The 142773-nt window shown below is 45.5% G+C and overlaps 5 protein-coding genes and 1 non-coding gene across 18 annotated transcripts in view; 2 read left to right on the top strand and 4 right to left on the bottom strand.

Annotated features, from left to right (window-relative positions):
- LOC115458068 (cathepsin K-like) overlaps window positions 1–3412 on the bottom strand; it is a 16951-nt gene extending 13539 nt beyond the window's left edge. The window contains exon 1 of one of the 2 annotated variants that reach the window (XM_030187877.1): window positions 3305–3412. In XM_030187877.1, coding sequence (XP_030043737.1) covers window positions 3305–3366 — 62 coding nt within the window. In that variant the 5' untranslated portion in view covers window positions 3367–3412. Of the gene's footprint in view, window positions 1–1822; window positions 1985–3304 lie in introns of those variants that run through there. The other variant, XM_030187878.1, reaches the window with a different exon arrangement.
- Window positions 3413–25188: 21776 nt separating this feature from the next.
- On the bottom strand, window positions 25189–34607 carry LOC115458069 (cathepsin K-like). Its single transcript, XM_030187879.1, has 8 exons — window positions 34565–34607; window positions 33215–33336; window positions 32969–33091; window positions 28877–29026; window positions 28088–28306; window positions 27727–27892; window positions 26141–26246; window positions 25189–26025 (listed from the first exon to the last, which is right to left on the bottom strand). The coding sequence occupies exons 2-8, from the start codon at window positions 33329–33331 to the stop codon at window positions 25926–25928; spliced, it is 981 nt and encodes a 326-aa protein (XP_030043739.1). The 5' UTR covers window positions 33332–33336; window positions 34565–34607; the 3' UTR covers window positions 25189–25925.
- Window positions 34608–36053: 1446 nt separating this feature from the next.
- Window positions 36054–72106, bottom strand: ARNT (aryl hydrocarbon receptor nuclear translocator). Of its 7 annotated transcripts, none has more exons than XM_030187869.1 (23): window positions 71834–72106; window positions 66385–66428; window positions 59679–59790; window positions 59365–59412; window positions 58784–58828; window positions 57041–57085; window positions 53913–54126; window positions 52401–52614; window positions 51649–51751; window positions 50967–51032; window positions 48400–48485; window positions 47836–47912; window positions 47451–47585; window positions 46860–46934; window positions 46453–46604; window positions 45763–45873; window positions 44894–44978; window positions 42039–42162; window positions 40611–40713; window positions 40002–40149; window positions 39447–39606; window positions 39210–39358; window positions 36054–38177 (listed from the first exon to the last, which is right to left on the bottom strand). In XM_030187869.1, the coding sequence occupies exons 1-23, from the start codon at window positions 72043–72045 to the stop codon at window positions 38088–38090; spliced, it is 2598 nt and encodes an 865-aa protein (XP_030043729.1). In that variant the 5' UTR covers window positions 72046–72106; the 3' UTR covers window positions 36054–38087. The 7 variants fall into 7 exon arrangements, with proteins under 7 accessions (XP_030043729.1, XP_030043731.1, XP_030043730.1 ...); XM_030187871.1 differs by having other exon boundaries at window positions 40002–40146; XM_030187870.1 differs by having other exon boundaries at window positions 44894–44975.
- A 90-nt stretch (window positions 72107–72196) lies between these two features.
- On the top strand, window positions 72197–108966 carry SETDB1 (SET domain bifurcated histone lysine methyltransferase 1). Of its 6 annotated transcripts, none has more exons than XM_030187868.1 (22): window positions 72197–72242; window positions 73773–73995; window positions 76812–76975; window positions 77967–78004; window positions 78130–78208; window positions 78877–79074; window positions 79531–79732; window positions 79852–79925; window positions 83142–83332; window positions 85522–85651; window positions 85930–86092; window positions 86844–86999; window positions 88230–88832; window positions 89787–89903; window positions 90314–90483; window positions 94920–95539; window positions 96031–96059; window positions 97625–97757; window positions 103104–103290; window positions 107307–107506; window positions 107645–107733; window positions 108165–108966. In XM_030187868.1, the coding sequence occupies exons 2-22, from the start codon at window positions 73784–73786 to the stop codon at window positions 108280–108282; spliced, it is 3873 nt and encodes a 1290-aa protein (XP_030043728.1). In that variant the 5' UTR covers window positions 72197–72242; window positions 73773–73783; the 3' UTR covers window positions 108283–108966. The 6 variants fall into 6 exon arrangements, with proteins under 6 accessions (XP_030043728.1, XP_030043726.1, XP_030043724.1 ...); XM_030187866.1 differs by having other exon boundaries at window positions 72237–72323; XM_030187864.1 differs by lacking the exon at window positions 72197–72242 and adding an exon at window positions 72335–72578 and having other exon boundaries at window positions 78880–79074.
- A 2516-nt stretch (window positions 108967–111482) lies between these two features.
- On the bottom strand, window positions 111483–136054 carry CERS2 (ceramide synthase 2). The gene is made up of 11 exons (XM_030187033.1): window positions 135711–136054; window positions 121330–121503; window positions 118972–119089; window positions 118164–118282; window positions 117462–117519; window positions 117275–117325; window positions 116733–116825; window positions 115909–116037; window positions 114764–114870; window positions 114005–114158; window positions 111483–112840 (listed from the first exon to the last, which is right to left on the bottom strand). Exons 1-11 carry the CDS (start codon window positions 135755–135757, stop codon window positions 112709–112711), a joined length of 1182 nt encoding a protein of 393 aa, XP_030042893.1. The 5' UTR covers window positions 135758–136054; the 3' UTR covers window positions 111483–112708.
- TRNAS-AGA lies at window positions 127913–127994 on the top strand. Its single transcript has one exon. It is a non-coding gene; the product is annotated as a tRNA-Ser (tRNA).
- Window positions 136055–142773: the final 6719 nt, after the last annotated feature.

The raw sequence follows: 142773 nt of genomic DNA, 5'->3' as shown, positions 1-142773 counted from the left end.
AGTACCCAGTGCTAAATAAGTGCTTAAAAGAATACGTACCTAATAGATTATGAATGGACAATTTGGCCAGGTACTTGTGACCTGGGTTGGCCACGGCTGTATTACGGACGCTGAGCTTGATGGACTTTCACTCTGTCCCAGTATTGCAATACTAATGCACTCATGTTATTGAGACAGACATGGGGGGAGCCAGAGAATGTGGTAAAAGCAGTTAGCTTAGCGGGGTTTAAAAAAGGGTTGGCTACCTTCCTAAAACAAAAGTTCATAAGCCATTTAGATGGACTTGGGGAAAATCCACTGCTTATTTCTAGGATAAGCAGCTTAAAATGTATTGTACTGTTTTGGGATCTTGCCAGGTACTTGTGACCTGGATTGGCCACTGTTGGAAACAGGAAGCTGGGCTTGATGGACCTTCGCTCTGTCCCAGTATGGCAATACTTATGTACTTAACCCTTTAGTGTCCAATGTTCCAATCAATCTGTTCCCATATGGCTTATTTCGGGAACATTGGACACTAAAGGGTTTTTAACTGGATGTCTGACCAAAATGTATTAATTTCAGAGGGACCAGAGGCATTTAAGGGAATGGTCCAAATGTAGGCAATATTCTGCCACTATCTGCCACTATTTGGCATAAATATACATAAGGGGGTTAATTCCTTGGTTATCTTTATTCAGTAGCCCTGGCTTTGAATATTAACCCCAAAGTTACCAGTAGGAGACTGGTCAGACTTCAGAAAACAGCCGACAGCCCAGTTTGGCTTCTTTTAGCTGGTTTAAAGTATTAGCCCAGAGAGGGCTGGAGTTGCCATGTAGACCCATGGCACAGCTGTAAATCTGTAGCAGGACAAAAGCATGTTCCCAGTGTATCTGCTCTGTGAAGACCCTCTCTTATCTCAACAACCTGTGAGATAAGAGAGAAATCAAATAAAAAAACTCAAACGAGAGCACAGAGGGGTGGAAGCACATCAGCATAAGCACTGCCATGCTGGGAAAAGACCAAAGGTCCATCAAGCCCAGCACTCTGTCTCCAACAGCGGCTAATCCAGGCCCCAAGAACCTGGCAGAAACCCAAAATTTAATAATGATCAATGGACTTTTCCTTCAGGAATCTGTCCAGACCCCCTTTAAACTCAGCAAGGCCAGCTGCCCTCGCTACCTTCTCTGGCAATGAGTTCCAGAGTCTAACTACGCGCTGAGTAAAGACAAACTTTCTCCGATTTGTTTTAAACCTACCACAGTCTAATTTAAAACAAATCGGAGAAAGTTTTTCTTTACTCAGCGCTGGATGGCCCATGTGGGTCTTTATCTGCCGTCATTTACAATGATAGCACTGGTACTGTGTCCTGTGCTAAGGCTGTTTCCACAACACAAGGAAAGAGATTTAATAAACAGCCTGTACAGTTTTTATTTCAGCTGCAGACTGGACAGAGACCCTCCCCCACAACCTCTCCCACCCCCATGAGGTCACCAAATCTCACTTATCAGTTACTGGGGTCCTCAGCCAACACGGTTGAAAAGTTAGATGAAATACTTGGATCCACCCCTTCTGGGGTATTTATTTTCTGTACAAATATCTGCCACATTATCTGACAGTCTGGTAAGAGAATACAACACAGTAACACCCAGGAATGCAGAAAGGATCATTTGGAGACAGCACCCTCCCTCCTCCCAAAAGTTGATGCTGAATAGTTCTCCCTCCCAAAAAAATAAACCTCTGGAAAAACACACTTTGAAGAGCTGTTAATGTCCTGAAACTTTCTCTACCCCAGCCCTTGCTGATTAGAAACATCATTGCCCCCTTTCTGCAAGCAATCTGGTACCTGGTACACAGGGCTGGGAGCCTCTTGCTAGTCCAGTCCCGGGACTAATACGCCTTTTGGGAAAAGTCTTTCAGCGAGGCTGAGCCGGAAGATCTGGGCTGCTGAACTCAGGGCTCCAGCTCTTGGCTCGGCTTCATTTGCATGTGATTTCCCGACAAGAGGTTCGTCATCAGCTATCACAACATCCTTGTGAAAAACGGCAGGACTGGATCCTCCAGAGCTTCTCCTCCCCCTCCCTTCCCCCTCAACCAAGTTTATACACTTATTTTAAGAGTTCTCCGTGACAGGGACAGCACTCCCCCCACCCCACCCCCAGTTTCCTGTGGAGCTCAGGGGCTGAATCTGTGGTTTGCAGGAAAACAATCTCTGGAGCATTTGTGTAATTTGTTTATATATACACTTAATTGTAGACTTTGCATGTGTATCTTTATAATTTATTTGGGGTAGGGGTAGTAAAAGGAATGTATATCAGCATTGGAAGGAGATGGGAGGTGGAGGAGGAAAAGGAAGGGTGATAGTACCAAGGATATTGAGGTTTGTGGGATCAAGGTTCAGGAGTAACATAGTAGATGACAGCAGATAAAGACCTGTACGGTCCATCCATTTTGCCCAACAAGATAAACTCATTTGTGCTACTTTATATGTATACTTGACCTTGATTTATCCTTGCCATTTTTCAGGGAATAGACCGTAGAAGTCTGCCCAGCACTTGCCCCGCCTTCCAACCACCGGTGCTGCCACCCAATCTCCGCTAAGCTTCTGAGGATCCACTCCTTCTAAAGAGGAGGTGGCAAAAAATACTCGTGTACTACTTCTCCGGGTCCCTCCCCTGTTCTCCTTTCCTCCTTTCCTTTCACATCTCCCACCCCATACTTGTGAACCCTCTGGGAAACACATCTCCAGGCACCGATCCCTCTTGTTCAGACATCCTAGTGCCAATCCCCCTCTACGTTCACCTGCCTTTTTTCTCCTACCTAGGCTGTCCGCAGTTACTACCCTGATCTAAGCCCCATGTCCCTGATCACCCCTGTGGGCAGATGTTTTGCCTTTTTCTCTCTACCCAGCTGCTTTGCATTTGGTTTCCTGTCTGAAAAGACTTGTTTAGGTTAGTTTACTGGCATTTGACTAATGTACTGTCTTTCAGAATAATCAAAGCAGTGTACAATTCAAATCAATCAATAAAATAAAAAATGGAAAGGAACTCCAACCAAGTAGAGAAAAGAGGGCAGGCAGGAGAGAAGGAGCAAATGCTAGCAATAGGCCGAACAGAAATCAGGGCTAAGGACCTCAAGAAAAGACCTCAGAAAATCTTGGTTAAAAGCTGACGTGAAAGAGGCCATTACAGCTTCAAAGCATGGAAAAAGGACTGAAATGAAGAAAATAAGAAGCAACACAGGCACTGGCAAGTCAGATGTAAAACATTAATAAAGAAGGCTAAAAGAGAATATGAAGAGAAACTTTGCCGCAGAGGCTAAAACTCACAGTAACAACTTTTTCAGGTACTTTAGAAGCAGAAAGCTTGTGAAGGGAATCCATGGAACCATTAGATCGTGAAAGAGCAAAAGGGGCACTCAGGGAGGACAAGGCCATAGCAGAGAAATTGAATTAATTCTTTGCTTCTGTCTTTACGGAAGAAGATGTAAGAGAACTGCCTGTACTGGAAATGGTTTTCAAGGATGAAGATGCGGAGGAATTGAAAGAAATCTGGGTGAATCTGGAAGATGTACTGAGCCAAATTAACAAATTAAAGATTAGTAAATCACCTGGACTGGATGGCATACATCCAAGGGCACACAAAGAACTCGAGCGTGAAATTGGTGATCTGCTGTTATTAATATGTAACTTGTCATTAAAATCGTCCGTAGTACTGATGGTCTTGAAGACCTGTTTGAGGATAGATTCCCCAGGGCTGAAAATTAATATGTGGCACCGCCCAGTGAATCCATATAAGAGTTAGACATAAGAGGGCAAAGCTTGCAACTAGATGAAGTTTACAGCAGCCAACAGGGCCTTGCCTAGGGTCTCCGGCGCCCCCCTGCAGTTGGCCCCCCCCCAAAAAAAATGATCGCTACACTACCCGCCCTGCCCCCCCCCAAAAAACGATCGCTACACTACCCGCCCTCTTCCCAGATCCTTTTCCTTTTTTTTTTGTTTAAATTTACCTCTGTCCGGCGGCAGCGTAGCGTTAGTGAGAAGGAGGCGGCGCTCCCCCGCCTCGATGTGTCAGTCTTCCCTTTGCTCAGTGTCCCGCCTTCTTCTGACGTCATTTCTGATGTCAGAAGAAGGCGGAACTGAGCGAAGGGAAGACTGACACGTCGGGGCGGGGGAGCGCCGCCTCCTTCTCACTAACGCTACGCTGCCGCCGCCGCCAGACAGAGGTAAATTTAAACAAAAGGAAAAGGATCTGGGAAGAAGAAGGCAAGGTAAGCATGGTGTGGCGGGACGCCCCCCAGAGGATGGCGCCCTCCTGCCATGCTTACCTCGCTTACCGTGTTGGCACGGCCCTGGCAGCCAAAGTAATAATTACTGGGAATTAAACTAATGCTGCAATAACTGGAAATAAAAGCTAGAAATAACACTTATTACCAAATCAACAGCTGAGGTTAGCAGAATGATAGAGAACACGGAACTAGGCTGTGTCCATGATCAGAAACTTTTTAATTATAGCCTGTTTATGAAAAATCATAGCTTTGTCAGCACTGATTGAACAAAGATCAGCTGCCTGACCAGAAAGTTGCAAGAAGCGTAAACAAGTGAATTTGATAGATAAGTATGGGGGAGGGCAGAACCTAAAGTGTGTGTGTGGGGGGGGGGGGGGAAATTTTAGCTCGCCTCCCCTAGCCACCCCCTCTGCCGCTGCTTCCCTCCCCCCCCCCGCCACAAGGTACCTTTGCTGGTGGGGGTCCCCAACCCCCACCAGCTGAAAGCGTTAATCCGTCCCGTGCTGGTCTTGCACTTGCTTCCTCTCCTGTTTTCAGCACGCTGTACACTGCACGCTCGTTTTAATGAAAGTATGCACGGCTCGACTGGAAACAGGAGAGGAAGCAAGTGCTAGACCAGCGCGGGCGGGAAAGATAAATGCTTCAGCTGGAAGGGGTTGGGGTCGGGGACCCCTGCCAGCCAAACCGGGGGCCCCAGAGCCAACTTGTGGAGCCCAGGCCCCCCACCCCCCCATAGCTACGCCACTGGATTAAGCTTGTTGCTAATAGGGCAGATGGACAACTGCTGACATGAGTGAGTGATTGATTTTTGAAGAAGAATAATGATGATGTGGCAATTGATTGCTTACCAATAAAAAGGAAAAGGCTGAAGCCAACTTCGAGCCATTCCTGAGGAAACCATTGCTGTTAAGAGAGGGACCAGGAGTCGCTCCACATTGGCCTTTGTTTATATTCATATTTATTTTCTGTGGGTGTTTTATTCTCTTGACTTCTCCCTGGGAAAGGAATACGAACCAGTGGGTCCCCTGCTTGGGTGGGGGAGGTCCTAAACGATCAGTACCTGAAGAATGTAGGGTGGCCAACGTGACGCTGATTTTTTAAAAGGGTTCCAGGGGTGATCCGGGAAATTACAGACTGGTAAGCCTGGTGTCAGTGCTAGGCAAAATAGTGGAAACTATTATAAAGAATAAAATTACGGAATACATAGACGGACAGAGTCAGCATGGGTTCAGCTAAGGGAAATCTTGCCTCACCAATTTGCTTCATTTCTTTGAAGACGTGAATAAACATGTGGATAAAGGTGAGCCGGTTGATGTAGTGTATCTAGATTTTCAGAAAGCTTTTGACAGAATTCCTCATGAGAGACTCCTGAGAAAATTCAAGAGTCATGGGACAGAAGGCAAGATTCTGTTGTGGATTAGGACTTGGTTATTTTATGGTTACCTAAATCTCCACTACCCAATCTGCAAAGGTCTCAAATACAAATCAACTCATGGATCCAATTTCTCCTACTTAAGCACACAACTGTGGAATGCACTACCAAAAGCCGTGAAAACAATGTACAACCACCTAAGCTTTCGGAAATCACTAAAAACCTACCTGTTCAAAAAGGCATACTCCACCAACCCAACTTAAGTGCCTAAAAAATGTAAGCCACATTGTGGGATACAAATGCAGCAAAATAAATAAATAAACTCCGCAACACAACGAAACCAAAGCTTGTAACAGACTCTATATAACTCTTTTAATTCCCCAATGTGTCTATAACACATGAACTTTATCCGACCACATTAACTCCTTGTATCTGTTTCCATGCCGGAGATGGCGAACACCTCTACGGTACAATGTAAGCCGCATTGAGCCTGCAAATAGGTGGGAAAATGTGGGATACAAATGTAACAAATAAATAAAGTAACAAATGCAGAAAACAGAGGGTAGAGTTAAATGGTCATTTCTCTCAATGGAGGAGGGTGAACAGTGGAGTGCTGAAGGGATATGTTTGTGCAGCACTGCGTATGCCTTGTAGCACTATAGAAATGCTAAATAGTAGTAGTAGTAGTAGGATCAGTACTGGTACCGGTGCTATCTAAATGATATAAAAATCGAAACGACGGGTGAGGTGATTAAATTTGCAGATGACACAAAGCTATTCAAGGTTGTTAAAACACATGTGGACTGTGAAACATTGCAGGAAAACCTTAGGAACTTGGAAGAGTGGACATTCAAATGGCAGATGAAATTTTATGTGAACAAATGCAAGGTGATGCACATTGGAAAGAATAATCCGAATCATAGTTACCGGATGCTAGGGTCCACCTTGGGGGTCAAAACCCAAGAAAAAGATCTAGGTGTCGTAAATAATACGCTGAAATTTTCTGTTCAATGTATGGTGGCAGCCAAAAAAACAAACCGGATGCTAGGAATTATTAGGAAAGGGATTGTGAATAAGACCGAAAATACTATAACGCCTCTGTATCGCTCCATGGTACAACCTCACCTTGAGTATTGCATTCAGTTCTGGTTGCTTTATCTCAAAAAAGATATAGCGGAATTAGAAAAGGTTCAAAGAAGAGCAACCAAAATGATAACGGGGATGGAACTTGTCTCATGTGAGGAAAGGCTAAAGAGCTTTGGGATATTCAGCTTGGAAAAGAGACGGATGAGGAGAGATATGATTAAGGTCTATAAAATCCTAAGTGGTGTAGAAACGAGTAGAAGTAAATCAATGTTTTTTGCTGATTCCAAAAGTACAAAGACAGCCAACAGCAGGGTGTCTTAAGTGCATTCAGACATCTTCCTTAATGTGCCTTGTTTTCAGACACTATGAGCACAGAGTGGAGGAGTGGCCTAGTGGTTAGGGTACCGGTCTTGCAATCCAGAGGTGGCCGGGTCAAATCCCACTGCTGCTCCTTGTGATCTTGGGCAAGTCACTTAATCCTCCATTGCCTCAGGTACAAACTTAGATTGTGAGCCCTCCTGGTACAGAGAAATATCCAGTGTACCTGAATGTAACTCACCTTGAGCTACTACTGAAAAAGGTGTGAGCTAAATCTAAATAAAGATGCACCCAGGTGGTGTTAGGGCACCTGCGTTAACTGTATACTTCACAGGTAGTGTGTGCTACCTTCCTGTGTGCATCCACCCCATCCCGCACTAAGCAGCACAGAGGCTCTTATAGCATGTGCAAAAAGTCATACTAACTGCTTACTGCACCTTACTAAATATGCCCCATAATTATTTAAAACCAGCATCCATACGCCTATCTTATTGGAGGCGGTCGGGAACAAAAAGCATCAGAGTTCAAGAAAGTCTGGGGTGGGCACCGAGGACCTTTGGCAGTGATGAAGCAACGGTAAAGCCAGAGACGAGAAAAGCAAAATCGGTAAAGACTGGATCAGTGAGGTAGCTAGAACGGGCTTTTAGGTGGGGCCACGGTTCACATGAGGCACTGTGGATGTTGCCACTGTCTCCAATTGGCTGGATGGGTCTGACTTCAAATTGGAGGGGCCGTGGCCCACCCATGACTGCACTGGATGGACCTGGAGGGTTTCTTTAGGCAGTTTTCATCTTCACATCTCTTGTTCGTGTTCAACTGAAAAGTGGATTCAGCCATGTGCTTCCCATCACCTTCAGCACAGAGACCTGATTCTCTAATTTACAAGAAAACGCACGCCTCTGATGAACCCAGAAGGAGTAGATACGCCTCCAGCCCTTTTTTTTTTTTTTTTTTTTTAATACCTCAGATGTCTCCTATTGAAACCACCTGCTGTGGTGCTTTATTTCCTCTGCTCTGCTACTTCAGTTCTATCTGCTCATCAGAAAAGCGTCTGCACAAAATGGTGGTATTTCTTCTAAACTGCGATCGCAATCAGAAATTTAACTCATGATGGCATTGTTGGGTTTTCCCCCCCCACCCCCACTATGTTCACCTTTTTTTTTCCTCTGCTCTCATTTTCATAAAAAAAACAAGATGACACCTAATATCAGAAAAGCTGTATTTTAGGTCAACCAAAAGATTGTAGGTGAAACCTTTTTGTTGGACTGAGCTTGAAAACATTTCCAGAGCTGCAGGTTTGAAAGGAAGAGGATGGCGAAATGTACAAAAACTCGCAGATTGTATTTCAGTGGTGTGGAACGGGTAAAAGTGAATCGATTTTTCACTCTTTCAAAAGTACAAAGACCAGAGGACGCTCAATGAATGAAATTACATGGAAACACTTTTAAAAGAAATAGGAGGAAACATTTTTTTTCACTCAAACTTTCAACAGTTAAGCTCTGGAACTCGTTGCTGGAGGATGTGGTAACAGTGGTTAGTATATCTGGGTTTTTAAAAGGTGTAGACAAGTTCCTGGAGGAAAAGTCCATAGTCTGTTATTGAGATGGACATGGGGGTAGCCACTTCTTGCCCTGGGATTAGTAGCATGGAATGATGCTGCTAATTGAGTTTCTCCCAGGTACTTGTGAGTTGGATTGGTCACCGTTGGAAGCAGGATACTGGTCTAGATGGACCATTGAAGGATAGGAAACAGAGAGTGGGGTTAAATGGTCAGTATTCACAATGGAGAAGGGTAGTTAGTGGGGTTCCTCAGGGGTCTGTGCTAGGACTGCTGCTTTTTAATATATTTATAAATGATTTAGAGATGGGAGTAACTAGCGAGGTAATTAAATTTGCTGATGACACAAAGTTATTCAAAGTTGTTAAATCGCGACAGGATTGTGAAAAATTACAAGAGGACCTTACGAGACTGGGAGACTGGGCGGCTAAATGGCAGATGACGTTTAATGTGAGCAAGTGCAAGGTGATGCATGTGGGAAAAAAGAACCCGAATTAAAGCTACGTCATGCAAGGTTCCAAGTTAGGAGTTACGGACCAAGAAAGGGATCTGGGTGTCGTCGTCGATAATACGCTGAAACCTTCTGCTCAGTGTGCTGCTGCGACTAGGAAAGCGAATAGAATGTTGGGTATTATTAGGAAAGGTATGGAAAACAGGTGTGAGGATGTTATAATGCCGTTGTATCGCTCCATGGTGCGACCGCACCTTGAGTATTGTGTTCAATTCTGGTCGCCGCATCTCAAGAAAGATATAGTAGAATTGGAAAAGGTGCAGCGAAGGGCGACTAAAATGATAGTGGGGATGGGACGACTTCCCTATGAAGAAAGATTAAGGAGGCTAGGGCTATTCAGCTTGGAGAAGAGACGGCTGAGGGGAGACATGATAGAGGTATATAAAATAATGAGTGGAGTGGAACAGGTGGATGTGAAGCGTCTGTTCACGCTTTCCAAAAATACTAGGACTAGGGGGCATGCGATGAAACTACAGTGTAGTAAATTTAAAACAAATCGGAGAAAATGTTTCTTCACCCAACGTATAATTAAACTCTGGAATTCGTTGCGGGAGAAAGTGGTGAAGGTGGTTAGCGTGGCAGAGTTTAAAAAGGGGTTGGACGGTTTCCTAAAGGACAAGTCCATAAACCGCTACTAAATGGACTTGGGAAACATCCACAATTCCAGGAATAACATGTATAGAATGCTTGTACGTTTGGGAAGCTTGCCAGGTGCCCTTGGCCTGGATTGGCCGCTGTCGTGGACAGGATGCTGGGCTCGATGGACCCTTGGTCTTTTCCCAGTATGGCATTACTTATGTACTTATTGATCTGACCCAGTATGGCTATTCTTATGTTCTTATGAATAAGAGGGTGGGAGAGGAAATTCGTGTCCTTGCTCAGTCCTCTTAATGTTGGTTCTGAAATGAGTGATTAGATTTCAATGCCCTGCATTCTTGGGTCAGTTTCACGTTTCCTTTTAATATACTTTTTGTAATGTGTTGTTGTTCCAATCAAAAGCCTCTTATATTTTCTCAGTTGGATTATTGCAGTTCTGTCTTTGCTGCTATTTCTCCTACTTCAATGACAAGGGAAATGGGACTTGAAATACCGCCTTTCTGAGGTTTTTTTTTTTTTTGCAACTGCATTGAAAGCGGTTTACATATATTCAGATGCTTTTTTTGTACCGGGGCAATGGAGGATTAAGGATTGAACTACTAAAAAAACAGAAGCCAGGTTAATCTTTAGTCAAAAAAGTTATGATCAGGTTACACCTGGTTTGTGTTCCCTTCACTGGCTGCCACTGAAAGCCCCTGTGGAATGAAATGAGCTTGTTTTCTTTTTAAGATTGGGGATGGTGCAGCTCCTGAGCTTCTTTCTATTCACTTAACCTTCCATTGCATCAGGTACAAAATTAGATTGTGAGCCCTCCAGGGACAGGGAAATATGTAACACACCTTGTCAGGAAGTATTTTTTCACGGAGAGGGTGGTGGATATGTGGAATGCCCTCCCGCGGGAGGTAGTGGAGATGAAAACGGTATGGAATTCAAACATACATGGGATAAATACAAAGGAATCCTGTTTAGAAGGAATGGTTCCGCGGAATCTTAGCAGAGATTGGGAGGCGACACCGGTAATTGGGACACAAAAGGGGAGCTGGGCAGACGTCTACGGTCTATGCCCTGATCGTGACTAAATAGATAGGGATGGGCTGGAGTGTAAATTGTAAGGGGCTTCAATGTTAGCTTCAGAACTTAGTACAAGAACAGTGCTGGGCAGACTTATACCGTCTGTGCCCTAAGAATGACAAGGACAAATCAAACTCGGGTATAAAGTATCACATACCATGTAAATGAGTTTATCTTGTTGGGCAGACTGGATGGACCATACAGGTCTTTATCTGCTGTTGTTAACAATATGTTACCTTGAGCTACTACTGAAAAAGGTGTGAGCAAAATCCAAATGAATAAATAGTCTGATCTTTCATCACTTGGATTCCCTTTTACTAAGCTCCATGCGCCCGCAGCACGCACCCAAATGAGACTACCGCCAGGCCAGTGCGCCCTCCTGGTGGTAATTTCAGATTTGGTGCACGCCCACAATGCGTGGATGAAGTATTTATTTATTTTCTCCGACGCATGCCGACCGGTCACTGCATCTGTAGTGCCTGAGCCTTCACCTCTAGATGAATGGGTGGCGTTAAGGGCTCAGGCCGGTTTTGGGAGTGCGCTGGTTTCATTTTTACCGCAGGCCCTTTTCTCATCCCATTAAAAAAAGCCCTTTTTTGTAGATGCGGTAAAAACTGGCCCGGCACGTACCCAATACACGCGCCGAACACTATCGCAGACCACTTTTTACTGCTGCATAGTAAAAGGGTCCCTTGGTTAGGTATTCATCTAGATTAAAAGGTAATTCTTTTTTTTTTTTTTATATTTATTTATTAATTTTATAACTTAACAAGTATTCACTTGTCAATAGAAATACAGCCATACAATTAGATCTCTACAAGATAATATAAGAAAAAAAAAATACAAAAGGAAATTTTTCAATCTTTTACATAATAACTTTTGCTTTCTTAGACCACTAAAATGGGGTAGCGATATGAATTAGAGAAGATTACAAAACATAAATATTAAAGTTAACTAGGCTGCGTATAACTCCCATATATATTTTAAAGATGTCATTTCAGTTGTTTCAAATCTAGAAATGATTTTTTTGTCTGTCCCAATTTTACTACACATTTACAGGGGTAAGCTAGAAAAAATGACCCCCCCCCCCCCCCCCCCCCCCCCCCCTATTTCACATGTCCTTGGTTTCAGTGCCAAAAAGGCTTTTCTTTTTTGTTGGGTCAGCTTGGTTACATCAGGGTAGATCCACACTTTAGCTCCTCCAAAAGTAGTATTTGTATTTTTGATGTAAAGTCTCATAATGTTATTTAAGTCTTGTTCAAATACAAAAGACACAATTAGAGTTGACCTTTCAGTTGTATCGTCTATAGATTGTTCCAATGTCGCTGAAATATTATTTAAGTCCAAATTTGTGTTTCCTGTGCCTTCCATTTTTCCTTTCTCCCCCTTAGGATTAGGAATATAATATATTTTATTTATTGGAGGAATAGCTTCACGGGGTATTTTCAACACCTCATTTAAATACCTTCTAAATAATTCAAACGGATTATTCCCAGGGAGTTTGGGAAAATTCAGAAGGCATAAGTTCAAACGTCTATTAAAGTTCTCAATCTGCTCGATTTTCCTGCAAATATCAGTATTGTTTTTAACCACTATTTCTTTAAATTCTTGCAGTTGTTCTACATCCTTCTGCAAGTTTGTAACTTTTCCAGCTAGATCTTGTTTAACTGAATCTACTGTCGATTGTAACTCTTGAAACTTAGCATTAAGTGTGTTAACTTCACCTGATGTTTGCTGAAGAGTTGAATCCATTTTATTCAGCATCAGCCAAATTCTTTCCAGGTTTATCTCCAGAATTTTCTCTGAGGTTCCTGCCTCAGATCTCAGCGTTCTCTGCAGCGGCGCTAATCCCTCACTGGGAGACACACCCGCAACACTTCTGGTAGGGTGCCGACTTCCCTCTAGAGCCGCTGTCGACGCTGGACACGGAGGTAACAACGATGTTGGTGGAGGAGAAAGGGAGGTTTCATCTCCCAGCAGAGTTTCCACTTCCCTGGATATCCCTGCTATGGGATCCGTTCCCGTCACAGTTTGGGAGGTAGTGGTAAAGAAACGTTCCAAGCTCGGTTGAATTGGAGAAGAGGTTGAGGTAGGCGGGGGCACTAATCTCACTGACCCCTTACGTTTAGAGTGTGGCATAGTTAAGGAATAATCTTTTTCCTCCGAATTTACAGGAGCATTTCTCTAACCATCTAGTTATGCCACCATCTTGACACGCCCCCCTAAAAGGTAATTCTATTTTATATTTTCCATCATTTAAATCTATTCGATACACAAGGATTTACGAAATTTTCTATCAAGTGGTTCATATTTTGGAATGTTTTACCATCTTTTCTAATTCATGCATCTTCCTATGTTAATTTTAGTTTCAAAAATATCTAATTTAGCCTTTTAATAATTTTTCTTCCTTATTGTAATGATAAAAGGTTGACCTTTATTACTCTGTATCCAAGTGGACCAATATTGCAGCCTCATGACTTAACGCACAGACTGGATAGGGGAAGCGCAAGTCGTTATATTGACTGGGAGACGCAAAACAATTTATTCTTAGAGTCCTCACAGTTCTATCACTTTGCTGTCCTTTTTTGGGGGAATCCTAGATCTCCCTCTGGTCTCTGCTGATAATCAGTGTTTGTCTTATTGGAATCTCCAATATGATTCTGTGTCTTTGTTCAGAAGTTCTATATTTTGGCAATATTTGGTGTTTATTTGCCTATGGTGTTTTTATGTTGGATGAGGTTCTTTAACCTGTTTTTTTTAAAATTTTATATTGTGTTTTCTTTATGTTTTTGGTTTGTGCATGCTTTGTTTCTTCTTTGCTTGGGAAAGGCAATTAAGTAAATCTTGGAATGAACTAAATTGACGTGACTAAGTATGCCAAGGAGATGTGTTAGAGGCAGAGGAGTATCATCCCTTTGAATCTTAGCATGTGGACCCTCAACCATCCCACCCCACTGTCACAGGTTCAGAAGCAAAAGGCTTGCCAGGTAGGCTGGATTCCCGGCCAGTGGAACAGCTGCTCTCTCTATTGAAAGCCAAAGTAAAAAGGAAGTGGTTTGTGTTTACTGCTGAAAAACAGAATTGAACTTCAGGGCTGCTTTTAGGGAGGAACCACAGCTCAGTTATATGTATAAACATTCTAGGAAGAGTCAAAGTCCCAACAGCAGAAGGCACTGAAACATCCAAACGTGCAAAAATACAGTGTCACATTCACCAATGCTGCGAGGTCCCAGGAACCTTACCTCGAGCTGCAGAAGGAAAATGTGTGCATATTATTATTTTTTTTTATTTGTGCTGTTGTTTTTTTCCACTAGATTTGAGTTTGTAGGTCACATGTATACCATCAAGTTGAGCAAGGAATTTGGGGTTTTGATTGCATATCCAGAAGCCAGGAATTGATTGAGACAGGCTAGGGAGTGATGGCTGACCCCTGTATAAGAAGATTATCAAGTGAGATAGGGAACGTTAGAATCAAGGAGATGTAGGACTGAAGAAGTCACCTGAGACTCAAAATATTGAGGGGTATGGGAGGTTTAAAAGGACCAGTGTAACACACTGGCGACGTGCTTCGCTATAGGGATATCAAAACTGATATTTACCCTTTGAGCAAACCTGGTGGCATCCTGCCCCACCCTTTATGACAGATATGCACATCCACTGTTGCAATGTCATCTTTGGGTCATGCTGCCAAGCCCATAGGATTTTCAGGTGTCAAGCACATGGTCATCCAGGGTTCATGGTGTGATCTACCAAGGTCAAGGTTCCTGCACAGAACAAGTCCTCCATAGTCTGCGACATTGGCAGAAATCATCTGTGGTTATGGTTCTACTGACACAGCAGAACAGCTCACGCTGACTCTATTAGTCTACTCTGCTATTTCCACATGTCGTAACTTGACCTACCTGCTCTTGCCAAGCGCAGAAGCTGGTGAAGACACTAGGAGGTCACCCAACGATAGACGGAAAACCTGTGGGCAGTAAGCGTGGCTGCTAGAATGACACCGATGTGTGTTATTGGCCTTATAGAATTGTAGCATAAATCCTAATTTTCATGGCGAACTTTAGGCTTCAGCTCTTGTGTCATGGCAAAGGCTGGTATAAGTGCTGGTGTGCAAATGACAGTAATTTCTTGGCATGCCCCTGGCACTGCCATGGAAATTAGGTGCTGGGTTTATTATGTCTGTAACTACAAATTAATTACAGTTAGTGCTAGTTAAGCCCAATTCCTGGCACTTATAATCAGTTACATACTAGTTATTGAATTAAGTTACACATGTAATCGACCCTATGCTATAGCTTCATGCCCAACTTTGATAGAATTTGGAGACAATACTTATCTTTCCAGAACAAGTGGATGAACACAGGACTGTGAAGTATTCAGGTGCAATATATCCCAGGCCCCAAGGAGCCTGAGGCAGTGGGAGATAGTGATTTACCCAAAGTCACAAGGAGTGACGCGCTAGTTCGCAGCCCCTTGCTCTAACCACTAGGCCACTTCCTCTCCCGTATGAGACAGCAAATTGCTCTTACGCTTCTGTTTGGTTGAAGCTTAAGCTGTGGGCCAGGGACCGGGGAGTAATTTGATTCCTGGAGAAGGGGTTCATAGAGATGACAGTGCTGAGTCTCTGCTCGGGAGTTTAGGAAAAGGCCAAGTTCTGAGTACATAAGTGTTGCCATACTGGGACAGAGTGAAAGTCCATCAAGCTCAGCATCCTGTTTCCAACAGTGGCCAATCCAGGTTACAAGTACCTGGCAAGATCCCAAAACAGTACAATATATTTTATGCAGCTTGTCTTAATAATGGCTTATGGACTTTTCTTTTAGGAAGCTAGCCAAACCTTTTTTAAACCTTCTAAGCTAACTGCTTTTACTACATTCTCTGACAACGAGTTCCACAGTTTAATTACATGTTGAGTGAAGAGGCTGAGGAAGGGAGCAGATGAACCTAGGAGAGCTCTTCTTTTGGTTAGAGTCTGTGGAAAGGACAGGGTTGGCCCTACCACTAGGTAAACTAGACATCCGTGTAAGGTAGCAAAGTTGAGGAGGTGAGCAACATTTAAAAGCTGATGTCAGCAAGGAGGTGGGCCTTGAAACACCCACACATGCATGTACTTAAGGCTTACTGTATCCCACCTCCTTTGAGAAGAAGTTTACATCAGAGGGGGTTGAAAGTGGCAAGCAGAAGAAGCATGCTCCCCCCCCCCCCTTTAAACTGTAAATCTGATTAATATTGTATTCCTTTCCTTTGTCATCTCTTAAACGGTTGCAGTTGGTTCAAAGCACTGCTATGAGTTTCTTTACATTATACAACGTGAGCTGTCTAGGAATCCCACAATAACCACGTGTGCTGGTGGATACTGACTGTTGATTAAAAATAAGCATGGCACAGCCCCAGTGGATCTGGCAATCTTCAACCAATAATCAGTTCCAGACGTGCAGGAGCAGGGGGGGAGGAAGAAGTTATTGTGACCATGTGCTGTTTCTCAGCTTAACCATGTTATGTGCCAGTCAGCTGAGTCACATGACCCAGCACTCATGACTGTCATGTGATCCTACTTCTGAGTTGATGAGGACACCCCACATGTGAAAAGGGGACCTTCCGGTCTCTGTACATTCCTGGAACTGGAAAAGTGACCCATCCAATCTAGGACAGGATGTTTTTCATGTATGTATTGATGCTTATAGCCCACATTATCCAAATGATTGGTTCAATAACAGGTTTACAATGAAGCAAAATTATGGTTTACAATGAAACAAACAGTGACAGGCATGAAACAATAACAGGTTTGCAGTGAAACGTTAACAGGTTTGTAAAGGAGCAATTTCAGGGTTGCAGTGAAACGTTAACATTGGCAGTCATTTTGACACGAATCTTGTTCTCTTAGGGGTGAATATACCTGCCCTATATATTTATATATTTTAAATCTAGTGTGATGGATATGGAAAACCCACTGCACTTTCATTGTGCAAAAGAACTTTTGCTGGGACAGAAGTTTGCTCATCCGACCCTACATGAGAAAGACTTTGCCCTACTCAGGCGTTGAAACAGACTCCAAGGTACTCCGGTGGTGGGAAGCGGGACTGGTGGTTGGGAGGCAGGAATAGTGCTGGGCAGACTTATACGGTCTGTGCCAGGGCTGGTGGTTGGGAGGTGAGGATAGTGCTGGGCAGACTTATACGGTCTGTGCCAGAGCCGGTGGTTGGGAGGCGGGGATAGTGCTGGGCAGACTTATACGGTCTGTGCCCTGAAGAGCACAGGTACAAATCAAAGTAGGGTATACACAAAAAGCAGCAAATATGAGTTATCTTGTTGGGCAGACTGGATGGACCGTGTAGGTCTTTTTCTGCCGTCATCTACTATGTTACTATGTACTTGGAGAAGTTCTGAGGGAAGCTCTTGCTCCATGCTTTGGTGACCCAATCGTAGGCTCACTGATAAAGACAGCTAGAATTCAAAAGAGCAAACCTTAGCTGATCTCCATAGTATAAAACCCTTTTCCCATTAGTTTTAAAACTTGAACTTCCTGCCACAGCCTACAGCATAAACAGGTGGCCTCTAGAAGGCACAGCAGGGCCCAGCTCAGTCAATAGGAAAGCTATCAAATTGAGCAACACCACAACAATGGGTGACCTCAACCACCCTACTGATTAGACAAATGCCACATCAGGGAGGGCTAGGGAAGTAAAATTCCCAGACTCAATAAATGGCTGTCTCTTAGTGCAACAGGTCCAAGAACCAACAAGAGGGGGAGTCACTCCAGATCCAGTCCCCAGTGGAATGCAGGGCATGGCATGAGAGCCAACAGTGCTGGATCTCCTGAGAAACACCAATCACAACATGATCAAATTCAAGCTATCTGGAGTGAAGTCACCAACGAAATCCACTGCAACAGCATTCAACCTTCCAAAGGGCAACCACGACAAAATGAGAAAAGTAGCCAAAAAGAAGTTAAAAGGAATGGCTGCAAAGACTAGGACTCCAAATAAGGCATTGATGTCTAAAATATACAATCGTGGAAGGCCAGACCAGATGTACTCCACACACCAACAAAGGTGGCAAGAAGAGCTAATGACAGCCAGCATGGTCAAAAGGTGAAGCGAAAGAGGCCACCAGAGCCAAAAAAAACCATCCTTCAAAGAATGGAAAAACAATTCGAATAAACAAGAAGCAAAACAAGCACTGCCAAACCAGATGCAAAGCACCGACAAAGAAGGTCAAGAGGGAACACAAGGAAAAACCCGCTGTGGAGACAAACTTACAGCAACACCCTTTGTGGTACATCAGAAGCAGAAAGCCTGTAATTTGGATAAGGGGATCATGAAGGAGCAAAAGGGGCACTCAGGGAGGAGAATGCTGTGGCGGAGAGATTGAATGAATTCTTTTCTTCAGTCTTTATGGAAGAAGATGTAAGATCTACCTTTACTGGAAATGGTTTTCAAGGATGATGATGTGGAGGAACTGAAAAATCTCGGTGAACCTGGAAGGCGTACTGAGCCAAATTAACAAGTTAACGAGTGATAAATCACCTAGGCCGGATGGCATACACCCCAGGGTACTGAAAGAACTCAAACATGAAGTTGCTGATCTGTTAGTGATCTGTAACCTGTTGTTAAAATCATCCATATTTCCTGAAGATTTACAACTCTTCTTTAGTGAAGTTAGAGTGGAGCCTGAAAGTATGTTGGCACCAGTGATACCCGCATAAAAAACAGCCCTTTCTTTCCCGATTGGGGTTGCTGGTACTAAAGATTGTCAGATACCTGCATGATCTCCAGGTCCACTGACACCCTGCATATTCAGTGCCAGCATTGACTATCCAGGACTAATTCAGCCCATGGCCATCAGCAACTTTGAAAACACTGACCCGTTAGCTTTCTAACCCATCGAAACTTGAGTCTTTGAACACTTTACAGGGAAAAAAACATACAAATGGTGGAATTAGACAACAGTGAGATGCAATGGAAGTATCCAAAACAGAGCAGTCGGTTGTCTTTATTCTGAAGACCCAGTGTCCACATCTGGAAAGAAAAGAAATCCTCTCTCAAGAGATTGCTTAGAAATGTAGAATTTGGGCCAGCAACCTTTCCATAACCCAAGGAAGGCATGTGGAGGCTTTATCCGCCATCAGACAAAAGTTTCACTCTCATTAGACATGTGTGCTTGTTCACACTCACTCACACGTACACCCACCCACAACCCCCCCCCCCCCCACACACACACACAAACACATTCCCACACGCACATTCTCACATATACAAATACTGAACATATTTACTCACTCACACATCTATGACCATACCTGGCCAGTAGAAATGACAAAATTATATTCAGTGTAGGATGTGGATATGGGGGGGTCAAAACAGCACAATTTTGCTGCCAGTCCATCGTGGGAAACCAGACCTGCTCGTATATATGCACAAGAGGCTGTTAAAACTAGGACAAGCTCAACCTTACCTGTGCCCACAACCACTCTATTACATTTCTTTGAAGGGGTGAACGAACATTGGATAAAGGTGAGCCGGTTGATATTGTGTATCTGGATTTTCAGAAGGCGTTTGACAAAGTACCTCCAGAGAAAATTGGAGAGTCATGGGATAGGAGGTAGTGTTCTATTGTGGATTAAAACTGGTTAAAAGATAGAAAAGAGAGAGTAGGGTTAAATGGTCAGTATTCTCAATGGAGAAGGGTAGTTAGTGGGGTTCCCCAGGGGTCTGTGCTGGGACCACTGCTTTTTAACATATTTATAAATGACCTAGAGATGGGCGTAACTAGTGGGGTAATTAAATGTGCTGACGACACAAAGTTAAAGGATTTTGAAAAAATATTACAAGAGGACCTTACGAGACTGGGAGACCGGGCATCTAAATGGCAGATGACATTTAATGTGAGTACGTGCAAAGTGATGCATGTGGGAAAGAGGAACCCGAACTATAGTTTTGTAATGCAAGGTTCCACACTGGGAGTCACCTTTCAGGAAAGGGATCTACGTAATGTCGTTGATGATACATTGAAACCCACTCTATTCAGTGTGCTGCGGCAGCTAAGAAAGCAAATAGAATGTTAGCTATTATTAGGAAAGTAATGGAAAACAAAAGTGAGAACGTTATAATGCCTCTGTATAGCTCCATGGTGCGACCGCACCTCGAATACTGTGTGGAATTCTGGTCTCCACATCTCAAATATGATATAGTGGAATTAGAAAAGGTACAGAGAAGGGCGACGAAAATGATAAAGGGGATGAGAAGACTTCCCTATGAGGAAAGGCTAAAGCGACTAGGGCTCTTCATATTGGAGAAAAGATGGCTGATGGGAGATATGATAGAGGTCTATAAAATGAGTGAAGTGGAACGGGTAAACGTGAATTGCTTGTTTACTCTTTCCATAAATAGTAGTACATTTAAAACAAATCATAAAAAAATATTTCTTCACTCAACGTGTAGTTAAACTATGGAAGTTGTTGCCAGAGAATAGAGAATGTGGTAAAAACAGCTAGCTTAGCAGGGTTTAAAAAAGGTTTGGCTAGCTTCCTAAAAGAAAAGTCCATAAGCCATTATTAAAATGGACTTGGGGAAAATCCACTGCTTATTTCTAGGATAAGCAGTATAAAATACAAGATCTTGCCAGGTACTTGTAACCTGGACTAGCCACTGTTGGAAACAGGATGCTGGGCTTGATGGACCTCCAGTCTGTCCCAGTATGTCAACACTTATGGAGGCCCCCCCTCCCAATTTTATCTTCAATGCAAGCAAACTCAGTGAATACAATTGCTGATTTATTGAATAGTTGGAATGCAGAAGTAGATATAAATCTTACAATTAAGTAATGCACATAAATGTCATAACAGAAGAGAATATGCATTAAATGTAGAAACTGAGCATATATTTCAGGAAACTGCAATCCTCAAATACAAGCCTTTGAAGCTAAGACTGCTGCCATAGACAGAGGGACTAAGTGGGAATTGGTACACAGGAGCTGGATCAGACATTTCTGGGTAAAGATGCAGCATTATTTCCATCTCTTTCTGGACTGCCACTCCATCTCTTGTTCAGGGGCCACTGCTTTCTTCTAATAGATATAACATAGATTGTTAGTGAGAAAAGCTTTCTATTTTTATGCACAAAAAGCAACAGAACCTCCTTTGTTTGGGTAAAGGAGGCTCTTTTCAGTAGAAACTTTCTGTCTGTCAAATTCATGTAGAGACAAACTCCAGCCATGGAAAATTTTGCTCAGATTCTTGGGAGAATCATCTTCAGTCTTTACTGTTAAGTCTGCTTGTTGTGTTGACCAAGAACTAATATATGTTATATGCTGTCCAGGACTATGATATGATCAAGCCCAAAGAATATCGTATGTGTAAGGAGTTTGATTATTAAGAATTATTTATTATTAAGAATAATTTGAATAGTATGAATTGACCAATTTCCGTAAACTATTGAAAACCTATCTCTTCGACAAGATATATCACAAAGATCAACACGTGTAACTGTATAGTCTTTAAAATATCCAGAAATGTCTTATAATGTCTTTGCTTTAACACTATCATGTATTTCACCACCATGTAACACAGAACCCTCTGTAAACCAGTAGGTATCAAAGTTGAGGGCCTCGTACAGAAAATATGGAGTCTTTAGCATGTTGATGAACGATGTCTCTGTAGGAGAGTATATTCAATTTATTTTGGTTGAGAGACCTAGGGACGGACAATAGCGTATTAAAGGCGACAGAGGTAAGCAGGTTCCCCTGTTGACACTGTTTTAAGTACGTTCCGTTCCTCCTAGACATTTATATACATTTTCCTGCTCAAGTTCTTTTTATGTCGCAGATGTCCATCAGAGAGACCTTTTCAGTTTTAATTTCCTTTACAGAAGGTTACTTTAATACATATGTCCAGGCTAAAAGTCATCCTGTCATCTGGAAATCTTTTCACTATGCGGGGATGTTCTGCTTAGTGACAATCACTGGAGCTATCAACCTTCAAATCAACTAAAAATAGTATGTCACATTATCTGTAGGTCTTCAGGATTAAGGATAAATGTATGACCCAAGAAGTTAATAAGAGAACTCAGGCAAAACAAGAAAAGGATGTGGAGGAGTGGCCTAGTGGTTAGGGTGGTGGACTTTGGTCCTGAGGAACTGAGTTCAATTCCCACTTCAGGCACAGGCAGCTCCTTGTGACTCTGGGCAAGTCACTTAACCCTCCATTGCCCCAGGTACAAATAAGTACCTGTATATAATATGTAAGCCGTATTGAACCTGCTATGAGTGGGAAAGCGTGGGGTACAAATGTAACAAAAATAAAAAAGTAACAGGGAAGCTCCCTGAAATATTCCTTTGATGGATCCAGATGTTAACCATGACAAATTGTCTGCTTCTTAATTCAGATGGAGTGTGGCTCTACCACATTTCATAGTGAGCTTGATGTAGGCAATCAATCCAGGGTTTGTTTATATTTGAAGCTAAATTTATCATTCAAGAGTGTGAGATACTAGCAGAAACTTTCTTATCGTCAATCCATGTTACATTGAGATCTCCTTTTTTACTCATTTTACTGTTTCTTACCATGCTGTTACATTGTAACTTTTTCCCCACTTTGCTGTTATTACTCAGTAGATCCTCTCTGTATGCAAATAGTATGTAACTGTTTCTCACCTTGATATTATGTTATTACTCAGTAGACTTTCCGTGCTTTAAATCTATTGTAACTCTCTAACCTTGCTGTTATACTATTCAGCAGATCTTCTTAGTATGTAAATCTCGTGTATCTTTCTCACCTTGCTATTATGTTATTACTGAGCACATCCTCTTTGTATGATGCTGGATTTTCTTTTTTTCTCTGCCCTGCCTAGATCAGGATGGTGCCTATTTTTGTTTGGCCTTCCTCCATTGCATTTCTGATCTTTGACCTTGGGTTAGGGTTTCCCAGCACAGTGTAATGCAGTGATGAGCAGAGCCTGGTTCAACATGTGCCCAGAAAATGCAATGGAGTACAAGCCTGCCATCACCTTAAGATAAGGTGATAATACAATGTAAAGTGACCCCGGCTTACAAGCTTTATTGCTTAGAACCCTCCCATATCCAGGGCAGTGAACAAAAATACAATAATATCACAATAAAATTTTCATAATACACAGTCTAAAACCCCCCCCCCCCCCCCCCCCCCAATCTTTTTAGTTTTCTTTTTATGTCCAGGTCCTCTAAATGAGCAAAGAATCAAGACCACTAAGGCACGCTAGCGTTTTTAGAACGCGCTAAATGCTAGAACCATCCATAGGAAGATATGGGCATCTCTAGCATTTAGCGCACATGCTAAAAACGCTAGCACGCCTCATTGTGCTTTCAATTGTCTCTTAAATATTCGCTCATTTTAAAGTCCACTTGGCAGCTTATTCCACTCTGACGGTCCAGTTCCTCTTCTCGTTATATCCAAGGCAAGCAACACTACAAGGTCACAGGACTTGGTGAGCTGGAACGTATTTCTACACTGCTTGTTTCCAATAACAACACGACTCCTGATGTAATAACAAAAGCAATTTAAATTTCACCCAATAGACAACTGGTAACTGCCTCGATCTTTTCAGGTATACAGTAATATGTTCAAACCTCGGCAAATCGAACAATACGTGAGCTGCTAAGATCTAAACTATCTGCAAAGATTTAGCAGTTAAACCCAAAATAGGCTATATTATATATTACAATAATCAATACAATTCAGAACCATTAATCTCTGCAATTTACTCAACAAACGAAGCTTAAAATATGAACTGCGACTCAAACACCAAACCTGGGGCTTGATAGAAAATTGAGAATCAAACAATAACCCCCAGGCTTTGCACCCAAGTGCACACTTCCACAGGCACCCCAGATAATGAAACAGAATACTAACATAAAGCAATTCTGTCTTATTAATATTTCATTTCAAGCTAATATTATTGGTAATCATCTGAGGTTCTCAGAGAACCCCATCACCCACCCTCATCTCATTTCAAGAAGTCAAAAGGTATACACAGCACCCGAGCAGAGAGTTTTCCATGGAAAGGACAGTTTAAGACGAGAGATTGTGAAGAAGCATCAGAAAATATTTCTTTACAGACATGGATGAGTGCGGGGCCAGCCTCCCCCTTTTCTGACCCTCCGAAGATGGGCTAGAGAGCTACAGTGATATGAAAGTTTTTCCAGCAGAACAACAGGACGACGAAGTGGTAGAAGAAAAACCTTTATTGATAATGCCCGGCACCGTGTTTCGGTTAAAAGCCTGCTTAAGGGGCCTTTATGTAGAGACGTATCATAATATGAATAAATGAATGAACAAGTTGCGTTGAACACTGGTGTCTTGAAAAAGACGTTCAGTGTTTATATAGATCATACGCCGGAATCCTACTGTGTAGCGATCACACGTGTATGATCTGTATAAACACTGAGCATCTTTTTATCAATAAAGGTTTTTCTTCTACCACTTTGTTGTTCTGTTGTTCCTGAAGTTACCCTGCTGGTCACACTACTCCCTTGTTTGTCTCTTCATTGTGTAGTGGGCAGTGGCGTAGCAAAGGGTGGGCCTAGGCCCACCCACTTTGGGCTCAAGCCCACCCAGTAGCAGCACACCTATAATGTGGCTGGCAGGGATCCCCAAGCCCCACCAGCCGAAAACTCCCAACAACTGTCCCTCCTGCATACCAGCCTTCCCTCTGATGTATTCCTGCCTATGCGGAAACAGGAAGTTGCATCAGAGGGAAGACTGTGGGGCCAACATGAGCAGTGTGTATTAGTTGCTGCTTGCTGCCGGTGAAAATCTGCTATTTAAAAGGGTAGGGGGTTATTTGAGAGACCAAATCACTTGTGGGACAGGGCGGAGTTCTTCTGCCCACCCATCTTGGGCCCACCCAAATGTAGGTGTCTGGCTACACCCCTGGTAGTGGGTTACAGTCTTCCGCTCCTGCGGTCTCCTTACCATGAAAGGTTCCCCCCCCATTATTGCATATATAATCATTACTAAATGGTCTCTGATCTTTAAACAAAATGCTATATAGACAAAGGGAACCTGAGTAAACACAACAGTTTTTAACTTATTACATCATTTATTTAAGAAACAAAAGTTATCCAGCTTGGGAGCAATAGATGGGATCTCTACATGGATGGCAGACTGGATAGGGCTATATGGTCACTATCTGCTTTCCTTTTCCTCTATTTCTATCTTTCACTCCCAGCTGTACCTAAAAAACTAGACCTGCAGGTTCATAAATGCATAAAGGTTTCCGGCCAGGCTCAGCCATATTTGCTGGCCCTCCCCTGACATACTTTTACAGATGGGACATGCCCATTTCTGTATTACATACTGCAAGAAATAAAAAGATCCGGTTCCATTGGTTTTGAAAGTTTTGTTTAATACATACATAAAATTGCATCCTCCTTTGTGCAGCTGGATACTGCAGAGTGAAACCTGACTGCAAGACCTGGGAGGTATTCTCTGCAAACAGACACCATTTAAAGAAAATGACTGAAGGTGGCAGCGCTCACAGTTACTCTTGTGGACTCACCACTGCAACATGGTGTGTTCGGGAGGCTCTGGCCAATGTGCTTTACAGGACTCACATCTGGGGAGCTGAACCAGCCTCACCCCAGACCTTTAAACGCCTTTGTGGTTTAAATTACATTGCTGCTACCTTAAAGATTTATTGTCCTTCGAGATCTTTACATTCAGTGAACAAAAATGTATTAGATGTTGCTTCTTTCCATGTAATTAATTTAATGGAATAGTTGTTTCCAAGTTTTGAGAGCACAACTTTGGAACTGTCTACCAGATGAGCTCAGATCTGTTGAAACTGGCATTTTACTGGTATGTAAACTGCTGGAATTATATTATCAATACATGACTGGCAAATCTTAACTGTAGTGTACGTTAAAGGTTCCTCTTGGTTTCTAAATATTTTATATTACTTGACTATGTTTTATTTTCTTATTCAAGCTAATAGCACCTATTTTTATTATTATTATTTTAAAGCAACACACAAAGAGGAAATGAGCAAAGTTCACCACTGAACAGTTCTGGAAGCCAACAGCAAAGGATGCAATATCGGCCTTTGGCTGGGGAACAAGACAACAGTGGGAAGTGGAAGCCGAGGCCTAGGGCAGGCAGAAGGGGCAACTGCAGTCCCTCACATTAGGGGGAAACTGGCCAGGTTGGCAATTCCACAGGCGTTATCCTTGTTTCTGGCCATCAAGACGTAGCCTTTGTTGCCCCAGGATTCGCCCCAGCTTAGGAAAGCAAAAAAAAAAAAAAGGAAAAGATGAAAATCGTTAGTCAGGAATGAGAGAGACAGAGAATCATTTATTCAATAAACAAAAGCATTCATTAGCACTTTTGCAGTACCTGTTCTTGACAATCCAGTGTTTTGTTCCCATCCTTTGGCCATATCCTACGACAAGGACTGCGTGGTTAATATCTTCTGCGTTACAGTTGCTGTCATAATACACACCTAGACAGAGGCGGCATAATTAACTTGCAGCAACATTTTATACATTTCTTATTGTAAATCTACAGCTGTCAGGGCAGGAGCCGCTCGGAGTGAGTTGGTATCAGTAATGATGAGATTTATATTAGGAAGAGAGTTTTGGCTGGTGGGGAGCGCTAAAATGTGCCCCCTCACCTCGGGCTCTGGACCCCCCTCCCACCCCTGCCTAGAACTGTTATATTTGTGCAGAGAAAAAGATGGAGACCGGTGTGGCCTGGGGGGGGGGGGGGGGGCGGGGAGAGGGGGTTGAAAAATTGATTAGACAAGAAGAGTGCTGTGAACTGAAAAAGTTTGGGACCCACTGCCTTACAGATAATATTGAGACTGAGTGTGTCTAGAGATCCTCGGCAAATTAGAATGTGATCATGACTTCTGATTTGGGGTTTTAACTGATGAACATTCCCCATGCAAAAAATTAACACAGGCATTTATCAGATAAACATTGTCAAAACAGTACAGTCTTGATTATCCAACAAATGGGAGCGACAGGTTGTTGGATAATACAGAGAAAGTGGCGTTAAACCTAGATATCCAGCGACCGGCACTGAATATCTGAGTTTATTATGGCTGCTAAAAACTTAACCAGCTATGCCAATATTAAACAGAGCTGCTATTTAAGGGCCTATTTTGACCATTCAACATAGTGGGTTTGACTCTTACTATCCGCTACAGCTGGTTAGCAGCTAACCGATTATCTCCCATTGAATATCTGCGGTTAGGTGCTTTAACGCTATTTAACCGGCCAAGAGCCATTCCTGGCCGGTTAAATAGTTTTTGAATATCGGGTTTGGGGGGGGGGGGGGGGGGAGAGATGTGTCCAAGAATCTTACCTACCACTGCTGCTTTTTAACTAAACACAATGCCGAGAAAGAGAGACCCGAGTGCAGCTCAGTGACAACGTAATGACATCACCAAGGTATGTTGAATGAGTGAGACTTTACTGTATCCCCCCCGGCCTTGTCCTGTACCCTCCACTCACTGTTTGTGCCTTTTAAACTAAACATGATGCGAAGAAAGAGAAAGCGATCCTCACCAAAGTATGTTGGATAAGTGAGATTCTACTGTACTTCCCCCTGGGCTTGTCTTGTACCCTCCACTTAATTTTTGTGCCTTTTCTACACCAACTCTTAAGTGACAAATGCACATAATTGATTCCAGCAGAAAAGGTACCAGGCAATATAGTAAGTATGGTATGAAAACACCAATTACGATTGCATTCTCACAGAATCCCTAATTAGCTGGAAAATAAACACCTAAGAACAGAAGCCACAAGTGTAATTCTCTTATAAGAGGAAGAGAAAACAATATTAAATGCTTTGTGCTTCAGAAAATGCATCACCTCCCTGTCCCAATCTTTTTCCTTTCACATGCTCCCAGTGGACAAGGCAAATGCAGAAGCCCAGGAAGGACGAGGAGGCTCTCTGGAAGGTGAGGGGCTTCTTACCTTTGCTGTAAAAATGGAACGAGGGAAGACTGGCATCAATGCCGATGGCTACAGGACCCACCCTGGCTACAGCTCTTTTCAAGGCCTTCTCATTCCCTCGTGGGACCTCCTTGAAGCCCCTGCAAGTTGCTGCTTTCCCAGTGGGGTTATACAAGCAGCTTTCAATCTGCCAGGAAGAGAAAGAGAACGCACAAGTCAAGGAAAAACACAGCATTAGCCCCTCCACCTGGGGGTTACAAGGAAGAGATTCTTCTTAAAGGAAGCGAGTGAAACCAAATAGGGAGCTGCAACCCTTGATGTGACTTCAGAATTATATCTCATTCTGTCATATAAGGTAGGAAGGAGCTGCTTTCCTTCTCACCTCTCCAATGTAGGGATAAGCCTCAGCCGAATCAATTCCCTTATTGTCCCTCACATATCCAAAGGCGTTGGTCATGTAGCCCCCACCGCATCCAGAGTTATCCATATCGCAGTCAACCAGATTTTGTGGGCTCAGAGGCACCAACTTCCCAGTCTTCCTCTTCAGCTGTCCTTCCAGGGCCCCCACCGAACTGAACGCCCAGCAAGACCCACACTGACCCTGGAACAAAAAGGTGATGGACACATCAGATCCTTATCGTAAAGGGGGGAGGGGAAAGTCCATTCTTAGTCCCTGACCCTACAATCCCACATCAGATGGTACAAAGGTGGAAAATGTAAATTATTAGATCTGCCTCACCCATTTGGGCAGCGGAAGCCATGGGCTCTCTGTACTATCCTGGAAAGAACTGCATATCCCCTCTAGATCCTTAATTACCCCAACCTGGTATCTGCACATGACAGTGTTACTCGGTCAAGGCAGTATAGACCCTAGTAATTAGAAAGGAACCCAGTATGTAGTAGATATAATAAGATAGTTTATTAAAATCTTACCAATAGCAGTACAAGCAAATCAGACAGTCACATGGTGGAACAGCATTATATGGCACGCCATGTCAAACCCAAAGAGAATGGGTAACCTGGTCCTAGTAAGGACGGGAGAACCAGCCACCAAACAGAGAGAATGGGTAAGAATAAGCCACCCAGCGTGTCACTCAAACGTGAGGGGATCTGGCCACCTATTGGTCAGAGAGGTTTGAGGATTCAGTGGCAGGATAGAATCTCGTATTACCTGATTCTGCACAGGCGTGACGTAGCCCTTTTTCCTGTAGTCGATATAATCGGGCACCTTCTCCACCCAGTCAGGAAAGTAAGTGTTGTTTGTTGAGCGCATTGCAGGAACTTTTAGCCCAGTCATTGTCGCCAAAATCTCCTCGCTTGTCTGAGGGAGAAAAATTATTTTTTGAAAAACCCAAGGTATGTTCAGAATAGATTCTGATTCAGCAAAGATGCCAGACATATAGATAACACTACACCCACAATCCACACGTAACATGCCTATCCAAAAAATCAATCAACGACACGGAAAAAATACTAGCCACAGTCACCGTCAACAGAAAGGAACGAAAGGACATCAAGAAGACAGACAGCTGAGAAAAATTAACACTACTCCAAACTCAACTGAACACCATTACCAACAAATACAAATAGGATACATCAATGCCAGATCGGCAGTCAACAAAACCACGATATTAACTGACTGGATCACAACTGACCATCTCGACTTCCTACTTATCAGCGAAACTTGGATCCATGACCGCAAAGATCCAATAATACTATTATTATTATTACATTTGTACCCCACATTTTCCCACCTATTTGCAGGCTCAATGTGGCTTACAGAGTGTTGTTATGACAGAGTCATGACAGGATATTGGATACAATCAAAAGTAAGCAGAAGATGGATGAAGAGTTAGAGAAGATGGTGTTAGAATAGGATAGTTTAGGAGGTGATTTGTGTCTTTAAGGGTTCTTTTTGTAGGCTCTATTAAAGAGATGTGTCTTTAGAGATTTGCGAAAGTTGCTTAGATTATCCATAGTTTTTAGGGCTGGGGGTAACCCATTCCATATCTGTGTGTCCTCCAGGATACAAAATTACCCACTGGACAAGAGAAGGAAAAAGAGGAGGCATAGCAATAATTTATAAATCTCAATTCACAGTCACAACAACGGCAGAATCTATTCTTCCTCAACTCGAAATAGCCTCAGTCAGAATCAACCACTCCAACCTACATGATCACCTAAACCTAATCTTATTTTACAGACCTCCAGGCAATTGGCAAGACTCACAAACACACTTTCTGGACTTCGTATCGAATACTTGTGTTTCCACCCAGAACCTTCTCATAGCAGGAGACATCAATCTTCACCTTGAAGATACTAACTCATGCAATGTATGTGAATGCAAAGACTTCCTGCAACTATGGGAGCTCCAATTGCCAAACATACAACCCACCCATAACAAAGGACATACACTAGACATCATCACCCACAAATTCTCATCAGAACCAAATCTCACACTAATAGACACAAAATGGACAGCCAGGCCATGGTCCGACCACTACAGTGCAAACCTTTCCCTCCAATGGAATACAAAAAAGACACAACAAACATATACTACGAGAGGCAAAATAGACCCACTAACATTCTACACTGACGAATGGACAATACCTACAGACTCACCCCAATTTCTCCAAGAATGGGATAACAGATGCAGAACAATACTAGACAATATAGCACCACTTCAAACCAGAACCTCACATAGAAAAAACTCAATACCATGGTTTAACGAAGAATTGAAAGAACTAAAAACACAGGTGAGAAGATTAGAAAGAGCATGGAGTAAGAAAAAAGATGAAAGCACACACAAAGACTGGAAACAACTACAAAGAAAATACAAATACACTATCAGAGAAACTAAAAGGACCTATTACAAAACCAAAATAGGACCAAACTACAAGGATACACACACACTCTTCTCACTCGTAAACAATCTTCTAAACACTACCACGGTCACCTCCAACAACTCAGATACCCCATCAGCAACTAACCTTGCAAACTACTTCAATGAAAAAATCATAAGGCTCCGACTCATGATACCCACCAACACAACGGACTACACAAATATCCTTGAATGTCTAGACCCAAAACCTGGAGAATTCCCAGCAGATCGATCATGGACCAACTTTGACACGTTCTCATCAAATGAAATCTCACATTGGCTCAGAAAATACGCCAAATCGCAATGCAAATTAGACATCTGCCCTAATAGTCTAATAAGATCCGCACCCAAACAATTCAAAATAGACCTCACGAACCACGTAAATCACAGGCTTCAAAATGGACTCTTTCCCACGAATAAAGGAAACATCCTACTCACTCCGTTGCCAAAAGATGCTAAGAAAAGCACAATGGACCTAACCAACTATCGCCCAGTAGCATCTATTCCACTCATGACCAAACTCATGAAAGGCATAGTGACGAAACAACTTACTGAATACCTAAATAAACACTCAATTCTGCACGAGTCTCAATCAGGATTTCGTTTGAACCATAGCACCGAAACTGTTCTAGTGTCCGCAATGAACTCATTCAAACAAGCAATTGCGACTGGCAACAACATTCTCCTCCTACAATTCGATATGTCCAGTGCCTTTGACATGGTTAACCACGATATACTAATACATATACTAGAATACTTCGGAGTAGGAGGCACAGTTCTCAAATGGTTCAAAGGATTCCTGACCACAAGATCATACCAAGTCACAACGAACGCGGACAGATCACCCCCATAGATACCTGAATGTGGAGTCCCCCAGGGATCCCCCCTCTCACCAACTTTATTCAACCTAATGATGATACCTCTAGCCAAACTACTAGCCAATCAAAACCTCAACCCCTACATATATGCAGATGACGTCACAATTTACATCCCGTTCAAACAGGATCTAATTGAAATCACCAACGAGATCAACCAAAGCCTCCAAATAATGCACTCTTGAGCAGATGCATTCCAACTAAAACTTAACGCAGAAAAAACACAATGTCTTGTACTCACCTCACAACATAACACAAAAAACTTCACCACCATACTGCTCCCTCCCTGTCTCACAAAACTTGACAATTCTGGGAGTCACCCTTGATCGAAACCTCACTCTTGATACCCACGTGAAAATTACGACGAAAAAGATGTTCTACACCATGTGGAAACTCAAAAGAGTAAAACCTTACTTCCCGAGATACATCTTCCGTACCCTGATACAGTCAATGGTAATAAGTCATCTGGACTAATGCAATGCACTGTACGCCGGGTGCAAAGAACAGACAATCAAAAAACTCCAAACTGCCCACAATACGGCCGCCAGACTCATATTTGGAAAAACTAAATATGAAAGTGCAAAACCTCTAAGAGAGAAACTTCACTGGCTCCCACTTAAGGGATGCATTGCGTTCAAGATATGCACAATTGTACACAAATCATCCACGCAGACGCCCCAATCTACATGTTAAACCTCGTAGACCTTCCTCCCAGAAACGCCACAAGATCATCCCGCAAATTTCACAACTTGCACTACCCCAGCTGCAAAGGACTTAAATACAAGCTGATGCATGCCTCTACCTTCTCTTACATGAGCACGCAGCTATGGAATGCATTACCAACAGACTTGAAAGCAAACAACGAAACAACTATCTTTCGAAAATCTCTGAAGACATTCTTCTTCAACAAAGCCTACAATGAGAACCTACAGCCTCACTAAGTCACCTCACCAACCCACTCAATTATGAACGCTTACCTTCTATAATTACCCTTTTCACTCCCTTCCTTCTTCTTTTTTCCCTTCCTAATCACTACACATTACTAACTGAATCTGATCTGATATCCTGAAATAACAATGTTAACAAATCTATGTAAGCCACATTGGGGGAATGTGGGATACAAATGCAATAGATAAATAAATAGACACTAGGCTCGATTCTTTCTGGGACTTGTGTAGCTGGACAGGATCCCTCAGTTTCTGAATGACCCATTGGGAGCCTTGCAACGCCTTGGCAGAGAATCGTCCTTGCTTCACCATACAGCCACTAAAAAGACTTCCCAGAGAGGCTAAGCTGTTTGCTCAAGGCCACACAGCGAGTGCTGAATGGAGTTGCCAGACTCTGTTCTCAACAGCTGCCCTACAATACCAGAACTACCTTCCAACATCTGTTAATGGGAAGCAGCCCAGAGCTCAGTTGCATACCATGTCTCCCAGGTGGTTCACGACCAGAACTTCCTTCCAACATCTCCTGTTAACGGGAAGCACCCCAGAGCTCAGTTGCTTACCATGTCTCCCAGGTGGTTCATGGCCAACTCGTAGGTGTGCTTCCCTAGAGAAAACTCCAGGTTATGGGTAGTGATGTATCTCAGGTTCTTCTCCCAGATCAGCCGCCTTGTCAGCTCATTCACCTATGCGCATGGAGAGATGAGGGCAGGTCAAACACATGGCTCACTACAAGTTACCTTACTGTTCTGTGGTTAGTGGGTGGATACACTAACTGGCCCCGTAATTTCACAGCACTGATGGGTTACCTTGCCGTTGTATTGTTTAAGGTGGGTTTTCGTCCAAAGCTCCCACTGTGTATCCAAGCTCTCCTCTGGGTCTCCCATCGCCACAGGCAGCAGCAGGAGCAAACAGAACCACAGCATCCTGTCTATGGAAAGAACATGGCGGAGAATAAACTGGACAGGCAGATTGTCATCGTATAGGCCGGGAGTTCAACCATTCCAAAACCGGTGATATGGCATCATAAGTCTTAGCATCTCTGTGGTTTCCTCCCTCCCTCCCTATTCTTCCTAGTCAGGCAGGCACAGAGTACACACTTTCAGAGCACAACCCATTAATTCAGTGCAATAGGAAATACCCAGATTGTAGATGGGAATTTAGATTGTGATCTTGAGAACATGTTCTCCTACAAAAAGATGAAAGGTGATTACGACATCGACATCGCTACAGGGGCAACACTGCACTTTGGTGAAGTTGGTCGTTTTTATTGGCAGGCAGAGGGGCTACAGCAATCCTCAGTGTTCCTAAATGATTGCAAGGATATGGCAGCTGTATCACAGAAGCACTGCATCGTTTTGGAAAGACCCAGCCGCCACTCATTCGTGACAGGGAATTGAAAAATTGCTGGCTATAAGCAGTGCATTTTTGTTACCTCACCTCTGTTGCCTTCTACAAAAGTCAGTGGAGCTGGAAGAGATGGGGAACATTGGCAGCAAGTACATAAGTATTGCCATACTGGGACAGACCAAAGCATCTTGTTTCCAACAGTGGCCAATCCAGGTCACAAATAGCTGGCAAGATCCCAAAAAAGTACAAAACATTTTATGCTGCTTATCCCAGAAATAAGCAGTGGATTTTGCTCAAGTCCATTTTAATAATGGTCTATGGACTTTTCCTTTAGGAAGCCGTCCAAACCTTTTTTAAAACCCTGCTAAGCTTACCGCATTTACCACATTCTCTGGCAACAAATTCCAGAGATTAATTCTATGCCCCCCAACTGCACCAGGGTCAAAGATGGGGACTTGCAGTGTTCAGTCCTCTATCCTTCCAGGTATGCACGCTTCCTGATGCATGCAAACCGTGCTCTCACTATACTGAAATAGGATTAAAAAGCAACAGCAAACTGAAGCATGTTAAAATGGACTAACAAGGACATTACTGGATGAAGTATAATCAGATTGAATAAGTTCTGAAGTCCATTTTCCCACAAGTAAAGATGTTAAGAGATTTACACATTTAGCTACTATCTAGTAAAAAGGAACAGCTGCCTATCTAATCATTCAGTATAGTATGGAGCAGGCTCGGTATACGGCTGTTATGAAAAAATATCCATTAGTTTTACTGAGCTTCTTGTAAAAAGACCGCAATCCACCTACCTAGTATTTGAAGAGCTGGCAAAGCTGCGATGCTTTCCAAGTCAGGTTGTTAAGGAAAGCAATTCACCCAGTGCAAAACATCTTATAGCAGCTGCTGGGGGGGGAAGTCCCAGGGCCCAGTGGAAAGTCTGGCCAGCTGTGGGCATGTGGACCTTAATCATGGCTAGTTATGGAAACTCTTATCTGTGAAAGCATATTAAAATATTCTTTTGAAGGCCAGGAATGAGCAGTTCCCCCCCCCCCCCCCATACTATTTCTGGTCTTACTCGTGAATCAGCCACTGATACCAGGGAGAAGTGGACCATGATACAGTGATAACAGATCTTTCACCACATTGAACACTTGCCGTGCCAGCATCGGTCGAGAACTGGAAAATGCAGGGCAAGTGTCCTGGAAACATTAAAAGATAAACTGGGTAAGGGGGTCGTAACAGTGATAAAGTGGATTGGTGGACGTGTCCTCATGCAGTACACAGTTACCAGAGCGGTGAAGGATTCAGCTGTTCTTACCTCCAGGGTACATTAAAAAAGGGGGGTAAATTCTTCAGGGGAATCATGTGGAAAGTAATTTGATCAACCAGTTTGTGTGTAAATACACTGCACTATAAAGTCTATGCAGAGTAAGCCGGGGTACGTTTGAACAGCATATGGACTAGAGTCAAATATACTAATTAATAAAATTTGGTTTTAGCTTTACTGTGATCCAGTCTCTGGGACTCCTGGTTTTGTGCCCACTTTTCTGTTTGTTTTACGTTTGAACAGCAGGCATGCTCGGGGTAGAGTACCAATGTGCATGTTGTATAAACACAGTGTCACATCTGCACCTTCAATTTAAGTCTCAAAGGTGACTTCAGGGCTTTTTTTGAGGGGGTACTGAGTACCGGCACTTTTTCCATTGTCTGCTAAAATTGACCCATGGACTCCAAGTTTTAATGAAAGAGCTCAGGCTCTACACACCAATTCTGCCTTGTCATAGATTCTGTGACTAGTTGCAGGGGGCCTGACTATTGTGGGGTGGGTCCCTCAGTGATCACCCCACCCCTGAAGGGTGATCTGGCATTTGAGTACCAGCACCTTTTCCATTGTCTGCTAAAATTGACCCATGGACTCCAAGTTTTAATGAAAGAGCTCAGGCTCTACACACCAATTCTGCCTTGTCATACATTCTGTGACTGGTTGCAGGGGGCCTGGCTGTTGTGGGGTGGGTCCCTCAGTAATCACTCCACCCCTGAAGGGTGGCCTGGCATTTGAGTACCGGCACCTTTTTTGATAGGGAAAAAAAACATACTGCTTGTTACATAATGACCCATGTTCACCCAGCTGATCCCAGACTCTCATGCTCCCCACTTCAGTTCATGTTTTACAAGGAACATGATGTCAAAGTGTGTCCGGACACCTCTGCCACTCCAGGATTACCTTTTCTTGAAAATTCTCAGGAAAAAAAAAACCCCATCAAACAGATCTGAGCAAAGAACACACCACACTCAGGGTACAAGAAAAAATATTACGTCTGTATTGTAAAACCTCTGCTACATAAAATTAATTTGTAACTTTTCATCACAATACAAAGCCTTTATTACACAGCATAATACAAGACCCCCTCCCCCCCCCCCCCCCCATTTTCTATTTCCCAAACTTTAAACATGTAACTTGATTGTATTCAAAGCACACGGTCCAAAAATTCATTTTTTAGGGAACATTCTGCCTTTCTAAATTAATCATGTCTTCCTATCCTTCTGTTTCACTTTCACAGCCATCCCTCCCCATCTTGATACAAAGAAGTGACTGTTGGAAATGTTTCAGCCCCAGGGTGCTGCCGGGAGGAGGGAGGGCTGCAAGGCAGGGTGCAAAAAAAAAAAATATTAGCCAAGGTTGCTGGAAAGGCAGTGGATACCTGGACTAGGTCACCCTGCACAATAGTGATGGAGGTGAAGAATGAGAGCAAGAAGGGGTTGTGGTATACCCTCCGTCTCTTTATTCCAGAAAGCAACAAAATGAGGAACCACAGCCCAAGCTGAAAGACTGAGATTATGCATGGTCATGATTATGTGCACATTGTCCCCCCCCATACATTTCAACAGGATCGTATTTCAAATCATGCTACATACAGAGAGCATACACCCATCATGTCAGGAGAAAACAACCCTTTCTTTCACACGGCTGAATTTATAAATCATCCCCCAATCTGCATAAGCTCTATTCTGTTTTATCAAGTTATTTCAAATATAAAAATCCTTCCATTTTGTAGTATAAAAAGGTTCCTGTAAATTCCTGAGAACAAGTGGGCGACTTTCACGAATGCGGAAACTTCTGCTAAGTGCCAGTGCCCTTAGAATAAAGGGAGGGTCACTTAACCCTCCTCTGCCTCGGGTACAAACAGACTGGGAACAGAGACATCTCTGGAGAACCTGAATGTAATGCACCTTGAGCTCAGATCTGAAAAAAGGCAAGTAAGAAATCTAAATGGCAAATGCCCAAAGAACAGACACTTTCTGCAATGTCCTTCTCCTGCTCTTTCAGCCGGCTGATTTTACACACTGGCTCCTGCTCAGGTTCTGTACAGTATAACCTGTACCGATTCATAAAAATCAACCTCGATCCCTGCAACTGATTTTCCAATTCCCTCTGCCCTCCCCCTCCCTCTTAAGATGGAAGCCAGAAACTTCCTTCTCTCCTTTTTCCATGCAAAAGTGACAGTCATGTCTTGGCACAAATCAGTCTCCTGAAAGGCAACTTTCCAGCCCCTGCGCAGCAATAGGCTGAAAACCTTTATTTTTGCCGAGGGAAAAGAAAGAAGCTGCCACCGGAGAGATAGACTTGATGTTGACGACGGAGCAAGTGCCCCAGCTACAGCCACACCTCATTTCACAGGACGAAATGGTGACAGACAAGACGCGTGAACATCAAAGCTAAGGCAACTGGTTAAGGATCATTGGAGGAGAAGGGCCTTGGACAAGTCGTCGATGGAGATCTTCCAATGCGCATACACTGAGATATGAATTACAAAAAGAGGGAGCTTGTTTTAGAAATAGAAATCCAGCACTCAGGCTCACATGCTCAGACGTTCGGCTCTGCCTAGTCAGTGGCTGGAGTGACCGTCTGTTAGTAATCTGCAACCACAGTGAGTGAGTGTCTCATGTACAGATGTGTCAGCCAGACTATAGACAAAGCTCCCCTCCCCTCCCCCCCCCCCCACCATTAACAGTAATAATGATCATTAAAAAAAAAATACACAGAATTCTCATGGAAGGATGGTGGCTGAATAGAATTTGGGGAGGAGGGGGGGATTATCGTCCCTTCCGCCGCGGTTCTCACGCATTGTCCATATGCTGGCACTCTCCGGAGTCTGTATGAACACAGTCTGCACTTTGTCCATTACTCAAAAGACAAAGGAAACACATTGTAGATTTCTGTCCAACTATGCAGCAGCGTGTAGAAAGACAAGCCAGGTACTGCAGGAGGGTCCTCTCCCGCTTTTCAGTCAGCAGAGTATAGCTCATCTCGACATTTGTTCCAGGATTTTCTCACTCTGCGAAGGATGAAAACATGTTGAGATCTGGAAACTCCTCACTGTTGTAGCTGGGTCCCTGTTCTCCCAGCATGGAGAGCATGTCCTGAAAAGACAAGGAGACAACAAGGGTATTAGGACCCCAAAGTGCTTTACATTTGGCAAACATACAAACAGCCATGACTGGTGTGAGAGAGGAGGCTTAGTAAACTATTACTTCATCTGGTTAGGACTCCTGTGTTAAACTGGGCTACACTGAAGCACAGAAAGCAAATGGGACAAACGCAGGATTTTTATTTATGGAGCTGTTGAACTGCCTGGGGGGGAAATTTTGCCACTGGGCTGAAATTTTAAGGGGCCAAGACAGACGGGGACTTAGTTCCCTGCACAGCCCTTCCAGAGACAGGAGGAGAAGAGAACGTTGAGTGGGCCGAGGCGTTAGCAGGCACTCGTACGTCCTATAGCCACCTCGCGCCTTCCTCCGGCACAGCCTTACTGTGTTAAGAGAGCAGCAGACCACCACAGCCCCTAGACTCATCTTCCTCACTCCTTATGCTGCCTGGGAAGAGCCAAAAGAAAAAAAGAACTGGAGCCAGGAGGGAGGGAAGGGCCCCAAGGACAGAGCCAAAGCCAGCACCGGTGGAGTAGCCTAATGACCAGGGGGACTGGGTTCAATTCCCACTACAGTAGCTCCTTGTGACTCTGGGCAAGTCACTTAACCCTCCATTGCCCCAGGTACAAAATAAGTACCTGTACATAATATGTAAACCGCTTGGATTGCAACCACAGAAAGGCCCAGCCCCACCTCCCCAAAAGGATCCTAACCACCCTTTGTTAAAGAGAAGGAGCCCTGCTCCAAGGCATAAATCCCCCCCCCCCCCCCCCCCCCCAGCAAAAGCACTGAATTTCAGCTTCACCCCACTGCTCCCATCTCTTGATTGGCTCACTATAAATCAAAACTTGACACGGGGATGGTGTGGGCGAAAAGGGAGTCTTCACTGTTGAAACATTTCCTGGCTAAGAGCAATTATGAACCAAAAAGTCCAATTATATGAAACCGTCATCCAAACTCCTGCCCAAGGTTTATAGCACAAATCCATCTGTCCATCATAAGAGATGGCTGTCGAAAAACTCTTACTGGGAATACATCAGGCTGGCTGGGCTGAGGCTGGACGTGGGGGTCACCAGAGTTTGGCCCGTGGTGTTGTCCTTGCCACTGTGGCCACACGCCTACTCCTTCTGCTGCCTGCGTCTGGAACTGGCCATCCAGCTGCCCTGTGTCTGTGGCTGAGAAAGGCAAAATTCATTCTGCAGGAGTTACATAACTACTGGACCCAAACAGCAACTAAGAAACCCAGTGGAGGCCTGCACTTACCAAAATTGCTGGTGCGATTGTTCAGGTTGGGATAAGTATGTCCGTTTGGCGAGGATGCAGATGCCGGGGTGGACATAGGGCTGAAAGAGGAAGGGTTGGCCTGGAAGTTTCCCATGCCGAAAGAAGGCGACTGAGTCTTCGCTGCCTGGGAGGTTACTTGCTAGACAGACCACAGAAAACCAGGATTTTAAGCAAGTTATTATTAATACATTTGTACCCCGCGGTTTCCCCACACATGGCAGGCTTAGTTAATTATTACTTCATCTGGTATTCACAGCACAAACTCATAAGAGAAGCAACTAGAAAAGAGCCATGCAGCAAGGTCCTGAATTCAGTTTTTAATCTCAAATTCTGTTGTGCTCACTGGCACAGCGGAGGCTGCTGAGTTTCTTAGCAGGGTGAAGAAGCAAAAGGACGGTGTGATAGGACTTCAAGTTTGAACCCTTATGGGAAAAGTCACACTTTGAATTAGGAGAAGGAAGCTGTAAGTTTTCATCCCAGCTCTGTTAGAAGCTCTGCATGATTCTGGAAAATTCAAGACTGATCAGCACGTACCTGTGTTGTGAATGTGGGTCGTGTCCCCGAGGTCCAGTTGGTTCCTGAGACCTGAGTGGGTGTGGAGTGACGTGAGATGCGAGCTAGCATCTGACCGGTTGAGGCGGGCTGCTGAATGATGCTCACTGTGGGTACCATCCCACCACTTCTGCAAGCAGGAGAGAGAGAAAAAGAGAAACCCAAAGTGAGACAGCACAGTATATGCAATGTCTGGCGCTACAGCAACACATGTGAACAGTCTGAAGGCCAATGAAAGGCTACTGGGCATCCTAGGTAAACTTCAGCCTTACACTCTTGTAACCCCCCACCCCACCCCCCGAAAACATGCTTTTGCATATGGAATTTTGTTTTGTGTGTTGTGTATGTATACGTCACACACAAACAAATAACCAAGGCAGTTTCCAAATTCATTTGTCCAGGTAAATAAGCAATAAAAGTATGCCTTGATGGTTCTGCGAGTTTGTGTGGCCATCAAGATCTTTTGCCCGCAGCTTCTCTTTGCTGCAACAGCCTAGTCATCCCCAATGGTTGAGCCAGCCTTGAAGATTACAGTCTCATCCCAGCCATACATATGAAATAAGCAGACCACAAGAGGCAAGAGAGCGTCACCTGAAACTGTCCGTGGGGCGTGGAGCCGGCGTGAACGTGCTGCTCTGGGGGAAAAGCTGCTGGTTGGCTGCGAGTGTACCGGAAGGCATAGCTTTGCTCTGATCTGTAAATCAAGCAGGAACTAGTTAGGTCATTTTTCAGCAGCATTTCTGGAAGAGCAATGAGCCTGGGTAAGAAGGAGGAGTAGCCTAATGGTTAGTGCAGCGGCCCGCGAACCAGGTTCCGATTCCTACCCCCACCGCAGCTCCTTGTGACTCTGGGCAAGTCACTTAATCCTCCATTGCCCCAGGTACACAAAATAAGTACCTTATAGAATATGTAAACCACTTTGATTGTAACCACAGAAAGGCAGTAGATCAAATCCTATCTCCTAAACAGAGGATACCCAGCTACTCACGGATGCATGATCCAGAAAGGATTCATTTAGAAATTACATCCCCTAAAGACTGAAGGGACCAGGGTGGAGTCAGCACATGCCCTGCTCAAGGCACCATCCACCAGACCACCCTTCTCCTCCTACAATTAAAAGGTAATGAGCGACCACTAACCCCTCTGTTCTTATGAGCCAGAAACAGACACACAACAGAAAGTTAACTACCTCAGCTGGGGAGGAGGTCCTCCTGTCATCATGGCTACAATATCTCATATTCACCTAAGAAATGCCTCTGTGGGCTCAGCGGAGGGAACAGAAAAGGAGCAACAGCCTCTAACACACAGCACAAAAAAAGATTTGGAAACATTTGATCATCTGACTTTCAGAAAATCACACCAAAGTCCCTCCTTGTATCCATAACTCCTGAACTGTAGCTATCATAACGGCATATTGAACTCTATTACCCTTTATCCTTTTCTTCTCCTCTGCAATTACTCACTAACCTCTTCAACTTCATTGTACTTGTTACTGGATTGATGTATGCCTTTTCAGACTGATGTAAGACACATTGAGCCTGCCCGTGGGTGGGAAAATGTGGGATATAAATGCTATAAATAAATAAACCCCCAAAGCTACGCAGACTGGACTGGCCCACCCCATAGTCCCTCTGCAATGGGCTCAAAAATCTTCTTCAAATCTTTGAAAACAATACTGTCCTCCTGTTTCAAACCCAGCAAATAAAACATCTCATTTACTTAGAATCCCGGACACTGCAGAGCCCTTCAAATCCCCTTTGTAAGCGAGGTTTACCACTTTCAATATACCGTAGTGAGTGTAACTTACAGAAACGGGGTCATGGATTTGATATACCTCCTTTCTGCGGTACAACCAAAGCGCTTTACATATTATACACAGTTTCTCTGTCCTTTGTGGCCATGGAGGGTAAAGTCACAAAAAGCTGCTGAGGGAATTGAACCCGGCTCCCCGCCAGCTGCGCTAACCATTAGGCTCTTTACTGGGGACTCCCTTACACCCCGAGTAGCTCCATCACTCACCTACAGCTTTACGATTATACATATCGGTGAACCGAAGGTCTCTGTCCTGCCCAAAGAGGGTTTCGCCTTTCTCAAGCAGCTTGCTGTGTTCGGCTCCACCGGCAGTCACAGGCTGCACAGGAACCTTAAAAAGAAGGGACGTAACGGAGTTTTAAACGTCTGCTGATGTGACCATATGTGCATGCGTCTTCCTTACCGCCCTGTTCATTTCATTCTGTAGCCATGGTAGGAAAAAAATCTAATCTTTTTTTCAATTTATTAGGATATACAGTGGGGGAAATAAGTATTTGATCCCTTGCTGATTTTGTAAGTTTGCCCACTGACAAAGACATGAGCAGCCCATAATTGAAGGGTAGGTTATTGGTAACAGTGAGAGATAGCACATCACAAATTAAATCCGGAAAATCACATTGTGGAAAGTATATGAATTTATTTGCATTCTGCAGAGGGAAATAAGTATTTGATCCCCCACCAACCAGTAAGAGATCTGGCCCCTACAGACCAGGTAGATGCTCCAAATCAACTCGTTACCTGCATGACAGACAGCTGTCGGCAATGGTCACCTGTATGAAAGACACCTGTCCACAGACTCAGTGAATCAGTCAGACTCTAACCTCTACAAAATGGCCAAGAGCAAGGAGCTGTCTAAGGATGTCAGGGACAAGATCATACACCTGCACAAGGCTGGAATGGGCTACAAAACCATCAGTAAGACGCTGGGCGAGAAGGAGACAACTGTTGGTGCCATAGTAAGAAAATGGAAGAAGTACAAAATGACTGTCAATCGACAAAGATCTGGGGCTCCACGCAAAATCTCACCTCGTGGGGTATCCTTGATCATGAGGAAGGTTAGAAATCAGCCTACAACTACAAGGGGGGAACTTGTCAATGATCTCAAGGCAGCTGGGACCACTGTCACCACGAAAACCATTGGTAACACATTACGACATAACGGATTGCAATCCTGCAGTGCCCGCAAGGTCCCCCTGCTCCGGAAGGCACATGTGACGGCCCGTCTGAAGTTTGCCAGTGAACACCTGGATGATGCCGAGAGTGATTGGGAGAAGGTGCTGTGGTCAGATGAGACAAAAATTGAGCTCTTTGGCATGAACTCAACTCGCCGTGTTTGGAGGAAGAGAAATGCTGCCTATGACCCAAAGAACACCGTCCCCACTGTCAAGCATGGAGGTGGAAATGTTATGTTTTGGGGGTGTTTCTCTGCTAAGGGCACAGGACTACTTCACCGCATCAATGGGAGAATGGATGGGGCCATGTACCGTACAATTCTGAGTGACAACCTCCTTCCCTCCGCCAGGGCCTTAAAAATGGGTCGTGGCTGGGTCTTCCAGCACGACAATGACCCAAAACATACAGCCAAGGCAACAAAGGAGTGGCTCAGGAAGAAGCACATTAGGGTCATGGAGTGGCCTAGCCAGTCACCAGACCTTAATCCCATTGAAAACTTATGGAGGGAGCTGAAGCTGCGAGTTGCCAAGCGACAGCCCAGAACTCTTAATGATTTAGAGATGATCTGCAAAGAGGAGTGGACCAAAATTCCTCCTGACATGTGTGCAAACCTCATCATCAACTACAGAAGACGTCTGACCGCTGTGCTTGCCAACAAGGGTTTTGCCACCAAGTATTAGGTCTTGTTTGCCAGAGGGATTAAATACTTATTTCCCTCTGCAGAATGCAAATAAATTCATATACTTTCCACAATGTGATTTTCCGGATTTAATTTGTGATGTGCTATCTCTCACTGTTACCAATAACCTACCCTTCAATTATGGGCTGCTCATGTCTTTGTCAGTGGGCAAACTTACAAAATCAGCAAGGGATCAAATACTTATTTCCCCCACTGTATCTCATGCTTATTAATTTCTACAGCACCTCCCCTATCTAAAAGGCAGTTCAAAGTGCTTCACAATGATGATAATACAAACCCTCTCCTGAAAAAAACAAACATTCAGATTCCCTCCCCATAACTTCCTAACAGCACTCAACTTCCCCCCCTCCCTCCCAGATTTTTTTTCTAAATTGCACCTAATTAGTTTCTATCCCAAGGTCCATATGGCACGAATTCCACACTAATGGACCAGCTACTGACCACATTCTTCCCTTCGACTTGGTTTTCCCAACCTCACGCACAAGGCAGTCTGTGAAAAATTGCTCCTGGGACAATCTCAGGACCATCAATACTAAAAAATTTAAACTCAATTCTGGCCATAACTGAAAACCAGTAGAGTCTGACTAAAAAGGCAGGGAGGGGGAGAGCACTCTGCCACCTTAATACCCCCAAACTCAATCCAGTACAGTACCAACATTTTGCATCACTTGCAGTGGCGTACGAAGGTGGGGGCGGTCATGGCGCGCGCCTGCTCCTCTGAGTTCACTAAACTTCGTTCGTTCGCTGCAAGCTGTTCCGGGGCAGAGGGAGCTGCAGCGAACGAACGAAGTTTAGCGAACTCAGATGAGCAGGCGCGCGCCGCGGCACCCCTCCCAGCGGCGTGCACCCGGGGGGGGGGGGCACATCGGCGCTCCGCCCCGGGTGCCATCCAGGCCAGGAACGCCACTGATCACTTGCAACCGTTTCAAACTCTGGATCAGGGCTCCAAATGATGACACAGCCACGGGGCCACTCTCCCTCTCCTTTGGGCTTCCAGTGTGACCTGATATATATATTTTTTTTTTTTTTTTTGCATCATCTTGTGTCATGTGACTTTCACTTAGTAAAATGGGGTTTTATTGGATAAAAAGTTTGAGAACGCACTGTTCTATTGCCTCCCAATGCTAAATCCTACAGCACCCTGTCAGGATCTGAGAGATGAGCAATACAATTAGAACATTTCCTTTACCTGGGGGTGACTGTAGGTTCCCAGCACATCTCGACTTGGAAGTACTTCCAGATCCACTGTTGCTTGCTGCTGCTGCTGCTGCTGCCTGAATAGACCAGAGAATGGAAAAACAGTGTGAGCCACCTGATTCTGAATACTAACCCCGGGAAATGTCCATCTCTCTATGCTCGTTTGATGTCAGCATTTACAAAAGGGAGCAGACAAGTCTAACCTACTCTATTGCAGAGTACACATTAGGACCCTGGGATTTTAGATGAGCAAGCAGACCACCCTGGATGAAGCCTGGAGAATATGAAACTGTGAGTGAGGATCATTTCTCCCTCCCCCTTCTCAGGCTACTCGTCATCACCATCCCAGCCAGTCCCTCCCTACCCCTCCCATCAGTAGCCTCCCTTTTGTCCAAATGTACAGATAATTCCAGCTCCCTTTTGAGGAATGGGGGCATTGCCTACAGAGAGAAGGACCAATGCATCATCACCATGCAATCTCCAACTTTATAAAAGGTATTACTAGATACGGGCCAGTGGGGCTCCTGCCTAAATATTACGTAAAGCCCATCACAGTGCTGCCTATTCACAATCCCTCCAGGATTCACACATTTGGTGCCCCCTCTATTCCCCTAACTCCTGAATGTTCCGATGGGGATCCCCTCGTATCTTTATTTTGAAGTCCAGCTGAATGACGACAGCGAACAGGATCCTAAAATTGCGTCTGGGTGGATATAAAAACAGATTTAAACATATCCGTAATGTCAGCTAACCTCTCCTCTCCTAAATGCCTGCCTCACCCACAAGGGAAACTCTACCACTTAGACCCTTATGAAAACAAAACATTTGTAGGGCAAACTCAACCCGTGTGGGCCATCTCACCTCGCTGTCAGCTGCCCCGGGCCCATTTCCACAGGCAGGTTAATGTTGGAGCCCAGCTGAGGCCTCTGCATGGAACCGGGCAGAGCAGGGCTAGACTCCTGGCTTGCGTTCCTTGAACAAAGTAAAATTAAAAAAGAAACAGGACTCAATGAAAGATAGAACCTCCAGGCTGTAGCCAAGAGCCTGTTTTAATGGTAACTAGGCAGAACCTCCGGGCTGTAGCCAAGAGCCTGTTTTAATGGTAACTAGGCATATGCTCCGACAACCCTCGTTTTCGTACTTGTCAGCAGTTAGGATTTCTGCCACCCTGGAGGATGAACCTTTAATCACGTATTATAGAGCACAAATGTATTTGCAGTTAAGAGTTTTTATGGGGGGGGGGGGGGGGGGGAGGACAAAACAGAGACTTTCCCTGTGTATATGTAATACGTACCCTCTGCTCTCCTACAGTGGACTAAAATACTAATTTTAACTGTTATTCACTGAACCAAGATAAAAAATCTTACTGACATGACTATTTTCCCCTGTAATAACAGATAAGGCTACAGCCGCCCTAACTTTCAGCCTAAAGGAGGCAGTGCTTGTATGGGGTGGAGGGGGGAGCTTCGTTAGATACTCTAGGAGGTGGGCGAAGGGCCAACATGGATTACGCTGGCAAAAAAACCACCCTGGTGCCCTTCTTACACGTACTTCACTATTGTGTTCGTGCAAATGATGTACTCAATCTCATCGGAGTACGGGTTTTGGAAGGTGAAGGAGCTGGTCCTCATCCACAGCCACTCTCGATTTTTGGATCGGAAGCGAAACATGACAGACAGCACCTGCCCTTTTAACTTTATCACCTAGAATGGATGCCAAAAAAAAAAAAAGTCAGAATGGATTACGGAAGATGGAAGGAATAGCAGACTTCCAGCATTATTTGCCAGGATGAAGCAATGACCCCCTCCACCCAAATCAGGAAACGGGACTCCGTACACTTTTCACCCCAAACTCTCTAAGGAGCAAGGCTGGAAGCCAACGTGACAAGTGGGGAGCAGCTGAAACATAAGCAATGCTAACAATCCGGACAGAGAACCTGGGAAAAAGTGAACTTTTACCTGCTGAAAGCTGTCCTTCAAAAGCTGCTGATCCTCGGGGTGAGAAAACTCCACAATGTCTTTCCCCAGAAGCTCCTAATTTAAAAAGGGAGGAGATTAAAAATGAACAGCGAGACTATAGCATCTCCCTCTGGTCCAGCATGGCTGACTCAGATGAGATTATCTGAGATGACAATTCATAGATCTAGGGGTGGAGGAGTCTCAACCAGTAGAACTTAAGTGTCTGGACTTGGGGTGCATGTGGCCAGGTTCAGGAAGGAGCAGCAGGCTGTGGCTTCTGTTTAAGGACAACCATTGCAATGCCTGGGGTGGGACACACAGTAACGGACTGTTTCAACTGCACTGGAAACCCAAAAAGAGAACGCAAACTACCAGGCAGAGGGAGCAGCAAAGGACCCCCTTTGGCTTCCAGCCTGAAAAGCAGGATGTTAGGATTCTGTTAGTACTGTGTGATTACATTGCTGCTGTACTGATGTCAGCTGGAAGCTTGTATAGCCAATACAGTATTCCAGGCAAGGAGAAGAAAATGGAAGTAAGCCAGGCTTCCCCGACACTCCTCCAGTGCAAAAGGAAACAGTGGCTTGTACTGACCTGTGGCTGGTAACCCACAGTGCCGATGCAGCGGTGGTCCACAAAGGTAAATAACCCCTCCGTGTTGTGCCGGGAAATGAACTCAATGGGCTGGCACACACTGGTCATATCTGTACAGTTGGGAGAGCTGGTGACCTAATTATCCCCCCACCCCAAAAAAAAAAGATATTAAAAATTCACAGTACAAATGACCCAAGCCCCCTTCCTAAACAGATCACCCCCCCCCAATCAATCATCCCACATTTCAAGCACAGAAAATAAAACCCTTGTGACTTGTCATTCATACCAAACAGATCAATTCACACAACAAAGCTCTCCATAATTCATCCGTAAAAGCAAGAACACACACACTCACTGGAAAAACGGCAAGGCCCGTGATGCTCACCTGCAACCTGCCAATGGCCACCAGACAGAACTTGTTGCCTTGGCCAGCATCAGGGTCATCCTCTGCTAACGTGACACCTGAACAGACAGGTTAGAAACAGAATGCACCTTTAGGAAAGAACCACAGAACTCCTCGATACCCCTTGCCCCCATCCAAAAGAAGCTCAATCTCAAAACTGAGTGGTCCATTTCTTGCAATACCATATTTTGTATTGTTGTTTGAATATTTTTACTGCTCTAATTGCCTCCTGCTCATGTTTGATCTATTCTTGCTGTACACCGCCTTGAGTGAATTCCTTCAAAAAAGAGATAAATAAATCCTAATAAATATATAAATACAGAACTGCCCTACTAGCTTATATCCAGTTTACTTCTCCACTTGTTTCTATCCATAGGTATCTGCCTATTTTACAGTTCCGAGACTGGATAGTAACGAACGCCCTCGTAAGCCCTGTGGATAGTTCTGGTTGTTGATGAATGACGAGATAGCTGTAGATCTGCTCCAACTGTTTCTTTGCAAATATAAAGGATAAACAAAACGGAAGAGCAGCTCCGTTGATCTAACCTGCTGGCGGCCAGGCTTTAATATAACCCGTGCAATGGACTACCACGTACTGGGGCTCTCCTTCTTTAACTGGGCCAAGGCCGTTTCTACAAGACAAAAAGAAATATCATTTATTAAAACCTTTTTGTACCACCTAGCTACAAATGATCACAGCAGTTTACAAAATATATAATACCCTATTTTTACACATATAACGCGTGCAATACCAATTTAATTTTTCTAAGAGGCACTATTTGCCCAACTAACATTTCTTTCTAAGTATTTTTCTTTTCAGGTTCTTGCAGGCATTGTTACTGCACAAAACCTAAAAAGAAAAAGTCTTAAAACAAATTTGACAATTAATAAAAATACACCAAAATAGTGTGCAGTTTGCAAAAACGCATACAACACATGTGATATGATATAGGTCTATAAAATAATGAGTGGAGTTGAATGGGCAGATGTGAAGCGTCTGTTTACGCTTTTCAAAAATACTAGGACTAGGGGGCATGCGATGAAGCTACAATGTAGTAAATTTAAAACGAATCAGAGAAAATGTTTCTTCACTCAATGTGTAATTAAACTCTGGAATTCGTTGCCAGAGAATGTGGTAAAGGCGGTTAGTTTAGAGGAGTTTAAAAAAGGTTTGGATGGCTTCCTAAAGGAAAAGTCCATAGACCGTTATTAAATGAACAATACTCCGAAGGCCCATGGACACTTTGTTTAATACACCAACTGCATCTTTAACCTTTTTAAAAATTTGTCAAAGATTCTATTTCACACATATCAACTGGAAGCTGGTTCCAAAGGGCAGGTGCCAGCCAAAAATGCATTTTCTCAAGCAGACATCCAGTGCGCTTGAGTAACTAAAAGAATAACCAATCTATGCGGAGACAGTGACCGTAAAGTTCTGGCTGGAATGAAAGGAATAGTCGGTGATCCTAAATATGTTGATGTCCCATTGTGATATTCCTAATGATAATTCGATTATCTCGCATAACTTGTACAATGTAACCCATAACCAATTTGTAACAACTGTATTCTCATTATTCATATCTTATTGTAAGCCACACTGAGCCCGCAAAGAGGTGGGAAAATGTGGGATACAAATGCAAACAATAAATAAATAAATAAATAAACTGCACAATCTGCATTTTACAATCACTTTGGGTAAATTCACTGCAAATGTTTCCAGGATAACCGGCCAAGTGCTGTGTATGGACATGCAGAGGGCCTGGATTTACTCCCTTGGCAGTATATAAAGTAAATGACTCACATTGCAGGAAGAGTTTCCTTTTAAAAGTGTTAACACTGCCTTAGTCACACCCTCCCTGCCCCACACTAACCCACCTCACCAACTGTTTTTCATACACAGAATGAGATAGTGATGCCTACTCCAATTCTCACCAGACATCTTCCTTCCTGAAACAAAGTTGTGTCTTGTTTTTTGTGTCTTCACCATGTTCTACACTCTTCTGAGCAAGAACTCTTGTGGAATTTTTGTTTATCTGTACTGCATAATGCTGACACCTAGTGGCTGGACTAGGGGACCACAACAATGACAGCATGATGAAACAGTGAATCTCCAAACCTGTGAACTGTATTAATTATTTTATTAAGTGTATTTCCCTTGTTTGGCCAGCAGATAGTGACTGTCTTTTCCTGCCTAAGTTGTGAGGAAATCTTTAGTCTCAGATAGAGAGAAAGATCTCTTCACCAAGAACCTGTGAGCAGCTATATTTCCTGAACTCCCCAGGTACTACTCTGGTAGTAAACAAATGTTTAATTAGTTTTAATATTGATACCTGTTTGATTTACCTATTATTGTTGTTGCTATATTTTCATCACTATTTCCTCTTACCATTCACTGTTCAATTTCCTGACAATAAACCTTCTTAGTTTATTGACTCTGCTTGTCCTGGACCGACTAAGAATCCTGGTGGTTCGTGTTTTGGACTATGGGTGCTTTCTGGGAACTGTGGGACCCCTGGGATTGTGGCCCCAGTGTCCTTAGAAACCAGCAGGGAAATAACTTGCGGGTGGGAGACTCGCCCAGAGGCAAGGGGACCCAGCCAGTGTAGAGCATGTGCATAGGTGGTAGCAGACCTGAGCAGTAATGGGACAGACCCTTTAGGTGGCTGTAGGATTAACCCCCGAGGTGGGCTCTAAGCATTTTGTGACACAGGGTTAAGTGAGAGGTGACAAAATCGGTGGTAAATTCTCGGGTATTTGTGAAAGCAAAAGCAGCAGAAGGAACTGTCAGACCACAAACAAAAGGCTTCCAAGATACCTGTGGCTATATACCTTGTCTTTATGGCTACCATTTTGCCTTAACCTATTTAACCTCTGTTTCTTTTTAAGTGGGAAATGTCATAACAATACTTGATTCATTGATGTCACCGTTAAATAAATAAAAGGCATTTTGAAAATTTTTTGCTGTGCCAGAGCATAACAACCTTCAGCTTCTTCACTGCTCATGCCTGTTAATACTCTTCTGGAATAAACAATGATTTAAGCCTCTAACCTTCCTTTTGTAGGGTCAAAACATGGTATGAAATGCCACATAAAACCCTGCTAATTAGGCTTACCGGTATCTGTTCCTCATGAAGCTGAGTCTGTTCACAGAGCTGGGATCTACTATGCCAGTGCCACACCTGTGCCAAGGAAAAGAAAAACCAAATGCACTTCAAATACCCATCTGGCAATGAAGTGGTTTTAAAAACAAAAGACATGCCAAGATGGGGGTCAAGTGCTGCTCTTACAGTGACATGTGTGTGATGCCTGCGTGTGGCATCAAACTCATAATCAGGTCTTTGTGGACAAGAGCTGCCACTGTTGAAAATATTTCTTACTGCTGCATTGATCTGCTTCAGCTGTAAACAGTCTCTTTCACTAGGGTAAGGGTATTTGGTTGTACCACAGAAAAGCGGTATACCAAAGCCATTTGCATATATTATATGCAGGTACTTTCTCTGGCCCTAACGGGCTCACAGTTTAAATTTTGTAGCTGGGGCAATGGAGGGTTAAGTGACTTCCCAGGATACCAAGGAGCCTCAAGGGAATTGAACCCAGGTTCTCAGCCCACTGCACTAACCTTTAGCTCCAAAACCGTTTTACAGCTGAATCTAAAGCATGGCTTTTCCAGAATCAGTGTAAATGTGGAGCTACCTCTCATGACTACCTCAGGAGAAGAACAGCAACCATGGGGTAGATGTTACCTTTCTAAAACTGACTAAATACTGTGTGTGCTTTGCTCGGCCTCCACCTCACCTCATTCTGCATATGAAGGACCTTCTGGAGCCCATGCACATCCGCATGGAAGACTGCTGCCCTTCCTTCTTCACCGTCCCCGACTTCAAATCCAAGATCCGACCTGTCAAAAGAAGCCACAGCTGAACACATAAATCCTGGCCAACAGTGTGAGCCGGCACTTCATCCCAACTGCTGTTCCCAGAAAGAAACATACATTTCTACACATACATCTGCTGCTGGGAGAGGGGTATCGGAGGGGAAGCAATGTGTATCCAAAAGCCACCGATTTCTCCTCGGTGCTAAGGTGGATGAGCAGAACCTACTCTGGCTACTACTGCCCCCCACAGGCATTATAAAGTACTGCTACAGAGTCCCATGTGCTTGATTTTACTGACCGTCTGGCGGTCGCATTTATAAATAATAGAAAAGATTAGCAATGCTCCCCCGTGCCCATATGTCTACTTCTTAATGCCACCCGGCTGGCAAAAAACTTTCTTGGGAAAACACTTTGGCACTGTGAAGCTAAAGACATATGTCCAGGAATATTACCAAGACAATAATTTTCTGGGGAAAAAAAAACCCAGCATCCGTAGCTGTTTATCAGAAGCACTGTACGACTGACCAGTCCCTTTTTTTTCTTCCTTAAAACACACTATGGGTGATGGGCTGCTGTTAATAAACCTTATACGACACAGACACGCTTGGATCTAATACAAACTTCTGCCACCACCACCCCTTGCCATTCACTGCTTCCCAGCCGCCCCCATTACCTGTCATGGTGTTCTCCGTGGTGGAAAGTTGTTCCCGGAGCTTTTCCACATCATCATGATGTACCTGGTCGTACAACGTACTGCCAAACCACTCCGACTGGGGCAAATTCAGGACAGGGCCCACAGAGTCAGAGACGTACACTATCCGTCCAGTCTCACAGGCCACAACGAAGAGGAAGCCGTCTGCAGCCTCCAGAATCAAATGCTTCAGCTCCTATGGGTGACAAGGGTCACAACTAGATTATCGCAGTATTTCCTGTGTGAACTGTCACAAGAAACGGCTTAAGAAACTTCAGGCAGTACAAAATACAACCATTCGATAGAATAGCTTCTTACATTATGAGATTAACTGGCTACCAGTGGAGGCCACAGCAAATTTCAAAATATGTGCTACTGTTTTTCTAATACTGTATGGTCAAGCTTCATTATATTTAAATGGAACATCATATAATCAGAGAATGAATGGACAGCAAATGCTAGTTAATTTTCCAGATCAGATGATTATCAAGCAGCATTATTAGACTTTTAAAATCTTTTTCAGAAATATTTATGCATCATCTTCAGCAAGGATTTAAGATTACAAAATTTGTAACCACTCTGAACTGTAAAGGGTTTTATGAAATACAGAGCTCAAAAATGGAAGAGTGTAAAGCTGAGCCCACCTCGGCCCTCCCCATGACAATCATCTCCCAAATACAATACGGCTAAGCCTTTGCATGCCATGCTCCCCAGACAGTATCCATGTCAGAAAAAGTGATTTTACCTCGTAAACTGAAGACCTGCGAACACACACACGACTTGATAAGAGCAGAAGAGACACAAAGTCTTTCCTTAAATCTGCCCTTGAACAAACAGGTCTAATGTCGTGGGACAGGGCTGCTTTTCACCTCCCCCTCCAAATGAAAAGCATTTTTTCAAAAGGGGAGATGGGGCTGATACAGCTGACTGTGAACCGCCCCCCCCCCCCCCCATTCCTGTGGACCTTTAAGTAATTTTTAAGCAATATTTAGCATTTTACTGACATGATGCAAAAGGAGCCAGGTTGATAGATGTTTTTAAACAAACTTGAAAAATGAGCTGGCCTGCTGGCTTAGTGGAAATGCCATGCACAGTCACAAAGAGCGCCTGGATTCAATGCCTGGAGTTGGCTGCTGGAAGGGAGTCATAGTCATTCCTTAAGAGCGACACCTTGTGGCTGGTTCAGGACTTACAACTGCAAGGCTCTGGAGGAAGCCCTGGTACCTGGCCCCCAGTACAGACATGGAACTGTAATGACTGGGCTGGGATTTTAGAAACTGCCAGGAAACATGTTCGTCTTTTAAAAGGTGGTATTTCTGTTTTACTCAGCATATCGTGACATTTCTAAGGGGCTGTAGGAGCCATGCAAGCCCCTGTGCCTCAGGGTTTGACAATACCAACCTGGTATCTCCCCCCCCCCCCCCAAAAAAAAAAAAAAAATAAATAAATTGAAATATGAAGCAGAAAACCAAACGTGAGAAATAAAGCAGAAACCTGATCGGTGAGAAAGGAGGGCTTGTAAGAGCCATCGGTGGAGGTGTTGCCTGTGCCCCTCAGGGACTTCATGTGAGAGACAGCCATGCGCAGAATTGTGAGCTTGTCAGGCTTACGGGCCAGGGCACTGCACGTGGGCACCATGTCCGACAGCTCTGTGATATACGCAGTCATCTTGTTCCGCCGTCTGCGTTCAATCTCACTGTGATTTTCCCTGAGGGCACAAAGAGAGAAAAGGTGACACTGCCTTAAAGAAAGCAATGAACATCTGAAGCAGGAAAGAGGGAAAAAAATGGCCACTGCTGTATTTCACCATGCCAGGACTTCTAGAGTGAGAAAGACTGACTGTTAACATACTCAGGCATTAGCATGCACGACAGATAAAGCACAAGTTATAAGAAGAAGAGTCAGCTTCACTCGGCACATTCAGAATCTTCACGGGATGAGCAGGACGACATCTTAGAGGAAAGAGAGAAATCCTTACATTCAACATGAAGAAAAAAAAAAGTTTCATTACACATACAAATATTGACAGAAAAACTCATCAGAAGCCAGAGTTGGCGCTTACGAATCACACGCTCTTCGTAAGCATTCTCAGGGACCTCAAAGTTCATCCACTCCCCTTCATCATCAAACCCCAGCACAGCAAGACCCTGTCCCTTCCTACTCCACGGCACACAACCAAATTTGGTAAAGGAAGGTGTCGAAGGCGTGTCAGGCGAAAGGCAGAGATGTGAAATTATGAAGATGAAATAAGCAGGAAAGACTGGATTAAAATGATGGCTAGAATGTGGGATGGGAGAGGAGATGAATTAGAATGAACGCCAGCTAGCTCGGAATCGTAGATTTCTTGGTTTCCAGTTTGTGGGCTGCAGGTTAAGCGCTGGAGACAAAGAACACTGTTAACGTTGACATGTGCATATTGGTACAATATTTGGAGCAGGAGTGGGGAACTTTTGTAATTGGAGGGCCACATCTGATTTCAGAGGCATTTCAGAAAGCTGCTTAAGTGTGAACACATGAAACATGCATACATATTTACATGTCTATTGAAAAAAAAAACCCACACACACAGTAACACAGTAGATGATGGCAGATAAAGACCTGCATGATATGATGCGATATACAAGAGGTAATCTCACAGGAGAGCTGCGAGATCACGCCACTTAATACATTAAAGCAGAGCTCAGTGCAGCTACTGCACCAGAATCCGTGCAACACTGCCACGCAAACACACCATATTGTAAAAGGGTGACCTTCCATCACAAAAACTGCGAGCCTTGTGGTAGGAGTATTACACAGACAGAAAGCTGCAAAAGCTATTTGCTAACTCTCACCCTCTGAATACAAGAAACTAGCTTTCGTAAGACAAAATGATGTCTTTCAAACTGAAATTACATATATTATTTCTGTGGGACCTGGGGTTTTCCCTCAGCTCCTTTGGGCTTCCACAGTAGGATCTGGGACGGGGATCTCATAACTCCCAAGGATTTAACTCTCAGTCTTTCTCTTCCCAACTTAGTGCTGCAGTGAGGACTGAGCTGAAAGTGTTGGAGAAAACTCAGACTAGGGCCCCTGCCAGAAAGGGAGCGAAGTCGAATAAGGCATTCCACATTGCCCTGAGCTCCAAGTGATGATTTACTGACCACTGAGACATCTGTTCTGGCTAGGTGCCCTGTACCAGATGGAACTTACAATGAGCTCCCCAATCTGACTTGCTGGTGTCTCATCACCACCTCCCATTGTGTTATCGGAAAGGGAGTTCCGATAGTCAAATTCCTGGGCGACAACCACCACTGCATACTCCGCCTGGCAACCAGCGTCCAAGGAAGATGAAGGTGGTGCTTCTGTGACACCAGAGACCAGTGGTTGAGAACAGACTCCCATCGCCACCGTCACTGACCCCAGAACCTGGGCCTGCCTTGAATGAGATTAATTTGTTGAACCAGCTTCAATCTCCTGCTCTCCTGTGCTGTGTCGAACACAATGCCCAGATACTCCAGCATCTGCAACGGAGTTAGTCTGCACTTCTCGAAACTGATCACCCAACCCAAAAACTACAGAAGACGAACAACTTTGTCCACTGCTGCCATGGTGTCTGAATAGCATGACGCATGAATGAGCCAGTCATCTAGATACGGGTGAACTCCAAATCCCTGGTGCCAAAGGAAGGCTGCTGCCACGACCATAACCTTGGTAAATGTTGCTAGACCTGTGGCAAGAAGGACAAAGCCCTGAAGTGGAAGTGACGGCCCAACACCGCAACGGCCATGTGGGTATATGCAAGTATGCCTTCTTTAGATCGAGAGCACATTTGTCTGAGCCCTTCATCAGACGTTACTAGTACCCCTGGTTTCTCCTCAGCCTGAGTGATGAGAAATAGATGAAGGGGACACTTTTGCCTCAGATACTTAGATAACGTGGGATCATGCCAAAAGCCATGATGGCAAAATTTGAAAAAAGACATTGTTTGACTTGAAGTGATCAGCCCACGGAAACTGATGAGGTTATTCATTCACTGTTAGTGGATACTTGAAACAGACAGTTGGAAGTTTTTATGTACCGGCAAGCTGTTAACTGATAGGAACACAAATTCATCACCAAGGATTGGTGGAGGCAGCCGAATCTGAGAGGTAAGTCACACTCTAGTGAGAACCAAAAACACACCTGACTATACTGCGACCTGCTGTGAGTCTCGAGGCCTGAGGAGAATGGTCTGTTACTGTGTTCACTTTCACTCAGAAGACGGGCTAAAAACCACATCTTAGACACAAAACCCAGTCTGTCATGAGCTGATCAAATGATAATCGGAAAGTTGACTACTGAAAACCAAGTGATCACTAAAATAATCAGTCAAATTGAGCCTACAGGCGTGGTCATCTGATTGACTGTAAAACGGAGCACGACAGCCAGCCTTTCAAGTCACATCGGCTACTAGATTTCTACAGCTCTGATCTTACATCTAAGACGTCAAACTGGATCGAGAGAGGGCTGAAGAGGTCCTGGGTGTCAGTTTAAATTCCCAGCTTCACATTCAGCAATGCAGTCTGTGACAAAGTAGGGCAGTACAGAGGACTGAAAGAGACAAAAAAAGAGGCAAAGCCATGCGTTCATCTTCATTCTCCTACCTGGCAAGTCTTTCTTTATCCACTGAGCTCTGCTCATCATCAGACCTAGAAATAAAAATAACGAACTAAGCTAAAAAAAAAAAAAAACCCTCTGTCGAAGAAGAGATGCTTGGAAATCCCAGCCTTGTTTCCACTACGCTATAGGGGTACAAAAAGAGCAGGTAAGAGCAAACATAAAGCGTATTAGTGTGAAGGTGGATCCTGCAGGGTTTCAAAGCAACATGCCATGTCCCGTGGTTAGCTCCTAGACGATATGTTGCAAGGAAAGTTAAGAGGCAAGGAGTGCGCAGAATACACGTGACAACTTCTGAAAGCTTGAATGATGATCTCTTTAATCTCTCACAGAAAAGAGACAATAAAACAAAAACAGAAGCCGCCCCGTCTTAAGGAAGTAGACTCACTAGCCTTTTAAGTGCCCCCCCAAATCACATATATAAGAATCCCACTTATAGAGGACAGTCTCAGGTTTGTGGAAGCCCCACTTCATAGGTCAGTGGTGCAAAAATGTTAGACAGAAGTCATAAATGCACTTTTCAGGTCCTTGCCTCGCATAACTGGAGGGGGGGGGGAGTAGAACTTGGGTTTCAGAAACAAGGTGTGTGGGGAAGCGGTTTTCCAATAGTATTTCTGCACACTGCGCTCGTCAAATAAGTTTCTATTGGATGTGCCTTCCTTTCAGCATACAAGATTGGATAACTACCGGTCGAGCGTATTTTGTGTCGCAGGTGTACGTTTGTGGAATTCTAGTCCACAGGAACTACGATATATGGGGAATTTTCTCTAGTTCTGGAAGTTGTTGAAAACTTTTCTGAAGCTTTTTATTGGTAGACAAATAGTCACTTAACCATCTATACACTGATTTTGAATGGTGAGAATTAATTAGATGACCAACAGGCATATTTTCAAAGCACTTAGCCTTCCAAAGTTCCATAGGTTTCTATGGAACTTTGGAAGGCTAAATGCTTTGAAAATGAGCCAACAAGTACTTAATTGTAGAATGAATTTAAGATGATACGGTTGGAGTATATGACCTACATTTTATGAAAAGATTTGATTTCGATTGTCTTATTTGGCTCACTGTGTATGTTTTCCTATTACCTACCTAGAGCTATGGGTAGTTTGGGCTACAAGTAAGTAAAAGGTCACCATGTGCATCCTAAGTGTATGATGCATCTGAAGGCAACGCACCTATCCTCCTCGTAAGCAGCCAAGATACTTCACTTCAGCAGGCTTTATAAGAGAACCAGGACGTCAACCCCAGAAACCGAATTCCCTTCTCAACGGCATCCTGAGTACAAAAACTTGAGATCTGGAATCTTATTCCCTTAGGAACAGACACTGCCTTTCACCAAACACAATTACAGCTGTAGGGAAAACAGCAGTTCTTGATAATCCATGCATCTGTCAACTGCAGGGCACGAGCTCAAAAGAACAAATGTAACAAGGCATGCAAAATCTGAGCAATTTTCTCAGAGTGGTGTGGTAGAATCCTTGGCTCGGAAACGTGAGGGAGAATCAGTGGAAATGCTTCACGACGAATGAGAAAGCATGTCTGCGGGTGGCCCCGACATACGAGATGCAGACAGCGGGTGTCCCTCAATCAGTGAGAGAAAAACATTTTTAAAAAGGCACACCAGTGAAAGATCCCATGGGCAAGTAGCGGAATGGTAGGGAGCAGGAGATAGACTGGAAGCTGATTGCAACAGCTGCTTTTGGAGCACCAGCCACACCAGAAATCTTTACCTGGCAAATCTCTCCTTATCGTTAGGCAGCTGGTCATCCTCACCCCTGGAATAGACGACAAAAAAAGCAAATAGAAAATTGCATTAAACCGCAAAGGAAACTGGTGACCACCAATAAAGCTGAATCATTTCCTCTCCTCCCTGACCCACAATGCCTAAGGACTGGAAATGTAGCCCAGGAACCCAAATCCTCCATCAGTCCTGAAGCTACTGAATGACACCAGCTAGTCAAAATTACTGCCTGGAAAGACCTTGACGGACATCCATAAAGGCTGAGAATGCAGTTTCCCCAGACCCTTAATGTGTCTCTTACCCATCTTTGTGTTTTTAAGGGCAGAAATGGGTAATCACATGAAAAAAAAAAAACTTGTGCTGTATGGAAAGAGGCCATCCCCACACAGATCAAACTCTAATCATGTGCTCCCTCAAGGAAGGCCAGCAACATGCTTTTGGCAAAATACTAACCTCAAACAAATGCTGTGGTCAACATTTACTGAAGGAAGCTAGGATTTTAGAAACACTGTTGGTCTGAGGAAAGAAACAAATTCAAGAGGGATCTGTGCTCCTCGTGCAGTAACTTACCGAAGAAACTTACTATTCCCCTCCTCATCCTCATCATCGAAGTCAAGCCTGTAAATTGAAAGAGAGATCTAAAGTGAATGAACTGACACCGCATCCCAACGTGCTTCTGAGTGTCCAGGCTGCAATTTATGTACCAATTCTGCACCACAAGTGAGAGCAGGTCTGCAGGAGGCAACAGATCATTCTCAATAACCACATTTAACGTTCAAAAATCACAACCAGGAATTCTCCTCATGGAGCAAGCAGGCGAAGGCAGCTCACGTTCCTTCTTCTGTGCCTAACAGCCACAAATATATCTGATCAGCTAGACTTACTCTGGCCGCCTCTTGTTCGGTCTCTGAATCATGGCTCCTCCGGCATGCCCACCAGCTCCAGGATTCCCAGAGGCGATCGCAGTGCTCAGCGATGGAATATCCGACGCCATTTCTACAAAGAAAAGCAATCGTAATCCTCTGTGTTTCTCCAAGAGACGCAAGCATAAACTGAAAATACGTTTCTGAAAGTCTCAAGTCCTGATAAGATTTAATAATCAATACAGCAGAAGCTCTTTAAACCCAAAACCGGCATTAGCTTGGTTGGGGAGGGGGGAAGAACATTATAAAATTGTTTGAATTGTTGTTATGCAAGGAAAAATGATGTCTTACCTGATAATTTTCATTCCATTAGTCCTTCCCCATTATTCTAGAACCTGTGGGATAATTGTGTACACCAACCAGCAGGTGGAGATAGAGAACTGAAAACTGAGCTGATACATCTCTTGAATAGGCACCTAATTCCTCCTTTGTTCAATTTACTTATCCGTTAACCCCATTAATATTACGTTTACTACAAATTGTATATTCTTCTTACGACTTGTAATTCTTCTTATTGTTACTATATAAGCTGCATTGAGCCTGCCATGTGTGGGAAAACGCGGGGTACAAATGTAACCAATTTTTCCTTTCTGGGTAGCCAGCTTTGGAACACTCTACCAAGACCAATCCGAAAAATCAACGGCCTTTTGCCCTTCAGAAAAGCATTGAAGACCCCCCTATTTAAGGAAGCCTACCTTAACAATTCAACTAACTAAAGCATGCCCACATGATCCTTACCAACGATTATTATATATTAACCTTGTTTCCCATTATCCTTATTGCTCTCCTGTTACAATGTAAACTGCATTGAGCCTGCCACGTGTGGGAAAACGCGGGGTACAAATGTAATAAATAAATAAATCTAGTCCAGCTCCTCAGTATTTATGTAGATAAGAATTAAAGATAAAATTTAGAATAAACACAACAACCTTAAACAACTTGCTGACCTAACACCAATCAGACAAGCAAACATGTGTGGACCTCTCATCTCTGGACAACTTATAGAGAACAAGAAATATGGTCGTTATATGGCCCATTACTTTGCACCGACTAAACATCTCAGAAACCTCGGTCGGGCCTCTGGAATAGTGGGAAGGACTAATGGAAAGAAAATTATCAGGCAAAACCTGATTTCTCCTTCCATTACATAGCTTCCCATTATTCCAAAACCTGTGGGATGTATAAAAGCAATCCCTAGAGTAGGTGGGATCGTGGCACCACCACTGCTGCCCTGAGGACCAAACCCCCAAAACTGGATTCCGAGCACACTAACGTCCACCCTGTAGTGCTTGGCAAAGGTATGCAGCGTCAACCACATCACCACCTTGCAAATATCTACCGAAGACAGTAAAGTAGTTTCCACCCATGATGTTGCTGTGCACCTCATAGAATGAGCCCGATAGGCCTAAGATGCCTGCTTACCCACAAGCAAATAAGCTGATGCGATAGTCTCCTTCAGCCATATAGCAATTGTGGGAATGGAAGCCACGAGGCAAGCCTCTGTTTACCAAAAAGTACAAACAGTCTGTCAGATATCTGAAGTCATAAATGAGTTTCAGAAATCGAATGACGACTCTATGCACATCAAAAAGATGCAAGGAAGAATACCAAGCTTCTTCATCCTCTCTGCAACAGGACAGAAGCTCCACATTTTTTTGAGATGAAATGTTGATACCGCTTTCAGAAGAAAGGAAGCAACCATGCGTAGGGAGACCTCCGCCTCAGAAAAGTGGAGAGAGGGATCCAGACAAGAGCTGCAAAAGACACCTTCTGTAGTCAGCCCCTAAAACAGGCCAAAGCCGTAACCTGAACTTTTAGAGAACCCAAATGCTAATCCTTTCTAAAGGCCTGCCTGGAGAAACACTAGGATGTGTGCGATGTCTGCAGAGAAAGGAGAAAGTCCACACTCAGAACACCAGTACTGAATGTCCTCCACATCCTTGCATATGCCACAGATGTACAGCATTTCCGAGCCTGAAGCAAGGTAGCAATGACCGAATCAGAATAGCCTTTGCATTTCAACTGAGCACTCTCAATGGCCAAGCCATAAGACCAAAGGGGCACAGATCCTCAATGAGCACCAGACCTCGCTTCAGTATACCATGTAACCTGCAGAAGACACAGTGGATTCTGTTCAGCAGTTGAATTAGGCCTGCGTACCACGGCCACTCCAGGTGTACAAGAATTACTTGACTCCGGTGCAATATGATCCTTGTCAACATGCATTGTACCATGGGCCAAGGAGGGATGACATACAGAAGATGTGTCTCCAGCCAGGGCTGCAGTAAGGCATCAACCCCATCAATTCTTTCCAATGGCTGAAGAACATGGGTAATTTGGCATTCCGTTTCATCGCCATCAAGTCCAGAAGTGGAGAACCCCATCAGTCCACTATCAGCTGAAACCCCTAGCTGGATAGTTCTCATTCTCCTGGAGCCAAGGAATGCCTGCTGAGAAAGTTTGCCTCCATATTCAAGGACCCAGTGATATGAGCTGCAGACAAGCAGAGAAAGTTTTTCTCCACTCAACGCATGAGGGACGCCATCTCCACCGGACAGCTGCTGGTTCCGTCTTGCTTGTTGATATAAGCCACCGCCATTGCACTGTTGGAGAAAACTCAGACTACGGCCCCCGCCAGAAGAGGAACAAAGTCGCACAAGACATTCCACACTGCCCCGAGCTCCAAGTGATCTATCTAAACACTGAGACTCCTGTTCCATCCATGTGCCCTTTGCCAGATGGAACTTGTAACTACCTCACCAACCTGACTTGCTAGCATCCACTGTCACAACCTCCCATTGTGTTATCGGAAAGGGAGCTCTGATAATCAAATTCCGCCACCACTGCATACTGTCTGTCACCGGAGACCAGCGGCTGGGAAGAAATTCCTGTAAAGGTCACATATGAGCCCTTGTTCATTTCACCACTTCCATCATCACCGTCACTGACCCCAGAATCTGGACGTAGTCCCAGACCTTTGGCCTGCCATGACTGAACAGAAGACGAATCTATTGAACCAGCTTTGACCTCCTGAGTTCCATGAGAAAAATCCTCTACCTTGCTGTGTCAAACAGAATGCCCAGATACTACAACACCTATGACAGAGTTAGTCTGCTCTTCTCAAAACTGATCACCCAACCCAACAACTGCAGAAGATGGCCTAGTTTGTCTGTCACTGCTATGCTGTCCAAATAGGACGACGCACAAATTAGCCAGTTGTCGAGCTATGGGTGAACTCCGATTCCCTGGTGCTGAAGGAAGGCTGCCAATGCCACAACCTTGGTAAATGTTCTTGGAGCCTTGGCGAGACCGAACGGCAAAGCCCTAAAACTGGAAGTGACAGCCCAGCAAAACATAGAAACCTCTAATGCAGCTGCCATATGGATATATGCAAGTATGCTTCCTCAAGATCGAGGGCGATGAAACATTCTCCCGCTTGAGCCGATGCTATGACTACTCTTAGCGTTTCAATGTAAAAGTGGAACACTTGGAGGAGCTGTTTGTACTTTTGAGATCTAAACTGGATGAAAGGTGCCTTCCTTCCTTGGGACAATGAACCAGACGGAGTATCTGCCTTGCCCCTGTTCAGCCTATGGAACTGGAAAAATGGCCTGGAGCGCCAACAAGGAATCTACTGTGGCACTGAACCTCAACTGCCTTGGTTCCTTTTCAACAAGAAGACTGCAAGAAGACAGAAGAGACCGGGTGTGAGAACTCCAACTTGTAACCTTCTGTAAGAATATCCAAAACCCATGGGTCTGACATGATTTTGCCCAACTCCTCCTGAAACTCCCGAAGACATCACTGCACAGCTCTCCAAGTCAAGACCTGAGGAAGAAAGTTGCTGCACACTGTCCTGAGGCGTTGCAACGCATTCCACAGTAGAAACAGCGTTTAGCTGATTCTGCCGGTGCCGCCAAACCTCTCCTACAACACAATTATTATTATTTTTTTATTTCTTGATATTTTAACATTTTTTACAAGTTAAACACTTGCGAAAGTAAACACAGCTCGAATAGGAACTAAATCCAAAAGGCATAATACAGAAATAATAACAAAAATAAAATTTAGCTTCCTTAGACCACAAATGGTTAGGAGGCGTGGCAGGATTTAGGGAGTCATCTAAATATCATTAGAACATATCACAAAAGAAAAAGGCTTACATGTGCTTATCCTCCCCACTTAATATTAATCCAACAATATTACAACTTTTTCAAATCCAAGAATGCCCGTAATTGTTCAGGTGAATAAAACATGTACTTTACATCCAAATATCTTATCATACATTTACATGGGTAGGCTAGAAAGAAGGTACCGCCCAGGTCCAGAACCTCTTTTTTCATAATCAAAAAGTTTTTTCTTCTCTCCTGAGTTGATTTTGAAACATCGGGGCATATCCAGATCCTATTCCCCCCAAAAGGGGATCTGGAATGTTTAAAAGTCTTAGAACTGCATTAAGATCCTGTTTGAAAACAAACATCACCAGGAGAGTAGCTCTTTCCGACAAATTATCTAATGATTGTTCAAGAATATCTGAAATATTTTTCACATCTATATTCGCGTCTGAACCTCTTCTATTTTCTCCCACAGTCACTGAACTTTTAGGCAGATAATAAATCTTATTAATAGGAGGAAATGCTTCCTGGGGAATTTTCAAAATATCCATAAGGTATCTTTTAAACATATCAATCGGTGAAATCCCAAAGACTTTAGGAAAGTTTAATATACGAAGGTTTAAACGTCTATTATAGTTCTCTTTGTTCAATTTTTTTATGAAGTACCAACTTATCTTTAGCTGTTATATGTTTGAATTCTTGAAATTGCTTTACCTCGTGCTGTAGTTGTTTTACCTGGGTGGATAAATCCTCTTTCACCCCATCCACTTTAGTAACTAATTCTTCAAACCTTCGGTGCAAAGTAGATATTTCACCAGATGATTTTTGAAGGATTAACTTCATTCCACTGAGCATTTCCCAGATTTGACCAAGGTCTACCTCCTTAGTTGTTCCGGAGGCCTCTCCTTCCAGACGCCATTCTTGGAGTGCTAGTCCCCCAACAGGAAGTCCCGACGCAGCAACTTCGGCAGCGACCACACTTTCTTTTAGCGCTGCAGTGGAAGCTGGACAAGGAGGATTGTTGGTCGCTGAGGGAGGCGATAACGATGCCTCATGCCCCAGCGGAGATTCCGCTCCCTCGGTTTGCTCCGCAGCGGGGCCCACACTCAGACCCGGTTGAACAGGAGAAGATGTCGCAGTAGGTGGGGGAACCGACCTCACATTCCCCTTTCTCTTAGTATGGGGCATATTAGAAGCAAGGAATTATATGTTTCTCAACCACAAACAGGACAGCTTTCTCTCGTCGGTGTTCACAGCGCCATTAGCCACGCCCCTACATCACAATTATTTACTTACAAAAATTTATAATCCGCCCATCTGTGATGGAAAATATTAAGGATTGCTTTTTAGTCTTGCTTTGATCGATAATACATTTTTAAAATTTGTCTTTGACCAAAAGTGACTTTCCTTGTATATCTCAAAGAACAGGCTGGAATGTAAGGCACATCTCAAGAACAATGTATGAGATAAGGCACATGTCTCTGAAGCCAGCTTGTGCAGGAGGGAGGCGGGGTATGCTTGAGGTTCAGGAGATAAGCCACCTGGCCAGTGGTTTGTTTACCTGAACTGAGAGCATATGACTGAAACCTCATGTACATTCCTGGATAAGTTTTAGCTTAATAAAAAGGGGGCCTTCTTGCAGTGAAGCTCGGAGGCTCATCTGTGGGTAGACATACTGCGCAGAGGACTTGTTCCTGATCATAAGGAGACTTCGGGCTTTCGCTGCAACGGGCCTCCCGGCTGATGAGATAGGGGCCTGAGATTCCTGACCAGTGATGTTGTGTGTATATATATATATATATATATATATGTTTTATAGCTTTCTTTTAGTTATACAGACTGACTAAGTCAGATTAGGAGATATGCACACTGATCAAACCATCTATTTCTTAATCACTGTGTAGTTGAAACAATAATGACTTATACACTCTCCATTTAACGTACTAATAAAGAGTTTCATTTACCCAATACGAATCTAAAAGAATCTGTAGTATTTTAGTCTGTGAGCAGGCTGCAATACCAAAGCAATACACCATCCAAAAATCTTGGCAGAGTACAATATAACAAACATAATCAAATTACATACAACACCATCACTACACTCAACAAACAAACAGAACCTTAATCTCGTGACATGGCAAGATTGGTCTGGCATCACAAGGATGCCGAGGAAACCGGGAAGGAGAAATACCAGTCTGTGGTACAAACATTTCCGTCTCCAGCAAGCATCAACATTTTCAACTCACAAGGTTTTATAGTACAAAGACAAAGGGACAAGCCGTGAAGCAGAGTGCAGAACAATGACAAACTGGAGAAAATATATTTTTTTTCACTCACCATAAATTGTGAAATGTGTTACTACAAGACAGAACAAAGACATCTAGATAGCAGGGTTTAGAGAGGCTTAGATAAGGGTAGGGGGGGGGAGAAAGAAGAGTCCATATACCATTATTAACCAGGCAGACAAGCAATTGCTTTTCCCTCCTATCCCTGTGAGAAATAAGGAACAGAATTACACTTTGAGGGGCTGCTGCTGGGTTTCTGCCACTAACCTGAGCAACTGTTTCCATTCGTGGCAGTTGTGGACAGTGTTTTCCTTTAAACAAAAAGAAAAAAATAAACTTAGAGAGTATTAAAGTGATGCAGAGAAGGGGTTCTGGGACAATCGATACTGGATTTCAAAATAATTAGCTCAAAAGAAAAATTCACTGCCTCCTGTGTTCTTCGTCCTCTGATTAATCCTTTCCTCATCGTGATTGCAACATACAGTGAGAGATGAAACACAAATTAAACATGGAGTGGCCTCCGGAATGGGGAACTGAAGATCATCACCACTCACACCCGAGAAATGAGCATTTCCTTCATGAAGTCTTCCACAAGAACGATGAAAGGGGCAACATTTACCAGATCAGTTGAAGTTATTTTTAACCTAAAACAGGAAAATATCCCCCAATTTCATTTTTTTCCCCTGAGTCATCAACAAGCAGAACTACTTAACCAACAGGGCACAGTGCTCACAACACTGCCCTGAAAGGAAGAACATACCATAAATGACACGAGAAACTAAAAGAAACAGAGCTAAAATGAGCTGTCACATTCTCCCTCCCACCCACATTCACACTGAAACAGTAATACCATACAATGCATATAACTAAATATATGCAGATTTTATGCATGGAAAACTTGCAGCTAATGGGGAAGGGGAGTGTGCCAGATACAAAGGTTGCGTAGAAATGCAGCTTGTGTGGGCATAAAACTAAAAGTGCGAGCAGCAGTATCCGTGTCTGTTTTCCGCATACGAGACTCGCAAACATTTATGGGCTGGAAATTTTTGCGAGGCTCACGTTTAGGCGCAGTTTTGTTCGCACATGTCTGTTACCGCCTGTCTGCCTTTCTTCTGGTTGCAAAAGATGACAAACCTGGCACAAGCTCCTTCTATGCTGCCTCGGACCTGGTGAAACGTGTCTTGCGTTATGCGTGTCACGAGCCACCTCTTACTCTTCTGCATTGCTAGAGAATGACACGGGGACAAAGTTTGTCCCCGCCCTTGCCCCATCCCCATGGGCTCTGCCCTCATCTGCAGAAGCCTCGAACAATTATGATTTTATATTTAAATATTTTTATTAAAGTATAAAAAGAACAATATGCTATGCAACTGTTGTGTATAAATTACAAATAGAAAACAATAATAACAATGAGCCACTATAATAACCCTCCCCCCACCACCACCCTCAACACCAGCTGATTTCTACTACCCCAAGGAATCCTAATCCACCCTGTTAAAATGTCCAGGGGTACAAAATACAACCCGTTCTGTATGCCCCAGAGGGGAGAAATATGCCCTATCAAGCACTGTTATAATTTTTAAATCTGTGGATGAATAAGAAGTCATCAACAATCTCAGGATTTAGTCTAGCTCTCCTGTCTTCCACAGTCCTTCCTGCAATAGATGATGTACAGGATCCACCATGCAAATTTTGCTAGATATGGCCAGCATGTTTGCTTGTTTTTCCAAAAAATCTAAATATTGTCGTCTGCATCACTCAAACATAAATAACTGTCCAGTTCATTAACAGGCTTCAAAGTAGAAAATGACATGGGGATATAAAGTGTGTCCTCATCCCTGTGGGCTCTGTCCCCTTCTCTATGCATTGCATGGAATACTTAAATGCACTTGTTACCGTACATTTTAATGGAGTGGGTGGCCAAGTCTTCTGCCTGACTTAACGCACGCGCACTAAACCGGCACTGCACCCTGCAGTAGCTTTCGGTATCAGCCCTACGGTGAGATGAAAGAGGATAAACAGAGAACACACAACTGGAACCAGACTTTAACAGGCCTCAGCTCCGCTAACACCACACCAACATTGCCTCTCACACCCCCCCTACCCACACTAGTGCACCCTCGCAGCCCTGCCTCGCCTAATACTCCCTTCTTTTACACCCCCACACACTAGCAACCTCCTCTTTTGCCCTAATGTCTCCTCACTGCCCTGCCCATCTTCTCCCTCCTCTTGCTTTGTCCCCTGTTCCACACCAATGCCCCCCTCTTGCCCTATCCCCCTCCACAAATGTCCCCTCATGTCTTAGTCTCCACTCCCTCTTGCTTTGAACCCCCCCCAATCCACACCAGTGCCCCCCAACTTATGCCCTCTCCCTTATCCCCCCACTGATGTCCCCCTTTGCCCTGTTGGGCAGACTGGATGGACCGTTCAGGTCTTTACCTGCCATCATTTACTATGTTCCTATTTTTGCTCTGCTCCTCTAACTCTAAAAATCGGCATTTTTGTTACAAAGAATGCGAATGGTGTTCTTAGCTAAGTCATGGGTGCTGAATTCGAAAATGAAATCAGTTTTTGCCTATCGGGCTCAGTTTTCTTGTGACACGCTACCCTTTTTATAAAAATCCTTGAAAACGCTGCATTTTGGTACCCTGCTGTGCAGGGCCGCCGAGAGGGGGGGCAGGGGGACAAAATCCCCAGGACCCGGGCCTTCAAGGGGGGGCCCAGTGCCAGTCCCACCCGCCCTCTGACCATCTGCCACCGGGCCGGCCCCCTGTATTTAAATCACCGCGCGGTGCGACTCTCCCTCTCATCTCCCTGTGAGGCGGAACTCCTCCCTTCGGGTCTCCTTCCCTCCCTGTATCCCGCCCTCGGGGGAGCAGCAGCAGCGACCTTGGGGGCGGGGTGGGGGCGAGGCGGCCTTGTCTCGGGCCCGGCCAAGTTTCTCGGCGGCCCTGCTGCTGTGGATTAATTTAAATCAGCAGTTGTAATTGTTGGAAAAACAATTGAAATATACTAAGAATTACAATACAAAACCCTTAGTTTAGAAAGCCATCACCAGGAAATAAGGGAGGTTTGGCAACATTGCCCATGAGTCATGCTCGAACATGTTCAAACACGTTCTGTTACGTCAGTTGCCACCTGTATCTCAGCATTGAGAGTTCAGTCAACAATTGCTGTTGGAAGTGACTGCTTGTAGTTCTACGTTTGTGAAGGTTTATGTTTTGTGTCATTTCAGAAGAAATGCCTCCTACCTGTGCAAATAGCCCAAATTCTTTTTGTTATATCTGTGGAGAGTTTACTCTGAAATCGCAAAAACGAAAACTTAATCCTCTTGTAAAAAAGTGCTACGAACTATATTTCGGGTGTAAGGTTGGTGAACAGGACTGCAAATGGGCTCCCCACATTTGCTGTTTGATGTGTGTTACACTCCTGACAGGCTGGTTAAAAGGAAGACGTCGCATGCCCTTTGCTGTTCCCATGATTTGGAGGGAACCAACGGATCACAAAACAGACTGTTATTTCTGTCTGACAAAAATAGCAGGAATCACCTCGAAAACAAGGAAAACTGTGCAATATCCTAACTTACCATCTGCTATAAGACCTGTAAGTCACAGTGAAGAATTGCCAGTACCAGTGCCTCCTGAGAATTTGATAGTGAGTGAAGATGAATACAGTGACGAACACGCAGAAGACAGAGAAGGGGATATGCATACCGACCCATCATTTCAGGAACTCTGTGAATCAAATGTGCCCCACTTTTTGACACAAGGGGATCTCAACGATGTTGTTCGTGATTTAAATTTGTCAAAGCAACAGGCTGAGCTTTTAGGTTCGAGATTAAAAGGATGGAATCTTCTTTCTTGTGATACGAAAGTGAGTGTTTTTCGTGACCGACATGCTATTTTTTCTGAATATTTCTCCAAGGAAGGTGACATGGTCTTTTGTAATGATATTGAATCCGTTAGAACGGTTCCACGAGGACATTTCTCAAGGCAAATGGAATGCCGCAATGTTGTCCGACTACGGCTGGACCTTACGGAGAGACGTTCCCGAGGCAAAATACCACAGGAAATCTTTTTAGGTGTGTTTCTTCACTAATCTTTACTCTTATGTTGCTTATATCTTTGATTTCTTTGTGAACTGACACAGTTTTTTTGGAAGTCTTGTAGCAGAAGCGTGTCATTTTGCCAAATACATATAATAGCTACATACGCCGACACAAGCATTTACAAAAACCATTATCACATGAAAACTGAGGCTGATACAGAAATTCTGAAATGAGATCTGGATTCAGGGAAGAATTATCTTCCAGAAAATGTAAGGTTTTTTTTTTTTGTAGACCAGTGATCCCTTCTGGTCGTACTTATCCCAAACAATGCAACAGGTTCTCTGCCTTGAGCAGACGGTAAGCTCTAGAGAACAGGGACCCCGTACCCTGCCTTGAGCAGATGGTAAGCTCTAGAGGACAGGGACCCCGTACCCTGCCTTGAGCAGACGGTAAGATCTAGAGCACAGGGACCCTGTACCCCCCTCCCACCCAACCACCGAAGGTAAGCTCTAGAGGACAGGGACCCCGTACCCTGCCTTGAGCAGACGGTAAGCTCTAGAGGACAGGGACCCCGTACCCTGCCTTGAGCAGACGGTAAGATCTAGAGCACAGGGACCCTGTACCCCCCTCCCACCCAACCACCGAAGGTAAGCTCTAGAGGACAGGGACCCCGTACCCTGCCTTGAGCAGACGGTAAGCTCTAGAGGACAGGGACCCCGTACCCTGCCTTGAGCAGACGGTAAGATCTAGAGCACAGGGACCCTGTACCCCCCTCCCACCCAACCACCGAAGGTAAGCTCTAGAGGACAGGGACCCCGTACCCTGCCTTGAGCAGACGGTAAGCTCTAGAGGACAGGGACCCCGTACCCTGCCTTGAGCAGACAGTAAGATCTAGATCACAGAGACCCTGTACCCTGCCTTGAGCAGACGGTAAGCTCTAGAGGACAGGGACCCCGTACCCTGCCTTGAGCGGACAGTAAGATCTAGATCACAGGGACCCTGTACCCTCCCTTCCAGAGAAGGTAAGCTCTAGAGAACAGGGACCCCGTACCCCTCCCTTCCAGAGAAGGTAAGCTCTAGAGGACAGGGACCCCGTACCCTGCCTTGAGCGGACAGTAAGATCTAGATCACAGGGACCCTGTACCCTCCCTTCCAGAGAAGGTAAGCTCTAGAGGACAGGGACCCCGTACTCCTCCCTTCCAGAGAAGGTAAGCTCTAGAGGACAGGGACCCTGTACCCTGCCTTGAACAGACAGTAAGATCTAGATCACAGGGACCCTGTACCCTGCCTTGAACAGACGGTAAGCTCTAGAGGACAGGGACCCGTACCCTGCCTTGAGCAGACGGTAAGCTCTAGAGGACAGGGACCCCGTACCCTGCCTTGAGCAGACAGTAAGATCTAGATCACAGGGACTCTGTACCCTGCCTTGAACAGATGGTAAGCTCTAGAGGACAGGGACCCGTACCCTGCCTTGAGCAGACGGTAAGCTCTAGAGGACAGGGACCCTGTACCCTGCCTTGAGCAGACAGTAAGATCTAGATCACAGGAACCCTGTATCCCCCCCCTCCCACAGAAGGTAAGCTCTAGAGGACAGGGACCCCGTACCCCTCCCCCCTTCCACAAAAGGTAAACAATAGCGCTAGTGCCGTCCCCTCTCCTTCTCCTCACCAGGGTTTGCCGTGGCCGCCATTCTCCGAGTGCTCAAGCGGCAGGGTAAGGCAGGCACCCCCGGCCCCGGTGCACGTCCCGGTTTCCCGCAGGCCAAGATGGCAGCTGGCGACAACTCGTCTCCTCCCCTCCCCCCTGCACGCGCAGCGCAACGCAACTTGCTCCTGCCGGGAAGGGGCGGGGCGTGTCGTCAGTGACGCGCCACCTGCCATTGGTTGGCTGCCCTCGGGGGGCGGACCACGCCCCCCCTCGCCGACGTTCTTTGCAGCTTTCCGGTCGCCGGGGCTCAGCCGTTGCCCACTTGGGCCACCGACATCATCCCCACCACTGACGGACCGCGGGGGGTTCCTTTCCGCCCAAACGAACTCTAAGTCCCAGCGAGCAGAGCGGCTCCAGCGTGACCCCGGATGTAAGCGGGCGGCGTGACGTCATATCCTGCTACAACACGCTGCTGCTGCGGCTGGCATCGCCTCGCCACAACAACCGGCCTGTGAGTCGGAGCGGAACCGGAGGCGGCGGAGAAGGAGGGGACCGGTCCGTGGGGAGGAGGGGGCGGCCGACGACTCCCCCTCGGTGGTGCGGCGCCCCGCCCCCTCCCCGCGCCAGGTTGCGTTGCGCGCGCAGTGGGAGAGGGGGAGGAGTTTGCTCCCGCTGCTGCCATCTTGGCCGGAGAGGGACCGTCACCGGGCCCGTGGGCGCTCTCCGCCCTCCTCCTCCGGGATCATGGCAGCCACAGCTAACCTTGGTGAGGAGAGGAGGAGGGGAGGAGGCGCAATAAGGACCAGGGATGGGCCACTGGGTTCTGCTTTGATGCGAGTAGTGAATGTAAAATAGGTGCAGGAGCCCTGCCCCTTTGATCACAGTACGGAGGGAGACAGAGAAAGGTCAGTTTCCTGCAACACAGGGAGCCCCCAATCTGGGCTTAATTCTCTCCCCCTGCTGCTGCTCGCACAAAAGCACGTGTGTGTGTGTGCATGCATCTCTTCCAGCCCCCCATTAGCTGCAAGTTTTCCATGCATCAAATCTGTATATATTTAGCAAGATGCACGCTGAGCCTGGCCCTATCCCCTTAGTTTCACCACCTTTTGCCCCCCCCCCCCCCCCCATTAGCTGCAAGTTTTCCATGCATCAAATCTGTGTATATTTAGCAAGATGCATGCTGAGCCTGGCCCTATCCCCTTAGTTTCCCCACCTTTTACCATAGTACTCTTGGTCTCTGACCCTGGCTGGAGAATGTTGGTAGGAAGCAGGTTGGGAGTCGTCTTGCAGAGAATAGTCAGAGCACTGCTGATCCTGGCCTTTCTTCTATTCTCTGTCTACGGAAATAAATTCAGCAGAATGTCCTGAAACCAGGAGCTATAGCTGGGGCTGGTGCAGGGATTGAAGGGATTGTGACTATGGGTAAGTCACTTAACCCTCCATTGCCCCAGGTACAAAATAAGTACCTGTGTATAATACATAAGCCGCATTGAGCCTGTCATGAGTGGGAAAGCGCGGGGTACAAATGTAATAAAATAAAAAGTACAAACGTATGATACAATACTGAGAGCAGTTTAGGGAGTAAGAGTGGATTTGAACCTCATTCAGACTCTCTTTATGCTTTCAGCAAAATAGATATGCATGAGAGGGTCTTGGAAGCAGGCTAGTGCATGACAAATATTTCATTCGTATTCCTTATGAATTTCCTAGACATAGCCTAACCTGGGCACTCATGAAGCATGGGTTAAAAATGACTGTTGTTATATCTCCTGTCGCTGTTCTTTGGAGTATCATATAGTTCTTCATAAAGGCGGTTGATAAACCCCAATAAATAAATGAATAAATGGGAGAAATAGAGAAGTGGAATTTAGAGCTTGAAAATAAATATGGACGTGCTCATTGGATGCAGTATTAATTCTCCAAAGGGGGCTGAGTATTACTTTCTCATGGTTTCTTTCAGGTCTGGCAGGAATGGATTCCCAGGAATTTATGGAGCTGCAGGAGGCAGTTGTCCAGGAGCTGGGGATCTCCCTGGAGGAGCTGCGGCAGTTCATCGATGAGGAAGTCGATAAGATCGAGTGTGTCAAGCAGCGGAAAGCCCAGCTGGTGAAGCTGGAAAGCTGGGTGCAGGAGAAGGAAGCTGAGGTGGCCCATGTTGACAAGTTATTTGACAGCGCTTCCAGGTGGGCTGGCTGGAAGTATATTTGTAGAAACTGACTATTGTGTACTTTTAAATCTGAAGATGCATTGTGTAACTTGAATGTTTACCTGTTCCTTTATTGTATTAGTAAACAGCTGACTAGAAGGAATAATACCCAGACATGGGGTTGTGTAAACATTTTATATCATGCAGGTCTACTCAGAAAATCTAAAGGTGTATTAATGCCCATAGCTTTCTTATTGTCTGTTTTAAGACTGTAAATTGTAACGTTCCATGATATTTGTATTTTGCCAACCCCTGATTAGGTTCAAAGCGGATAAGTTATTAGAGCTATTTTACAGACAAAAAATAAAGTAAGAAAAAATTAACACAAGAACTTTTTAAACAATTACGTCTTCATTTATCTTTGAAACGCAAAATAAGAAGATTCAGATTTCAGATCGCTAGGTAGAGAATTCCAAAATTGTATCGATTGATGATACATATAATGCAATAAAAATAAACCCTTTTATAACGAGTATCTTGAAAAGAAGGATAATAAATGAGAAGCTGCTCAAGAAACTTAAGTACTGTTAGGGAAAGGAAAATCTAAATATTCTGGAGTTAATCCGTCAAAGATTTTAGAAATCATACAGGCCAGTTTAAAAAGTACTTGTGCCTGAACAGGCAGCCAGTGTAACCGAACAAGAGATGATTAGCCCTATCGAATTTCTTCAATCGAAATATCAGTTTGGGAGCAGAGTTGAAGTTTAACTGTGATTGTGGAGTATAGTTTATTGCAATAGTCCAAGTGTGGTAGAGTAAGGGCCTGAACCAGTATCGAGAAATGATCTTCTGAAAAAAAAAAAAAAAAAACCATGACGGAGTTGAGCAAGCTTTAAAAAACAAAAAAAAAACAGCGTTCACTGTGTCTTTCACTTTCAGAGACAAACTATTGGGCAGCTTTAATTCATCAGGAATAGCCTGTACTTGAGAACTTAACCATAATAGTTTGCCCTTATCCCTATTTAGCTGAAAACCATGAATTCTAATTTTATGTTCTGTCATGATACAATTGGATATTTTCAATATACCTTAAATCTGAACCTTTGAACTGCTGGTTTTGCTTTTTAGTTGGCTATAAGTAGAATGGCTGTGGTCAGGAAAAAGGGGATGGGGGGGGGGGGGGTATCGTGTGTCTAGGAGCTCTTTTCAAATTTGCTCTGTATGGTAGTGAATGTGGTACTCATCTGCATTCCTCACTGTCACCGGAGGCAGCGTTACTCGCAGGTCCTCGAGTGTAGCGTTTGTTGCCGCCTTGTCAATCTTTCTTTTCTTTTTCATTGTGTGAGAATTTGCACAGTCTGCATCCCTAGAACCCCTTTTACTAAGGCACGCTCACGTTTTTAGCGCATTCCTATTGGCATCTCTAACGTTTCTTAGACCGTGTCCCCTCGGTGGTTGAATATTCTTGGGATGATCAGGGGGGGAATGAGGAGGGGGAAGCAGAATCTGAGCAGGAAAGAGAATAAATACGCGTCGAGTTTCTCTTACATATGCACACTTGCTCTGGAATTCTCTACCAAAATGCCTGAAATCTACGAATAATCATCTAGAATTCCGAAAAAAAAAACCCCTGAAAACTCACCTGTTCAAGAAGGCATACCCCACAGTATCTGACATAAACACCAAGTGGAGTGGAGGAGTTGCCTAGTGGTTAGGGTGGTGGACTTTGGTCTCGGGGAACTGAGGAACTGAGTTCGATTCCCACTTCAGGCACAGGCAGCTCCTTGTGACTCTGGGCAAGTCACTTAACCCTCCATTGCCCCATGTAAGCCGCATTGAGCCTGCTATGAGTGGGAAAGCGCAGGGTACAAATGTAACAAAAATAAAATAGATACTATTGGAGATTCTACATGGAATGTTGCTACTATTGGAGATTCTACATGGAATGTTGCCACTATTGGAGATTCTACATGGAATGTTGCTATTCCACTAGCAACATTCCATGTAGAAGGCTGCGCAGGCTTCTGTTTCTGTGAGTCTGACGTCCTGCACATACGTGCAGGATGTCAGACTCACAGAAGCAGAAGCCTGCGCGGCCACATTGGTGATCTGCAAGGGCCGACTTCTACATGGAATGTTGCTACTATTGGCAATTCTACATGGAATGTTGCCACTATTGGAGATTCTACATGGAATGTTGCCACTATTGGAGATTCTACATGGAATGTTGCTATTCCACTAGCAACATTCCATGTAGAAGCTGCGCAGGCCTCTGTTTCTTTGAGTCTGACGCCCTGCACATACGTGCAGGACGTCAGACTCACAGAAGCAGAAGCCTGCGTGGCCACATTGGTGATCTGCAAGGGCCGACTTCTACAAAGAATCTCAAATAGTAGCAACAGTGGAGGAGTGGCCTAGTGGTTAAGGTGGTGGACTTTGGTCCTGAGGAACTGAGTTCAATTCCCACTTCAGGCACAGGCAGCTCCTTGTGACTCTGGGCAAGTCACTTAACCCTCCATTGCACCATGTAAGCCGCATTGAGCCTGCAATGAGTGGGAAAGCCCGGGGTACAAATGTAACAAAAATAATGAAATGTGGCATTTTAATCAGGAAATGGACAGTTTTCAACCCTAACATTTTGTCTAAATCCCCCCAACCTATTTACCGATACTTTTTTACTGTACTTGTCACTGTAATAGTACCCCTATACTGTATTAGTTCCGGAGAGGTGGTTACAGACTCCGGTGTGAACAATATAAGCCACTTTGAGCCTACTATTAAGTGGGAAAAGGTGGGATACAAATGTAACAGATAAATAGAGCCACACCTCCAAATTTTCCTCTCCCTCTGCAGTGCTGTTGATGACTGTGAGATGCTTGTGAAAGATCTGTACAGCAAGCTGGGCTTGAAGTATAGAGAGAGCAGCTCGGAGGATGAAGACCCTGCTCGCAAGTCCTCGGAAGTGATAGAAATCTTGGATGAAGAGGAAGACGACGACATTCTCAGCGTTGGATCAGGTTGGATGTAGTTGAATTTAAACTTTGTGTATTTGGATCACAAGCTAGGTATTTTTGGGGGTGAGGGGCAGTAGCCTCCCTCATGCTTGGGATTTCCAGCTTGTTTTTAACAGTCCTCTGTTGAGCTTGTGGGGCCACGGGCCTTTACTTGCAAATGAAAAAGAGATTTTTCTCCTGTGTTCTAGAGGGATGTGTGTTCGAAGTGACATGGGAAGTGTTGTTTTCAACCCAGAATGATAGGGATAAGTCTGCCCCGATAAGTTCAAAAACTGTGCTTGAAACAGAAAATACCTATAAACAATATAGGAAAGTAAATAGAACGAGCATTTCTGGCCTCCTTAACCCTAATCCCAGTACGTCAAGCTCCATCTCTGTCCATCTTCGAATCTAGATTAAAAGCCCACCTTTTTGATACTGCTTTTAACTCCTAAGCCCTACTCGTTCAGTACCCATGTCTGTTTTATCATTCCTACTTAGTAATTCCTTTATCCCTTATTTGTCCATTTTGTCCCAGTTAGATTGTAAGCTCTGTCGAGCAGGGATTGTCTCTTCATGTTCAAGTGTACAGTGCTGCATACGTCTAGCAGCGCTATAGAAATGATAAGTAGCAGTAGTAGTCTTTGGGATTCCGCACAGAATGTTGCTACAGTGGGATTCCGGAATCTTGCTACTGTTTGGGATTCTGCACGGAATCTTGCTACTCTTTGTCCTTATCCCTTATTTGTCCTGTTTGTCTGGCCTAATTAGATTGTAAGCTCTGTCGAGCAGGGACTGTCTCTTCATGTTCAAGTGTACAGCGCTGCGTACGTCTAGTAGCGCTATAGAAATAAGTAGTAATAATAGTAATAGAGTAACAGGCCCTCGGAGGAGAGCTGGTGAAGTGACCACGTGTATGAATGAGACTGGGGAGAGGAGGTTGCTGTGTTTACAATACAAAATCTAATTATGAGTAAGTTCTGTTAAGTGTTATATATTTTTTATTTTCTCACAGGTGATGGTGCTAATAAGACACCAAAGGACCAGGCTTTGGTGAGTTCAAAATCTGTCCCACCCTGGTAGAATTTGATTTGCGTTTCTAAAATAGCTCCCCCAGCTTATCGCATTAACCTTTAGAGAGTACTTTTGGAAATATTTGTCCATCTTGTTTTTGGCAGTTTCGGGAAGCCATGGCTGCCATGAGGAAATCCGCACAAGACGTTCAGAAGTTTATGGATGCTGTCACGAAAAAATCAGGTACCCAGGAGAGCTAGGCCGGAACTGGAAAAGAGAACCTGTCTGCGGTGGCAATTCAGAAAAATGGAAAACCACATAAGGAAATAATACAGAGCAATTTATCTCATTATTTCCATTAAAAAGAGGGGAAATTGCTCATTTGATTTCCACTTTCTGGCTAGGTCCCTATGGTTTTAGGGACACAATCTTTTGGTTTCTGCATTTAATATACAGATAAACATTTGTTTGGTTGCTGTAGGTTAAAATGGCACTGGAGATAATATATGTACAGACAAAGCGAATACCTAAGTACGTTTTAAGTATTAAAAAGCAAAGCTGTTCCGTGTTTTACACAGGATGTTTGCAGAGTACAATCTAAGTTGAAATATAGCCCAGATCCGAGAGCAATGTGACAATATAACTGTCGGGGATCAGCTGGGCTGACTCAGAATCCACAACCCTGCAAAAAATATTTACTTGTAGGAATAGAACAGAATTTACCTTTTTTGGGAGAAAGGACCCTCAAATGCTCTTTTCGGGATGGTAATTGGGGATATTTCAGACTAGCTTGTGCTTTACCGATTTTTATTTATTTATTTTTAAGGGAGGGGGTAACGGGTGAATCTGTTTATATTTTATGGCCTCTGAAGCAGCACTGTAACAGACTATGCTTTTATGTTGTCCTTTACCAGATGGGCCCGTGACCCGAGCCTCCTCCCTCCCGTCCTCGCCCACCAGCTCCTTGGGAGGGTCTCAGCAACTGAGCTCTGGAACTGTAGGGGGCGACCTCAGCAAGGACGGCGACCTGGTGGTTGGTATGCGGATTCTGGGGAAGAAAAGGACCAAGACGTGGCATAAGGGAACTCTGATTGCAATTCAGTCCGTGGGTACGTCAGGTTCAGAAGAAAGGCCTTGTAATATTTCCAGCTGCAGTCCATGTTAACTTGGTCTGTACATCTCTGACATGCGCACAAGTAGGTTTTAAAGCCAAAAAGACAAAAGTGTAGCAATTTATAGATTGATCTTTGTTTAAGTTTTATTTAAATCTGCAGGATAACGGTTGTAAAATTTTTCAGGGTATGTTCCGATTTAATGTGACCTGGCTGTTTCGGTATCTGCACAATAAGTTCAGATTCTGTTGGTTTTAAGAAAGCTGTTTTGTAAAATACACTTTCCGTTCACTTCGTGGAGATCCTGTCCACTTGGCGTGCTGTGCTGGGGTGGGTGAGGGAGTTTCGTGCTGCATTTTCAGGTGTGGGGTTGGCATCGGCCCTTGACTTGGAAGCCTCATGCAGCGCTGCAGATGGATGTTTTATGCTAACGCAGCATATTTCCCTGTGCAGGTACCGGCAAAAAGTACAAGGTGAAGTTTGACAACAAAGGGAAGAGCCTCCTTTCGGGCAACCACATCGCTTATGACTATCACCCTTTTCCAGAGAAGCTGTTTGTGGGGAGCCGGGTGGTTGCGAAGTACAAGGACGGAAACCAAGTCTGGCTTTATGCTGGGATTGTGGCTGAGCCTCCAAACATTAAAAACAAGATGAGGTATCTGGCCTACCATCCTTTTCTGCTTGGGCCGTATCTCATGGCTGATAAAGCTACAAAGCACAGTGCCTGGAATTAGCAATTCTCTGTCTTTCTACTGTTTTCTTTTTCTTTTGAAGGTTTCTGATCTTCTTTGACGATGGCTACGCATCCTATGTCGTCCAGTCGGAGCTGTACCCAGTCTGCAGACCCTGTGAGTTGTTTCATTGTTTCCCCCTTTGTGTTGCTGACCTTTGCCTGGGTACGGGCTATATAGGTGGCAGACAGGCTTATGCAGTTCTATCTGGGGGAGGGCTCAGTAATTTTGGTATCTGGAAGGGTTCTGAGAGCAAGAAAGGGAAAGGAAATGGGACTTGATATATCGCCTTTCTGAGGTTTTTGCAACTACATTCAAAGCGGTTTACATATATTCAGGTACTTATTTTGTACCAGGGGCAATGGAGGGTTAAGTGACTTACCCAGAGTCACAAGGAGCTGCAGTGGGAATTGAACCCAGTTCCCCAGAATCAGAGTCCGCTGCACTAACCACTAGGCTACTCCTCCACTAGCAACATTCCATGTAGAAGCCTGCCCTTGCAGATCAGCAACGTGGCTGCGCAGGCTTCTGTTTCTGTGAGTCTGACTTCCTGCACGCACGTGCAGGACGTCAGACTCACAGAAACAGAAGCCTGCGTGGCCACGATGCTGATCTGCAAGGGCAGGCTTCTACATGGAATGTTGCTAGTGGAATAGCAACATTCCATGTAGAATCTCAAATAGGCTGGGATTCTGGAATCTTGTTATTCTTTGGGGTTCTACATGGAATGTTGCTACTTTTTAAGATTCTGCATGGAATCTTGTTAATGGGACTTGATATACCGCCTTTCTGAGGTTTTTGCAACTACATTTCAAAGCGGTTTACATATATTCAGGTACTTATTTTGTAACAGGGGCAACGGAGGGTTAAGTGACTTGCCCAGAGTCACAAGGAGCTGCAGTGGGAATCGAACCCAGTTCCCCAGGATCAAAGTCCGCTGCACTAACCACTAGGCTACTCCTCCACTCATTCCACCAATAAGAGCCAACCTCATCAGTGATGTCACAATGGCTTGATTGCCCGATACTTACTTCTGATATCGTGATGTCATAAGGGAAAGGGAAAGGGGACTTGATATACTGCCTTTCTGAGGTTTTTGCAACTACATTCAAAGCGGTTTACATATATTCAGGTACTTATTTTGTACCAGGGGCAATGGAGGGTTAAGTGACTTGCCCAGAGTCACAAGGAGCTGCAGTGGGATCAAAGTCCACTGCACTAACCACTAGGCTTCTCCTCCACTAGCAACATTCCATGTGGAACCTCAAATAGTAGCGACATTCCATGTAGAATCTGAAATAGGCTGGGATTCTGGAATCTTGTTATTCTTTGGAATGTTGCTACTTTTTAAGATTCTGCATGGAATCTTGTTAATGGGACTTGATATACCGCCTTTCTGAGGTTTTTGCAACTACATTCAAAGCGGTTTACATCTATTCAGGTACTTATTTTGTACCAGGGGCAATGGAGGGTTAAGTGACATGCCCAGAGTCACAAGGAGCTGCAGTGGGAATCGAACCCAGTTCCCCAGAATCAGAGTCCACTGCACTAACCACTAGGGTACTCCTCCACTAGCAACATTCCACGTAGAATCTCAGACTCACAGAAACAGAAGCCAGCGCGGCCGTGCTGCTGATCTGCAAGGGCAGGCTTCTACGTGGAATGTTGCTAGTGGAATAGCAACATTGCGTGTAGAATCTATAAATAGGGAAAGGGAAATGGGACTTGACATACTGCCTTTCTGAGGTTTTTGCAACTACACTCAAAGCGGTTTACATATATTCAGGTAGTGGAGGGTTAAGTCACAAGGAGCTGCAGTGGGAATCGAACTCGGTTCCCCAGGATCAAAGTCCACTGCACTAACCACTAGGCTACAAAATGAAGCATGCTGACATTCTCGTCGCCACCTAGAATGAAACAAATTATTTCTACCTGGTACTTGAGCCACATTGGCCACTGGAGACACTAGATAGCTTTTTGGAGGCTAAGACTTTCCATCCCAATTCCTGAGGCCAAGACTGCTACTGCTTTACCTTCCCCTCCCCCGGTGAATGAGTTGCCTGTAAAGATGAGAATGATGATGTCATTAGGTCAGTTTAAACAAGAGTTAAAACTATATTGTTTCATGAGGCATTTAATTATGAGGCTTAATTGGGTTTCTGTCAGGTACTTGTGAACTGGATTGGCCACTTGGAAACAGGATATACTGACCCAGTATAGCTTTTCTTATGTAATGGTTAAACAAATTGGAGATTTGAGGGTTGCTGTGAAATTGGAAACTGTGCAATGTTTACATTTGCTGTCTGTGTGTTTTGTTTAATTTTGTCATTTGATTATTGTGAATGTATAAACTGCCTAGAACATTGCGGACTGAGCAGGTAATGTTTTAAATAAATTAATAGCCCAGGGGTGCAGAGGAATGCTGCCAGACAATGTGCCCTGGGTTCATGTTCCTGCCGTGTTCATTATTAGCACACACACACCCCCATCCCCTCAGGTCCTGCAGCAAATGGAAACCCAACCCTGGGAATATGAAAAAAAAAAAGTATATACAGCTCAATTATTCTTCAGCGTAAACTTTCAAACTGGGTACCATTGTGGGGGGGGGGTTTATCCTGATTTTCAAAGGACAGTACCTTTTAAAATACCATGAGGGCAGAGTACCCACATGCTTTTCCAGGGAAATCCCTGCTGTGCTTGAATGTGACTCATCTTGAGCTGCCACTAAAAACGTATAAGCCAAATTGAAATTAAATTTAAAAAAATTCACGTCTGCATGGCCACAATACGTAGATGTGAAAAGACAGTGTACACGTGTTTTCCAGTCCCACCCAAGAATGCTTCCATCCAGCTAAATGTATTTGCGTTGTGAAACTCGGTGTCATTTTAGCTGGATTGAGTGAGGGTGGCTTTTTCAGTGTCCCTGTGAATCACCTTGGAAATTACCCCTTCAGTTGTCTGTGAACAGTGGGGTGATACAATGGCTTATCTCAGGCGTTTAGTCTGCTTGAGTTTTAAAGTTCTCTTCTTTTGGGACACAGGCCAGTTGTGGGCTTGAACTGTGTCATTGTCCAGCAAAAAGCATGCAGAAAACAGTGGTGTTGTATTCTTTCAAAGGTGCTGCAGACTGGAACAGGTGTGTTATGTGCCGGGTCCATGCAGCTTCCTTCCCACGAAACAACAGTGTTGGGGTACTCTCCACCACTGGGGCTTGCAGAAGTCTTGCCTCGTGTCCTGAAATTCACCAGTTAGCTGGGAGGAGGGACATATTTAACATGCAATTTCAATTTGTCTTGTGAAGTCTTTACGGTTTTGTGTGTGTGTTCGGAGCAGTGAAGAAGTCCTGGGAGGACATAGAGGACATTTCCTGTCGGGATTTCATCGAGGAGTACATCACTGCCTACCCGAACCGCCCCATGGTCTTGCTCAAGAGTGGGCAGCTGATTAAAACGGAGTGGGAGGGGACCTGGTGGAAGTCCAAGGTGGAGGAAGTGGACGGCAGCCTTGTCAAAATCCTCTTTCTGGTATGTGAAATGTATTCGTCTGTGTATGTGTTTTTTTAATAAGCTGTGGCATGTAACAGAAGTGCAGAGGGAGCCGATGCAGAAAGGCTCGCAGTGGAGCCGTTCACAGATATTACCGTGAGAGTAATATTGTGCCATGCAGAAAGCTAAATGTGTTGAAAGCTTGCAGCTGATGGGGAGGGGGGAACGTGCCTCACTCATGCGCAGAAAGGCTTTTGTGATAAGCTTGGCTTCTTTTGCACATGTCCGAAGGAAAGCAGACGTGTGGGACACACTCGACGCCTGTTCTTTTGCTTCTAAATATGAGCCTCACAGACACTTCTTGTGCATAAAATTGAGGCTCATTAGGCACAGAAGAACGGTTGCCGATGTGCGTTTTATTCATCCTTTTCTTCCCATCTGTCTTTGAAACTTGCAGTTGCTTCCTTCTGGCTGCAAAAAAAGACAAAACTGGCATGAGATGCACTCTGACCTGGTGAAAATTGTCACGCTCAGCCGCCAGATCCGCGCCCCTCTTTCTCAGTCTCTTCCTTTCTTTACCAAGCACGCCCTTCACTCACGAGTCGACAGTCTGCAATCAGGGTCTCCGGACAACAGGCAAATCACCAGAAGTGCTTTATTAGCTCCTGAGTACATTTACTCTGCTTTAAGGCTTCACAGGCCTTTCTCTCTCCTCAGTGTAGCTCCACTTTTAAACCCAGTTCATTGGAGCCCTGCTTGCCATATAGTTCAGCGCGGGCCTGCTTTCCACACAGTTCACTTTGGCCCTGCTTTCAATATGGTTCCCCCCCCCCCAGCACTGCTTCCTATCCAGTACTTAGTTGCACTGCTCTTTCCCACAGTTACTGAGCACTGCTCACAATTCAGTTCAGTTAGCAATGTTTTCCTCCTCCATTCAGTTTAGCACTGCTTTCAAACACAGTTTAGTTTAGCATTGCCTTCACACACAGTTCATCTTAGAAATGAAATTAAACAGTTCAATTCAATGGCAATATGGTCTAAGTCACTTTCTCACTCTTAGACCTAATGACCCACCTCCCTCATTTGTCAGCACCAAACCACCTGACATCCACCCACCGGGTCAATTCACCAAGGCTTCATTCACTCTCTCCAGTTCAGTTCATAACTCACTTTAAGAGCCCTCCACCAGCACTTCCATTTCCTCCTCATTCTCCCCTCCTTTCTCCTCTTCCAGTTCCATTCTCTCCTCCCCTTCCTCCCGGTCTAGGGGCTCCTCCCTTCCCCCATCTGATTCCATCTCCCAATCACACCCCGGCTCCTCCCTCCCTTGCATAGATTCTTCTCCCTTCACCTGATCTGTCTGCTGGTGCTGCACTGCCTTCTGGGGCTTGTAGTTTCTTAGCTCCTGGCTTCTCTGACGTTTCCCTGCCTTCTGGGCTTTGTAGTTCCTTGGTTCTGAATCTCTCTGGTGCTGCACTGCCTTCTGGGGCTTGTAGTTTCTTTGCTCTTCACAAAATATTCTCGCATTGTGCGTGCATCAAAAGCTGAAATCCTTCTCATTACCGTACATTTTAATAGCGTGTGCAGCCATGTCTTTCACACTCTCAACCCCTCTCTTCATTAGTGTGTACGCACATCCTATGGGTTTTGGGCATCGGGTCAGAAGAAGGTGAGAATAAGGAAGATGGCGTATTGTAACTAACCCCTTAGGAAAGGAAGAGTTAGTGGTTACTGAGGACAGGCAGACTGGATGGACTACTTCATGTTCTGTGTTGCTGTGTATCTGCTTCTCAGGGGGTTCCTTCCCTGCCATTGTAGCGAGATACTGTAAGGGTTGAATGGACCCCCTTTTTTCAGGGGAGGGGGGGTTCAGAAGAGGTAGGCACCGGATCGTTGGGCCTTTCACTTTAGAGGGATGCAGTGAGGGTAGCATTTTTACAGGAGTGGGGAAGAAATCATCATGGTCATTGCTCAAGGATGATAGCTTAGTGGCTGGTTTCAGGGCCTGTGATTGTTGAGTTCCAGAGGCAGCCCTTATGCATGGCTCTAGCAGGGACTAGCCAAAAGCAGTGCAAAATCCCTGGGTGTTGTGCATGAAGGTTCCAGTAGAGCTGGATGTACAGAGGAAATTGGAGGAACAGATGTGAAAGCGCAGAGAGAGTGAAGAGGGTGTAACCAACGCAGGCATCTTGTGACCGTCCTGACAATCTTCTGTGCTACCACAACAGGATGACAAGCGGTGCGAGTGGATTTACCGGGGCTCCACGCGGCTGGAGCCGATGTTCAGCATGAAGACTTCCAACGCTTCCAGCCAGGAGAAGAAACAAGGGGGACCGCAAAGAACCCGTCCCAATGTTGGTAAGTGCCACTCGGAGCACGCCGGCCGGTGTGGTATAAAACCAGAAAGTTGGGCTGCAGCAGATGCATCTTGGTTCCTCCCAGGCTAGGTCCTAAGCATGGAATTCACAGGACCTTAGGCTCCATCTGCAGCAAACTAAGTGGTTCCTGAGGATATTGTGGAAAACAGTGAAGGGCCTTGTTTTTACACGTACACTGATAAAATTCATGCATCTCTTCACTTCTACTTCTCCATCTCCATTACGTGCCTGAAGCTTTCTTTCTCCTCCTTCCTGTAGGTGCAGTGAGGACCAAAGGACCCGTTGTGCAGTACACTCAAGACTTAGCTGGTACTGGAACCCAGTTTAAAGCTATGGATTCCATAATTCCACCGCCGCCTCCTCCGCCACCGCCCCTTCCTCCTCCACCGCCACCCCTGTCTCCTCAGTTTATGGATATGGAGTAAGTACCACAACTGTTCTTTCTTCTAGTTCCCTCAGTCCGTTGCTCGGCTTTTGTTTTCTTTCTGCCATTCCACTTGTGACTGGCATTAAGGCATTCGCTGAGGTCACAATGGACCTTTCCTCTTAAAAGCACAGGGGTTCAGGTGGCAAATGGCTGTTGCTTAAGGGTGACACTTAATGGCCAGATTCAGGACTTATAATTACAGGGCTTTGAAAGGTGACCTGGTGCATGGCCTGTGGCCTAGGGCCATCACTGCAATGGCCAGCCCAGTTCTATTGGAGATGGGGAAGGATTGCACGGTAGTGATAAATGAAGACTTAAGAGCCATATCCCAGCTGAAAGTACAAACCACTTGGAGGAAACTTCCAAGTTACAAAAAAAAAAAAAAGTGGTTAGGTTCATCGGTCACCAGGAGGCAAAACGCAGCAGCATGCTCTTTGCAAGTGTAACACCCCCTCAGAGGGGACAGCTCGTTTCCCACAACCTCAGGCATCCCCATCTTCCTGAGCCAGTTTATTTTCCTACAGCCCTGATTCTGTCTTAACCTGTCGCCATTTCGAGAGCAAAGAGGAAAATCGGCTATCGTTGCTTTTTTTTTTTTTTACTCACTTAGAGGTAGAGTTGGTGGGATGCACGAGCAATAGTGAATTTCAGTACACCAGTTCAGCCGTATTATTTTACTGCCCACATGATGGAGACCCAGAAACTTCTCTGCTGTCTGTGCTGATCCCTTTCTCCGTCCCAACAGCCCAGAAAATCAGCTGGCTCTGTACAGAAAGCAGGTGGCAAAGAAAAGCACCTCCTTCCGTCCAGGCTCAGTGGGGTCTGGCCAGTCGTCACCCGTCTCGCCTGTGCTCAGCGAGCCCCCTTCCAGCACACGACCCACTGGAACTCAGCAACACAGGTAAGACCAGAGTTTCAGGCCCTTTCTTTGGTATTTTAAGCTTGAGTACATTAAGATTGGTAGGACAGTCTCTCTCGATTTTAATTTTTGCCCCCCCATTTTTCCTTTATACTTTAGTAACACTATAATAAAAATGATCATCTTTATAGTCATATGTAGCACTGTACAGTGGTGAAAAGCATACATGTACACCATGTCCCTACCCTGCAGAGCTTACAGTAGCTACCTGAGGCAGTGAGAGATAAGGTGAGTTGCCCGAGGCACACAGGTCGTTAGACGTAGAATTTGAACCCTGGCCTCCCTGGCTTGAGAGTCTGTTGCTCTAACCACTAGGTCACTTCTTCTCCCTCCCCTGGGGAGGGGTCTGTTTGCCAGCCAAGGGCCAGGTGAGACATTTCCTCCAAGCCTGAACCCATGAGCCTCCCTCTCTCTCAAGTCAGCAGGTGATTCCTTGGGAGCAGTCCTCTTCTCCCTTCCAGGGAGCGAACTTTCTGCCCAGCACCCACCTATCTTCCCTCTCGTTAACTTTAAGCTCGGTCCTCTCAACATCAGGATTTCCAGACTGGGACAGTGCAAGCTTAGATTTGACTTTCAGTTAGAAGGTTTTCACATCACTGAAGACCTTTATCTGCTCGTAAAGGTTGGCCCTGGACACTGTCATTTTTCTAAGCTTTAAGAAGTTATTGGGGAGTTGAGGGTGGTGGATTTCGTGTGCAGTGAGATCTCTTAGCTTATTGGATGTGAGATTTTTTTGGGGGGGTGAGGGGTGAATTTAATAAATTAATATGTGTTTCCCTATGATTTTAGTGTGTTCACTGCTGCTCTCTCTCTAGTGAGATTCAAGAGCGAGTTCTGGCTATGCAGTTGGGATATTAAAAATTTGTGTATTTATTCCTTATCCTATGGTGCATTTTGTGTATGCATGTTTTTAATTGTCTTTTTGACTAAAAACCGTGGAAACAAACTGCTAGAGTTTTTACTTTGACCAGAATTTTGATGATTTTAAATACTGTATTTTGCAAATATTGTCAATGACATTTTCTATGTATACTTCCCATAGTCTCGTGGGTCGCAGGTTGCTCGCCCCTGGTATAAATAAATAAAATCTCTACTATTTCTAATAAAACGGATCGTCCACCATTTTCTGCACTGCATTCCTAATAATTCTTTTACTTTAGGAACCAAAGAGACAGCCTTTTTTTCCATGTTTCTTGTGGCTTTGCTTTGTAGGTATCTCTCAGGTCAAGCAGCCACTGTCGCTATCCATCAGTACCACGGCATGATGGACCGTGTGCCTGTAGAGCCGTCCTATCGAGCTCCCACAGAGAAACTCTTCTATCTGCCTCACGTGTGTAACTATTCCTGCCTTTCTCGGGTACGACCCATGACGAGTGACCAGCACCGTAGCAAAAACCCCCTACTGATCCCACTCCTGTATGACTTCCGGCGCATGACTGCCCGCCGCCGTGTCAACCGGAAGATGGGGTTCCACGTAATCTACAAGACGCCATGTGGACTGTGTGTGCGCACCATGCCCGAGATTGAACGCTACCTCTTCGAGACGGAGTGTGACTTCCTGTACCTGGAGATGTTCTGCCTGGACCCCTATGTGCTGGTGGACCGCAAATTCCAGCCCCAGAAGCCTTTCTATTACATCCCTGACATCACCTTCAACCGAGAGGATGTGCCTCTGTCTTGCGTCAATGAGATCGACACCACCCCGCCTCCACAGGTGGCCTACAGCAAGGAGAGGATCCCTGGCAAGGGTGTCTTCATCAACACCAGCTGGGAGTTCCTGGTGGGCTGTGACTGCACCGATGGCTGCCGGGACAGGTGAGCGGGGTCCTCTGGCACAGAGTGTGTGTGGTGGTGGTGGTGGTAGATCTTCCTTTGTAAGGTGCTTGTGCATTCTTTCACCTTCCTGTCTCTGACACATAGAAGCAAAACCTTTTCTAGGAGTAGGCTGTCCAACTCTAATTAGAAGTTATCAATTAATTGGACCGAGAGGAAGGAGAAGACCATTAATGCAGCATGTGCTACCTTTTGATTGCACCAGATCCCAGCCCTGGTTCTGAAATGAGCCAGAAACCCAAAGGAAGAGGAGGAAAGTGTCAGATACAAAGTACTGATTGTAACTGGGGAATTGCAGAATTTTTGCCGAGCTTGTTCCCGAGAACTTTTGCCGAGTCTCTTGGGGTACTTGAGTTAAAATTCAGTCTTGGGCTTGGTTACATAGTAAACATTATGCATAACACCTAACACAATGGTGATAAAAGTATTCAAGTGTGAGTCTCCCTTCCCCCATGAGCTGACATTCTAAGCAGGTACCTGAGGCAGCAGGAGAATAGCGGCTTCCCCAGAGTCCCAAGGAGGGTTTGGACTTCACATTCCCTGTTCTGATCATTAGGATGTGCCTTCTCTAGTGGACAAATATTCTTTCCCCCAGCGTACATGCCAGTCCAGTCCAGACAAGTGGGTTATATCCTCCAACCAGCAGATGGAGCCAGAGAAAAACAATCAAAGTGGACTTTGCACCTCTTAAAGGGGGCTGGTCCTGTTGTCCGCTCTCTGTTCCCAGAAGAAGGTGCAGGCACGTGCTGTCCTCCAACTCTGCTGATGATAGATTCATACTTAATAAACAGCATTCATATCAGAGAGGACTCCTCCCCCCTCCTTTCCTTCAGTTCCATGCCATGATCCTGCTAGTACAGACCCTGCAATCACCGAAGCACTTTGGTAACTTTCTGTAAGATAAATAATTAGTTATTTTGCTCCTACTTGGTTCAGAACCAGATGTGCATGCCACCAGCTGACATCCCAGGCGACAGCCTGTACTCCAGGAGGGCAAGTGAGCAGTGCGGCAGGCTTCCAACACAAGAGGCTGGACGAATGCATGCCCACAGGGTAAGCAGAACGACGCTGCTGGCTGCCAGGGATAATGCCATCTTTAGGAAGAGAGAGAGGAGCGTAACCAACCTCTTCCCTCCCCTCCCCCTCACACTCCTGACAAAACCTTCATAGCTTAAGGCTGGGAACTAGCATGGCGTTCCAGCCTCTCCATGTTTCCCATTATTTGACACAGTTTTGTGGCAAGTTTGGGATTTCCTGGTGTTGTCATTTTTTAAGTTTATTTTTTAAAATTTATAGTCCGTTCCAGATAAAATATACATCAATCCCTACAGTGAATGTCTTTGCCTGCTCCTCGGATGCCACCCCTGGTGCCAGTATTAGGAAGAAAGCATGCTTTCTGGAACGGCATGGTGTTTCAGCCACTGTCAGATGAATTAACAGCAAAATTGCTCCTTCCCTCTCAGAGTCTACGAATGTAACAAGAGGTGTAAATGTAACCTGGTCATGTGCACCAACCGCCTGGTCCAGCATGGGCTGCAGGTACGGCTGCAGCTCTTCAAAACTCAGAACAAGGGCTGGGGCATCCGCTGTCTGGACGATATCGCCAAAGGCTCTTTCGTTTGCATCTATGCAGGTATGTTCCCTAGCAGACTTGCACTTGAATCTGAATTGGTAAGAAATTGTAAAGCTGGTATTTCTACAGAGCAGTGGCACCGAGCAAGTCCCTTTGTGGCTTAAATTACTTGTTTTTCTCTTCCCTTCAGTTTGATCTGGCTATGATTTTTAAGGAGTTGATTGTGACTGTCTATAATAATCTTTGTATGGGAGTGAAGGGGAGCGGGGAACTGCACAGGTTCTCTGCAGGGACAGGATGCGGTTGTCTCAGTGGCTGCTGCAAGATAGTGGTGCCGCCTACGAATGTGTTTGTAGCAGGTTCTAGAGGGACACAAAGCAGTTTCTTCCCAGAAAGGCTGATGGACGCATTAAGCAACCTGGGGGGGGGGGGGTCATTTTAGGAAAGCAGAAGATTCCTGCTTAGGAAGGAAATCCACAGATTATATGGGGGTAGGTTTCTGGCACTGGAGCAGGAAGGGAATTAATTAGGACTGTATGCTTTCTTATTTATGTTTGATTCCTTTTTTTTTTCTCTGCCTTAACCAAGGGGGCTCTCATCCAGTGGGGAGGAGAGGGGTGATAATGTTTCTCAAAATGGGGAAGAACCACTTTGACGACTGGAAAATGTAATAAAATTGTTTTTCTGGGCACCTTAGGAATCTCTAAAACTGCCATGTTGGGTCTGACCAAGGTACAAGCCCAGTATCCTGTTTGCAACAGGGACCAATCTAGGTCATGAGAATCATGCAAAGTAGGAAAATTCCATGTTACTTACCCTCAGGGATGAGTGGCTTTCCCCAGGTCTACCTTAATAATGATTTCCATTATGTAGTTCCCACTATTCCAGAACCTGTGGGATAGTTGTGTCCATCAAACAGCAGGTGGAGATAGGGAACCAAGGCGGTCAAGGTTCAGGTCACAGTAGATTTCCTTGCTGGTGCTCCGGGCTATTGTTCCAATTCCCTAGGCCGAACAGGGGCAAGGTAGATACTCCCATGTACTTCATTGTCACAAAGAAGGAAAGCACTTTTCGTCCGAGATCTAAACCACTGCCTCTGAGTGTCCTGCTTTCACATAGAGATAGTAAGAGCAGTTATAGCCTCCATTCAAGCAGAAAATTTCTCTCCGCCCTCAATCTAAAGCATATAACCATATGGCCGTCACATCAGAAGTTTCTACGTTTTGCGGTGCTGGGCCATAACTTTCAGTTCAGGGCTTTGCCCTTTGGTCTTGCCACGGTTCCAAGAACGTTTACCAAGGTTATGGTGGTGGTAGTAGCGGCGTCCTTCCTTTGGCACCAAGAAATCAGAGTTCACCCGTATCTCTACAACTGGCTCGTTTGTGCAAAGTCCTGTTTGGGACAGCATGGTAGCGACAGACAAAGCTGTCGGTCTTCTGCAGTCGTTGGGCTGGGCGATCAATTTTGAGAATAGCGGACTAACTCCATCGCAGATGCTGGAGTATCTGGGTGTTCTAGTCAACACAGCACGGGAGGATCTTCCTCACAGAGTGCAAGAAGTCATTGGTTCAACAGATTAGTCTTCTCCTCAGTCAAGGCAGGCCCAGGGTCTGGGTCTACGTCCAGGTTCTGGAGTCGGTGATGGAAGTGGTGCTGTGAACAAAGGTTCATATGCAGCCGTTACAGGAATCTCTTCTCGGCTTCTGGTCTCTGGTGTCACAGAAGTACAAACTTATCTTCCTTGGACATTGGTTGCCAGACGGAATAAGCAGTGGTGATTGTCACCCAGGAATTTGGCAGTCAGAGCTCCCTTTCTGATAACACAATGGAAGGTGGTGACAACAAATGCCAGCACTTGGACGGAACAAGTGTCTCGGTGGTTGATAAATCGCTTGGTGCTTAAAGTAGTGTGGCGTGCCTTACAGGACTCCCACCGTTGCGTTGTCAAAGAAAACTTGGACCTGGGCCCCCACCAGAAAGGGAGCAAAGTCATCTGATGGCAGTGGAAGCGACCTCCCTCATGAAAAAACCTCTCCCTGTGAGCAGCTCACCTCGCAGATGGTTCGATTCTTGCGGGGAGTGGGTAGCTTGTGACCTCCTTTTTTTGTGTGCCTTGTTCAGAATGGAACCTTAATTTTGTCCTTTAGGCTCTTTGGAAGCTTCCTTTTGAGCTGCTCTGGACGGCCGCCTTGAAAGATCTGATGCTAAAGACAGAGTTCTTGGTGGCTATTGCGTCAACACGTAGGGTTTCAAAGCTTCAGGCTCTCTCTCATAGGGATCCCTTCACTTTTTGCAGGCAGGGGTCTCTCTGTGCACAGTTTCTTCTTTTCTTCCAAAAGTGGTAACGGCATTTTATCTTGACAAATCTGTGGAGCTTATTTGAATGTGGAGATGTACTTTCTCAGCAAGCTCTCCTTGGACCCAGGAGAATGGGAACTATCCAGCCTGGGTTTCAGCTGATAGTGGACCGATGGGGTTCTCTGGAATTCCTTTTTGTCACCATCAAGTTCAGAAGCAAAGTGCCCAAGTGTTTAGCTGTTCGAATGAACTGGGCTTGATGGGGATCGATGCCCTACTGCAGCCTTGGCCAGAGACATGTCTACAGGATGTCTTCCTTCCTTGGCCCATGGTAGGCCGCTTGTTATAAAGGATCACATTGCACCTGGGTCAAATAATTCTCATAGCCCTGGATTGGCCGTGGAGGCTGTGGTACTCAGGTCTGATTCGTCTGATGTTGGGGGGGTGTCCTCTCCATCTTCTGCTGGTACACAGCCAACTGAAGCAAGGTCCAGTGCTTGTGGAGGATCCGTGCCCCTTTGGTCTTACAGCTTTGCCATCAAGATGCAAAGGTTATTCTGATTTGCTCTTTGCTACCTTGATTCAGGCCTGGAAACGGTCTACATCAGGGTTGTCCAACCTCTGTCCTCAAGGGCCGCAATCCAGTCAGGTTTTCAGGATTTCTCCAACGGGTATACATGAGATCTGTTTATTTGCATACAATGGAGGCAATGCATTCAGATATCATCATGCCCCTTCTCTACATCCTTAGCATATACAAGGGTACAGAAGGACGTTCGATGGATGGTGTTCCGAGTGCGGACTTTCTCACTTCTCTGCTCAGATCTCGCTCATCTTAGCATTTCTTCAGGCAGGTTTTCAGAAAGGATAGGTGTTGGGTTCTCTAAAAGTTCAGGTTATGACTTTGGCCTGTTTCAGGGGCCAAGTACAGAAAACATCTCGTGCAGCTTATCTGGATATTGTTCAATTCTTGCGTGGAGTGGGTAGCTTGTGGCCTCCTTTTTTGGTGTGCCGTCTCCGGAGTAGAACTTTTAAATTAGTCCTTTGGGCTTTTCAGAAGCTTCCTTTTGAGCTACTCCAGATGGCCTCCTTGAAAGGTCTGATGGTAAAGAACAGCATTCTTGGTGGGTGTTGCGTCAACACATAGGGTTTCAGAGCTTCAGGCTGTCTTATTTGAGATCCCTTTCTTCGCTTTTCGGAAGCAGGGTCTCCCTGCGCACAGTTCCTTCTTTTCTTCCGAAAGTGGTATCAGCATTTGATCTCGACAAAATCTGTGGAGCTTACTGCCTCCGGCAGATATTTGCAAGGCGGTGACGTGGTCGATGCCGCATACCTTTGCCAAGAACTACAGAGTGGATGTTGCAGCGCGCTTGGAAGCCAGTTTTGGGGCTTCAGTCCTTTAGGATGGTGTCGCCAGGATCCCACCCACTCTAGGGCTTGCTTTTGAATATCTCACAGGTTCAGGAGTAGTGGGAAGCGACATAATGGAAAGATAAACTAGGTCTTACCTGATAAATAGTAGGAAGGACTAATGGAAAGAAAATCATGTTTAGTCAGTGTGATGTAATGGGTCAAATAATGACTTGTCACCTTGCATGGTGCTTCCTTCATATCTTTTGTTCTCTACAAGTTGTCTAGAGATGTCTGATTAGTGTTAGGTTAGCCAGTTGTTTAAGTTTGTTGTTTCTCCTTACTGCTTGTCAAAGTAAATACTGAGGAGCTGGACTGGATGCCAAGAGAGATACGTCTCAGCTCAGTTTTCAGTTCTCTATCTCCACCTGCTGTTTGATGGACACAACTGTTCCACAAGTTCTGGAATAGTGGGAAGGACTAATGAAAAGAAAATTAGCAGATAAGACCTAATTTCTCCTTATGGACTTTTCCTCCAGGATCTCCTTATGGACTTTTCCTCCAGGATCTTGTCCAAACCTTCTTTTTTTAAATCGCCTTTACCACATCCTCCAGCACCAAGTTCTAGAGCTTACCTGTACACTGCTCCAGGGTGATTCCTGAATGTATAACATTTCGTATTACTTGAGAAAGCTGCTTGGGGAGAGTGCCTCCCAGGTTCTAACTGCTGGGTGTGCTGCATTTGTTTCCTGGTTTGAAAGCTACAGGTTGGGTAGGTCCCGTGGCAGACTACCACGTAGCTTTGGGGAACACTGCCTCACCCATCTCCTGTTCTTCTTTTCCTCCAGGGAAAATCCTTACAGATGACTTTGCTGACAAGGAGGGTCTGGAGATGGGTGATGAGTACTTTGCCAACCTGGACCACATAGAGAGTGTTGAGAACTTCAAGGAAGGCTACGAGAGCGATGCCAAGTGTTCGTCAGACAGCAGTGGCGTAGACCTCAAGGAAGAAGAGAGGGAGAACAGTGGCAGTGAGGAGCAGGACGAGTCCAACGATGACAGCTCGGACGACAATTTCTGCAAGGATGAGGATTTCAGCACCAGCTCTGTGTGGCGCAGTTACGCTACCCGGCGGCAGACCAGGGGTCAGAATGGCCTGTCGGAGACTGCCTCCAAGGACTCGGGGATCATTCGACAGGTCAGCCACGAGGATACTGCCTCCTGTAAGTTGCCTGTCTCTGAAGAGACCTCCAAGAACAAAGTGGCATCCTGGCTGAGCTCCAACATGTCGGACACGTTACATGACTCGGACAGCAGATCATCCTTAAGACTGGGGGACTCAGATATCAGGCTGAGCAGAGGGGAGTCCTCTGAGGCCGACAAGCCCTTAACCTCTGGCCCAGTACATAAGGAGGCTGCTGGCTTGGACACAGATTCCAGGATGCTGAAAAGAGAAGATTCAGTAAAGGTAATGGGGAAAGGGATTTGGATTTAGCTGACACTTTTTCAGCAGGAGATGTGGGGGGGATTTAACCCTCGCTTTCCTGGTTCATAGGCCACTGCTCTAACCACTTGGCTAGTTCGACACCCATGTGATCTTTCCATTGTAAGTCATCGTGTTTGTAGAACCTTTCCTCAAGAATTTAGTGTTCATGAAAAGCGTTGCAATGAAACCCAAAGCTAGGACCAGGTGTAGCATGGGGGACTGCAGCAATGCAGGGTTCCCTCGGTTAATGTAGTTTCTGTGCTACTAATTCACTAGAAGAAGCCTCTACATCTTGTGCACTGCTTTCTTGTAACTCCTAAACCCCCTACCTGTGCTACGCTCAGTCTTTGATCATACATTTGTTTGTTGACCCCTTGGCCATTCCCTTAGGTGCTGTCCTATGAGCAGCCAAGTACCAGTCACCCAATCGCAAAGAAAGTTACCAGGTTTTTTTTTTTTTGTTTCTTTTGCAGGACTCTGAAGACCAGAACAAGTTTCCAGTGTAAGTTGTAGGTTTGTTAATACGCCGTGTATAAAGCAGTGAGAGTTTACCGGGACTCAAAATAAATGCACAGGGATTCTTTTCAGTGAGCCAGCATCTTTTATAAAACAGGACACAGGCTATGTAAAAATCTCTCTTCAGTGGAAGGCCTTAGCTTGAGGGTTTGTTGCAGGTTGCTTCTGCTACATGGCAAGACGGTAGCCGGAGTTGTATATTGACAGACAGATGATCAAAAGCCCTGCGCTGTTCCAAACAGCGCTCTGAAACAGCGCAGGGCTTTACTGCACTGATGATCAGAGATAATTGCATGCAAATTTAAGCACGTAATTGTCTCTGATCATGGGGTAAAAGTGCGGGAGAATTGTGCCTGAGCATGCGCTCAGCACAATCCGTCCGCACTTGTTTGGCAGGTTTGGGCTTTTGACACAGGGGTTGGAGGTCCATAGGACCAGCAGGCCCCAACTACCCCTGCCCCGAGCAACGGGGTCTGGAGGTCCTGGGACGCTGCAAAATGGCAGCGGCCAGCCCTGCCCAGTGTATCCTGGGATGCACTGGGCAGGGCTGTACACCATATAAGGGAGAAACTCTTGTCTCCCTTATATGTCGTTGGGGGGGGGGGGGGGGGGCGGCAGTTGGTTGGTCGGTCGCCCACTAGGCCACCAGGGACTGTTTGTTGAGGGGAATTAGGAGGGACTGGAGACCCACCATGAACTTGGACGGGGGGGGGGGGGACTGGAGGTCTGCCGGACCTCCAGCCCCCTGTCGCTGGCAGGTTTGCCTTGTTGGGGGGAATGGGGGCCTACCAGCATGCAAACCTTTGGCACGCTGGTCGCTGATCATTGGGGATCAATATGTTTAGCCCTGTTTAGCATGCAATTGCATGCTATTTGCGTTCAGAGCCCTCGAACACGTTTCACGCGCTCAAGGGCTCTGATCATGGGGCGGTATAAAACACTGGTGCTAGTATGGCGCTAACAGCCTCTAGCTCCGGTGTTTGCTTCTGATCACACCCCCCCCCCCCCCCCCCCCCCCCCCCCCCCCCCCGGTGAAGTTGCACGCATCCCACAGTGTTCAGGATGGATGTCATCCATCGAGGGCAGCAAGCGGGATCTGGTTTTCGAGATGTCTGCAGTGAATAGTTTATCAGATTACATTTGCATATGCTTAAAAAGTGAATCAAAAAAATCCACCAGATGAATTTGAATGCTTTGACCCACCATGGACTGGAGGTTTACACCCTTGTCTTATGTGATAAATCACTTTTCGTTCATGTTTCCTGTCGGGGATTTAGGATTCAGGGGGAATTAAATGTGTCCTTTCCCATTTCCATTGGTGCTTCTTGGATCTTTGTTGTTGGGTGGTTAATCATGCTGTAGGCAAGTGTCCCACAGATTTCTTTGCAGACTGCTGAGACCCAATACTGTTGGACTTTTGTACATCAGAAAGAGAAAAGTGCAGTTAAAAAGCAGACGAATGGAACCGGGTGCTGAATTTTTGTCTGTTTGCAAGGCAGAGGGGATGCGGATACCAGAGAGCTATGCTGAAAGTGTTTGTTGTGTCCGCAGGATAGGAGAAAGCGGCCGGCTGTACGGCTATAACCCAAGCCCATCGAAGCCCGAGGGCATCCGAAGGCCACCCAGCAAGACCAGCATGCACCAGATAAGGAGGCACTCAGCACCTGCACAGACCACCACTGATGTGAGTATTACTTTTCCATGAGTGCTGTACTCTCATAGGAAGTCTGACTTTCCCGTCAAAAGCCAGAGAAGTTTGAGGTGTGGGGTTTTAGAGCCTCACTCAACAGAACTAGAAGTTGGCATGTCATGGTCTTAGTGTGGGCTCTGCCCTATCACCTCTGAACATCTTTTTATTTCTATAATGTCCCTCCAGACTGATCCAGACTAATGGGTTATGCAGTCCTACCAGCAGATGGAGATTAAGAGCTGACTTCTGAGTGAGCCTATAAACTGTTCAGTGCAGTCCCCTGCAAGGAGCTTTAATTAACAGGAGACAGCGTCAAATGACAAGCCTGAAGCCATAGCTGCAATCTTGATACACTCAAAATAAAGCAAACTGTTGGTCCATGCCAAGTCACATATGGCAGTCCTTATAGGCGTTCGCTATTGTTTAGGGTGACTCACTATGGCAGCAAGCTCCACACACTGGATTCAGACCAGGCACACTCCCACTGTCTCCTGTCAATTAAACCTCCTTAGTCCCCAGAGAGTGGGTATTTCTCGATCTCCAGCAAATGGTGGATGTGGTAAGCTTGTGCAATCTGGGTTAGTCTGTTAGGCCCAGGGGAAGGGAGGAGGTTGGAGAAGACAGAGAGAGAGTCTCTTCCTTCCAAGTCTATTTTTCCCATTCTCTCTAATAAAAATAAACAAACAAACTCTTCCTTGGATTTTCTCGCTCTGATTCTGGTGCTTATGTGCTGTTTGAGGCTAAGGCTCATGGGAATCTTTTGCTCCTTGGGTGTTGCATCTGAAAGACCAGGTCCCTCTCCCACACCACCATTCTGGTTCTTTCCCCTCCTGAAGTTCAGGAGGGCTACATATGTTGCAGAGTGCCTTGGCTCCCCTCCTCTATATGGGGCCCTTGAGTGCCGTTGGAGACACCCAGCAGCAAAGAAAAACAAAATGGAAACCCCCACCACCACCTGTCCCGGGGAGTTTTCTTCTGCAGCCCTGTTGCTGTTCTTGGGAAGTAAGGAGGGGGAGAGAGAGTCCATTGCACTGGTTCAGTCAGGGTGATGCGAGTACTGACAACACCCCTGGCATCTGCAGGCTTGCAATGGGGGAGCCTAAGAGCTTTGGAGCATCTTGTAAACTGTGTGGGTTACTCAAGGTGGCTGACCTCGGATGTGCCCCCAGTGGAGGATTCCTCAGTAATCCATATTTTTCACAGGGATGAGCTCCAGGAACTCAGGTCTCTAGTATTTAATTTTGATGAGGATTCTAAGATGGTAGAAAGGTGGATCATCTGTTGAAGGGGATTCCTAACCCTCCTTCAGATATTTTTCTATGTATCGAGACATTAGGGAGGTTATTCAGACAAGTGGATTTCACCAGGTGCACCTTATTAATATAGCACGGTCTATTGTGAGACTCTATCCTATTCTGACACAGGACAGGGATACCTTGAGGACACTGATGGTGGATGCTATCGCATCTGTGGTGACTAATAAGTACTGTCCCTGTCAATGGTGGTACATCTCGAAAGGATCCACAGGACTGTAGAATGGAGGCACCGCTGAAACAGTTTCAACGTTTTCACTTTGGCTGGGTAAGCGGCAGCCTGTGGAGGTCTAGTAACTCCACTGGGTGGAGAAGGTCCTGGACAGACTGTTGGAAGGGTCAGTTTTGATGGATCGAGAAGACACCAAAATTGAGATGGGGGGATTTCCTTTTTAGCAGATGCTCTTTGTTTTGCTGTGAGATTAGCTAAATCAATGGCCTTGTGGTAGCAACACGGAGGTCTTTTGGAAAAGCATGGCAGATGTAGTATCCAAATCAAAATTAAGCAGGTTTCCCTTCAAGGGAATGTTTTGGTTTTTTTTGTTTTGTTTGGAGAAGAGCTTGATACGTTGGTTAAAAGTCTTGGGAATGCTAGGTTGCCTGAGGACAGGTCAAACTTTTGAGGTAGAAGTGCTTCAGCTAGAGGCAGGTTCACAGGGGGCGTGTTGCTACTTCCCCTAGTAGAGTAAGTGGTGATCAGTGTAGCGTTTTTTTTTTTTTCAAAGGATTCAGCCCATTTCACTGTGTGAACAACATGCAAGGACAACACAAAGCAGAGATGGCAAAGAACGGAGGTGCGACTTATTAGCTGACCCAACACGGTCCTGTTGAGTCAGCTAATAAAGATCTTCAGTTTTGAAACGGCTTGATGAATTCATAGAGTTGAATAATGTTTTAGATTCAGATTTCGGAAGCCGCAGTGTCAAATCCCCTGTTAGTCTCTACTTGTTGATTTGAATAAGAGGAAGATGAAGGATGGTACTCTCTCTTTTGTTTGGTTTCGTTCCTTTGATTCAGTTGACTTGGAGCTTCTGCTTGTGAGATTAGTTGGGCAGGGGAGAAAACGGTTTCAATCTTATTTGTTTGGAAGAACTATGGTAGAGCTGAACTCTGCGATACACCACTTCCTCAGAAACCTGAGAGCCAGCACGCACTATCAGACTCTTTAACATCTTGTTGGCACAGTTAGGTACATGTTTGAATCTCTAGTGTCTTTTACCGTTTATATGCTGATGTTGTCCAGTTTGGATGACCAGTTGAGTTTCAACATGGAACGAGTGAGGAATTGGATGATGATTGCTAAAACCGAAGTAATGATTGTGGGAAGAAGTGAGCAAGATATGTGGCCTGATTGTGTGAACTTAGGGATAGATATATTGCCCTGCTACACCTCTTGCACAAATTAAGACCTATGTTATCTGCATGTGACTTCAGAACTGTTGTGCAAAGTTTGATATTATCTCGGTTGGATTATTGCAATGGCCTGTACCTTGGTTTATCTTAGGAATTTGCATTGGCTACCAATTCAGCATATCCAATATAAAGTGTTGATCTTAGTTCATCAGACTATTTATGCTGTTAACCCTTAAACATGTCCTCAAAGTGTACCATCCAAAAAGGTATCTAAGATCAGAAAACGTGATGCGACTGTCGTCGGATCCAGTGGTGCAGACAAGCAATGTGGAAACTAGAACGTCTTCGTTTACTGTTGCCGATACACAACTGTGGAAACCTCTTACAGGATATTTGCGGCTCTCTAGTAACGTGATGACATTTAAGAAACTTCTCAACATATTTTATTGAGTTTTTGGAATGTTATGCCCACTCATAGACACATTTTTTTATACAAAATCACAGTCCAATTCATTTTGTGTTTGTATGTTAGGTTCTATATAACATGATTATGTATGTTCTTTTGTAAACCTCTTAGCAAGATTTATTTATTTATTTTAAAAACTTATATACCACTTAATTGACTATTTTGACTTGTCATCACACCTCCATTTTTTGCCATCTCCACTTTCTGTTATCCTTGTGGATTGCTGCTGTGAACAATGTGCAGGCAAATAGGGCACCTTCGACCTAATAGTGGACACTTGGGGCTAATCCATGATGGACCTGATGGAGACGGCGGAGAATGCTTCTCTTCTTCGACTAAAATCTAGGAACCGTGGCAAAGTCGGAAAGCATCAATTCCTTTGTGCAACCCTGGCCAGTTGATGGCCTGCTCTATATGTTTCCTTCCTGGCCACTGGTAGGCCAAGTCATTCAAAGGATTGAGAATCACAGAAGACTTGTTGTATTGGAAGCCCCGGACTGGCCGAGGAGACCTTGGTACAGTCACCTGGTGCAGTTGGTGACAGAGGATCCATTGAGGTTCCTGTTATCAGAGTATCTCTGATTCATAGTCTGATCAGGATGCTGGATCCATCTCGGTTTGTCTTATGGTGTGGCTGCAGAAGACAAGGTAATTTCAACCATGCTGAGGTCATGGAAATGGTCTACTTCTTTTGCCTGTTGTGTGCATGTGGCCTATTTTCAAAGGATGGTCTCAGGATTGCCAGTTCGTTCCCTTGAAGTCTTCCATGGCAGAGATCAGGGAGGTTTAGACAAGGGTTTGAGTTGACATCCCTTAATTTGCAAGTGTCGGCATTGGCGTGTTTTAGAAGCTTTGTACAAGATAAAGCATCGTCTTCGCATCTGTATGTGCTTTGATCTCTCAGAGGGGTGAAGGTTATCAGGCTTCCATGCTGCCCATTAGCTCCTTCATGGGGTTTGAATCTTGTCTTGATGGCTTTAGTGAGGTCTCCTTTTGGCCTTAGCGCCAAGTACTCTTAAGGATGTTACTCTGAAGATGTGTTTCAAGTTGCTATCTTGGCCAGGAGGCTTTCGAGATTACAGGTGATAATCCTGCAGGGAGCCCTTCCTGGCGTTTTCCAGGTGGTCCTCCATTCCATACCTTCTTCCTTCCTTATCAAAGTGGTGTTTCTAGAGTATGTGCACCAAGAGGAGGAATTTAGCCAGTCAGACCACTTTTTCATCTTGGTAGTCAGAAGCAAGGTCAGGAGGTATCTAAAGCAACGATCCCTAGATGGATAAAGTAGGAAGCTATTGCGTCAATTGTTCTTAAAGGGCGGCAAGTGCCCAGAGGCCCAGAAAGCTCATTCCACTAGGGGACAGGTGGCCTTGTGTGCAGAGTCTTTCCTAGTTCCCCCACAAGAGATTTGTACAGCAGCTGTTTGGTCCTCATTACCTTCATTTGTAAGAAACTACTGTGTGGATGTCCAGGCTAGGCAGGATGCGGCCTTTGGTGCATAGGTTTTGTTTGCAGGGCTTGTAGGGTCCCATGCGTGAAGTTCACTGCTTTGGTACTTCCCATCAGTCAGGAAGGACACTGTGCAAGGATAAATTAGATCTTACCTGCTAATTTGCTTTCCTTTTAGGTTCTCCAGACTAGTCCATAATCTGCCCTGATCTTCTGGGGATACTTTTTTGTATGGTAGGTTCAGTGGTAGGAAAATGTAGACAAGTTTTAGATATTGGCATGAACATTGCTGCGAGTAGACTAGTTGGTTCTCAGTTGTAATGTCGTCGTCCCACCCACCAAGAAAACCCCCAGTTATGGTACAGGATCCTACAGCACAAGCAGATCTTGGGAAGAGAGAGAGGTTGGAGATCTACATTTTTCTGCTTTGTTAGGAAAATACTGATGCTAGGGACTGTACAGGACAGTTATAGGTTCACGCAGAAGTTGGTTCTCAGTCTCCGCCTCCTAGTGGGAGTGCATAACCCATCTGTCTGGACCAGTCTTGATGGACTAAAGGAAAGAATATTAGCAGGTAAGATCTATCTTATCCTTGATCGCTTCATGTTCATTTGAGTAGCAGTCTGTGTAGTAATATTAACACTAATCATCCTTCCTTTCTGAACCTACATGCGTGGACCTGCTCTTAAATAGTATTAATTCAGAAGAGTTGTGCTTGCACCTAAGTGACCTTATCCTTTTATTTGACCACTTTTCTTGCAGGACGTCCTAACGCTGTCCAGCAACTCGGACAGCGAAGTGGAGTCCGGTACCAACAGTGGCCGCAAGATGGCAGCCCCAGCCCAGGCTCAGGCCCAGGCTGCAGCCAACGACAGTGATGACATTCAGACTATCTCCTCCGGATCGGAAGAGGAGGCAGAGGACGACAAGAAACACTCAGGTGCCATCGGTGGGTACGGTTCAGTGGAGGAAGAAACAGATTTGGCTGGTGGGTCAGAGCCAGTGGCTGAAGGGCAGAGTCACATGCTGTGTGTTTCAGAAGCAAACTGCGGTCCAGCAGCCTGGTATTTTTTTTAACATAATGGTCTGTGGTGTTCATGTGAATGTCTCCTCCTGCTCAGCAGCTCTCTCACCTTGCTGGGGTGATGGTGTTATAAACCTTTTTATTCACACCACCACCACCTTTCGGCTCCCTTTCCCCACTGGAATCTTACCCAGCCATTTGCAGCATATCATGGACCAGGATTCCCTTCAGGAGCTGGCATGCCAATGTTACATAACGGTTGGTACTTCTCTCTTATTCCCCCCCCCACATACACACACACTTAACCCTCCGCTTCCCTTCAGTGGAGGAAACCTAAACATGCAGTTTTTAGTCGTAAAGCATATAGCCTAGAGGAAGAGCAGGATAGGGGATATATGATGGATGTTTAAATATCTTCATGGTATTAATGTACAGGACGTGGGACTCTTTCAGTTGAAGCTGTATAATGAGGGGATGTAGGTTGAAGGTGAAAGGGGATAGACTTGGCATAATTTCAGCAAATAAATGTTTATGGAGCGGGTGGTGGACACATGGAAAAGCCTCCCAGTAGATTGTATCTGATTCGATAAAGCATAGAACAAGCACGCAGGATCTCTGAGAGGGAGGAAGGAATTGTAGAGAGTGGACAGTCAGCGTGTGCAACGTTCAGTGTTTCTTTAATCTGAGCAGTTCTGTCGTGGAGGAGAGTGAAGGCACAGTATTAATCGGCCATACACTGGTGATGTTTTCTGATCATACCATAAACTGATTGACTCTCCCAGAGCTCAGCAACCCTCCAGACTGGTCAAAGCACTTGGGTTTTGCACGCCTACCAGCAGAGGGAGACTGAGAACACCTGACTTTGAACCTGCAGTATATCTACCCTGTGCAGATCCAAGCTAGTCAGTATTTCTCAAAGGGGTCCTTTGGTTTTCTGTATTCTTTGGAAAAAAAAAGTTAGATCCCTGTGCCTCTGTGTGCTTCTCGGGGTGCCGGATCTGGTTGGGCCCCGTCTTCCCCTTGGAGTGCTACATATGGGTGGCCGGGTCTCTCCCCTTCCTCTGTCCTCCTGTTGGATTGGATAGTAGTGCACCTGGGCTGCCGTGTGTCACGGGAGCCTTGAGAGCCCTTAAACAGACTGCAGCAACATTTTTTTAACTTAAAAAAAAAAAAAAAGCCATGCGGGGTGCTGGTTTCTGGTACTTATTCCAGGCCTGGGGGGGGGGTTCTCCTGTGGTGGCGAAGCAGCCTAGAGTGGACTTAGCTGAGGATATGAATGAGACCTCGTTCCACTTCTTGGATGAGGGTCTAGGTGACTTGGATGTTGAAGACCCAGTAGTCCAGGAGCAGGAAGAGGATACCCTGACGCCCAGGGAGGATCCTTCTGTGGTAAGGATTTTTCATCACATTGAGTTGACTGACCTTATTGACCAGGTGTCTTCTACTCTTAAATTTGAGCCCATTGAGACCCCTGTAGGTGATGCTCAGCAGGTGGATCCTCTGGTGAAGGGGATCCAGCGTCCGCCCTGGTCTTTTACTATGAATAAGGATCTTCGGGACATGATTCTGATGGAATGTACTTCTCCAGATGCGCCTTGTAAAGTATCTAGAGCCATGGCCAGACTTTCTCTGATCCTTATGGAGGATCCCTATGGATGGTGACTGCAGTAACTAAGAAGACTACCATCCCGGTGGACGGTGGCACAGCCCTTTGTGACCCTCAAGATAGGAAGATGGAAACTCTTTTCAAATGTAGTTTTGATTTATCGGCACTGCCCTGCAGGCATCCATTTGTGGAGGTCTGCTGGCTCGAGCTTGTTTTCTCTGGGTGAAGTGTTTGATGATTCTCTGTTAGACAAGGTGGTTGTGGTGCAGGAATTGGCCAAAATGGAGATAGGTTCTTCATTCTTGGCAGTGCCCTTTATGATCTGTTGTCGCTTCGGCTAAGAATATGTCTCTGGTGGTGGCTATTCGTCGAACGCTGTGGTTTCCAAGTCCACGTTGCCCTTTGGGGAGGAGTTGGATGTTGGTGCGGGGTCTCGGAGAAGCTAAAGTTCTTTGGTTGCCGAAAGATAGGTCTAAGATGGGTGGCTGTGGTTTGTCAGCGCGTGGCTGTTTCTGGGAGGCCAGATGGTATCAGCCAGACAGGTCTGGGGGAGCCTCCGGTGGTCATTTTTTTTCAGCAGATGCAGCTATCGTGGAGGTTGAGACTCCGGTTTGGGAGCCCCTGGACCGGAGCATAGTTCTCAATGAAGGTGTGACCAGAGGTGGACCCAGATTACATCAGACCAGTGGGTCCTCGAAGTGGCCTGGCTATTGAAAGGGCTCGGCTGACAAAGAAGGGCTATTCCTCCAAGGTGATTTCTACTGTGTTGCAGTCATGGAAGCGGTTGACTTCCTTGGCTTATTTTTGAGAACTTGTTGCAGGATAGGTCTTATCGGCCTCTGCATGCTTCAGTTATGGAGGCTTTGGAATTTTTGCAGGAAGGTCTGGATAGGGGCTTGGCCTTGTCTTTCTTGAATGTGCAAGTGGCAGCCTTGGCTTGTTTTCATGGTAAGGTTCAGGGGGCGTCCTTACAGTCTTCTCCAGATGTGGTACGTTTTCTTCATGGGGGTGAAGCTCCTTCAGCTGCTGCAGCGCCCCTTTGTGCCTCCTTGGGATTTGAACCTTGTTTTTGGTTGGTTCTCCTTTCGAGCTTCTCAAGTCAAGCTCCTGCAAGGATCTCGCCTTAAAAGGCGATGCTTTTGGTAGCGATTTCTTTGTCCAAAAGGATTTCAGAGTTGCAGGCCTTGTCCTTTAGGGAACCCTTCTTGCTTTTTTCAAGGGAGAAGGTTTCTTTGAAACCAGTTCAGGTTTTTTTTGCCCAAGGTGGTTTTGGACTTTCATGTGGATCAGGTTATCGCCTTGCCATTTCTGGAAGATAATGCCTCGTCTCTCTTCACATCCAACATCGATCCTTATCCCCTGCACTATCTGAACAGGACTGAGGAGTTTCGTGCCTTGAATCGGTCGTTTGTCCTGTATGATGGTCCGAAGAAGGGAGTGGCGGCTTCCAAGGCTACTATAGCTCAGCGGTTGAAAGAGGCAATTGCATCAGCAAATTTGCTCAAAGGTTGCGTTAGCGCTCAAGGTGCATTCCACTTGGGGGTGGCAGCCTCTTGGGCAGAGACCAATTTGATTCTGCTGCAGGATATCTGTAAGGCAGCGGTGGGGTCGTCTTTACATTCCTTCATGAAGTATTACAGGATTGATGTACAAGCAACAGGAGATGCTGGTTTTGGTGCTGTTGTTTTTATCTTCCGGTTTCTGGAGGTCCAACCCTTAGAGGTTACTGCTTTGGTACTTCCCAAGCATCTTGACCAGTCTGGAGGGTTGCTGAGGAAGGAGAAATTAGGCCTTACCTTCTAATTTTCTTTCCTTTAGACCCTCCAGACCATTAAGAGTTCTCTCTGGTTATTGTGTGGTGCTTGCTGTTGTGTTTTTTTTGGGGGTTGCTATGGTTGTTTAATGAACAAATGAAACCAACAAAAAATAAAGAAGAATACACACATCAGTCTGTTGGTTGAGTCAGTTTGTGGAAGTACTGAGTCATTTGTTTTTGGCCAGAGTAGAGGGTTCTAGAGGGTTTTTTTTTCTCTGCTTTATCTAAATACTGACTGGCTGGGATCTGCACAGGGTAGATATACAAGGGTCAAAGTCAGGTGTACTCAGTCTACCTCTGCTGGTAGGCGTGTATAACCCAAGCGTCTTGACCGATCTGAAGGAAAGGAAATTAGAAGGTAAGGCCTAATTTCTCCTTCTGAGCATATGCTAGTTGCCCCCTAGTGCAGTGCAGGATGGGGAGACAGGAGGAATAAGTATTTCATGGTATCTGCTGACAAATGGGCACATGCTCCATCTTCAGTGTTAGTTTTGAAAGACAGTCGCTGTTTTTGGGCAGGTCCTGTGAAGAGGCAAGTGGCCGTCAAATCAACCAGAGGGTTTGCTCTGAAATCCACTCACGGAATCGCCATCAAGTCTAATGCCATGGCTTCAGGAGAAGGTGGGATGCGGAGGAACACACGGCAGTTCTACGATGGCGAGGAGTCCTGTTATATTATCGATGCCAAGCTAGAAGGGAACCTTGGCCGTTACCTGAACGTAAGTCTCCCCCCCCCCCCAAAGCTAGTATAGGCTCCTCAGTTTGTACTTTTAACCAACAAGGGCTTGCTTCCTCTCCGAGACACTACAAAATCAGTGTGTTTGTGGCTCTCAAGGCTCTTTCCTCTTCAATTACAGCACAGTTGCAGTCCCAATCTGTTTGTACAGAACGTGTTTGTGGACACACATGACCTTCGCTTCCCCTGGGTGGCCTTCTTCGCCAGCAAGTAAGTGGTTAGTGGATAAGCACAGGCAGTTTTATCTAGCTTTTTGCCCTTGGGCAGAGATTTTGGAGGCCCCCCCCCCCCCCCCCCAAGGGAGCAATCAAATTCACTTTCTTTTTTTCTCTCTCTCAACACCCCTCCACATCCTGACCTTTTTTAGGTCTGGCTTCTGCACTGGACTGGCAGTGGGTTGAGTGCTGCGATCTGGCCCCCTGAGGTTTCAGTTTGTGATGATTTTGTATCTGCCAGTTTACTTTTACTTGTTCCCTCATTGCCCTTATGTTCTTGGGCTGGGCCATGCCCCACAGTACTCTGTGGAAGCCTAAATCTGGCCACAGGGTATCTTCCCCTAGTAATTGAAGCACTCGTGGTCAGTGCAGCATCCTTGAGCCATCAGGCGTACCCAGCCATTTCCTCTTCTCTCTTCCCCTTAGGAGAATCCGAGCAGGCACAGAGCTGACCTGGGATTATAACTACGAGGTGGGCAGCGTGGAGGGCAAGGAGTTGCTGTGTTGCTGTGGTTCCACAGAGTGCCGGGGCAGACTTCTCTAAAAGCAGTTGTGCCATGGAGCCCAGAGGAAGGCAACTGCGGGAAGAGATGGCAAGATGTAGCTTGTACAGAGACTACAATGGGCATGGAGGCTGGCGCTGCTAAAGGACAATGAGAAAATATATCTTTTATTTTTCCATAGCGGTAGCGCTTTTTGGTTTTGTTTTGTTTTTTGTCTTAATTTTATTTTTGTAAAAGAGGAGTTAAATGGAGCTAAAGTCTTTGGAGAATGTATCTGGTCTGTGGAAGAAGGGTAAACTCCCCCCGCCCCCATACAGTACCAAAGCTTGCAGGATATTGCTGGTGTTGCTGAATGCCTTACATTCCCCCCCCCCCCCCCCCCCCCCCCCCTTTTGTTGACCTTACTCCAGCTTCTCCTTCTCCCCTTAAAATATATGCAGTATCGGAGCAGTATGGTATGACCATCTCCTCCAGCAGCCCTTAGGGTCAGTATTGTTTCAGCTGTTTATTTTTCAATGAAGAGTTTTTTCCCCTCCCTCCCCCAAATGAATTCAGTGCTTCATGCGTAAATGGAGGAACCTTCAGCAAGCCCTGGGCCTCTTAAGTTTGCCACCCTACTGCAAGAAAGGTTAGATGGAGGACTGTCAGAACTTTTCTCTCATGGGCAGATTTTCCTCTTGTATGGACATTTTTGGCAGTTTTAAATAAAATAAAGCTTACCATAATCTGGGCTCATTGTGTTGTGCGCTGCCGGAGGCTGAGTGAGCCCCTTTTTCCCAGGAGCTACCGATGCAGGCTTCTGCCCTATGATAACGGCGCTGCCATGTTTTGTAAGCTGGAGCAGAGACTGCACTTTTCCAGTGGGTTAGACAGGAGCCTTGAGCACGGCCCAGACTTACAGAACCAGTACAGTTAAATCAAAGCCCTGCAGCGAGTGCACTACCTGTCGGAGGCAGGCCTTGGGGTTTCACACTGCACCTTCTTTTTTTTTTTTTACAGCTGAACGCAGAGACAATTCTGACTTGGGAAGAGGATGGGTGAAATCTGATTGAACTGCAAACCAACTGGCACAGTGAACTTGACCTGTGTATGGATTCTGCTAGGTTGTGTAGGGGAAGAAAATCTCTGCCCCTTCTCTCTTGGGTGTACTTTTAAGTGACAGGCAATCCACCCCACCCTGCTATGGGGGGGGGGGCATAGCTTAACCCAGTAGTTCCCAAACCTGATCCTGGAATCACCCCAGCCAGGTTTTCCGTATATCCACAATAAATACTCAGGAAATAGATTTGTGTGCAGTGAAGCTCATGAATATTCATTGTGGGTATCCTGAAAACATGACTGGCTGGGGTGCCTCCAGGACCAGGTTTGGGACCCACTGCTTGTTAGCGCTGAAGGAATGCTCTGTCAGTTGTTTAACTGTACCACTGTGTGCACTGCTGCCTATGAAGCCTAAAGTTTGTTTGTTTTTTGTTTGGGGGGGGGGGGGGGGGGAGGCATGCATGACTAGCCTGCTGCACTTCTCCCCTCTGTCCCAGTCCCCAGGAGCTGCCTGACTTCTGAGCTCTCTCAATCACAGGTTCCTCTACTTCCAACTGGAAGGCAGAGGGGGTTCCTCTGCTTTGCAACCCCTGCAGCTAACACTTAATCTATGACCTCTGTTAGACTCGGATTTTTAAAACAGTGCATTGGAGCTGTCTGATGCTACAGTGGCATAATTCCTCACAGCCACTGGAAGGACAGGCAGCGTATTGCTCACAAAGTTAGTGCATGTTCAAGCCTGGCCTGCATTTCCAGCAGGATTACAACTAAGAGCAGATTTAATGGAGTTTTAAAAGAAGCAAAACCTGTACATAATGCTAATTCCTGGACCTTATGCTTTTCTGTGGCATTTGCTGTTTGGTACCTGCTCGGGCTGTTAAAGAGGTAGTATATAAGAAATTAAATACAGGACTGACCAGTTAAGGAGGGCAAAAAGCAGAAAACAAAACATAATTCATTGAGCCTGAGTGAAGTTGTAATTCCTAGCAGAGGTACAGTCCAGCTATGATAGTTCAAACGTGGGGGAGGGAATACACCAGACCAAGTCAGAAGATGTATTCTGTGACATTTTATCTGGTCCTCTAAAAATTTCTAAATGCATCCATCAAATGAGATCAGTGGTCAGTGCAGCCTGGCAAGGAACCAGCTGTGTAGTGTGATTGTCTGCCCGTTACAAGCTTTCTCATCCTAAGCTGTAGAGCTCCCTCTCAAACCCTCTTTTGGTTCAGTCAGCACCTCCTTCCCAGGAAAGGTACAGTGGAGGAGGATTTCAGTTCCTCTTTGTTTCCACCCTGTCTCTTCAATAGGTTTACACAGGGCTTTTTTTGAGGGGGGGGGGGGGTACTGAGTACCAGCACCTTTTCCATTGTCTTCTAAAATTGACACATAGTCCCTGAGTTTTAATGAAAGAGCTCAGGCTCTACACACCAATTCTGCCTTGTCATAGATTCAGTGACTGGTTGCAGGGGGCCTGGCTATTGTGGGGAGGGTCCCTCATCAATCACCCCACCTCTGAAGGGTGGCGTAGCATTTGATTACCAGCACCTTTTTTGCTAGAAAAAAAATGCACTGGGTGTACAGCAAGAGCTCAGAGAGGTTCCTTCACCAACTGTTAGCTGGAATTTGGAAACAGTGTTGGCTTTTAATGTATGCACCTGCTGTCATCATTGCAATTACAGGTATTGTGTTTAATTAAAAAAATAAATAAAAGCCCTACCATACCCCCTTGTAAGGTAAATATAATGCCCGCAATTGCAAGGACATGGCAGCAGGTGCATTTGGGCTGCTGAGGTCTCTGCCCTCCACTCCCCCCAGGAATTTTTCACACCCATAATGACAATAACAGCCAAGATATTATTTCCAAAATCGGTCTCTTTTAGCAACGAGCTACAGAATTATTTACATTAATGGGAGAGAGGGAGGAATTTGCAGTAGTGCAACTGGGCCTCTTGCGTTGGAAGAAGTTCGTAAGGAATACAAGTACTGATGCTGTCTCAGCTAACAAGGATTACACTATCAAAACTACAAGAAAAATCAGGTGGGGGATTAAATGAGTGTGAAATCAATATCCCTTCCCCGCTATAAAGTGAGCAGCCCCCAAGGGCCAATAGCATGATACATCTTTGGCCATAGAAGGTAAATTAGAAAAATAAGCAAAATGAGAATGGCTCTCCTGTATTTCTCAAAGCCTGCACATCCCTCATCAAGTTTCTAATTCTTTATTTTGAGATCCTGTCCAAAAATCATAAAAAAAATAGCTCAGTCTATAAATAAAAATGGCCCATAGGTAATCAGCAATCTGTCTTGGAATCACAGCAAATGGAGGCTAAGCAGCAGTTTTAAGAATCTATCGCACTGATCACAATAACGTGCCTCCCAGCCCATCTCTGTCCTCAGCAGCAGTGCCCATGCAAGGGTTAAAGGTTGCTCTCGTGACTGAAGAGCACCTCCCTAACTCAACAGGAAGAGGCATGCTGGCAATCCAACAATACACAATGGCCTCTGGAATGGATTTGGTTTCCAATCTTCTTCAACCTTAAACATTACATGGAATTAGTTAGAAATCAAAATGTAAATATTTAGCTCCTAGTTAGGGAGCGGGAGATTAACCTGAGCAAAACTCTGTCCCCTGGATCACAAGAGTTTTGTCCTTTCACAATACCCATTAGCTGCACCTCAGGCTTAATACAAAGCTTGCTTCCTCACAAAAGGAGCTTGGTTAAGGCCAATGCAGTGTGGAAAATTAGCTGAAATCAGATAAAGCTCACTGGAATCATAGCAGCTGAAAGGCACCTTGTAAGAATTAATTTTGTAAAAGACCATCTTTAGTCATTGCCCTCTTAGCTTAAGGATGGTATCCCTTAATCACCCAGATCAGAAACATGCCTATTAGAATTGACAAATGAAGTCTAGACCCTGCCTCAGTTCTTTTCATGCTGGTCACATCTCTGAGCATGGTCCTGTGGTTTCTGCCCACCTATGGCAGAGGGTGATGTGTTCCATTTAGTCCATCCAGAGTGCTTGGGTGTTCAGATGCAACATGTTGTTCAGCAGGGTACATGACATTGGTGCAGATGGATAATTCAGCATTCGTCTTCACTTCTGGAGAATTGGCAACCTTAACGGAAAAGGTGAACTGGAATACTGAAAGAAATATAGTGTGAAAGAGACGGGACCTGAAGAAAGACGAACATCCCTGGATCCTTTGCTACTTGCACACCATAGGGCTCAGCAAATCAAACCCCAAAAGAAGCTGGCTGAGAATTACAGTCTAGCCATTGTCAGTGAATGTTGACTAGAGGTCAGTCCACGTATGGTTCTTTTGGGGAATGTAGTGTTGAAATTTGAAGTTAGTTCATCTTTACAGAATGGGTACTTTTTCTTGGCATCAACAGTTGACCGTTGGAAGGTGAGCCTCCTATCAACCCGTCACTCTGCCTTCTGGTGATTGTTGTTCAGGAGGCCATGCCCATTGGAAACAGGACCATTTTTCATCATAGTGGTATCCTCTTCCTCTGAAAGATCAGTCTCGTCGTGATCGCTCCTCTCATCTTCCACGAGCTACACAAGGAAGAAAGGGGCAGGTTATGAGTACCTAGGATACTACTGAGAAAACAATAAAGGAACTCCCCCCCCCCCCCCCCCACCTCTTCCCTAACTAAGCACTCTTGACCTGGGAAATGATCTTTCTTCTTGAAAAGCCATTTACGGTATGTTTATTTTTTGTATTTCTGCTTTAGATAAAGGCGGTTTAGAAATAATAAAATGTTTAAAAAACTCATTGGAGACTCCCATGTCCCAGAGGAACTGTTAAAGGGATCCAGCATGCTTGGAAAATAATACCCAGGACAAGCAATGCCCATTTCTCCACTGCGTACTGTAAAGAGTATTTTCAGTAACAACTACAGTTCAAAATCCCAGTGTAGACAGCTTAAAGAGTCCTGCACCACCACAGGCAAGATCCTCAAGTTGTGAATTAGAAATGAGACTCGACTACTCCTGTACGGTTTTGGGTAGACTAATCACATTTTTTTATCATCATCTGTCCAGCTCCTTCAAGTTAGCAGAAGCACCGTACTCATCCCTTTACTCATCTACTTGAGTTGATTTCCTGAGATTCTTTAGAAGGGCATTTCTTAAACAACCACAACAGCACAGTCCTCTCTCATTTTCTGAGGCTCGAAAGCTACATTAAGAAGCCCGTCATAAATCCCTTCCACATATCAGATCAGGCAGTGCTGGGTACTACCTGCAGCTGGAGATTATAGAGCAAACAAAGAGAAGGAACCCCTTGCACAATTGCTAGGTATACAAAAAAAAAAACAGACTGGTGGAACCAGGTGAAACCACGGCAAAAGCAAACTCAAAGGAGCAACAAATCAAAAATTGATAGGGTTTAATGACTATAGTTATAAAAACTAAATTTAAAATATAAAACCCCAACAATGGAAGTGAAAAGGTCATGTCTGAAGTTTCATTCATGTAATTTATTTATATGTTTTTACATTTTATATTTAATGGTTTTACAATTTTTATCCATTTTCAAGTTGCTGCCCCTTTGTTATTTTTTTTCAGGTTATGGATTAAAGTTCAGATGATTATGCATCTGAAGAAGGGGCCTCTTATGTAGTCAGAAAATCTCATGCCTATTGTTTCTAGGTAATTCTTCCGGTTCAATGAAAGTTGCTGGTAACACAAGCACTTAGTGAAGCTTTTGGTACTTGCCTTCCCACTTAGAAACTTGTAGGCCATACGCAGGATCAGATATGCCCAGAACACATGCAGGCACTGCAGAACCACCAGCATGGCATTGAAGAAATAGTAGCCGAAGAAGGCCGGGTATGTCTCCACAGGATAAACCCAAGTACAGTGCAGGATCCTTGCAGAGGAGAGAATAAAATTAACAAGACGACACAATTTTTCATTCATTCTTGTCCAGTAGTACATGTGAGGAAAAAGAAACTGAATTCAAAACAGAAGTTCAGCCAAGTATAAGGGTGATCAGTATCCTAGGCTACTCCTCCACATGCATATTCCTTAGGGATATCTTGAAAACCCTGGCTGTTTGTGGCATTCAAGGCCTGAACTCCTGGATCCTTGCAATAGAGCAATGGTTCTCAACCCAGTTGTCAGGGACCATCTAGCCAGTCAAGTTCTCAGGACATCCACATTACCCCACTGTATGTAAATTTATTTCATGCACATTCATTGGCTGGATGTGTCCCATGGACTAAAAAGTTGAGAACCTGATTGGCTGGGTTTCCTCTTCTTGGTAATGTCTCCAAGACCAGACCTTCTGAAGAAGCAGCTTGATGACCCAGCCTGATTTTTATGACCACTGACCATTATGCTGCGAAGGGAAGAACCCCCGCAGTAATACAGATCTGTATGGAGAAGAACTCAGCTAGCTCGTCTCAGGGCAGAGTGGGATCTCGTCTTACGAGCATTTCCGATGCTCCAGCCTGGGCCCCCAATGTTACTCACCAGAAGGGGAAAATAATCAGTCTGGTGACAATGAAGACAGCAGCAAACACAACAAAGATGTTATTGCAGGTCTCTTTCCAGCCAGCGTAGTTAAACATCTTTGCCGACTGAAACGAAAATCAGAAACCAATTATGTATCTGTTGAAAGCCACCCCTAGGCAAAGATGGTGGGAAGTGGGCTGGAGTTAGATGTTTAGTTTGCTGTATTCTTGCAAAAATTAGAATGAAAGGCTGATAATTAAATGTTGTAGAAACATAAAAAGTTATGGCAGATGACCATACAGCCTATCCAGTCTGCCCAACCATACCAACTACTTAATCTCTATCTTTCCCTCTCAGGTCCTCTGTACACAAAAACAGACATCAGATAGATGGTATGGATGGGCAGACTGAATAGGCTGTATGGTCTCTACTATCCCTTCCTCTTCCTTAGAGATTCTCTTGCTTATCCCAGGCTTTCTTGAATTCAGATACAGCCCTCACCTCCACTGGGAGGCCATTCTACACATCCACCACCTTTTCCGTAAAGTATTTCCTAAATTACACCTGAGCCTATAAAATGTCCTGGAGAGAAGCGATTTTTAGCAGGCTGTGCTACATTTTATTGACCCAAAATAAGAATCAACCTGAAACCCTGAATGACTTGTCCAGTTCTTCCTCGTCTGTAAATTACTTGTATCTGACTAATGTAGAATATCACAGCCTGCAGAGAATCCAACTAGAAGGTCACCAATACCATGGAGCTCTTCCAGAAGACAGGGACTCAGTAGGTCACCCTACAAGGAATGGTCCAAGACATGAAAACTTTTGGAGGTCTTTAAAGGAAGATATAGGCAAGAGAGAGAAGACACCTTAGATGTCCCACTGATGTGCATTAGAAGAACAGAACTCTGAAGAAGGAGAGGGAGGGTGAAAAAACGGTAGCATCTGTGGCCAAAAAGGGAGAACAATTTTGAAACACTGGTTCCATCACCATACCCACTGCCACCCTAAAACCAACTGTTATTTTGTTCAAGTGAAAGGCCGCCACTGAGCACATGCCCATGGCTCATGACGCTCTAATACTTCCAAACAGTCCATGGAAAAGGAAGGTAGTAGGTGCGATGCTTAAGATACAGCGGAGACGCAATTCTGTAACGTCTCACCTCTAGAAGGTAGTCTGAAGCATCGTGTATGGCCATGACAAGGGTTCCTATCCGGATGTAGTTGGCACACCAGGAGAAACTAATGAGGACGATTGTTGCCACATGGTGGATAACCTGCTCTTTAAAATCCTGCAGGGATAAAAAAGCACGCATGAGAAAAAAAACACAGCAACAGACAAGAAGTCTAGATACAACAGAACCTTGATGGGCCAAGTGCAGTGTGTAAACTACAGAGCATTCTCGCTATTCGCACAGATATGGTACCAAAAAAATTGTACAAGGCATCGTTCCTACGGGAAATACAGGGTTAGCTTCCCGACAGTCTCTGGTTTCGCGAAAAGTGACGCGTTCCTATGAGAGATACAGGGTTAGGTTCCAGCTTGCATTCTTGTCAGGCAATTAAAAACCAAAAACTGCATACTGAACCTTTACTGAATACAGATTTAGGACCGTAACTGCTTTTGTTACTGCAAATAAAAGAAATGTGTACAGGGATATAATGTTAGTTCTTCATCTTTTGTTTCACGTTACTTCTGTGTATTTGAAGAAAGCTATCTACCGTTATGTTCCACAGAGACAGTTGCGGTCAGTCAGTGTTGGAAATTTGGCTATTCCTGCTGTGAATCAATTTCATCTGCATATAACTAAATGAGGAACTTTCAAATGGAACCGGTTGCCAGCTGGATTGACGCACGGGACCAGTTGGTTACCTTTAAGCGCCAATGGACATGTGTCTGGCTTTTTAACTTACTGCTGGTCAAGTATAAGGCTGTGCTTTGGATATTCTGGTTGCCTGAACTATAGTGTGGGTTAAAAATACTCGCCTTCCGTTTAACATCTGACGCCACACTGAACAGCAGGGACCAGTAGAAGCCTAGTTCCACCATGTAATACCAATACTGAGAAGACAGCATGGTCTGAAAAGGAAGGAAAAGACATTAGTCAGGCTTCTGAAAGAGCCAAAATCTTCCACAATTCTAAAAGCAGAAGGGAAGGTGGCCAAAGCTATGTGTGAGGGTTTGTATCATGCCTACTTGGGTTACGCTGGCTGTGTCAGAGAGAAATGTGAGCAGTACACAATCAGAAGCGGAAAATGTTCTGTGTAACTGAGAAAACTGAATCCCTTTTATGGTGGGTGAGGAAGGACTCCACAGGCCAAAGGGCTTCCTCAGTGCTGAACTCGGTTTCGCCATTAGGGAATCTGAACCTGTAGCTGTCTGGCTCTATTGAAGGAACTAAATTAAATAGCTTATCTTGTTAACCTAAGAGGATCAGCCTCCCACCTAGCCCAGCACCAGAACCCAAGAGAAGACCAGCGGCCTGGTAAAGGAGTCACCCCCACAAATGAGATGTTTGAAGAACTAACCTGTTTGGGAAAACCGTTCCAGACCACTCGGAGATCAGAGAACCAGGGTTTCTGCACACACACACACACACAAAAAAAGACATGTTCAGACAGCCACAACAAGCTCCTGCCCCCTTAAAAATACACAGCAAAATTGGGAAAGGGGGAGGGGGGGTCAAAATGCAACAGGTGTCGTGGCTCTACTTACATCCACTATGACAGCCATGCCAGCAATGAAAGCAAGAAGGTAAAAGGTGAATCTCCAACTGTAAAAAGGAAGCACAACCATTCTAAAATGTGTGTGTGCGTGCGTGTTCTGTACGTGCAAACACACGCGCGTACACAAGTATGCCCAAGGGAAACTGACACACAGTAAAGCAAAGCAGCTGGAGCCAGCAGAACGTGCGTTGGGCCACAAAGTTTGAGCACGGCTGCAGGAGTAGAAGTTGTACATGCAAGGTCGCCCTACCTCCCTGCCTCTAAGCAACATCGTCCCATCACTCCCAACTCCACCGATCAGGTGGCACACCAAACCCTTGCCTTCACAAACCATTAACACTAGTTCACATTAGAATCTACTTTGGTTCCTGGTAAAGAACAGGAAAACACAAGCTTAAGTTATCAAAAGGCACCATGAGCCAGCAGAGACCCTGCAGAAGGGCCAAGTGCATCTTTGACCTTAGGAGTGACCTTGCAGAAAGGCTGAGAGGGAATATGATTCCAGCTAGGTCATGCCAGACATGCGGTCAGCCCTTCCGCAGTAGCTCCTTTTGGCTTAGGGCAAACAGGGCACTGGTGTGTGTCATGAACTAGCAGGGACTCTGCAGAGGGACCAAGTGTCTCTCTCTGATGTCCTTGGAAAAATTGTACAGGGATATTCAGAAGTCAATCGGCTGGGACAGGCTTCTACCTGGCTTCACGAAATTTTTTCAACAAACTCGGCCTGTCCTGGTTGCGTCTCCGTCTGAACCATCTCTCCACCTGCCGGACCGTGCAGCCGGATTTTCTGGAAAGTGACTCCACATCGACCTACGATGGACAGAGCAGACAAAGGTCACAACGTTTCTCCTCCAACATCTAGCAGACTGATAAGGTACCAGATCTAAGAATGAAGGACAAGAAGTCAGGTCATCATTGCATAGCTGGAGAGAGGTCAGATCAAAAGGATCTTCAACAGATAGGTCAATATGCAGCCATGGCGGTCTACCCTCTGGATAGCTAGGCACAATGACCTCACTCCAGATAAGTGTAGAACTTTTAGAGGAAATTTTTCTTTTCTGCTCACGTACAGTGCTGCTGAAATTCACAGGTAGCCTGAAAAGGACTTTAGTAACAGGAGAGAGGAGGGGCCACAGACGAGGGAACCCTGTGAGGTAGGTACTCTGGCATCTTTTTTGTCAGCATGTTACTGATCTCCGATTGGCTTGGCCAATATCAAATCCACTATCTACTTGCCAACTAAGCCACCGGGCCAGCCCCACAAATGTCATTTAAATGCCAAATGGATGCCCTCTAACCAGGCCTGTGCCGTATCACATCTATGGATTTGCAGCATTGCCTTTCATTTGAAAAGCTGGAACTACAAGTCCGCAAATGCAAAGAGACAAAACCAGCTTTGTGCCCATGAAAAGGGAAACCATCTGGAAATAAATGCCAATCAGGAGAGGAACTCTAGGCCACGCCTATTAGCACCAGCAGACACCACAAAAAAGCATTACCTGTTTGGGATGCTTCGTGCACGTGGCGTAAAAGTTTTCCAGAACTGGGACGGGTGCTGCTCGGAGTCGAATCTTTTCTTTCACACCCAGAGCTCTTGCTAATGGCGTCGCAACGTAACTGTACAGAAACCCAAGAGACAGAGAGGATGAAATTAAGGCATGCCTGTCAGACGTTCCCCCCACCCCAGCACCCCCCCAAGCCCTCCTCCCCGATTTGCACGGGAGACGAGTGGAGCCAGACAGAACGGATGTTTTTTTAATAGCGTTTTTCATGTGGGTAAGCTGTACACACGTATAAAAGACGTGTTCAGCTTTACACAACCTTCACATGGGTGTCTTGGGGGGGGGGGGGCAGAACCACACTGTACTTGTGTATTTTTATAAACTAAGTGGGTACGTGGGCACCTTGTGTGTGTGTGGGGGGGGGGGCGGGGTTGGGAACTGCTGAGGATGATTAATAAAAATACACAGGCTTAAAATAGGTGCCTTTCCTCAGCTTTGACACAGGCGTCGTGTTCTGGACTCGCACCTCAAAACTAATTTTACAACAGCTTTCCGACTAGACAAATTGGACACATTATCCTCCGATTGTGCATATGACAGAATGGGCATTAAATGAACTGGGCACACAGGCTCAAAAGGTGGATGACATTTATTGGGCAGTTGGCTCATTTCCAGATATATTTAGATGGAATGATGTAGCCAAGGTCCTTGTCAGGGTCGGCATGGGGAGGAGGGTGTGCACACTGGACCTCACAGCTATGGGAGACCCCTGAAGTCCAGCATCTCCTTTCCTGCCCCCTCCCCGCAGGTTTTGGGATCAGCTGCAAGCAGCGTGAGTGCATCACTGCCCCTGCCCCTCATGAACCCCCATGAAGAAAAGACACCTGTTAAGTAGACCAGAATGGGGAGGGGGTGGAGACTGCAGGCAGGGAGAGACAGAAAAATGCTGGACAACAGGAGGGAAGGCAGAGAGGGAGAAATGTTGGAGACAGATGGATGCTGCATAGGAGGGGGGTGGGAGGGAAGGAACGGAGAGGGATGTTGGACCCAGGAGCAGAAGGGAGTGAGATAGGAGAGAGGATGGGAGAACAGCAGGAAAGATAGAAAGGATGTTGGACAATGTGAGGGACAGCAACAGAAGGAGAGATACTGGATTAGAGGGGGAGGGGGAAGAGAAGGCTTGGCAGGAGCGAAAAGGTATAGGAATATGCAAGGGACTAGAGTGGAAGAGACAGGGTAGGATGGTGGGGGAGGATACAGCCAGAGATACCTTGGGAGAGGCTGGGGGAGGGAAGAGATGAGTGAAAGGAGGATAATGAGATGTGGTAATGGGGCACAGACGGAAGGGAATAGTGGACCAATATGGGAAAATGGGAGAGTTAGAGTTGAGAGAGGGAGGTGGCCCCAACATGTCACCAGAACGCTCTTCTACTAAGCTTGGCAGTTGGAGGCAGTATCTGTGAGCTGCCAACCAACAATTGAGCATGGTCAGTAGCTCAGGAATGCTGCTGCTGACTTCCAAGCTTCGTAAAAGGGAGTTCTGGCCTCCGTCGGACGTGGTCTTCGGCTGGTGGGGCTTGGGGATCTTCCCCAGTTAAAGCACTTAAGAGTTGGGAGGCACTAGGGGAAGAGCAGAGAGTATGTGAGTGTGTGTTGGGATGGGGTGGAGAGAAAATTTTGTGCCCACCCACTCTGGGCTCAGGCCCACCCAAAATAGGCTGTCTGCCACAATTCAGCAGTCCATCCAGTGGCTTATGCAGTCATTCTGTGCCTCCCAGGGTTATAAGACCGAAGGAAGCAGGATTCCGATTATACCAGGGGGAAGAGATGAGATTAAGAGAATGGTGCACTGGGGAAACAGCAGGGGCTGGCTGAGTCTGCTCTCAAATGAGGAAAAAGGGGTTCCCCTGGACTATACGACTCCGTTAACTCTTTCAGAGGACATCCACATAATATTTCTAAAGGAAGTAGAAGCAGTGCCCAGGGCAGCCAGACAGAAAAACACCCATAGATCAATTGCAAAGATTGGGCTCCGGTTTAGTCTGACAGAGACCAGAATTAAACCAGATCTGCTCCTCAATATGCTACAGTCCCTGCAGCAGGCACCGAGCTGCTCATGCACTCTATAGGAAGGGAAAATGGCCTCTGATCAGCGGCCGGTCACTGATTGTGGAGATGACTGGAATTCTGATCCCTGTGGACACACAATTCTTAACCGGACCCGAGGCCAGGGGATCAGCTACATCCAAACACATTGAACCAGTGTCCTGTAGTCTTTATCTACACATACCTCACTGGGTGGCACAGGAAATAGTCTGGTCATTGGACCATGAATCAACTGGGAGGAATACTCACATTTCAAAGAGGTGTCGGACCACAAGAAAGAGGAAGGCGAAGGGGATGCTAATGTAGAGGTCAGACGCCTTGGCATAGACCCGTCCATCGTGATCCTCCAGATCAGCCCAGGTCAAGTTCACCGGTAACCAGAGCTGGTCCCACCAGAAGTAGCTGTACAGAGTCTGGAACATGCTGTGAGGAATGAAAAGACAACTCTGTGAGAAGTGCCCCATTTCTCCATACACACGCACTTCAGGAAGAGGGAGATAGTCCACATGGGTCAAGGGAACTCAGACGTTACACTTAACTGACTGAAGAGCCAACCAATGTGAACGGGCTGTCCCATTACCCCCCAGGATTCCCACTCTTCACCCAACTGCAAGAATGTACACAGGAAGTTCAAAAGGGAGAGAAAAGAATGAAGAGGAATTAGTGTGGAAGGGATGCGGATGAAATATCGGGGTAGGCTATCCACCTAAGTGGATGAACACAAAATCCCATGAGGTAAAGATACAGATAAAAAAAAGTGGGAAGTGGACCAATGACTCCAGGACGCTGAGACTGTGGTGGTATATAAAGGAGCAAACTTTATTGTAGACTCGACATAGTACTGTGTTTCGGCCACAGGCCTGCCTCAGGAGTCTTGAGTGATGTGAAAAAATGTTCCCAATACAGGTTGGTCTGCAAGTTTTCATCAAAGACACGTGCTTGAACTGCTACTGATCTCCACCAAGCCCAGTTTCCAGGAGATATGAAGCAGAAGACCCCACCTTGTTGGTGAAATAAGTGGCTAAGTGAAATAAACAGAATACTAGACCGACTGTGAGTCTCTTTAAATACATTAGTCACAGCATCACCAAGCAGGGAAGGCGCCAGTAGGGCAAAAGGGCAGCACCGGAGAGAGAGAGAGGGATTTGACTCAGCTCAGCATCTCTCACAGGCAGCCATGACACAGACACGTTGCCTGAGCTTTCCTCCAATAGATGGGGATGAGCATCATCAATGCTGTGTGCTCCTCCATGCGGCTGCATAACATGAGAGAAGAGGAGGGATTGGTGTGGAGGATTATCAATGCAGTCTGCTCTATAACTCTGCAAAATGTTAGAGGAGGAAGAATTATTGTGGAAGGGGTGAGGATCATCGATGCTGTAAGTTTCTCTACACTGCTGCATAATGAGAGAGGAGGAGGGATTATTGAGGATCATCCATGCTGTGTGCTCTACACCTCTGCAAAATCTGATCATGTTATGATCACTGTTATCAAGTGGCCCCAACACCATTACCTCCTGCACCAATCATGCGCTCCACTAAGGACTACGTCTAGAATTTTTCCTTCTCTCGTCGGCTCCTGTACCAGCTGCTCCATAAAGCTGTCCTTGATTTCATCGAGGAATTTTACCTCCCTAGCGTGTCCCGATGTTACATTTACCCAGTCAATATCGGGGTAATTGAAATCACCCATTATTATTGTGTTGCCCAGTTTGTTTGCGTCCCTAATTTCCTTTAACATTTCTGCATCCGTCTGTTCATCCTGGCCAGGCGGACGGTAGTACACTCCTATCGTTATCCTTTTCCCCTTTACACATGGAATTTCAATCCACAGTGATTCCAAGACGTGTTTTGTTTCCTGCAGAATTTTCAATCTATTTGATTCAAGGCTCTCCTTAATATACAATGCTACCCCTCCACCAATTCGATCCACCCTATCACTACGATATAATTTGTACCCCGGTATGACAGTGTCCCACTGGTTATCCTCCTTCCACCAGGTCTCAGAGATGCCTATTATAGCTAATTTTTCATTTAGTGCAATATATTCTAACTCTCCCATCTTATTTCTTAGGCTCCAGGCATTCGTATATAGACATTTCAAAGTATGTTTGTTGTTCCTATTTACATCATGCTTAGTACTTGACAGTATTAATTTGCAATCAAAATCATGTACTAGACTCCTGCCTTGGTTCTGACTGACCCGGAGGTGCAGAATGTAATTTCTGGGGGGAAGGCAAATAACTGAACTGCCACCACTCTCTCCCCTCCTCATGACAGTGAATCACTCAGGGAAGCAGGTGGTGATTATGTATCATCTGCTGCTGTCTCCAGCCATGGCCTCACTCCTGCTGAGTCACAAGAGGTCCAGGCTCACAAGATTATAGCATGGGTTGGGAAGGTGGGGAGCCCTCCAACAGCCAGTACCAGGGACCATCACCACCACCAGGCAGTCCATCTGACAGCACTGCTTTTTGATTAAATCAGGGAGGAGCAGGAGGGAAATCTCCCATGCCCGGTGGCTTCTAACAGCTACATCACTTTTCAGCTTCTCTCTGCTCAGCAGACACATTCCTCAGCAAATAACTTGTCACATTTTCTATTTCTATGCTGGAAGAACAGGTGGCTGGTCTCAGACATCACTTATAGAAAGTGATCCACTTGTGAGCACCCTCTCTTGTAGAGAGGGTTAGAGAGCCAGAGAAACCAGGGTGCAAATCCCAGTTCTGTCACTGCCACTCCTGATGACCTCAGGAAAGCCACTTTTCCCACAGCCTCAGGTTCTCATGTGAACTGTGTAAGCTTCTTGGGTAGGGCCACGTTTTTATGCCACTGTACAGTGCACTAAAGTATTTTCAAATAATGACACCAGGAGATAAGATAGTGAACCATCCATGCAGCATGACTCAGGTCTTTGCCCGTGCTCACAAGTGGATCTTTTGCTGCTGGGATCGGGCAGGTGGCAGGGCCAAGTTACTAATTCTGCTCATTCTTCAGCAAACAGCTTGTGCAGTTCCAAAAGGTTTCACGGCCAGGGAAAGCCCCCAGCAGTTCTCTCTGAAACAAGTTCGATTGCTCTCGTGCTAGGTTTCACACTTATCTGTGGCAGAAACAAAGGATTTGAAATGCGGAACCCTGCTAATACTCCTTATTCCTATGGTACCATGGGATGAATTGTTACGGAGGGCCCTGCACCAGAGAGCTTACTGTCTAAGGGGAGATGAGGTGAGCTCAAGATCACAAAGGGTGTTAGTGAGAGAAGAGGGATTTATTTAATCATTGGTTTTACAACCCACTGCTTTAATCATTAAGCCGTGCCTGTTACATGTTTTTAACACCTTCCATGCCATGGGAAACGATGACATTCCCGCTTGTCTTCTTGGTGGGATGAGCAGTGCTGTATAATGTGTTGGTAGAGCTTGGAAAACCCTGGGCTCTGCACATCTGGCAGCCCCTGTGGTAGAAGGGGCATCCAAGCTTCACCAAGGCTCCCAAACTCTCTGCAAAGCTGTAGAGAGACAGCCTTTGAAATGCAGACTCAGGTCCTCCACCTACTCTCTCTTTACCACATGGGAAGGGACACCACAGTCCCTGACTTTGTCCTGTGTTTTGTATGACAAGAGGGTGGAGGAGGGTCAAGGGATTTAGGGATCTAGCTCCACCTTTCTCAGTAGCAGCTCAAAGCCAGTTACCTTCGGGTACAGGAGGTAGTTCCTTTCTCCAGAAAGCTCACAATCCAAGTTTGTACCCTGACCGTGATTTCCTCAGGATCACAAGGAGAGAGTTAATGAGATTTGACCCACGTGACCCTGGGTCTCAACCTGCTCCCTAACCATTAGGCTACTCTGCATGCTAGTGGTGCCCTTACGGACTTGAGAGAGTTGCCCACCTGAGCTGTGTCCATAATGGTTTCACTTCAGTGAACAATTCCACTAAGTCGCTTTTCTAGCGGGGGGGGGGGGGGGGGGGGGGGCTCTGGACCTGGCACCGTTCACTCCCTACCCACTCCACCTTCCTGCACTGGGCAAACTCAAATGGGAGCACAGCACTCCAGTAACACGACATGTCCCAGCCTGTAAGCAATGAGGTTATCTTACCCTCCCCCCATTACCAACTGCTTGTAACGAAGGGTTGTTGGGACACCTAGAAAGAAGCAGTACACTTTCGAGGCTTCACCCTATTACGTCTGTTGGCCTGTTCTACCGTCATAACAAGCCAGCCATCTTCTCTCCAACTGGATAATCACTTGGACTCAGTTCTTCGACAAGGATCTTCTCCAAGTCCATATAAATTTCCCAGACAGATAGGTGCCACTTTCAGACATTTGGTCTCGGCCTGATGCCTGCCCTTCCGTTACCCAGTAGGATGTCACCGGAGGTATCCATCCACAATTACAATGGAACGAAACACTCAACACTCGATCAACGGCAAAAGACCATCCACAAACATGAGTCAGGGTAAAAAAAAAGGCAACATGAATATTGTAGTATATATATATATATATATATATATATATATATATAGGAATAGAGGGGGAAAAGACCACAGACAAATGCTTCTGAGTGGGGTCTGCCAATATCTATCATCGGTAAAAAAAAACAACAACTTTTTTCCTTTAAATTTTGTCATTTTTACTTGCAGTTGCTCAAAAGTGCTATTCATCAAAACCTGCAATTTGTTACAGAAATATTCCATTGTATAAAACACTTATCTGAAGCTATCAGAAACCCCCAGATCTTCTCGGATATATCCAAATTCAAACCCTGACTCTCCACAGGGTATACGTATAACTGTCGGTCAAGTCACATTTTCCGATTCCTATTAGTTCCCCATTAAGGCATATTTCTTTGTGTTCGGGTGTCTGAAGTCTTATTTCCCTCTAGCGCTATATATATATATATTCATTTTGTCATTTTTACCCTGGCTCGTGTTTGTGGATGACCGCCGGTGTTCATACCACTGCTCTGATTGACTGCACTGCACTGAGGGAGGGGAAGATGGAGGATGGTGTGAGCTTCCTTCTCTAAACATCACCTTGACGTTGGCGAGGAAGCTGGTCAAGTCTCTCATCCCGAGGACACTCAAAAGATGTCAAAGAGAGGATCACAGGTCCCCAAAGCTGTGTGCAATGTCACAAGTCAACTGTTGACAAAAAAAACTCATCACACAACCGATTCATTGGTCACCTTCGATACTGGCGCATGGGAAGCCACCTTCCATCATGCAGGAAGTGATGAGATACTGTATGGGACGGCTACAGGCTGCCTCTTCTCAAGAGCCAGAGCCCACTGTCAAGACCAACCCCCTCCAAAATAACAGCAGACTGGACTCTACCAGCAAGGCCAGTGTTGGCACCCCCCCCCCCCCCCAAGTCTGACTAGTAGACTGTTTCAGGAAGGATTGGGGCTCCTTGTGACCCTAGTCTGCCAACCTCTCGTCTTTCAGCCTAATCGTATGCGAATGGCTTTCTCCACCAATCACCAGATACTGGGAATGCCAAAGAAGTAAAATTACTTAACAACCCAAATCAAAACACACTACAAGTCCACCCTCTTCTCAGCTCTGGGCTATCACCTTCTGAGAGGGTAACAGTGTCATTCGTTCCCAGTCGCGTGATCATCGCTGAGCTGGATTCTGAGACCAATCTGGCATTTCATGGGAAAACATAGGGGTGACCCTGGTGGGAGGTTAGCACACAGACTTTGTGTGAAGGTAAACAGAACCGAGGAGGAGCCAGCTCTGCCAGGACAAAAGCTTGTTTGAAGAGCATCAAATTTCTGAGCTAAAAAATAAATATCCCTTAAAAGGGTTGGTGGAAAAACACCAAAAATCAGATCAGAATAAGCACTGGCAATAGCGGAGGGAATGAAGTGGGCACGGCCTGTGGTGAAATGAAGCTTTGCAGCAAATCCTCTCTCCCCCTTCCCCCTCCAAATAGCTCTGCCATGCGCCTCACTCCCACCCTGCAGCACCCGTCACCTGACACCCCCACAACACACACACAGCTCTGTTAATATACCTCATGCTATTCCAACACTGACCCTACTACTACTACTTATCATTTCTATAGCGTTACTAGATGTACGCAGCGCTGTACACTTGAACATGAAGAGACAGCCCCTGCTCGACAGAGCTTACAATCTAATTAGGCCAGACAAACAGGACAAACAAGAGATAAGGGAATATTAAAGTCAGGATGATAAAATAAGGGTTCTGAACAAGTGAACAAGAGTTAGGAGTTAAAAGCAGCATTAAAAAGGTGGGCTTTTACCCTAGATTTGAAGACGGTCAGAGATGGAGCTTGACGTACCGGCTCAGGAAGTCTATTCCAGGCATATGGTGCAGCAAGATAAAAGGAACTGAGTCTGGAGTTAGCAGTGGAGGAGAAGGGTGCAGATAAGAGAGATTTACCCAGTGAATGGAGTTCCCGGGGAGGAATGTAGGGAGAGATGAGAGTGGAGAGGTACTGAGGAGCTGCAGAGTGAAGGCACTTATAGGTCAATAAGAGGAGTTTGAACTGTATGCGGAAACAGATAGGAAGCCAGTGAAGTGACTTGAGGAGAGGGCTAATATGAGCATAACGACCCTGGCGGAATATTAGTCGTGCAGCAGAATTTTGAACAGATTGAAAAGGAGAGAGATGGCTAAGTGGGAGACCTGTGAGAAGCAAGTTGCAATAGTCCAAGCGAGAGGTGATAAGAGCGTGGATGAGGGTTCTGGTAGTGTGCTCAGAAAGGAAAGGGCGATACCTCTCCGCATCCCCTGCAATTCTAGTATTGAGACCCCCATACACAGCTCTGCCAATGCCCCTGCCCCACAGCACCACCTGGTGGTAGTCATGGCACGGTGGTTAAGGCGATGGACTAGAAATCCATTGGGCTCTCCCTGCACAGGTTCAAATCCTGCTGACTACGGGGCTGCAGTTTTCACCTTAGAAAACTGAGCATCCAAACAGCGGATGAAATTTAATCTAGACAAGTGCAAAGTGATGCTTATCGGGAAGAATAATCTGAATCATAGTTACCTGATGCTGGGGTCCACCTTAGGAGTCACATCTCAAAGAAAAGATGTAGGTGGCATTGTAGACAATACGCTGAAATCCTCTGCCTGGCAGCAGTGGCCAAAAAAGCAAACAGGATACTAGGAATTATTAGGAAAGGGACGGTAAATAAGACCGAGAATACTATAATGCCTCTGTATCGCTCCAGGTTGCGACCCCAGCTTGAGTATTGCGTTCAGTTCTGGTCACCGTATCTCAAAAACGATATAGCAGAATTAGAAAAGGTTCAAAGAACAGCGCCCAAAATGATAAAGGAGATGGAATTCCTCTCATATGAGGAAAGGCTAAAGAGATTAGGGGCTCTTCAGCTTGGAAAAGAGACGGAAGAGGGGGGGATATAATTGAGATCTACAAAATCCTGAGTGGTGTGGAGCAGGTGGAGGTGAATCGATTTTTCACTCATTCAAAAAGTACAAAGACCGGGGGACACTCCATGAAATTGCATGGAAAATACTTTTAAAACAACTAAGAGTATATCTGGTCGACTCACAGACACTGTGCGACATGTATAATACCACCTGTAACAAGCCTGAGCCAATAGCAAAAAGCATAACAAAATCAGCAAAGCTGCCAGGGATGATTAAATACCTATACACATCCTGAGCTTTCCATTCTATTTGCACTCTGCAGGACCCATACATGCAACATGAGACCAAGTAAATACTGTGTACCACACAGCCACCACAGAGAGGGAACTTCAAGGTGTTCCTATTACACAGAGACATCACCAGAAAAATACTGAGAGGAAACAGTGTGCTAATAACGTTCAATTTCTGGCCATGCTAGGGTGCACATTTTTATCATTCCCACCTGTATGTTGCAATACATAAGGAGGTGCCAGCCATGCCAAGCCAAAAAAAAAACAAAGTTCTGAATTCCCTCTTCATCCATGGTTTACAACTACAAGTCCCTGCATGCAGTAGGCCAGGACTGGACTGAACTATCTTGTTGTATATGACACACACAGAAACCAGTTCAGTTCTCTTTCTTGTAGGTGCAATTAAAAGCCCTCTTCCCCTCCACCTCCTCCTGTCCCAATATGAACCACCAGCCAACAGAAGTGCGGCTTCTGGAAACGTTAAGTCCCCGCCTCCCCCACCCCACTCCATTGCCTGCCTGGCTCTGTCCTTATGTTCTAACTACTGGAGTTGCCGTCAAAGCCCAGTCCAGCCTATCCGAATCCATCTCGTCATTTGAGGGAGTCGTCACGTTCCAAATTAGTGGATTTTCCCACCTTAAACCAGGGACATTCAAGTTACATGGAAATGCTTTTAAAAACAAGTAGGAGGAAATATTTTTTCACTCAACGAATAGTCAAGCTCTGGAACTCGTTCCCGGAGGATGTGGTAATAATAGCAGTTAGTGTATCTGAGTTTTAAAAAAAAGATTTGGACAAGTTCCTGGAGGAAAAGTCCATAGTCTGCTATTGAGATAGACATGGGGGAAGCCACTGCTCGTCCCTCGAACCAGCAGCATGAATCTTGGTTTCTGCCAGGTACTTGTGAGCTGGATTGGCCATGGAAGCAGGATACTGGGCTAGATGGACTTGACCCAGTATGGCCAAAGCCCACCTGTAGCTACACCCCTGGGGTCCAAGCAGTATTTGTCCTAGTCTGAGGTTACCAGAAAGGCCTGCATAAACTTTTCCTGCAGGTTAATCTGTGGACAGAATGAAACCCCAGGAGTGTTAAGCAAATCTGGATTTGCATATGGCAAGGATCACGTTTGAAACCCTTTTTACAGGGGAGTTTCATTGAAGGGGTGGGTGTGGGAATGGCATTTAGAAAACCACCTTTTAGCCAAGAGGGGATCAAATTTCAAAGAACTCTATATGTAGGGGTAACTAAACCCTGGGAAAAGAAAAGACTTAGGGGAAAGCTTGCATCTCCTTCAGGGAAGGGTTTAAGAGTAGCTTACACAAACATCTATTTGTCTGAAATCTGTTTATGTGAACACCGGCCAACACAAGAGGATTAAATCCACTTGTTGAAAATAAATAAATAAACAAATAAACCTGACTGAGATGGTATAATGAGGGACAGAAGATCCTGCTTAAACCAGAAGTATTTAATATGACTTGGTGATCCCTTCCAGTCCTGTATTTCCATAACCCTAAACAACTTCCGAAGGTCCCCTCCAGCCCCGTATTTCCATGACCCTAAACAACCTCCGAAGCTCCCTTCCAGCCCCGTATTCCCATGACCCCAAACAACCTCCAAAGGTCCCTTCCAGCCCCGTATTTCCATGACCCTAAACACTCCCAAGGTCCCTTCCAGTCCTGTATTTCCATGACCCTAAACAACCTCTGAAGGTCCCATCCAGCCCCGTATTTCCATGACCCTAAACAACCTCCGAAGGTCCCATCCAGCCCCGTATTTCCATGACCCTAGACAACCTCCGAAGGTCCCTTCCAGCCCCGTATTTCCATGACCCTAAACAACCTCCGAAGGTCCCTTCCAGCCCCCAAACCACCTCTGAAGGTCCCTTCCAGCCCCCCCCCCTATTTCCATGACACTCAACAACCTCCAAAGGTCCCTTCCAGCTCTATCATCTTCTAGGGTTCTACAAGGTTCTGCTAGCGGCACAGAATAAAGAAAGATGCTAAACGGAGTCCATAGGAAATACAAGTTTAGATCTGCGAGGTGCCAGTTATCCCGTGCCAATCTTCAGAGTACTGAGGACAACAGCATCTCATGTCCTCTGGCAAGACCTTCCCTGGAGCCATCATCATTGCCATCTGAACATTAAGTGTTCCTTCAATTTAGGATCCAGTAAGGACCCTGACAATGGACTAACTGACTCCCTCAGTAGATAAATACTTCACTCCTTCTGTGCCACACAGTTAAGACCAGAACTGCTCTTTGCTGTTAAAGTACTGCTGTACCTTACAGGGGCACAAGCACTTTGGAAGACACCTCCAACAGGACAGGGAGGGTATGGTGATACAGGACATCCGACTGTCATGTAGTCTGAAGAAGTGGAGTCTACTGGATTTTATTAACTGCATCCAACAAGACAAAAATAATTAAAAGGACGGAGCTTATGAGACAGGTATGAAAGCAGTGAATGCAGCCCCTGAGTAGCGAAGGACATCACTGTTCTGACACAATCCTGGCACTGGTATGGGTACACAGGGCTTCCCCTTTGCCCTCTTTCACGAAGGAATTGTACTACATGTAATCAAAAGGATAAAAAAGCAGATGCCAAAGCCTAGCAGGGCATCGGAAGGATGGCTTAGTATAAGCTCTGCTCGTCCGAGTCTATACACGGAGACAGACATTCTCCAGAGTTGAGACACCTCACAGAAACATTCTTCCTTTTCCCTCTCGTCAAGAATGCATGTCTTAGACCACAAGGAGATAAAAAGTGCAGATCCCTTCCTGCTGTCGCCAAGCCCCTGAATGAGGACACTTTTCTATTAAGGACATACACCTGGCTCCTCTAGTTATCCACAGCACTCCCTGCTGGTTGCACGGTGGTCGTTTGGCTCTAACTGAGAGGAAGCACTGATCCCTCCCACAGAAGGTGGGTTCTAGTTTTGATCTATAACTCAGAGCAATTTTGTGTATCATTCCGTTTTAAACGCTGCCATGTCTCACGCTTGAACAGGGTCTTCTTGAAAGAATGGTAGGTGGGTGGACTGTATTTATTCCGAATCAAGGCTCACGCTTGTATACGGGGCCTAGGACCGTGCTCGTTCTCCAGGTGAATTCAACAGGAAGGCCAATGCCCTTCTTCCCAGCCCCCAACCAGCTCCTTGGTAGGGTCCAGAATGGTATAATCAAGCTAGAAGAACCGTGGGTTGATCAGGAAAAAGGATGGATCTATACGTTGCAGCTGAATACGGTGGGCCAGAGGGGCCACAGCCTTACCATTTGTTTGCCCCACACAGAATCAGGGGAAACGGGAGGGGTGGAGCAGGGATAGAGTTTGGCCTCTCCAAGCAAAATGATGCTCTGCTGTTCCGTGACTTTTCTATCACCCCCAACTTCATCGCCTGCGATCCAGGGGTCCAGCCTAAACTGGAAACCCCCAGCTCCCTGGAATCCCTTCTGCAAAAAAAAACCAAAACAAACAACCTAGCTGGCACTGCAATAGGTCAACTAAAGATCTTGTTTGAGAAAGTCTGTACCAACTCCAGTTAATTATTAACAAGCGGAGAACCTGGATGCCACGGTGGCTTCGTCCCCTCCCTTACTTCCAGTACACAGGACAATGCAGGGTAGCCACAGGCGCTACCTAAGATGGGATTGGGGGTGAGATTTGATATCCTGTGGTTACAATCAACACAGTTTAGAAATGATATACTGGTAATTAGTGGAGGGTGAAGTGATTCATCCGAGGAGACATCTGAAGACCCCCGAAATCTGCTTGTCGCTGGTCCTCTAAAAGCTGTTAATTTCCTGAATCCAGACGAGAAGTCTAACACACTAGGGCCCTCATGATCAAAAGCAAACTCTGGCGCTAGAGGCTGTTAACGCCATACTAGCGCCAGAGTTTGCAGCCGACCCATGATCAGAGCCCTCGAGCGCCTGAAACAGCACACTCGAGGGCTCTCAGCGCAAGTAGCATGCAAATGCATGCTAAACAGGGCTTCTAGCGCAATTAGCTTGCAAATGCATGCTAATTGGCGCTTAACGCATTCATCCCCAATGATCAGCGACCAGCGCGCCAAAGATTGGGTCGCTGGCCGCAGCAAAATCAACGCCCTAAAGATAGAGCTCTGACCCTTCTGCGGACAACACCAACAAGTCGATGTGAGAGAGAAAATCCCGGTTGGCGTTGCCATCACTTCAGAAGACATCTCCCCCAAAGCCGGTGGGGGGAGTTTCGTGACATCTCCACCAAACCTAGGGGGAACTTTGTGACACCCGAGGGCTGAGACTCAGAAAGCCAGGCACGGACTGCAGAATACCAATTACACAGAGATGGGCTGGCAACACAGAGGACCAGAATTAAAGCAAAGTGATGCTTTACCCATCATTCTTCCAAGTCCACTTACGAGGGACATACTCCCAGTGCAACTAGAAAAAGGTCAAAACCAAAATGTCTTACAATTTAATACTTTTCTGCAGTATCAATTACCCCCTCCCCCACTGATTCATGCCAGGGCTCGTGGATCCCAAACAAGACACCGAGTCAGTGGCAAGAGAGTCTATGATGAACACTTCCCAGTAAACTATCCTCTTAAATAACAGGGACCCCTGTCGCTTTACCAGTTGCACAATATTGAATAAATTCTTCAATAAAATTCTTCAATAAAATTCTTGAATAAATTCTTCAATAAAAGAAACCCATTTATTGCAGTATGGCTGGAGGCCCCCCCGCCCCGAACTCCTGCTTTTCTCGTGAACTGTGTTATCTTGTCAACACTGACCTTGGTCAGGCAGGGGCACTGGTTCACCCTCGGAGGCGGTGGGGCTCATCCCTGACCCTGCCTAGTCCAGGGGTACAAGAAGAGAAGACAGCAAGGGAGAGGAGAAAATGTGAATTATTTCCATGCCAGGTCGGGAAAGAGCAGGGGCGGAATCGGGCATAGCCAGACCTCACGGTGGGAGGGGGCCAGAGCCCGAGGTTGGGGGCACATTTTGAGTGCCGCCACGCCCTGCCTCCTCGCCCCACCCACCCACCCACCAGACAAACCAGGGGCCCGGACAAAATTTGCAGGGGCCCAGGCCCCCGTGGCCCCCCATAGCTACGCCCCTGGGCGGAATCCATGAGGGGACACTTGTACCAGGCCCTGCTTCAAGGCTTTGTGGTTTGGAATTGGGTGGGGGGGCAGTGATCCTTCTGGGTAGCAGCTTGGGGCTCATTGTACATCACCATCCCTGGTATCAACGGGGGAGGGGGAGACTCGGTGGTGCCTGGATCAAAGCATTATGAGAACGGCACAGGGATGGGGGAGGCTTCCTGTTCTCACATCCACCTCCACCCTTTCAGCTTTTGTTTCAAATAATTGAAAAAGAAACATATAAACACTGCCTTGACAAAAATAAAGAGGTTTAAAAGCATCAATTATTTCCAGAGTGTAAACAGCTGAAAGAGGAACAGCACAGGGACCCATTCAGGAAGACCTACAGAGAGGTCGTCCCCCCCCCACTCCAAGAAAAAGCCTGGGATCCCTCCGTCTTCCCCAGGCAGTTTCCTCTCCTTTCCATTTTCCCTTGCAAGGGAGGTAAAGGCAGAGCCTTGGGTGTGGCATTTAATTAAGCTTAAGGAGCAGTGGGATGATGTCAGCATGGATATGCTGGGACATGACAGAGGACTCCAGTACCAAGTACCCCTGCCCCCTAGGCACCCACCCACCCACCCAATTCCAGCATACACAGGATCTGGAGCCCAGGCTGCAGGGTGACTGGATGTCTCTGGGAAATGCTGCACCTTTCAGCTCCACAGCACGAGTTCAAATCCCTGCTCTGGCGAAATGAGAGGCCGCTCTCGGTTTCACAACCAAAGTGTTCCCACGCAGCTTGTGTCTGACAAGGACAAAATGAGAGATCAAAGCAACCACTGCATCTGCCCATCTCCCAGAGCATTACTGGTGAACTCGCACAACAGTCAAGATTGTAAACACCAACCTCACCATAGTTTCAGGATTATACACAACTTAGCAGTCCCACAGTGCCAATGAGCACAGGGTAGCAACAGAAGCTGTCTCCTCCTTCATCCCATCACACAACAGGTAGCTGACACATGGCCCCACACCACAACGGGGACAGGCATGGTGGTAGTGCAAACTTCACACATGCACGGTCCCACCAGGATCTTTACACACGCACACAATCCTACCAAGAGACAGGAACAGGCAGCAGCAGTGCAAACTTCAGACACACACAGTCCCACCACACCACTGGAATTTGTTGCCAGACAATGTGCTAAAGGCGTTTAGCTTAGCGGGGTGTAAACAAGGTTTGGAAAAGTCCATGGACCATTATTAAAATGGACTTGGGGAAAAACCACTGCGTATTGTACTTTTTGGGGATCTTAATCGGTACTTGTGACCTGGATTGGCCATTGTTGGAAACAGGATGATGGACCTTTGGTCTGTCCCAGTATGGCAACAATACTTATGCACAACAGGGCCAGGTAGCAGCGGGGACTGGTGACATGGACTCTTGTACCATCAGCCTCTTTATCCTGTAGCTGGGTGAACAGTAACTGTGCAGCCAGCTCAGTGCCAGACCCCCAGCTATTTGCCCACTTGGGCCCCATGTCCAGGGGTCCGGCCTCACACCCTTCTCTAAGGACCTGGCCTCTGGCTGCACAGCCCAGTGGACCTTTGAATAAATTCCTTCCCATATCTCTTGGCCAAACGCCAGAGGAAAATCCTGGCACAGACTGGGGGAGGGATCGGAAACTCTCTGGATGAATCAAACAGGCAAAAAAAGAGGGCGATCCCTGGGTCCCTGCCCCCAAGAGCCGGAGCTGCACACGCGGACTAAATGTGCCCCCAGCCCTATGGGATTCAGGCGTTATAAAGAGATCAGAGACCAACTGCACCGGATTTTCCTCCCGCCTCCCTTCCACAGCCCATTGAAACTAAGTCCTCCCCAAAGGGGGAACTGAGTACCTGCCGGGAGCTGCCGCGTCCCACGCCGGAGCCTCCTGTCCCTCCATTGCCGTCGCAGGTGCTCGTCTCGCTCGACCAGGACTGAGGGTTCGGCCCCTGAAGAGGCGGAGCGGAGGCGCTGTCGGTTCGGCCCCGAATCTCCTCTCCGGAAGAGAAACTTGAGCCCTGAGCGCGGCGCTGCCCAACAACCCACCCAGCCCGGATGGATCCAAAATGAAACCTGAGTCCGGAACGGCAGCAGAAGGGGGGCTACGCAGCCCGCCCCCCCCCCAGCCCGCATTCCTTTTTGGAAAGTAGGGAAGAGGAGTGGCCGGTTGAAATCCCAAGTCACTTAACCCTCCATTGCCTCAGGTACAAAATTAGATTGTGAACACTAAACTTAACTCACCTTGATGTACTAGTGAAAAAAGTGTGAGCAAAAGCTAATTAGGTATCAAATATTCTGTGCAGAAGCTGCTATAGCTTATCGGCTTTGTGGGGTTGTAGCCCTGGGCTGGCCCCAAACCCATCATAGGGGTCAGATTTCCTAACCCCCATTTTACATTCCCTTTTTCTGAGCTTCCCCCCTCCCTTTCCAGTAGAACTTTCGAAAACTTTAAAAATATACATTGGAAGAAAGGGGAGGGAGGGGGGAATCTCTTTATGTCCTTGGATTTGGGGGTTTTCCCTGCCCAAGGGGACTCACTGAGTTGAACCAGTACCAGGGAAAAGGACATGACTTGCCCAGTGTCCTAAAGAGTGCTGGTGGGAAGGAGACGTGGGATTTGATCCCTGGATTCCCGGATATGAAACCTGCTGAGCTCATCACTCTCCCCCCTTTACTGGTTTCTTTTGAGGGGTTAGATTTGTACATGCCAGTGACGTAGCCACAGGTGGGCTTGGGTGGGCCAGGGCCCACCCATTTATGGCTCAGGCCCACCCAACAGTAGCACGTTTAGTGGTAACTGGTGGGAATCCCAAGCTCCGCCAGCTGAGGATTTCCCCCTGATCGTAACGAAAAAGCTACTCTCCACAACATCGGCACCTGCGCATGCTCAGTTTTCAGTGCATTCCTGCTGCCAAGGTGGAAAGAAGCGTTTTCCCACCAGCTGAGATTTATTTGGGGGGGGGGGGGGGGAGAACACTTGGTGCCCACCCAATTCTTGCCTTGGCCCACCCAAAATCTGTTGTCTGGCTACGCCCCTGGTACATACCCTAAAAGGCAATGATACTATTTTAACTGGTAGGTAACATAGTAGATGACGGCAGAAAAAGACCTGCATGGTCCATCCATGTGAGGGACACAGAAGGGAATTTGTATGTACCTTTACCAAAAGTGGACAAATTGCTACTGGGGACATTTTATGCTGTCTGCCTCACTTCTAGGGTAGGTTTGGTAGGATCTGTCTCAAATGTACTTGTACTGTGCTTTCTGAAGTTCATTACAGGGGCGACCCCCTGCCATTGCCGCTGACACCACCCGCCCGCCAGCCACTGAACTGCAAGGCTTCGTTCTGTGAGTCTGACGTCCTGCACGTACAACGGGCAGGACGTCAGAAACAGAAGGAATAGGAAGCTTTTTGCGAGGAGGACCTTGGCTGGCAGGGGGTCACCCGCCAGCAAAGGTAGGCGGGTTGGCGGCGGGAGGGGGAGTCAAGCGGGTCGTCGGCAGGGGGTTCAGGGCCCAATCTACGGGGGCCCAGGCCCCCCCAGGCCCCATGTAGCTACACCACTGTCATAGGATATCATTTGTAAAGGTAACATATCAAGATGCATTTGGAAATTCTTTAATTAGGCTATGGACACCCAAAATAATTTGGATTGGTTGTGTATCTTTCTGCTACATTGTCTTGGTTTCTGGTTGTATTTCTTAATACTTGAGGACTGTGCAAAATAGTCTCATGGCAATGACGCTTGTATTAGTAATACTATTCGTGTTGGTTGGAATGGAAATATCACAGATGATTTCTTAATCTCTCATGATCCCAATGGTTTTCTTTGTATATCTGTATTAAGTGTCATCTATGAGCACAGGTCTTCTGATGACGGCACATCACACCCAGCAATGAGCTCCTGTAACTGTTTCAAGGTCTTTTTTCCACAGAATCTGAATTTCTCTGTTTTACTATTCTTTTTCTGTACTTTTTGTGAACAGTCTTGCCTGTAGTCCACTATCCTGTGCTGCGATTAAGTTCTCGTCTTCACCTGTCCTTAACCATTCATGTGTTTGTTTTATTTTTATTTATTTATTGCATTTGTATCCCACGTTTTCCCACCTCTTTGCAGGCTCAATGTGGCTTACAATACATTCGTGGATAGTGGAAATGAGAAGAGGGTAGACATTTGGTGTTACAGAAGGATTTGGGTTGTATGGTACTAGAATACGTAATAGTGAAAACAGAAGGCATTAATTTACATTCAGGGTATATGTAGGAGTTTCACATGACTTGGTCTTTGTGATAGGTCTTGTCGAAGAGATGGGTCTTCAGTAGTATTTAGTGTTCAGTTCTGATCTACTTGTGGTTTTAAATGTAACTAACACCTAACACTCGAGAACCACGCGAAAAACACAACCAAGAAGATGTTCCACTCAGTGTGGAAATTAAAAAGAGTAGGACCTTTCCCAAAAACTGTTTTCCGTAACTTGGTACAATCAATGGTGCTCAGTAATCTAGACTGCTGCAACGCACTCTACGCCGGCTGCAAAGAGCAAATAATCAAGAAACATCAAACAGCCCAGAATACTGCAGCCAGACTCATATTCGGCAAAACAAAATATGGAAGTGCTAGACCCCTACGAGAGAAACTACACTGGCTCCCACTTAAGGAACGCATCACGTTCAAGATATGCTCCCTAGTTCACAAAATCATACACGGAGATGCACCAGCCTACATGTCAGACCTGATAGACCTACCACCCAGGAATGTCAAAAGATCATCCCACACATTCCTGAATCTACATTTCCCTAAGTGCAAAGGTCTAAAATACAAACTAATGCACACATCAAACTTTACCTACTTGAGCACACAGTTATGGAATGCATTGCTGCGCAATATAAAAACGATTTATGAACAAATGACATTCCGCAAACTACTGAAGACCCATCTCTTTTTAATAAGGCATACCACAAAGATCAACCAATGTGAATATACACAACTCCCCCACATATATTCAGAAACGTCTTAGAAAATAGACATTTAGTGATACAGAAGGATCTTGGGGAACATGATAGTAGTATAACAAGCATAATTTATGTCTACCATTCATACTACTACTACTTAACATTTCTAGGGCGCTACTAGGGTTACGCAGCACTGTACAGATTAACATAAATTGACTTAAAGGACAGTCCCTGCTCCAAGGAGCTTACAATCTAAAGGGCGAAATGTCAAGTTGATGCAGTCTAGGTTTCCTGAATAGAGGTATAGTGGTTAGGTGCCGAAGGCGACATTGGAAGAGGTGGGCTTTGAGCAAGGCTTTGAAGATGGGCAGGGAGGGGGCCTGGCGTATGGGCTCAGGGAGTTTATTCCAGGCATGGGGTGAGGCGAGGCAGAAAGGGCTGAGCCTGGAGTTGGCGGTGGTGGAGAAGGGTACTGAGAGGAGGAATTTGTCCTGCGAGCGGAGGTTACGGGTAGGAGCGTAAGGGGAGATGAGGGTAGAGAGGTAATGAGGGGCTGCAGATTGAGTGCATTTGTAGGTTAGTAGGAGAAGCTTGAACTGTATGCGGTACCTGATCGGAAGCCAGTGAAGTGACTTGAGGAGAGGGGTGATATGAGCATATCGGTCTAGGCGGAAGATAAGACGGGCAGCAGAGTTCTGAACGGATTGAAGGGGGGATAGATGGTTAAGTGGGAGGCCAGTGAGGAGTAGGTTGCAGTAGTCAAGGCGTGAGGTAATGAGAGAGTGGATGAGAGTTCGGGTGGTGTGCTCAGAGAGGAAGGGGCGAATTTTGCTAATGTTGTAGAGGAAGAAGCGACAGGTCTTAGCTGTCTGCTGGATATGTGCAGAGAAGGAGAGGGAGGAGTCAAAGATTACCCCGAGTTTGCGGGCAGATGAGACGGGGACGATGAGGGCGTTATCAACAGAGATAGAGAGTGGAGGGAGAGGAGAAGTGGTATTGTATGATGTATTGTAAGCCACATTGAGCCTGCAAAGAGGTGGGAAAATGTGGGATACAAATGCAATAAATAAAAAATAAACGATGTGTTTCCTGCTGTATTTGTGCATTTAGCCTTTTGTTTTTCCTTGTTTCGTGGTCTGGGTTCCCCCCCCCCCCCCCCCCCCCCATTTAAAAAAACTTTATTGCTTATTTCCTTATGTGTACTGGTAGGTTCTCTTTATTGCTGCTGTTCACTGGTCCAAGTTTTAAGAAAGGAGACTAATTTATGGTTTACAATGGCACCCCAGCACATCACGCTTAAATCTGCTGATGCTGTTAACTACGCCTAGAGAGACCTCTGGTATTCAAGCTTTTCTTCAGTTTTCAGCATTCACTAATTCTTAGACGAGCTTTTGGGGGATGGTTGATGTTTCTTGTTCATATAGCCAATGTTTTTTTAAGATCTTTATGGGTCCAGTGTACCAGAACAGGAAATTGCAGGCTAATTCACGATGTGTATATTATGCCACATTGTTTCAAGCTCTTTTCAATTTCAGTGTTGTCTCTTGGAGGTTATCAATAGAAATCAAACCAAATAAAACATGGAAAAGAAAATAAGATGATACCTTTTTTTATTGGACATAGCTTAATACATTTCTTGATTAGCTTTCGAAGGTTGCCCTTCTTTTCCATGTTTTATTTTGTTTGATTTCTATTGATAACCTTTAAGAGTGGACTAACACGGCTACCACACGTCTCTTGGAGGAAATTTCCCCAAATCGGTTCTTTTGTGAATACAACGAGAGGAATGAACCAAACCCCTAAGCTAGGGTATGTAGTGTACATCACTAATGGTTGCCATAGAACATTCTGTAGGAGTTGGTTATTGGTCTTTCCTCATAGTTATTTGTGTTGGATTGGTGCCCCACCGAATCCTAGATATTTGTATACTCCTTACTGCTAATGTCCTGGAGATGTTAAGTTTTACTTGGCTTTCCTCCTTTAAATAAGGTTGCCTTAGTACATTTGTCTAAGTCGTCCTGAAGAAGCTTTTTACTACATTTTCCCGCTGTTAGCAGGTTCAGTGCGGCTTACAAAGTATAGTACAGAGTTACAATGTCTGATACAAAGTATCACAGAAATAACATAATTGTATAGAGTAGGACAAGAGGAAGAGATGTGGGGGAGGGTTTAATGTAAGGATAATGCTAGTGGTGTGGATTAGGTTCGTGAATTAAGTTGGGTCATTTGGATAGGCTTGTTTGAAGAGGTAGGTTTTCAGCAGCTTGCGGAAGGGTAGGTGTTCTTTGGTTGTTCGGATGTGTCTTGGTTTGGAGTTCCAGAGTTGGCTGCCTATAACACAGAAGTTGTATTTGAGACCTTTGCAGTTGGGAAGGTGAAGATTGAGAAATGTTCGAGAAGATTTGGTCCCGTTTCTGGCTGGAAGATCGATCAAACTGTTCATGTAGCTTGGAGCTACTCCAAGGAGGATCTTGTGTGTAGAGAGTTCTGCTAAGTGATGTTCGCAGGAGCTGTAAGGCTTCAAGTCATCTGCAAACCTTGGCATAATGTCAATCTGTAGGTTATTCATATCTCTTAGGATTGTTTTATTTACTACTGATCTAGATTATGCCCCCCAGAGAGAGAATTTTGCTCTGATTACTGAAGCTAATTTCCAGAGTTGCAGGAATGGGTTTATTCATTTATTTTTATTTATTTCTTGCATTTGTATCCCACATTTTCCCACCTATTTGCAGGCTCAATGTGGCTTACGTAGTAACCGTGATGGCGATCGCCAGTTCCGGTATAACAGATACAGAGTGACAATGTAGAAGGTTCGTGCAGGATAAACACATCAGGGAATAAGGAGGAAGGGTTGAGTTGTGATCAATTCGAGTCTTAGTTTCGTTGTGTTGTGGGATCGAGGCATTTAAGTTGGGTCATCAGGGTATGCCTTTTTGAATAAGTAAGTTTTTAGTGATTTCCGAAAGTTTGATAGGCCGTGCGTTGTTTTGAAGGTGTTTGGTAGTGCGTTCCATAGTTGCGTGCTTATAGAGGAGAAGCTGGATGCATAGGTTGATTTTGTAGTTAATTCTTTTGCAGCTTGGGTGGTGTAGGTTTAGGTATGTGTGTGTTGATCTTGTGGTGTTTCTGGCTGGAAGGTCAATGAGGTCTGTCATGTATCCATGGGAAGATACATCTGTCAGCTAGAAAACAGAAGGGACCACACACTTCTATGACTCGGCTAGTGTGCAACTAACTGCTCACGATACCGTGCCCAACATCCCAGAGGCAGAGCCAGGATGTGAACCGTGACACAGACAAGTGGACGCACCTGTCCAGTATGATACAAAGAGTCTCTGGCAGAGCGAGGATTAGAAAGACCAAGGGACACTCAAGTTGCATGGAAAGATTTTGTTCACTCAAAGAATAGTTAAGCTCTGGAACTCGTTGCTGGAGGATGTGGTAACAGCGGTTAGCATATCTGGATTTAAAGAAAGATTTGGACAAGTTCCTGAATGAAAAGTTCATAGTCTGCTATTGAGACAGACATGGGGAAGCCACTGCTTGCCCTGGGCTTGGTAGCATGGAGTGTTGCTACTATTTGGGATTCTGCCAGGTACTTGTGACCTGGATTGGCTACTGTTGGAAACAGAACACTGGGCTAGATTGGCCATTGGTCTGACCCAGTATGGCTATTCTTATCTTCTTAACTGAGGCACAGTGACATGAATGACCTTCCTCAAGGTCACACAGAGTCTGCAGTAGAGCTGGGATTACAACTGAGCCACCCTGACTTGCTCAAGGTGAAAGGGAGAGAGAGAAAGTCCCTGGTACAGCTGGGACATATTCATGAGTTCCTGTTTTTTGTAGGACAGTGGGTGGGAGCACATGACACATCCCTACCCCTCTGATAAATTTGCTTCCTTCTTAACTGACTGACCATCATTATCTGGCTGCATTTTAGAGTCCTAAAGTCTCTC

This window comes from Microcaecilia unicolor, chromosome 14 (genome assembly GCF_901765095.1).
Source record: "Microcaecilia unicolor chromosome 14, aMicUni1.1, whole genome shotgun sequence".
In the NCBI taxonomy this organism is placed as follows: Eukaryota; Metazoa; Chordata; class Amphibia; order Gymnophiona; family Siphonopidae; genus Microcaecilia; species Microcaecilia unicolor.
The sequence above is the reverse complement of the archived record's forward strand: the minus strand, read 5'-3'. Positions and strand labels throughout refer to the sequence as shown.

What these genes read in the sequence shown, in the direction of transcription:
- LOC115458069 (XM_030187879.1), bottom strand. Translation starts at nt 33,331, where the DNA reads ATGCTGTGGTTCTGTTTGCTCCTGCTGCTGCCTGTGGCGATGGGAGAC. An exon ending in CTTATCCCTACATTGGAGAG is followed by an intron (nt 27,893 to 28,087) that starts GTGAGAAGGAAA and finishes TCTTCCTGGCAG; the next exon opens with ATTGAAAGCTGCTTGTATAA. An exon ending in GTTCCATTTTTACAGCAAAG is followed by an intron (nt 26,247 to 27,726) that starts GTAAGAAGCCCC and finishes GCCTCTGTCTAG; the next exon opens with GTGTGTATTATGACAGCAAC.
- ARNT (XM_030187869.1), bottom strand. Translation starts at nt 72,045, where the DNA reads ATGGCAGGTGGCGCGTCACTGACGACACGCCCCGCCCCTTCCCGGCAG. An exon ending in GGGAATAGTAAGTTTCTTCG is followed by an intron (nt 58,829 to 59,364) that starts GTAAGTTACTGC and finishes CGTCTATTCCAG; the next exon opens with GGGTGAGGATGACCAGCTGC. An exon ending in GACCCACATTCACAACACAG is followed by an intron (nt 39,607 to 40,001) that starts GTACGTGCTGAT and finishes TGGTCTGTCTAG; the next exon opens with CAAGTAACCTCCCAGGCAGC.
- SETDB1 (XM_030187863.1), top strand. Translation starts at nt 72,557, where the DNA reads ATGGCAGCCACAGCTAACCTTG. An exon ending in AAGAACCCGTCCCAATGTTG is followed by an intron (nt 85,652 to 85,929) that starts GTAAGTGCCACT and finishes TCCTTCCTGTAG; the next exon opens with GTGCAGTGAGGACCAAAGGA. An exon ending in ACCTTGGCCGTTACCTGAAC is followed by an intron (nt 107,507 to 107,644) that starts GTAAGTCTCCCC and finishes CTTCAATTACAG; the next exon opens with CACAGTTGCAGTCCCAATCT.
- CERS2 (XM_030187033.1), bottom strand. Translation starts at nt 135,757, where the DNA reads ATGGAGGGACAGGAGGCTCCGGCGTGGGACGCGGCAGCTCCCGGCAG. An exon ending in GTCCGACACCTCTTTGAAAT is followed by an intron (nt 119,090 to 121,329) that starts GTGAGTATTCCT and finishes GTTTCTGTACAG; the next exon opens with TTACGTTGCGACGCCATTAG. An exon ending in CTTCAGACTACCTTCTAGAG is followed by an intron (nt 114,871 to 115,908) that starts GTGAGACGTTAC and finishes TTTTCGTTTCAG; the next exon opens with TCGGCAAAGATGTTTAACTA.